Source organism: Leiobunum rupestre, chromosome 7, assembly GCF_980474605.1.
Source record: "Leiobunum rupestre chromosome 7, qqLeiRupe1.1.hap1, whole genome shotgun sequence".
In the NCBI taxonomy this organism is placed as follows: Eukaryota; Metazoa; Arthropoda; class Arachnida; order Opiliones; family Sclerosomatidae; genus Leiobunum; species Leiobunum rupestre.
The window spans coordinates 43529282-43653787 of record NC_143390.1 but is presented as its reverse complement, the minus strand read 5'-3'; the positions used below and the strand labels follow the sequence as shown (position 1 = coordinate 43653787).

Here is a 124506-nt window from a genome sequence, read left to right as displayed (position 1 = left end):
GCTTGGACCTTGGGGTGGCTTCGACGCGTGACCAACGCTGACCTATTGTCCTTCAACGACGTTTGTTTTCTCGAAAAACTTACCTTTACACCACATTTATTGTACGTGCTATTGCTAACTTCGCAAACGTGCTAGAAAATACGGTTACTAAAGTCCAAATCTGTAGCTTTCTCCGAATTAAATAATGAGAACATTTTCAAAGTTGATTGTTTTTTAACATCTCAGCAATGGTTAATCTAGGTTTATGGCCATTTGTATCATGAAATGTTGACGATTATGACAATTTTGTAGATAATTAATAGTTTAATATTGGTTACGATAAACTTTAAATAAGTAGAACTAAGTTAATTAACATTTCAAAAAGATTTTAGAATATTTGGAACATCCGTGAAACCTTTTTTAAAGCTTGGACAAATGATATTAAACAAGTTGGCAAGCTTGCCAAAATATACCTCTCCTCGGAAGAGTTTTTAATTTTCAGTGAAGCGTAACTGTATCCGTGGTTCTGCGGTAGAACGCTCACCTGTCGTTCAAGAGGGCTCGGGTCCGAATCCCGGCCGATTAAAAAATTATACTACGCCCAATGACAAAAAGAGGGCACTTTTGGAAAAACCTTTTCCCTGATTCTAAGAAACTGGGTACGCAGTGATTACCCTTTGCCCCGAAAATGCGAACGCGTTCGCAGGCCTGACAGACAGACCTACCCACAGACAGACAGACAGACAGACACGGTGGTTGTATAACCCCTCCTAGGGTACAAAGTCCCCTCGGAGAGGTAAAAATTCAGACTACGATTGGAAATAATAAAATTTGTAACAAACGCGACTTCTTCTAACTCCCCATTTGAAGGTTTTTGGCCCAGTACAAAGCGCCACCCAGCGACGAAAACGGGCAACGGTAGAACGAGGCCTCCCTAATCAGAAAAGGCCATCTCAAAATTGGAAAAAAATCTCCCTTATTTAGATGAGGGATGGCGGCTGACGTCATTTTCGCGCTGCGGGCGGCCGGCCCAGTCATTTTCCGCGTAAATCGTTCCCAAACCACAGACGGAAAATCCGTATGGACATGAAGTCACATGATACCGAGTATTCTCCCTGTTAACTGATTTTAAAGAGTCAGAATATTGAAAATGATTTGGGCAAAGTAGCACTAAATCTGATAATGATCCGTTATGTCATAAGTGTAGAATATTGTTACATAAGTGTGACACTTCCTATTCTTCACATGCAAAAGTTTTACTGAGAGCTATTCCCAAGACAGACTGCATTACGGGCTTCGTCGCGGTTTTGCGTCCGCTTGCTAACGCGTCACACGTAGCCTTCGACAGCACCTCGCTAGGGGGAGATTTTCTTCTTGTGGTGACGTCACTTCGTTACTAGCTCCAGTAAAATATTCCCCAAAGTGACAAACTTATGGAACAATATTATAGACTTTATAATAATAATAATAATAATAATCATAATCAGCTGGGCTAATACCCAAGGCACCACCTTAGGCCTAAGTCATCAAGCGACTTTTAAAGCCATTAATTCGGGTGGCCGGGTTACAATGCGTAGGAAGGTGGTGGCAAGCCCTTCATGCCACGCGAGCCAACAGCTCCCTACACTAACTATTACCTTTAACCTCAACAAGTTTTTATATATGCATCTAGGACGTAAAAATTAAACGTGTATGTGTTTTCAATGGGCGCGGTTTTCGCAGTACACACTAAGGGTGCGTCTAATTGTTTAGAATTCTAACTCTTGAGCTCGGAAATTTTTCATTCTGAGAAACTAGACACTTCTTCTGACCGCAAATAGAATCATTGGTTTTTGACCTTCTGAGCCAAATACTCAGAATAGTTTCAAGGTAACTTGCCGACAGAAATCAAAATGGCGGGGTGTAGTGCTGCTGATATTGATGTGATAATCTACGATTACGAAAAATATATATAAATTATATTTAACGTGAAAAACAGTGGGAATACGAAATAATGGTGAATGTTAAGTAATATTTCGTCATTATTGGTCATTGATTTGTAATGTCTAACTGTTATTTTAGTACCTACTCATTTAAAATTGTGCTCTAGAGCCAAGGCCTAACAGAAGCACGTGCTTTTTTGCTTTGATTTTTTTAATGTTGTAAGTCGGAACATTTTCCGCGGAAAATAAAATTTCGGAAAATGACTGAGGCTTTTTTTACGGAAAATTTTCCGTATTTTTCCGGGAAAAAATTTCATTCCATGATTAGTCTAATACAATCAATTTTATTACGTAATTAAAGTTGTATTTAGCTTTATTTCTATTGTTTGTAAATTTAAATGAAGTGGCATTATCGCCTAATTTTTGTTACGACGTATTTTATTGGGACTTTCCACTACTTAAACCTGTTTAAGTACTCTTTGACAAATCTCCGTACGATAAATTAACAAAATTAACTTATTATTATTTTATTGTTTGTATATTATCATTGTCTACGCCACTGCTTAAGCCTATTTATATAATCCTTGAAAAACTGGAAACTTTTTGTGTAGCATGTTAGAGCAAGAGAGCATTCAATTAACTAAGATGCTAAATGTCAGTCTGTAGCGCCATCTAGAAATTTGAATATTTCCCCAATTGATACGTTCAAAATTGCCAAAGTAATTTTTTTATTTTACATTTGTCGACTGAAATATTACAATAAGATAAAAAAATAATTTATAAATAATAAATACATATTTATTATACAGGGTGTTTTTTTTGTTCGAAAAAGGGATTATTTTCAAAAACTATGTATTCTAGAAAGTTGAAATTTTTGCTGTACATTATACGTGCCGGGGGACACGTTCTACCAAAATTGCATCTAAATCGAAAAATATTTTCACGTTTTTTGAAAATTTAAATTTTAACCGCTAGGTGCTATAAGAAAATTGTCAATGAGAAAATTGTAGAGCGTCACCGAAAACGTACAATTAGCGTTGGCGCGAAAAAATAGACATCTTTTTCACTGAAAAAATATGACTTGAAAAAGTGACAAGTTGGGCAAGCTAAAATAACTTTTTTTGAATTTCATTGGGAGAGTAGTGTAACTTTATGAAAGTCAGAATATTTTTCGATATAGATGCAATTTTGGTAGAGCGTGTCCCCCGGTACATATAATGTACAGTACAAATATCAACTTTCTAGATAACATAGTTTTTGAAAAAAAAAAAAACGTTTTCGAGCAGAAAAAAACACCCTGTATATTTATAATATATAAATATAATAGATTATGTAATGAAAATATTTTGATAGTTCCAAAGATAATATAGACCTCGTACCCTAGATTCAAATTCCTTGCCTCGAGGGTGGTCAATAGCGTTTACCCACTTCATGCCAAAGCTCCGAAATATTAAAGGGGAACGGCTAAGCTTTTTCAAATATGGCCTTATTTCCGTATCAAAAGATTAAGAAGACGTTCAATATAATAACACGTACCTTTTTTTGTCTTGAAAAAATAGCTTTTGGCCCAAAAAGTTGAAACGAAAAATAACGCCAGGTGTTTGGATTTGAATTTTCGCCGCCATCTTAGGGGCTGTCGCCAGCGCCCATAACCCCGTATGAGCGATTTGCGAACTATCCTGACTTTTAAAATCACGCAATTTAGGCTTAGGTCTCTTATAATTGGAACGCGCCGCGCGTGCAAAACATATTTTTTTTGCGTCTTCAGCAGCGCGCGCTTTTACGTTGTTTTTCTGTCTCACCGACTTCTCACCAGGTCTCGCGGCGGACGCGCACTTTTCGATTTCCCGAAATTTCTTTATATTATTAAAAGTTAACCACTCAATATTTTTTGATGCGGTTTTTGCCATAATTTTTAGTTTTTAATGGGCTATAGGGCTATCTAACTGGTTAAAGTTTGACCGTTCCCCTTTAAGCTCCTGTAGTTATCATGGTAACCAACTATAGATAGCCCTACAGCAATCGATGGAGGTCGAATTTTCGGATTCGAATCTAGGGTACGAAGTTCTTTATTATCTATGATAGTTCTTGATTAGAGAAAGCTAAGTACGAAAATTTTCCGCTTATTTAAACTGCGTACATCAAGTAAATTTATTATTTCATTGCTTAAATTTAGTCATGGTATAATCAGCTAGGCTAATACCCAAAGCACCACCTTAGGCCTAAGTCATCAAGCGACTTTTGAAGATTTTTAATTCTAATCTAAAAGTCGATGGTTAGGTTCAGGAGTTCTTAGAAGGAATAATTCAGTAATTATCGGGTTGTTTTTCTCTTCTAGGTCTGCATTTAGTCTAGACATCCCGTATCGAACTGGTGGAGTATGCCGATGATTATTCGTGTTGTAGCGAGCTAAAGATCCCAGTAATTATAGTCGCTTAGAAGTCAACATCTTAAATTAATCTTTGGCGGTAAAGTTTGTAAACCGAAATAATCTATGGAAACTCACTCCTTTAGAGCCGTGTTTGACAATATCGCTTGTAATATAGAATATTTTAAAGGCATTAGATATAAAATGATAAGTTAAGTTAGAAGAAACCACCTTTTCGGCTTTCCGTTGCTATATGCAACGCGTTTTGAAATTTTTAATGTTTAGGCTTAGTTTCTCCTTTAGATTTGACAGTCGCCAGCCAGATTTCCCGCACGGTACTGATGAGTTCCAAATAGAACGAAACCGGTCTACCGTTGGAATTTCTGGCTATTTTATTTAATTTTAATTTAGTTTATTACTCGAAGATCTATTTGATCCGAGTTTCGCGTTTTTTGCTCGAAGACCTATTGGGTACGAGTTAGTAGTAAGTTTTTAATTTCTTCAAATTTGTTTAGGATTTAGCTATATTATCCCTTTTAATTGTGGACTAATCTACTTTTTTCGCGTATTTTATCAGATATAAAATGATAATGTTAAAAGTAATTATTCTCCATACTGATAATGCTATTTTCTTGAAACATGTATCTTGGAAGTTCTCGCTGACTTGATTCCGAAAACAAATAGTATGGGGATAAATGCAATACATACCGACTTTGTCAAACTATTTGCAAAGGTAGATAATGGTTTAAAAAAAGTAAAGTTCCCGACGGAGTGTATTTTGTACATTTTTATGGAGGTAGAGTAACACATGTGGTAAATTTGAACCATAATACAATGCACCATAAGTATCATAATAAACATAAGTATGACACTTCCATTCACCCAATGCAATTTTTTTATGATAGTCTGCTTCGTCCGGAAAATCGCCGTCAGCTATTTCGACGGACCAGCTAAAGCTTATTGAAAAGTGAAATGCTTTCAAAAGTGTAAATAAGGATTACTTTTGGAGAAAAAAATTATGAATGAATAAATCGGAAGATATAAGTAACTATTATAAACACTGGCTCCATTTCGGAAGTTAGTTTTTTTCGAATTTAAAACCTAAACGCGTGTACGGTCGTATTTCTAGCCATCAAACTAACCAACTATTTTGCCAACGGAAAGAGTACTGTAGGCAGGATTGGCACGGTGGTAACCAGTCCGGTATTATCCACGTGGCTTAAACCTTATTATTCGACGTTAAAAAATCCTGGAAAAAATACGGACTTTTCAAAAATTCATTGTTTTAAAAAATCACTAAGAAACGTTTCTATACTATCCCAAATTTGCTGTAATTAAGTGTAATAACAGTAATTTACTGTTATTATAATTCATAAGCTAGGGGGTCACTGATCATAAGGACCATTTAAAAAAAAACTTTTTTCCAAGGCTGGTGTTGGATGCCAAAAGCGGGTGGGCATCATAGTGGAGGACGGATAATAACACGATTTTATTTAATAACAAGGCAAATGTATGATTATTGAAAAATCCGGATAAAACTCCGAAAATCCGGATTTAACTTGTAAAAAACCATACCAGTGGACTTTTCAAGAAAAAACCGGTTTTTGGCCAACCCTTACTGTAGGAAGGGACGAATTTCCTATTCGGAAACTCCCTATTTCGTAATCACTCCCCGACAGACTATCATTAACCGAATTCGTTCTGTGCCTTACTTATGTTTATTATGTTACTTATGAATGTACTCATTGTCAATTTGACGGTAAACACACTCCATTTGAAAAGTGTCTCAAAGCGAAGATACGCGTTTCATTTTAATGTCATACTTCTTCGTAAGTTATATCTTATAAACTTCTGGTTTATAAATCTTCTTATAGCCGCCCTTTTTGTGTCGAGATGAATACGTTTGGGATAGTGGCGTTCATCGGTTGTAAGAGGTGGCGGCGGGGGCGTGCTTCGAAATGGCCCTGTTATAAATAGAGGGCCTTTTTATCCTATTTCGTAAATATTTTCTACCATTCATCAAATATCCGGCGAAGCGAGAGAGACCGTGCTAAGAAACGTCTGGAACCCTCGCCTCAGTCTCGGAGCCACTATCTTCGCGCAGTGATCGATCCAGGAGAGATGCCCGTAGTGCAGTAGAACGGAAAACCTTTAACTCCGTATGAAAGGGCACATTTTTCGTGTTGTTGTTTACTCGTCTTATATAGCTTCTCCCAGAAAGAAATGTTTTTATTACCCTAGAAATAACGCTCTTTTTGGCCGCTTCCTTATGCTTGGTGACCGGAAGAGTCTGAGTGAAACGATTTTGAATACCGAGAGAGACTTATTTGCCATTAAAGTTAACTCGACGTCGACTGATTTGTTGCCAAATTAACTATGCACCGCCCTATTTGTGGTTGATACATTTTTCGGACCAGTTTTGAGTCGATAATCTACCGGTCGAGATGTTATGTCAAAAATTGATCCGACTCGAATTGCGGAACCAGGTCTCTCAAGATAAATATTAAGTCAAGAAATACACAAGTGCGTTTTGGTTAAAAATTAATTAACCAAAATTTTCGGTCGAGAATACCCCAAAGGTATTTTAAATTAAGAATATCTCCGTCAAGAGTTTCGGTGGAGAATACCCACAAATGTAATTTAAATTAAGAAGCTCTCCGTCACGAGTTTCAGTCGAGAATATCCCCACAAGTAATTTAAATTAAGAATATCTTCGTAGCAAGTTTCGGTTGAGAATACCCCCACAAGTAACATCAATTAAAAATCTCTTCGTTGCGAGTTTCGGTCGAGAATATCCCTAGGATAATTTTAAATTAAGACTCTCAGCGAATTTCAGAAGAAAATATCCCGACAAGTAATTTTAATTAAGCAACTTTTCGTTACGAGTTACCGCCGAGAATATCCTTACAATAAATATAAATTAAGAATCTCTTCGTCAAGAGATTCGGTCGAGAATACCCCCAGAAGTTTTTAAATAAAGAATATCTAAGCCACGCGTTTCGGTCGAGAATACCCCCACAAGTAATTTAAATTAAGAATCTCTTCATCGTGAGTGTCGGTCGAGAATACCCCCACCAATATTATAAATTAAGACTCTCTCCGTCACGAGATTCAGTCGATAATACCCCCTAAGTTATTTATATTAAGAATATATCCGCCACGAGTTTTGGTCGATGATACCACCACAAAATAATTTAAAATAAGAATATCTCCGTCTGGAGTTTCGGTAGAGAATACCCCACAAGTAATTTAAATTAAGAATCTCTTCGTCGCGAGTTAGCTCGAGAATACCCCACAAATAATTTAAATTAAGACTCTCTTCATCGCGAGTTTCAATCAAGAATACCCCCACAAGTTATTTAAATTAAGAATCTCTTCATCGTGAGTGTCGGTCGAGAATACCCCCACCGGTATTTTAAATTAAGACTCTCTCCGTCACGAGTTTCAGTCGATAATACCCCCTAAGTAATTTATATTAAGAATATATCCGCCACGAGTTTTGGTCGATGATACCACCACAAAATAATTTAAAATAAGAATATCTCCGTCGCGAGTCTAGCTCGGGAATACCCCCACAAACAATTTCAATTAAGAATATCTCCACCACGAGTTTCAGTTAAGAATACCCGACAAGAAATTTAAATTAAGAATCTCTTCGTCACGAGTTTCTGTCAAAAATACCACCAGAAATATTTGAAATTAAGAAACTCTTTGTCGCGAGAATACCCCCAGAAGTATTTTATATTATTAATCTCTTCGACGCGAATTTCGATCAAGAATACCCCTTCCGGTATTTTCAATAAAGAATATCTCCGCCATGAGTTTCTGTTGAGAATACCCATACAGGTATTTAATTTAAGAATCTCTCCGTCATGAGTTTCGGACGAGAATACCCGCAGACGTTTTTAAATTAAGAATATATCCGCCAGAAGTTTCGGTCGAGAATGCAACAGGCCCTTAAGGCTGGTTTACGCTAAGGCAAAACCGCCGTGACGGCGGGTGCTAACTTTTGAAATCCTCGTTAGGCCTAATAGAAATTTTTTGCGTTCACGCCCGCCGTCACGACGGTTTTGCGCTAGTGAAAACCAACCCTTAGGCCTAACACAATTTTTACGCGTAGAAGCTCTCCGTCGTGCCGTTTTGGTCCTAGTGAAAACCAGCCTAGTGAACGTCGACGCGAAAAATTCCCGTTAGGCCTAATGCTATATTTGGACGTTGACGCTCACCGCTGTGGCGTTTTTGCCCTAGTGAAAACCAGCCTTTAGACTCTCTCCGTCACGAGTTTCGGTCTAGAATATCTCCATCTTGAGTTCCGACGAAGTATCATTATTATTTCAGTATTTCTGTTAATTTCACCATAAATTTTTAATTTGATAAATTATATTAGTAGGCGTGCAGACAATTGGTTGATGCGACTATTTGCTAAGCGAATATTTTGTTTCTGGGCGGACGATTTTGGGGATGAACGCCAATACTGTTGCGGCGCTAGCAATAGGCAGGCCTAGGCTGCTGCCTACTTTAGTTATGAAGGGGCCTCCAAATTCTTAATTAAAGAACCATGTACAAACTAATCCACGAAAGCATTACATTTTGAACAATTTCTTTAGATTAAAGGATTATCTTTTAAATTATTTCCTGCTGTCTATTTTTAGCAGAGCTCTCGGCAGCATTTTAATTGAGTGAGGCAGAGTACACGACGACGCAATATCATGTTTGGACAAAAGAGAGACTAGACTCCGTCTTAGGCTTACCATTTTCTCTTTGTAATTCCAACGTTAATACTATAACACAGACTCGAGCTAAACCAGTTACAATGTGGTTTTATTAATTATAACAACTAATACATTTGGTTGAATTACTTTAATATTGTTTCATCTTTTAGTCAACTAAACAAGACGTGATAAAATAAACGCACAAATAACTAAAGAACAAAAAATTGTTGAATTAAATAAAGGATTATAAATTGCCTATTTTTGTTTTCATTAAATCATTCCATTGTCGATAAATTTCTTTTAATAAGAGCTCTTTTCACTCCAATAGACCCATGATGAAAGTTGGGGGGGCCGAAAATTAACATTTTTACCTGGCAACTCAGCATTTGGACGGAACATCCGTTTCCTTACTTCCGCCTGTATATTTCAATGGCGGTCACGTGGTTCAAAACGTCACAAACAGGATGTTCCGTCCATAGGTCTCACTTGAGTGGCCTCGTCTGCGGCCCCTATTTTGTTATGGGTCTATTCCAATTATTAGTTTCATTATTCTTCAAAATAGGTTGGTTGACTTTGGCCTGTGTATATGCTTGGATAGCTTAACTCTTTAATATAATCTGATTCAATGACATATTTAACTAACAAACCAACAATAGGCAAATTGAATATTTCAGGGTCAAAATATCCTTCACAAATAAATATGAACAACATCTGAGAAACCGAAATGAATTTTACATCCATTAGGAAGAATAAATTTATCCCTTTTTATGCCAGTCGTTGCGGTGAGTGTAGCTACTCGCTTCTTAGGCGCCACCGAGGTCTTTACCTCATTACCATGGTGCATTGCGAAGTAACGATTTTTTCATATTTTTTTGGGGCGCTTCTTAGTTTTGATTTTGTGTAAAATGATATATCGGTAATAAACGCTAATTAGAAGGCCTGAAAATGAAAGCGAGTCGATTTTACCAGCAAAATATTATCGCCAAACTTTATCGTTACAAATCATCATAAAGATTAAAGAATTTTTAAATTTACTAAATTTTTTCACAAACGCTTTCGCCATCTATCGTGGACTTAATATCAAAATAATTTTAAGTTAAACATTTATAGTTTAAAGGATTGAAAATTCGTAATATTACAATTTGTTTTAAGGGCACGTATATTAAATGTATTAATGTTACTAGTTATTTCCTCTAGGGTTTTTAAGTTGAGGTTTGGTTGCATAGATGGCGCATTGGTCGTTGTATTAGCGGATAGTTCAAAATACTAAAACGCCGTTATGTCGCTATCAGAGAGAAAATAAAATAAAAGTTGTATGGAGAACGCGTAAATTTTATTTTCGAAAATTATTAATTAGGCCATGATTGTTAAATAACGAAATATGATAAAAATTAAAATAGAATATTCTAACTATAGTTACTATGAAGAAAACTAAAATCACCACGAGGACAGGCAATAGTACTCTAACCTTGGACTAATTATTACAGGGACGTTCCAGTGCCACTGAATTTCCCTATCAGGCGTACAAAACGTTTTTTTTTGCCATCTCTCTACCGTTTAAAAATATGCATAACAGCTACTGCCCATGCATCGACAAATAACTACAGGACTGGCAATTCAAGCTTATAAAACTTCGCTTGCAAACGGTAGCGGCCAAAATTCGCGCGACGTGCAGCGCCACCCCGTGCAGTTCATTGTAGTTAAGAATCAGTACAAGATGGCAGCCTCTAAGAAGAGCGAGATTAGGCTTTTAAAAGGTAAATATTACATGAAATTTAACATATTAATTGGTAATTAATGATTAATGATTAATAAAGTAATATAATGATATTTGGTTTTGTAACAGATATTATTGAAAATATATAAATATAATATATAATTTGTCGATGGCCCATGTACGATGTGGTCCCATAGTGGCCATGTTTAGAAATGACGTAACCTACGCCACCTATGTTATACTTATAGCTGTGTATATTTAGTAGCGGTTTCTGACACCAGATGGGGTAGCTACTCCGTCAGCATCGCGTAGCATTTAGTTAATTAAGAATTAAATAAATATATATTCTCTAAATATCGTCTTTTTATAAATTCGTATTTTGGCCGCAAATTAAGCATATTAAAGAAATAAAGTATTGAATAATATTAAAATATTTTAATAAATATTAAAATACATATAAAAATAATAATTTATCCGACTACGCAAGTATCAAGAACGATAGCTAAAGTAAGACTTAAAACGCCTATTTTAAATAACTTTTATGAAAAAAGTCGCAAGACGACTTGGGCCTAACGTGGTGCCTTGATTATTAGCCTAGCTGATTATTATTATTATAATAATAATAATTAAGAGTCTAAATTGCAAATGCGTAGAACAGATTTTTAAGTGTTACCTATTAAACCAAATAAAGCGAAACCCAATCTTTTTACCTTATGCCATTATCATGGTTTGTCAAGTTTAAGATTGACTAAAAAAGTTATGAAGGGGTTAATCAAAAAAATCACCATGAAAAAAAAAACATTGTACCAAAACCAACACATCGGGAAAACTGATCCAAAAATGGCCAATAGGGTTACTATTTCGATTTCAAAATAAAAGATACAAAAAGTAGCCTGTTGCGTATTAATGCCAACAGGAGCCGCCACTGTAACAGTTTCGCTCCTTGTGATACCATTACACACGCTCAAAGTGAGTTACGCATTTTTTCTCCGATAGAGGGATGGGCCTGAGATTCGTAGGTCTTTTTGGAAGCCGTATTAATTAGATTAAAATATACCGGACCAATAATTTGCAAGACGACAGCAATGGGTATAAGCAGTTTTATTTACTACAAATCGATGACGTCAGATGAAAGCTGCCTATAATGGACTCGCTGAACTCCCACGTCACTCGCGGCAGATCAAGAGGAACACGCCTACTTTTTTGAAGTAAATTACGCCTACGACCGATTTGGTTCCTTTTCTTACGCATAATTGCGCGGTTCCTTTTTCATAATACGTACCTGGTCCAGCGTTTAGTCAGTCTTTCTGGCGCAAAAGTACCACTTACCAATTTCACGCTTTGTTTAAAGGGATCTCTCTCACCCGCTCCCTCCCAATACGGTGGCGCCGTCTTTTGAGCCAAAAGGTCATGACGTATATTTCCTGTCCTCTGTACATTCGCTCCTTGATTTTATTCGTTTATTTTACGTAAATTCTATAGCCTCTAGTTACATGGCAGAAGAAATTGGGGTGGGGGAAATCATTGCCTCCTCGTATTTAGACTCGAATAATAGTAGAACTATAATAGTAGCAGGGTTATTCAATATTAGGAGGTTAGATTACGGAAGCATTCGAGTGGCACCCAAATTCCCTCTCTTTTATTGGTATTGCACGGGGACGCCATCTATGTTAGCCATAATTTTAAATAATTACGTAAAATATTTATTTTTTTCTAAGATATAAAAATACGTATATTTTATTATATCAATTCCATAATTAATCAACCTCATTTTTTAAAATTTTTCATGAGCTTTTGCTTTTGGGTAATAGAGGGCACAGTGGACAAATCCACATTATTTGTTATTCTTAAAGAAATTGTTTCGTACTATTATTAATTGATCAATGTTAATTTCAATTAGAGTTAACGCGTAGATTACAAGTTTTGAAAATTCTTGATTAAATTTAAAAAATGCAACCTCCTGCTTAGCGGTGTTTAAATGTTATCGAAAATTAATGGTTCAGTCATATCTAAAGATATTTTTACCTCGTCGCTAATCCAACTTTATCCAAAACACATTGTTTTGGTATGGCGAGTCTAGGAGTGGTACCACTTTCCAAAGCCTGTAATCCTCTAAATAATATGCGCCAGCGCCCCGAGTGGTACAAAAATTAACAATGAATTCTTGAAGAACTGGGTGCAAAGTTTTTTTAAATCAAAAACCACCCCCCCTAATTTTTTTTTAAATATTTTAGTGAAATATTTAGATGCGTTTAAAATGATAATTTTCAACTAAAACAGATTAGCATTTAAAATGAGAATTTACACTAAAACAGGTAAGCGTTTAAAATGAGAATTTACACTAAAACAGATTACCATTTAAAATGATAATTTACACTAAAACAGATTGCCATTTAAATGATAATTTACACTAAAAGAGATCAGCGTTTAAAATGATAATTTACACTAAAACAGGTAAGCGTTTAAAATGAGAATTTACACTAAAACAGGTAAGCGTTTAAAATGATAATTTACACTAAAACAGTCAAGCGTTTAAAAAGATAATTTACACTAAAACAGATAAGCATTTAAAATGATAATTTACACTAAAACAGGTAAGCTTTTAAAATGATACTTGACACTAAAACAGATAAGCATTTAAAATGATAATTTACACTAAAACAGCTAAGCATTTAAAATGATAATTTACACTAAAACAGGTAAGCTTTTAAAATGATACTTGACACTAAAACAGATAAGCATTTAAAATGATAATTTACACTATTTGTGCTGTATAAGATGGCTTCTTTTCGCCTCTTCTCGGACTACAAGTGTACCCGTTTTACCCCAAAACGTTTTATTCGCCTGTTCCGGGGATGACAATTACTCCGCCCTATAAACTATTCGCTTGTATTCGGAGTATTAGGGCTACTCTTTTTACTCCTTCTGAAAAGGAGGTGTCAAGAGAGTAAATCGGATTTGGTCGTCTGCTAGCCAGAATTTATCCGCGGAAAAACGTTTTTACTCCGATTCGAGTTATTCGCCACCACAGAATCGGAGTAAAATGACGTTATAGCCTTACTCTTATTACCCTACTCCGAAATCCCGGAACAAGCGAAAAGAAACCACTTACGACGTTAGTATACAAATATATCAACAGATGGCACTACATTATCAATACTTTTAGACTAGATGAATATGGAATAGCAACTTCTGACTACGAGTTCGAGAGTTTGGAATCAATTTCGAAAGGTCAAATGCATTGCTTTTTGTTTAAATCACTACCATGGCGACACTGCTTTTCACTATTTAAAATTACGACAATTTTACAACATACACTTTTACCTTTTTTACCAGAAGTAAACGAGTCATTTTATTTCGGATAACATTGATTCATTTTCCTCCAGTTTTTACATAATCTAAACCTCCCTGATTTTCACATTCAAATAAATTCTGAGAAACGTATGTCTAGTCCCATTTTAGGAACATTTGCGAATCCAAACTGAAATTTAAAGCTATCTTGAGATATACCTACGCACGCTGAAGCTCTATAAGATAAATACTTAAACCTCTTACTATAATAAATCTAAACTTTTCGCTTATCTTATTGCAATTCGATACAATGTATTTCAAAGACGTTTGACACATCAGATTCGATACAGTTTAATCCGTTATTTGTCTCTTAAAATACGCTCAACTTTGACTTTAATTGTAGTATTAGCATATTCTACTATAGTAATGAAATACAGCGTTTAGAGACCGAAAAACGCTTGAAATTATAACAACTCCACCCGATCAAGTGCATAAAAAACACGTACTCATCTTAATTCGTCGTAACGAGGTTTAAATGTAAATAAGGATTAAAATGTGTGCCCACGCGCCAGCCCCTCTCCATCACTAATCTCATCCCACCTGCGCCTTCTTTAGTATAAGTTGAAAATTAAATTTCCCTCCTAAGAAACCTATACATCTTTCTAGGTAACAACTACGCTAGAGAGGCAGCGTTTTCTGTATACAAATATAATCAGAGTTGAATACTCAAATCGCCCTTCTATACAAAGTTGATTTATCTTTTAAAATATTTTTATGGCCCATCCTTAATGGCGGAATTATTTTTATGGTAACCATAGTTACAATACTTCACTCTCTTGGCCTTCTTTTTATTTATTATTTATTATAAATATTTAGCTATTTTTAATCTAGGAATGACGAACACACCGGTTCTTACAGCCAAGTTTCTTAAATCAATTTTATTTTAACGATGCATGCGTTTCTATTTTTAAAGTTAGTAATTATCTTAAAATATGGACTTTAAATTTATATATGCAAAACGTTCATCTTATAAGAGTTTTGAGAGTTTAGGCATCCCATTTATATCTAGGCTCCATCTAGGGCTGTAAGGCCTTGTTTCTAACGACACCTAGCGGTGAACGTTGAAAGTGTTATTATATTTGTATTTAACATCGCATTTATAAAATTTTATAGAAAAATTAACGTGTTAATTTACATTGAAAAATTATGATTTGGTATCATATTAATTTAGAGGTCGGTAACGGTTAATCATTATCTATGTTTAAATTGATTTTTTTCGGGAAAAAAATTTAACAAAGAAATTTACCGGTTAATATTTCGGAAAATGATTAAAAAACATGTATTATTCGTAAAACTTTAGCTTTTTATCGAAAAAACGTCGTTTTTCCGATTAATTTTACAAATTTATCAAAAAATTAATCGGATAATACAGAAATATAAATTAATTGATCAAAACGTTTTACGAATAATTTTGAGAGCTTTATCTATTGAAAAAAAGTTAACCATCCCCGACCTCTAATTGAAAATACAATCTCTGGCATGTTCGTTTCACGAAAATTTATAAATTTACCTTCAAAAATGCTCTGTAAAAGCCAATTTCAAATATTTACCAAAGACTTAAATTAGCATGTTCATTTTTTTTGGTGTCGCAAAATATTTTTCTGTATTTAGAATCTCCAATCTAAGAATTGTAGAAATTCCAGTTCAGAGAGCGACAGTTTTAGCAGTTATGAAAATTTTACGTGAGCGCCTGAAATTTGGGCCGCAATTTATATTGATATATATTTTTTATTGTAAAATGATCTACTGGATAATATTAAAATACGTGTCTAGGTTGAAATTACGGTTTGAAAATTCGGGGAATTATTGGGGAGGGGACAGTGGTATAAATTCTAATCCCGAATTCAAACTCAGCCAACTCTGCACTCTGGTATACTAGGCCTACTATGATCGGAGTTTTACCCTGAGTTTACGCAGTGAATAGTTTCTTGAACAAATCATCTTCCACCAGCAGCTAAGGGACACGCGTCTGAATTTTGAATAAAGCAGTAGGAATAGAGACTCCTACGTCGTTTTCCTCCGAGCTTACACATTGAGTAGTTTAGTAGAATCTCTTCGGAACGAATTATCTTCCACGACGCTAGAGCGAACGCCCGCGGCAAAGGCGCACGCGTCCGAATTTTGTATAAAGCAGTAGGAATAGAGGCTCCAATGGCATTTTCCTCCGAGCTTACACATTGAGTAGTTTAGTAGAATCTTCTTTGAACGATGCATCTTCAACTTAGCTAGAACAAACTAGGCTCGGAAATAAGGGTGGTCTAGAAGTGAAACACAACTTCATTTATTCGCGACCGAAAGGAGTCTACGTGGCGTAACGGTGCTAGCTTCTCCGAGGTAACGCCTATGATCTAGCGTCTGCTACAGACCAATTATAAAGATTTTTCTTAAACGAACTTATTAAAATATAAGCAAAGGAGGCAAAAAATATCAAATTTACGAATAATGACGAAAAACTAATAGCGTCTAAGTTTCAATGTAGAACCAAAGGGGGCTTAGCGATAGTTTTCGGTCGTGAATTGCTTGAACCACTTTATTCATTTAAAAATCTAGAATAAGTGGTCCCTGTGGTTACTTTATTAATTCTTAATTCTTCATAAAATTGGAAATGGGACTACTTTAAAAAATTTTGTTTATAGAACTCATTATCATGCAACTAAATTCGATGCTCACAATTTCCCAGAAAATATTATAAAATAATTGATTAATCTAGGCATAAAACCAGAAATAAACATCTAAGCATGGAACCACGAGAAACATAATAAGGTCATGGGTCAGTGGTCCCAATGACAATAAAGTCCGGGGGGGGGGCTCAAAAGATGGTAGTCACGTGCTTTTGTGGAGAACGGCTGCGCCATCTATTCAAAGAATTACGAACTATTATTAATTTTATTTTGCTAATGGCAGTTGAAATTTTGATCGATTCATCTAAATTATCAAATTATTATGATCTTGTTTATTATTATGATGAAAAGTGTAAGTTAATTAGCTGTCTGCAGTATCTGGAAGGAATATTTTTTCTTTACCATCCCACAGTCAACTATGGACACGAGTTACCGAATCGAAGTTGGCTGTGATATCGTAGTCACGTGATTTTGTTTTCCCATTTCAGCAAGTTGGTTAAGACCAAATTTACTTTATAGTTTCGCCTATTGTGCATAAAGCTGTATTAATAGAGGCTCCTAAAGGCTTTTCACACTAAAGTCAAATAACAGCGCTCCAGGCGGCAAAAAAGTTAAAATTGGTGGCTCTACCATCGACCTCCTACTCTATACTAACCTTTAAATAGGGTAAAGTGAACGCGTCGATATTCCGTTATGGGGCAACTTTCGTTTTAAATGTCCACCCCCATTTTAAAAGACAACCCGGTAAAGAGTTCCCACGTACCCGATTTCTGGTCACCCCCCCCCTTCCTCATAATTTAATGCGCGATGTTTAGGGTTTCGTGTACGTGTGGGGTGGACAGAAGGGGGGACGTAACGTTCGGACTCCCGAGCGAAAGTTGCTTCGGAGCCAAGTTTCGAAAACCGGCCTCCGTCGGAGTCCGTCCTAGAAAATATTAACATTCATATACCTCTTTAATATATTCCTATATTATGCTTTTGCTTACGTTTGTCTATTTTTAAATCGCCAATTCGGAGAATTTTATACCATACGCGTAAGAGGGAAAGTTAACGTGTTTTTTTTTGCGCGTTTCCTCCGACGGTGGCGCCATCGTTCGTGACTTAATGTTAAACGACAATTACCGTTATTACCCGATGCTCGCGCCAAAAAGAAATTGCCCGTTTGTGTACGGCCGACTATTTATTGGGAACAATTTTCTATGGGGTCTTATACGATTTTATTATCTGTCTGTCTTGTTTTTTAAAATATATTGTTAAATAAGATACTACAATTAATAAGCGTATAATTATTTTCCGCGTATTAAATTTTTTACTGAGAGCCAATTTGAAAATGACTGCTACACTTTTGGTGGATTTGAGATAATTTGTTTTAAATTGCATGTTTTTCTCGATAGAAACGCTTATCTTTTTGGATACGACTAACTGACGCACTTATGGAATTTATTTTCTTCGCCTTCAGTGCCCTATTCTGTAACTTTGACGAACGACTACGAGCCTCCTTTATATCCCGTCTGCAACCATGGTGAAGTAGCTCGTGCCAGCAGCGCGCGCGGGGGTATTAACATATGAAAATTTGTTTTTTGCGTCGTCCGTCAAGTGTCTCTGTGGGTAGGGTACTCATATTGAAAAAAATGGCGCTGATTTTATACAGCGATTCATATTGACGTCGAAAATGAGATAACTATTTTGGAAAATTTTCCTAATTATATTAATTAGGGTATTTTTAAATGCTTAAATGCTGGTAATCATATTAATTATTAAAATAAGCCAATAATAAACAACTTATAACTTTTATATAGCTCATAAGGTTAACTAAATGAATTAACTTTTCTGGGATTGCGGATGTCTTGTAAACAAACGGGACACCTTTATCTTTGCGCTTTTCAAATTATTTTTCACCTTTCGCGTTTATCGAAGGTTAATCCTAGTGCCACGTAACGTGGTTTTGCCACGTCGCATTCACTAATAACGCTCGCAGCTTACCTGGCATTTATGTCAATGCGAGAGGAGTTCCGTTCCCATTGTACTATCTTAACCAGGTGGATAGTTTTGGATGTTGCCAGTAGACATCCATAAATAAAGAAACCCCGTTGATTCGAGGTTGAAACTAGGCGCTGTCGTCTACGCCTACTTTTTGGCCACATTCATTTACACGTTTTTTAATATATTTCTTTTTAAAACAACTGACTCGTTTCCGCTTTAAAGCTGAGAGAGATTCTAAAATGAGATAAATATTAATTCGTTTACTCTTCTTTTTCAATTGGATACTCTTTTGAAGGACGGAATTCCTCGAGAATTCTAAACTTTTACATTCAGTCCTAGAAATATTTGAAACTCGAAATTGGTCGTAAACAGCTCGAGTGCAGGCCTAAAAGAATTCGGCTAATTTTTAATTAATTAATCGAGTAACTCAAGTGGCGAGAGACATTAAAATCTGAAATATTGTACTATCAAAACTGATATTCGAACTGAAGTTAAATCGAATTTGGTAAGAATCCAATAGAATCGATTGTTAAGAAAAATATTGCGAGACGAAGACCATCTCTAAGTAATTTTCTAATACTATTTCATCGGAATAATATGGTTTATCAATAGCTAAATATCCCCAATTTTACATTTAACTTTAAGCGAAATCGAGGGGCTAACCACTCTTAGAAAGTCTGTACACCGCATTACGCTAAGATTAGCACTGCCAAAGGCAGGGACTTCAAAGATGACGCGTTATCCCCTCGAGCGAAATAATTGACTCCGTAAATTTTGAGTGGGAAATTCGCGCCCAATGGAAACGCGTCGAACCTTTCGTGGAAGATGTGCCGTCTTAATGCATGGCCATTGGCCTAAGTGGATAAAACATCTTTCAGGCAATCGCCAAGAGCCAGGACCTGCAAGTAACTGTTTATAGTGCTTGTTGAAATAATGGAAACTTTTCACCCGTACGGTATGCAACAAATGTTTCCTTTTAACCAGGTATCTTTTTTTTGGCATATTAAGACTTAGCAAGAACACGACGTTCTGTGAAAAGTTTCTATTATTTCAACAAACATTATTTCATTAACAGTAACTTGTAGGTCCTGGCTCTCGGGAACTTGTCGATTTCCTTGAAGATGTTATATTTAAGCGCCTATTAATGAAGTAAGTCCCATATAAATAATAAAAAACCGAGGCTCTACAGTATTCAACATAACATGACGAGTAGTTTAGTGAACTTTTAAACGGAAAATATGGAACAAATTGATAAAGTAAGAGCTAACGGATCGAGTGTTTGGTCAACGCGGCTATAAAACTACTTAGGTAATTTAAAGTGACGTTTTCTGATTGGGTAAAGAATCAAGTATAAGTAAGCAGGACTTGCCACCACCCTCCTACGCATTGTAACCCGGACACTTGAATTAATGGCTTCTGTAACGAATTGTTGACTGCCTATGGTCAAGACCCTTTATTGCCACCAACTCTCTCAAACTCGTTGACAAAACAATTAAATCAATTATGAAAACTCTGGGAAACTTTTGGTAACAAAAGTAAATTAATATAAGTACCAAAATGTTGGTTACACTTCAAAAGTCACTTGATGACTTAGGCCTAAGGTGGTGCCTTGGGTATTAGCCTAGCTGATTACTATTATTATATTATTATTAATTTAAAAGCGAGGTTTGAAAAAGCATTTAGCTTAATTGCTTTAAAGTGAAAAACTTTAAAGACGTCTAAAAATTTCAAAACGAAAGTGTAACTTTTGCGTTGAAAGATTAATATTTTCACGTGATTTGTTTTCTCCAAACGTATATTTAGCGCGATATCGAAGCTGAGATTTTTAATAACGTTGTTATCGGGATTCGCGGGTACGAAAGGTGAAGGAAAAAGCTCGCAGATATTGGCTCACTTTCGTAACTAGTCTATACTTACAACTGATTAGAAAATGAAAGGCGCAGATATACGCATGCACTGTGTACTGAATGGAAGAAGAAATCGCTACTTATTGGGTCGTTGATGCGTAGACCCGCACTCGATCCAAATTGTCTTTCGCGCACCTGATTTGACGAAATGAACTTTTCGTGGTTTTAAGACGTCCTCGGTACCCATCCGTCTCTTATCTGCGGGCCAAAATAACTTCCTGATCTGTTGTTTTCACCTTCGCCATCGTCTCGCGTTTTTTTCTCTCGTAAACAGCGTCAATTTTATACCAACGCGAACTTTCCAATCGCGATTAGATACCGCCTGCAAAATCAGCGAAAAAATCGATTCAAATATCTACGGACTTGGATATTTATTGTTATCTAGAGATACTGCTTTGAACTAATTATGTAAAACAGATCGTTAATTTTGTTTTCATCGATTGGTTGATTTATGGAAACATCGGTAGACAACTGTGGTTAATTTAGACGCCAGAGACTTTCATTGGTTCATGTTGAAAGACTTTTGAATATTGAGAGTTAGCTTTTTCTCCTATATATTTTATTCGTATTTCAAGTATCTAGGAAACCCTGCTCAAAATTGTGAGCTGCTCTATAAGTTGTCTGCCGTAGAAACGTTCTACCATAGACTAAGAAAACATATCTTGTTCATACAGGATATAATCCCTTTATCTTCATGAATCTTTAAATTATAATTTAGAAAATTAATTTTCACGTTTATATTTCACTCTAGGGTTTAAATAGTTTATATAATTTTAAATTGAAGCTTTTCCCAGTGAGTGATGCTTTATCTCAATTCCTCCTCAACGGAAAAATACCAAAACTATTTCAAGTACTAGAAGAAAGTTTGACGTGTTGGTGAAAAAATTGTTTGGAACTACAAGACCCATTGAGCTTCAAAGCACTAGCCTGCTTATTATTCAAGACCTTTATAATGATTTCTCACCTTAGTAAAATGATTCTGATAACAGGAATAGAATACCACTTTTATAGCTTAATATAATTTGATATAAATCATAAAATGGCTTTTGAAATATGAAGTTCGCGAAAAATACAACACTCGCGTGTATCTTGTCTTTGAAATAAATTAAATTGATTAATACGGCGTACGCAATCACTTCTACCCGATGTGGAAGGTTTTTTATTGGTCTGACAACTAATAACAGCTTCTCTACATCCACTGTTAAAATTTCGACTAGGCGATACCCGTACTTCGCGCATTCCTCGAGCTTATCATTCGTGGAAGATCGTACGATTAGGTTCGTGGAATTGCAACGACCGGCTATCTAGTCACTTCTCGCAACTCGGTAAAAAAGTCAAGAATTTCTTAAACTTTATCTTCGTACAAATGCTCGAAGGCTTGTGTATGTATAACTTGTTGCTTTGTTCAAATAGGGCGCGTTGAATGGTGGCTCCTTTATGTAATAAGAAGCCATAGCTTCTCACGTCATTGTGCCAAAGGGACCACAATATCGAAGTACTCGAAACGCACATTGTAGCGGATAGCGATTGCGTCTCCCGAAACCACTCCAATCGTCTATCTCTGTTTCGACGATATCTGTCCACGGTCTATCTTGTCTCTATTAAGCTTTCTCAACAGGTTAAATACGCGTAGGCTAGAGATAATTTTGTTGAAATCCCATCAGTGATACAAGCACTCCAAGTACCTAGATTAATTTGCAATTACACCGATTTACAAATTTATGTAGAAAGATTAAATTGGCAAGCGTTTCTATTGCGCTTGCGTGTTTTGACCTGACGCTATTACTAACTCTACATTTCAACCAATAGGTGGAAAATTAGCAATATTCTGTATAGGTTTTTGGTGTAATTAACCTTTTCAGTTTACACAGAGCCACGTAGCGGCCAACGATGAAAGGTCAGAAAATATTGGATTTTTGTCTCCTGATTAGACTATTGGCTATTATAAAACACAAGCATCTGATTAGCAGACGAAAATCCCCATGCAGTTTCTGAGAATTTTGCGTTAGCGGCAACGTGGTTCTAAGATAAGTGAAAAGGCTAGTTCCGTAACATAACTTAAATTAAACATTTAAATGTAAATATTTTCTTTTGTTCGAATAGATGACTAAGATCAAAGTTTAGTATTTTTTAAATCAACTAAATAGATAACTGACTTCCTAAAAATACTTTTTTTAATTTAATAATAAGAATTTTCGTTGTACGTCTAAGATCGAAGTGTAGTACCTTTTAAAATCAACCAAATAGATAACTGGCTTCCTAAAAATATTTTTTAAATTTAATAATAAGCATTTTCGTTGTACGTCTAAGATCGAAGTGTAGTACCTTTTAAAATCAACCAAATAGATAACTGGCTTCCTAAAAATATTTTTTTTTAATTTAATAATAAGCATTTTCGTTGTACGTCTAAGATCGAAGTATAGTATCGTTTAAAATCAACCAAATAGATAACTGACTTCCTAAAAATATTTTTTGAAATTTAATAATAAGCATTTTCGTTGTACGTCTAAGATCGAAGTGTAGTATCTTTCGCATTACATCATTAAAACTGGCCAATCTATACTGTACGTACTAGCTCAGCCCACAAATCTTTGGCAGTCCCTCAGAAAATATCTATAGTTAATTTAATAATAAAATACTCTTTCCCAACTTGTTAAAATGTTGCTCTTACGTCACAAGACACAGCTTTATATTATATTCTTCACACGCTCGATTTGCACGCGCTCTAGAAAAACCTATATTCATAGAATTGTAAATGCATAAGAGACTGTGACGTAAGAGCAACATTGAAACAAGAAGGCCACGCTACTTTATCAAAATAATTATTTGGCTTGTTCTTCAAATCGAATAAGCCCATCCGATCGTGTCATGGCAGCCGAAAAGGTGGCGCCATCCGTAGATTAAAGGGAATATAACCTGCAAAGCCATCTTTATGGAAGACCCCTTCAATTTTCAAATGTCCCTGTACAGTGGCGCCAAACATTTTTAAAGCCAAAGGCAAGAGCGGCCAGAGCTGCAAACGTTGGTTATATTCCCTTTAATAGGCATTTCTATAAAATAACATTGGCCTTCTTGTTTAGATGTATCGGGCGCGTCACTCGTGACGTAGAAGTGACGTTTCATTGTGATAGCCATAAGAAAATTCTACGAGTCGCCCTTTTTATGAAGATCTAACCACAAAACTGAACTGAGCTCCTACGTATCTCGTGACGAAAGCGATACATTTAAACAAGTTCAGCAAGCGTAATGACTTTATAGAAAGGCCTATTGCTGAATCTCTCTGTAATTTAGAAACGGTCATCTGCTAAATAGTGACTCAGCAACAAATCTAAAAATGGTGGGCAGTTAAATTACAAGCGTTCCTCTGCTATAAGAGAAATTTACAATAGGTGGTTTTTTTCCGCTAGTCCGGAGACAAAAAGTGTAAACTTTTCACCCTAAGACGTTTTATTCGCCTGTTCTCGGGGACAGGGGCGTAGGAACGTTCTAGAAGTTGGAGGGGGCAAAGAGCAAAGAAAAGGGGCCTAAAGAATGGTTTTGAATTTTTAATGGAGTGTAGCTTCTCCGAGTGCATGTGTAATTTTTACTTATATGTGAATTGGTGGGAAAAGACTGAAAATTAAACACAGTTGTGGTTCTACAAGCTTTATACGCGTTTAAAATGAGCATTTGAGCCTTTTGAAGATTTCAACAGACCAAAAAGTTGGAGGGGGAAATAACATTAGTTGCCCCTCCAAGCAAAATTCTAGGGAGGGGCATTGCCCCCCCTGCCCCCCCTGGTTCTTACGCCCCTGCTCGGGGAAAGATTTAACCTGTCCCGAATTTTGTTCGCTAGTTCCAGAGCTCTAAGGTGTAATCTAGCTTTGTCGTCTGCTTAAATTTCGTTTCACGAAAACATGACGGGCAAGCTTTTTGTAAATAACCTTTAACCTTTAACTACTCCCTTCTTACTCGAACTCGTTTTTTTCGTCAAGACAGAATTGAAGTAAAAATGACGTCATATGGCTACACTTTTTAACCTGCTCAAAAAACCCAGAACACGTATTAGGTTGAATTTCTTGTGAATTTTGGCAACGTAGAATGTAAGTTATTATTAGTGGATTTATTTAAATTTGTATAATGGTTGACCTTCTTCTTAAATCGAGCAGAGACGCTACAACTCCGTGATCTACCTGAAATCTCACACGTTTCTTCATCAGTATGATTATTGAAAAACAAAAGGTAGTCATATCTCAATATCTCTATTTTATAATTTTGCAAATTCACTCATTTTATCTCTGAACTCTTTTCTGTATTATTTCGACGCCAATAGAGAATTATTTTTGTACTCCTTGGTAATAATTGGTTTGGTTGCATTGGCTCGACTATCGTTGCGCAATACGTTGCAGGTACTCCAAAAACTTAGGAATCGATAATGGAAGACGTCGTGATTTTTTTCTTTGTTACAACGCGTGCGATTTCTAGCACGGTACATCCCGTCATGTGCCAATAGAGACATGATAATGTTTATCGTTTATTAAAAATATCGGATAGTAAAACGCTTTGTTTCTAACCAATTCCGAGTTAGCAATTCCTGGAAATTTATTATCTAAAATAAAAATCCGTTCATTCATATTTTAAAACCTATCCAAAAAAAGGAGAGGTTGTTCAGATACGTTGACGGTATAGATTTCTTTGGAAAGTGTATTAAATTTCGCATTCTTGGTTAGAAGGAGGGTAAAACCGCTTATAATATCAAATTGGTTGGCGACGTTCAGACTGTGGATTTCCTTCTCGATTAAGAGCTCTTTAATTTATTTCTGTACTCGATATCGACAGGCCCTCGAGCGAAGCAATAAAATCACTTTTAGATTAAGACCCCGAGTAGCGGGTACAGTCTTTATAATAAAAAGGGGTGGGATCGTAAGCCCCACGCGTCGTTTTTGATTGACAGTTTATTTTGTAAGCGCAGACTGGGGATGTTATATTTTCGGTTACAATCTAATCAGGTGTTTCGTAACTCTCAGAAGATGGGCCCATTATTTCAATGATTTTCCATACTTCAAGGCTATTACTTCGATGTAATGATTTATTAATAACGTATTTTTTGTCGCTCGAAAAGGGGTTTGAAAACGTTAATTTCATTAGATTATAAGAATTAAAAGTGTTAATTAGACTTAATTCATTAATGGTATTTCAATTTGCTAAAAAGAGTAGAATGTCAAAGGGCTTACAAGTGTTAGACAAAGATAGACATGTTGACATTTATGAAAACTTTGCCAACTGCTTTTCGTATATATTCCTGTCGTCATTTGCTATTTAATTTAGTTAACTCGGGTTTAAAATCTTATTTGGTTATTTTAGAGCCCATATCGCTATTAATTTATATATTTTAAAGCATAAATTTAATTTTCGTACGTTTTGTCGCTTCGATAAGGTTACCAATAAAATGGCTATGGACCTAATGGTTTTCATTTCTGATCTCCCTCCCGGTGTCCATGGAGAACATATAGGCCCTTCCCTTAAGTGCAAAGCTATGTATTTCAATGAAAGATGTAACGACGATGGTTTCAATTCCTATGAATTATGTAACGACGATTGTTTCGATTCCTATGAAACATGTAACGACAATTGTTTCGATTCCTATGAACCATGCAACGACGTTCGTTTATTCCTATCAAATGTTTAACGACGTTCGTAACGGCAATTGTTTCGATTCCTATCAAATGTTTCACTACAATTGTTTCGATTCCCATGAAACATGTAACGACGTTGGTTTCGATTCCTATCAAATGTTTAACGGCAATTGTTTCGATCCCTATCAAATGTTTAACGGCAATTGTTTCGATTCCTATCTAATGTTTAACGGCAATTGTTTCGATTCCTATCTAATGTTTAACGGCAATTGTTTCGATCCCTATCAAATGTTTAACGGCAATTGTTTCGATTCCTATCTAATGTTTAACGGCAATGGTTTCGATTCCTATCAAATGTTTAACGGCAATTGTTTCGATCCCTATCAAATGTTTAACGGCAATTGTTTCGATTCCTATCTAATGTTTAACGGCAATGGTTTCGATTCCTATCAAATGTTTAACGGCAATTGTTTCGATTCCTATCAAATGTTTAACGACAATGGTTTCGATCCCTATCAAATGCTTAACGACAATTGTTTCGATTGCTATCAAATGTTTAACGACGTTGGTTTCGATTCCTATCAAATGTTTAACGGCAATTGTTTCGATCCCTATCAAATGTTTAACGGCAATTGTTTCGATTCCTATCTAATGTTTAACGGCAATGGTTTCGATTCCTATCAAATGTTTAACGGCAATTGTTTCGATTCCCATGAAACATGTAACGACGTTGGTTTCAATTCCTATCAAATGATTAACGGCAATTGTTTCGATTCCTATCAAATGTTTAACGGCAATGGTTTCGTTTCCTATCTAATGTTTAACGGCAATGGTTTCGATTCCTATCAAATGTTTAACGGCAATTGTTTCGATTCCTATCTAATGTTTAACGGCAATGGTTTCGATTCCTATCAAATGTTTAACGGCAATTGTTTCGATCCCTATCAAATGTTTAACGGCAATTGTTTCGATTCCTATCTAATGTTTAACGGCAATGGTTACGATTCCTATCAAATGTTTAACGGCAATTGTTTCGATTCCCATGAAACATGTAACGACGTTGGTTTCAATTCCTATCAAATGATTAACGGCAATTGTTTCGATTCCTATCAAATGTTTAACGGCAATGGTTTCGTTTCCTATCTAATGTTTAACGGCAATGGTTTCGATTCCTATCAAATGTTTAACGGCAATTGTTTCGATTCCTATCTAATGTTTAACGGCAATGGTTTCGATTCCTATCAAATGTTTAACGGCAATTGTTTCGATCCCTATCAAATGTTTAACGGCAATTGTTTCGATTCCTATCTAATGTTTAACGGTAATGGTTACGATTCCTATCAAATGTTTAACGGCAATTGTTTCGATTCCCATGAAACATGTAACGACGTTGGTTTCAATTCCTATCAAATGATTAACGGCAATTGTTTCGATTCCTATCAAATGTTTAACGACAATGGTTTCGATTCATATGAAACATGTAACGACGATGGTTTCGATTCATATGAAACATGTAACGACGATGGTTTCGATTCATATGAAACATGTAACGACGATGGTTTCGATTCATATGAAACATGTAACGACGATGGTTTCGATTAATATGAAACATGTAACGACGATGGTTTCGATTAATATGAAACATGTAACGACGATGGTTTCGATTCATATGAAACATGTAACGACGATGGTTTCGATTCATATGAAACATGTAACGACGTTGGTTTCAATTCCTATCAAATGATTAACGGCAATTGTTTCGATTCCTATCAAATGTTTAACGGCAATGGTTTCGTTTCCTATCTAATGTTTAACGGCAATGGTTTCGATTCCTATCAAATGTTTAACGGCAATTGTTTCGATTCCTATCTAATGTTTAACGGCAATGGTTTCGATTCCTATCAAATGTTTAACGGCAATTGTTTCGATCCCTATCAAATGTTTAACGGCAATTGTTTCGATTCCTATCTAATGTTTAACGGTAATGGTTACGATTCCTATCAAATGTTTAACGGCAATTGTTTCGATTCCCATGAAACATGTAACGACGTTGGTTTCAATTCCTATCAAATGATTAACGGCAATTGTTTCGATTCCTATCAAATGTTTAACGGCAATGGTTTCGTTTCCTATCTAATGTTTAACGGCAATGGTTTCGATTCCTATCAAATGTTTAACGGCAATTGTTTCGATTCCTATCTAATGTTTAACGGCAATGGTTTCGATTCCTATCAAATGTTTAACGGCAATTGTTTCGATCCCTATCAAATGTTTAACGGCAATTGTTTCGATTCCTATCTAATGTTTAACGGTAATGGTTACGATTCCTATCAAATGTTTAACGGCAATTGTTTCGATTCCCATGAAACATGTAACGACGTTGGTTTCAATTCCTATCAAATGATTAACGGCAATTGTTTCGATTCCTATCAAATGTTTAACGACAATGGTTTCGATTCATATGAAACATGTAACGACGATGGTTTCGATTCATATGAAACATGTAACGACGATGGTTTCGATTCATATGAAACATGTAACGACGATGGTTTCGATTCATATGAAACATGTAACGACGATGGTTTCGATTAATATGAAACATGTAACGACGATGGTTTCGATTAATATGAAACATGTAACGACGATGGTTTCGATTCATATGAAACATGTAACGACGATGGTTTCGATTCATATGAAACATGTAACGACGATGGTTTCGTTTCCTATCAAATGTTTAATGATAATTGTTTCGATTCCAAGGAAACATGTAACGACGATGGTTTCGATTCCAAGGAAACATGTAACGACGATGGTTTCGATTCATATGACACATGTAACGACGATGGTTTCGATTCATATGAAACATGTAACGACGATGGTTTCAATTCCTATGAATTATGTAACGACGATTGTTTCGATTCCTATGAAACATGTAACGACAATTGTTTCGATTCCTATGAACCATGCAACGACGTTCGTTTATTCCTATCAAATGTTTAACGACGTTCGTAACGGCAATTGTTTCGATTCCTATCAAATGTTTCACTACAATTGTTTCGATTCCCATGAAACATGTAACGACGTTGGTTTCGATTCCTATCAAATGTTTAACGGCAATTGTTTCGATCCCTATCAAATGTTTAACGGCAATGGTTTCGATTCCTATCTAATGTTTAACGGCAATGGTTTCGATTCCTATCAAATGTTTAACGGCAATTGTTTCGATCCCTATCAAATGTTTAACGGCAATTGTTTCGATCCCTATCAAATGTTTAACGGCAATTGTTTCGATTCCTATCTAATGTTTAACGGCAATGGTTTCGATTCCTATCAAATGTTTAACGGCAATTGTTTCGATTCCTATCAAATGTTTAACGACAATGGTTTCGATCCCTATCAAATGCTTAACGACAATTGTTTCGATTGCTATCAAATGTTTAACGGCAATGGTTTCGATTCCTATCAAATGTTTAACGACAATTGTTTCGATCCCTATCAAATGTTTAACGGCAATTGTTTCGATCCCTATCAAATGTTTAACGGCAATTGTTTCGATTCCTATCTAATGTTTAACGGCAATGGTTTCAATTCCTATCAAATGTTTAACGGCAATTGTTTCGATTTCCATGAAACATGTAACGACGTTGGTTTCAATTCCTATCAAATGATTAACGGCAATTGTTTCGATTCCTATCAAATGTTTAACGACAATGGTTTCGATCCCTATCAAATGCTTAACGACAATTGTTTCGATTGCTATCAAATGTTTAACGACAATTGTTTCGATTGCTATCAAATGTTTAACGACAATTGTGTCGATTCCTATCAATTGTTTAACGACGATGGTTTCGATTCATATGAAACATGTAACGACGATGGTTTCGTTTCCTATCAAATGTTTAATGATAATTGTTTCGATTCCAATGAAACATGTAACGATGATGGTTTCGATTCCAATGAAACATGTAACGACGATGGTTTCGATTCCAAGGAAACATGTAACGACGATGGTTTAGATTCATATGAAACATGTAACGACGATGGTTTCGATTCATATGAAACATGTAACGACGATGGTTTCGATTCATATGAAACCTGTAACGACGATGGTTTCGATTCATATGAAACATGAAACGACGATGGTTTCGATTCATATGAAACATGTAACGACGATGGTTTCGTTTCCTATCAAATGTTTAATGATAATTGTTTCGATTCCAAGGAAACATGTAACGATGATGGTTTCGATTCCAATGAAACATGTAACGATGATGGTTTCGATTCCAATGAAACATGTAACGACGATGGTTTCGATTCATATGAAACATGTAACGACGATGGTTTCGATTCATATGAAACATGTAACGACGATGGTTTCGATTCATATGAAACATGTAACGACGATGGTTTCGTTTCCTATCAAATGTTTAATGATAATTGTTTCGATTCCAATGAAACATGTAACGACGATGGTTTCGATTCCAAGGAAACATGTAACGACGATGGTTTCGATTCATATGAAACATGTAACGACGATGGTTTCGATTCCAAGGAAACATGTAACGACGATGGTTTCGATTCATATGAAACATGTAACGACGATGGTTTCGATTCATATGAAACATGTAACGACGATGGTTTCGATTCATATGAAACATGTAACGACGATGGTTTCGTTTCCTATCAAATGTTTAATGATAATTGTTTCGATTCCAATGAAACATGTAACGATGATGGTTTCGATTCCAATGAAACATGTAACGACGATGGTTTCGATTCCAAGGAAACATGTAACGACGATGGTTTCGATTCATATGAAACATGTAACGACGATGGTTTCGATTCATACGAAACATGTAACGACGATGGTTTCGATTCATATGAAACATGTAACGACGATGGTTTCGATTCATATGAAACATGTAACGACGATGGTTTCGATTCATATGAAACATGTAACGACGATGGTTTCGATTCATATGAAACATGTAACGACGATGGTTTCGATTCATATGAAACATGTAACGACGATGGTTTCGTTTCCTATCAAATGTTTAATGATAATTGTTTCGATTCCAAGGAAACATGTAACGACGATGGTTTCGATTCCAAGGAAACATGCAACGACGATGGTTTCGATTCATATGAAACATGTAACGACGATGGTTTCGATTCATATGAAACATGTAACGACGATGGTTTCGTTTCCTATCAAATGTTTAATGATAATTGTTTCGATTCCAATGAAACATGTAACGATGATGGTTTCGATTCCAATGAAACATGTAACGACGATGGTTTCGATTCCAAGGAAACATGTAACGACGATTGCTTAGAATCCTATGAAACTTCTTAACAACGACTGTTTCGATTTATTTCAAACCTTTTAATAACAGTTAATTTGATTCTTATTACCTTAAAGAAAATATTTCGATAATTAGCTGAGTAATTATGCTCTTTCTTCCCTCAGTTGGGGTTTGTAAGGTAATATCACCGCAAAATATCGAAATTGATTACAGCGGTTTTTTTTAAATCTAATTCCTCCTTGAACCTTTTTTTTGTTTTATCGTTATCAACTAAGTCAGAAATCGTAAATTAATATATCAGTAATCGCTCATTAGGAACCGATTACGCTTGTAGGTAATTGAAAGTCGCGTTAAACACAAGAACATAATTGGCAAGACATTGAGCGTTGTGTAAACATAATCTCGAGTCTCTCCGTTCGGATAAACGAAGAGATTTCCCTTATTATCTCCCGCATTATAGACTGCTCTCTCCTAATATTGACGAAATTAAGTGAGCTCTTATCTACACTAATTCGCGTGCAACGTTTTCCACTTATCTCCCCCAGCTCTCTTTAACTATATAATAGGTCACGGAAAGCGAGAGAAAACGTGGGCCAGGGCTCCAATGGACATCTTAACGAGCGTTCGAGACGTCTTTACCTTTTCTAAATGTGACACCACGGATTAGGCACTTGTCTCGTCTTTTTTAATTCCTCGCTTATCGGGATTTCTTGCCAAAGCTATACGTTTTAAATAAAGTACTTTTCACAAAATTTATTAACCCTCTTCTTTGGGAAATTTACTGGAAACCTAATCAGAAAAATACACATTCAAGGTTTATTTAATCTGTCACAGAATTCCCTTGCAAAGCATTTTATATACTCTTTCTATAAAATCTTATATTAATGTATATAGAAAGACTTCAGGTTTTCTATATTTTATAGAGTGCTCTATCAATATTTCGATAGAAAAATGTTCCAGGTTTTTTGCGATGCCCTATGAAAAATTAACCAAATTTCGATAGATTCTATAGAAATTTGAGTCATATTCTATAATGATTCGAATGCATTTCTAAATATATAGAAAGCTAAGGGTTGGTACGTACTATATAGTGCTCTATCAATATTTCTATAGAAAACACCTTGAAATGTTAAGGTTTTTTCTTGCTTATTAAAAATAATTCTATAGAAATTAAGATAATTTATCTATAGTACATCATACGCGTTTCTATTGATATTCTATAGAATATTTTTGTAAGTGTACATTTCTAATTTAATTTTTAGAAAAACTTACGAAAATAAAAACTTGTTCAAAATTAAAAATATCGATTACTTTTGATAAAATAATTATGGGGCATATATTGTAAATAGCGTATTAATTTTGAAATATAATAATTATCGGAATTTAACAACATTTTGCTTCCAATTGACCATCTTGAACCTCACCGTCCTGTGAAATTGGTCTATTATTTAAATTTTAAAGTTTTATTTAATTTAAAATACGATATGTATGACACTATTTTCAGAATGAAAAATCGGCCAAGTCGAAACCCACAAATATTTACCAATAAAATTATATACAATTTTTACACGTTTGTTTTACCGTATGAAAAGAGCACGTAAAACCAACATAATTACGCTCGCTAAAAGAATTCATTCTCGAGTTTAATGAATTATTTAAACCTTCGCAATTACCGGAGAGTTTATCGAAACGAAGCGGGTAATTCTTGATATATTTCAACGCTTAGCGCGTGCTGCCGTCGACATCCCGGAAAAAAAGTCGCCGTAGTCTCCTTCACCGGACGCGATGGGGTCACTCCGGGGTGCCCTTGAAGCCGCTTTCCCGCCTGTCCCAAAATTCGGGGACCAACGCCATAGGCCCAACCAGTTCTCCGCAACCCGGAGTTCAGCTGCCGTTGCTCGCAGCCTCTGCCTCTCCAAAGCGTGACTGGCTCCAATACACTCCGGGCTTCAATAAAATCTCTCTCAGGGTTCAAGAGGTCCTCCGGAAATCGTCATTAACCGTGGGGCGACGCTTTTAAAAATCCTTTCTATAAAAATCCATGTTCTCCGTTCCACCCCCCTCTCCCATTTTGTGCCCCCCCACCGGGAAGGGGGCATAATTGGTCCTTTGAAAGGCGTAATACGGGTATGTCGCTATTAAGCAGTTTTTCGGGGGAGACGCAGAAATGGGAAAAATCCTCAGCAGGGAGTCACCTGGGACAGTTGGGGAGTCCATTTATTTCGATTCTTGTTATATTCTTTTTCATTTGGCGTTTCCCTTCTAATAAAACAAACTCGGGGTGTTGCGAAAACGAGCGCCGCCGCCGGTAGCAATTTAGTTTAATTTAGCTGACCGGTTTATTGGTCTTAGCCAAGAATTACACGTCCCGTTCGCATTTACTCCTCTACTATTTGCCAAGCTTTCACCCTTTTATTTGGAGGGATGCCGTTTTGTCGTGCAGGGGCGTACGGAAGGGGAAATAATTATGGGAGGGGAGAGAGAGAGAGAAAGCGTGGCTTATGCGAAACTATATCATACTTTTTCAGAGTCACTTGGGAAAATATTTCGACGAATTATGTAAATGAAATTTAATTCTAAAAATGTCAATTTTTTTTATCTGGTCCTCATTTTGTCAATTGCACTTCATTTCGTCAGCATTTGTTCAACTGAACTTTTTTCACCAACTGGACCTTACATATTCTTAACTGAATCTCATTTCGTCCACTGTACCTTGAATTTTCTCAAGTGAACCTAGCATTTCGTCAACTGGACCTTGTATTTTCCCAACTGAAACTCGCATTTCGTCAATTGGACCTTGTATTTTTTCAAATGAACCTTATTTCGTCCACTGTACTTTGAATTTTCTCAACTGACCTTCGTTTCGTCAACGGGGCCTCATTTCGTCAACTAAACCTTGCATTTGTTCAACTGAACTTATTTTCACCAACAGAACCTTACATTTTCTTAACTGAATCTCATTTCGTCCACTGTACCTTGCATTTTCTCAACTAAACCTCGCATTTCGTCAATTGGACCTTGCATTTTCACAAATGAACCTCATTTCGTAAACCGAACCTTTCATTTGTTCAACTGAACATTTTCTTACCTGAATCTCATTTCGTCCTCTGTACCTTGCATTTTCTCAATCGAAACTAGCATTTCGTCCACTGCACGTTGAATTTTCACAACTGACCTTTATTTCGTCAACTTTATCTCATTTTGGCAACTGGATCCAATTTCGTCAACTGCATCTTATTTCGCCAACATTATTTTAACAAATAATCACAATCTATATTAAAATAAAGATTCCTCGCGATGGAAAATGGTGAATATTGGAATATACATTTTTAAATCTGTCCTGTATGCTGAACTATGTTAAGGGTACAGCTCACTTTTCTATAGCCAAATTTAATGAACTCAAAGGCAGGAAGAAAAAATAGTAATCAGCTTCAAGATCTCATGCTGAATATTCAACATTAGAAAGTCTAGCAGCATAATTCTCCCTGTCAACAATCATTGTCGAACCATACTGCAATAATGGAAATTATTGTACCAGCGTTGATTGACAGTGATGGGAAACATATTAGATAAATATTTGACAATTGTGTGTGGACTAACAAATTCTTATTTATATTTCAATATACCGTACGACATTATTTTACATTTTCGTTTTCAAACATGGTTCAATTACCGCTTGTGCAAAGTTAGTTGCACTCACGATGGGGAAGAGTATTGGTAAACCAATTTAAGTTTAGGTAATGACCAATATATTTGAAAGAAAAATAATTTTAATAATCAATGAATTCTTGTTTGTACTGTTATTATCCAAAAATGATTTCATTAATTATTATTGATTATTGTTCCAAACGCGATCGTGAGCTTATGTTCGAAATACGTCTAGAAATCGTCGAATAACAAGGTGGAATTTTTGACTCGGCGTTTTTTGTCAAATTAAAATTAAAAAAATAACATCCGGATGTGGAAACGTGGCCATGACGAGGGTCGATGATTACGATCCAAGGTTAAGACTTCCCTCCCCGCTCCTTAGTTTTTCCCAAACTCCATAAAAATTTTAATTCGCGATATTTTAGATTAAGTACAATTCGACCAATAAGAGTCTTTCGTGAGAGACCACGAAAGGGGAACGATCTGATTGGCGGTCCGCATTTCCGGTCGCGAGCGTGGCGTGAGGCTGCATTCGGACCGGGTAATTGGTCTTTTAATGGCGTGTCTGCCTAAGTCCTCGGCTTTATAATTAAGGGCACCTGTCGAAGCACGCGAACAACCAGCTAGAGGCTCTATATAATTCGGATATTTTCAACTCGTACCCCTTGATCTTTTCCACAAAGACAGCCATTGTCTCTCGATGCGCCCTGGGCCATTTTCGTATCGACGCTCTAAATAGGATAGTACTCTCTTACTTTGTGAATGAAACAGAAAAGTAATTGAGACCGCGCCTTCCGCTCGCTTTTACACGAGTTCGGATGCGAACGGGTCTCCGTAGAGACAGTTCCCGTTATGGATGGGAACCGAGTGAGGGGGGAGAAGGAATCACTCCCCTTCATCTGATTGGATTAAATTTTCGCTTAAACGTGAGGGTTTTGTGAATTGATAACTTGGAGAGTACTGAAATAATATTTGTTTTTACTTCAAAATTTAATTCGCTTTATTTAAATATTTGCAGTCAATAGAAACCAGTAAAGAAAAGTAACAATTTAATTTAGAATTTTGTTAATTTTTGTTGATATATTTCACAATCTATTTCTTTCAGAAGTCGTAGTTAGTAGATAAGGTTACTTGACTGTCTAAATCAATGTGTGGTTGAAGGGTTACTTAACTGTCTAAATCCATGTAATGTTTTTACTCCGATATTAGCAGGTTTGATATTTTAGTCCTAGCAAATAGCGCTATAATTATTTGCATATTGTATGTGTTACACCCCTTTTTACTGAAAAAACAACGAGTCAGTATTCAAATTTAGTTTTCTTAATACGGAAATTATCTTTATATTTTCTTTAATGATAGAGGCTTGGGGGTTTAAACATTTTTGTAACACCAGCATTCTTAACCTTTCGCAACAAATCCTTGACAAACGTCTTCGAGTAAAGTACGGGTAAAACTTAAAATAGTTAACGGTTATAAATTTCGCAATCCAACCCTCATATACATCCAGCACTCTAGTTCCCACAGAATACAGAATTGCGCCGTCAAATGTGGTACGCAATTTGATCTATTGGTTTCACGTTGTCTGCGGGAAAAAACAGTTGAAATTAGAAAAAGTGGCTCCCTGGGTATGGATAAATGCGAGGCGCGAATGAAATACGGTTCTAGGGTATGTCCTCATTGACAGACGATCCTCCCCTCGATGACACGAGCCGTTTTTGGAGCCGGTACATCGTCGATACGATCGAGTAGTTTTAGCCATCAAAGCTTCACCCGTTCCTGGACAACGCGTCCGTTTGAAACGTAAACCACCCAATCCGCCATCGCCAATCTTTATTAATGCCGCGAAAAACAAAAAGGTACTTTGCAAACAAAAAAAAAATGCTCGTTGTAATACGGCGAGAAATAGGGTGGGTGCGCCGCTTTGCAGTACCGCGTTGCCAACACGCATTCTTATTATTTTTTGTTTCGGCGTTATATCGTTTAAGCGAGTGTCCGTCAGAGCGTACTCCTTCAAAGATGATCTCCACCCAACATCGCGTAATCCGGCTTCGAGCTCGCTGCCAAATTGAGTCGTTGCCCGACTACTCCGACGAAGGGGGATTGGGGACTGGTTAAGAAGGCAGTGTCGACTAGAGCGTCGGCTGGCTTTGTTCCAGCGAGAAAAGGCATTCGGGACGGCGGGGGTAGTGAGAGTCTCTCTCCGTTTCTGGATCACGGCGAGGGAATCTCGAAGGCTTAGCCAGGCATGAATTTGAAATGAAAACGAGTTAACGCCCTCGCCCATTAGTCTCAGCCAGCTTCGTTCCGCGACTAACCTACAAGCATCTCTCTCTTTGGGATTGTTGCCTTTTAAACCTTTCAGGCCGTGGTACTCGTTGTTGGTCCATTCTATCCAACGCAACTTGACGTTTGAGACAACGCCACGGGGGACGGTGAAGTCGATTCTATTTCTGGCTATATACTCCTTTCCAATTAATATCGAAGAGAAGGTAGCGTTAAAAGCGAGGCGACTCGGTGGTCGGACACGTTTCTTAATAGCCATGGCCCAATACAGCACCGCTTCATACATCATTCGGATGGTTCTTCGTGTTTCGCCTTCTTAATTTTGATCTTTTAGGTCTACGGAGATATATAGATTTCTTAAAGCACCGCGTTGTTTTGTTACAAATGTGGGTTAGATTTGTTGTTTATATGTAAGCTCTTTTTTATTGTCGTTTCCGGTATGTTTACACGCTGGGACTTGGTAAATCGTTTTAGAGCTTAAAAAAACTAAATTTTAAAATTTGATTTTATTTTTGGTCGGGTAGGGCTCTCGGGTTAATAGCGGGTATTTGACCGATTCAATGGGAACATTAATTAATTAATTAATTAAACTTAATTTTAGATTTCTTCATGGCGTGTGTACCTGGGAATCTAGTTATTAGAATTGAAATAGCAGAGCAATTTGCCATGGTCATTTCACATTCCAACAGGTACTCTCAAAACTATTTTTGGAACCAAACGTTTAGAAAATTCCTGATGTTCTCGTTTGTAAATTTTTGTGCTACGATAAAAACTGTCTAATAAAATAAATTGTTGACTAACTGGCAATATTGTTTATAACTCCCGCATATTACAACCATTTAATTAAGTTTGACTCAAAAGTAGGGCAGATGCAAAATCGACTTTGAATGAAAAGTTAAAGGCAAAATGTCATATATTTGATCCAATTACGAAGAAATTCAGCTTTATTCCGATTTGAAACAAATGATTTGATTCAAACTGAAGGTGTCTTGATTTTAGTTGGATCGAAATTTGGACATTGAATCAAATGATTCGGGAGAGAGTACTAAATTGAGGTTAAAGTTGAAATTCTTGTTTCATTTTTGGCCACCGCATCCCCAAAACCATAAAATGAAATGAGCATTTAATGGAAGAGAGGGGGTGTTCCTTTTCCCAAAACAATACGAATTTTCTTCAAGAAAGTGTTGTTTTGGGAATCGCTTTTCGCCTATTACTTGATACGGAGTGTTGCGATTTGGCTACCTCCACTTCATCGTTGGAGATCTCGCTTCGAGTCGAAGCCAGGCGACCTAGATGCTCGAGCGAAACTATTCGATCCTAATCTGAGCCCGGAATTCTCACGCGCTGTTGCTTACGTAATAACTGAAGAAAGGAAGATATTCGTGCTAGGCCCACGTCAAACCACCTCAGCGCATTCAGATCGGTATCGAATATTCACGAATAAACACGATCGGAAGTCCTCAAACATTTTAACCCATTTCCAACCGTCCGTTCTTTCATGTATGAGCTTGATAACGAGTTATCTAAGGTTTAGCTTTCGCGTGACGTTATCATCTATGTTTTTTCAGTCATGCGACCACCATCTTGACCAAATTTTGCTTAAAACTTAACAACGTTCTTGGTTAAGAACATAGGGCGATAAAAAAAGGGCAGTGCAATAAAAATTGATCGAATAATATTTGAGTGCATAATCAAATATACATTAGGTGCATAGACGAAAAAACATTGGCGCATAGTTAAATAAAAATTTGACTCATATTTGAATAAAATTTTGACTCATATTTGAATAAAAGTTTGACTCATATTTGAATAAAAATTTGACTCATATTTGAATAAACATTTGACTCATATTTGAATAAAATTTTGACTCATATTTGAATAAAAATTTGACTCATATTTGAATAAAAATTTGACTCATATTTGAATAAAAACTTTACTCATATTTGAATAAACATTTTACTCATATTTGAATAAACATTGATGGAACAGTTCAAGAACATTATAGCGCATATAGACCAATAATAGTTAAACGCATAGTACAATCAAAATTGGGATCGCAGTTCAATGAAAATTGACAACGTAATTAAGAAATATTTTAGTCAAATATTTCTGAATTACGTTGACAACTTTCATTGAACTAAACTTTCAATTTTGATTGGACTATGCGTTTAACCGATTAATTTGACGCGTAGTTCAATAAAAATTGGGAGCGTAGTTGAATGAAAATTGGGAATGTAGTTCAATGAAAATTGGGAAGGTAATTAAATAAAAATTGAGAGCGTAGACCAATAAATATTGGTTGCGTATTAGACTGTAAATTGTACCTAGTTTCTGATTTTATTTTTAATGTTAAAAAGTTGTTTAAGCATTCCACAATATTTAATAATTCCGCGAAAAATTCTAGAAACCGCTATTTCAACCTGAAAATTTCGTTATCGGTAGTTTCATTAATTTAGGAAGACAAATTATCGTGTTTGATAGGTAAAACGTAATAAAGCGCTTTCCCTGGCATTTAAATGGCATTTAAACCAGTCCGCAATGCGGTTTCTCCATCTTTTTTTTTTACCTCAATCATTTAAAACGTAATCACTTTTTTTCTTTTTAAACCTGAAACTTAACGGAAACTGGAATTATTACGGAGGAAATTAAAATAATTTCGGGTTTCCTATATTAACTAAGACCCGGCTTGTCCTTCGCGTTATAACGATCTTTCTTTAATTGTCGCGAATTTTAACGAACTAGTTTGACACTAATTTTCTTACTTCGCCGTCCTCCGTTACTTTTCGTTCTTGAAAAACACACGCCAAAGAAATCGTTAGTTCCAAAATTATTTCAAAGATGGCGCGACGACCGACCAGAATCGTCATTGAATTTCAACGGAGGCTTTAAGAAAAATAATGGAATAAGAAAATATATTCGTGTTTTTTCTTAAAGAGGAAATGCCTGAAGCCCAATCTTTGACGATAAATCTTTTTAATGGCGGAGACCTGTCAACACGATCGGCCAAAGGAGCATTATAATTGTGCCTAATCGGAGAAGCTACCAATAAAGAAGGAAAGTGTCTTGGGAGAAGTGGGATGTATCTATAACTTCACTTCACTCTAGATAATAACGTTTATTAACTGTCTTGCAGATGTAACGTATTTCATAAACGGTTACGATTGTGTTTTATATCAAACATTTACGAATAGTATACCGATACCTATATGTTTCCACTTAAATTTCGATTCTACTGATATTGAACAAATACGGATATTTCAACTGAAATTTTGATTTTACTAATATCTCCACTTAAATCAAACCTTTACCGATATTAAACCTAGACCGATGTTGCAACTGAAATCTTGATTTTACTGATATTTCAACTTTAATTAAACCTTTACCGATAGTAAAACTAAACCGATGTTTCAACTGAAATTTTTATTTTAATGATAATACACAAATACCGATATTTTAACATAAATTAAGCATTTACTAACAGTATACCGAATACCGATACTGATATTTTAACTGAAATTTTTATTTTACTTATATTGCACAAATACCAATGTTTCAACTGAAATCACACCTTTACCGATGTTAAACCTAGACCAATGTTTCAACTAATACCTTGATTTTACTGTTATTACTAAAATACCGATAATGCAAATTAAATCAAAATTTCAACTAAAATCATGATTTTACCGTAATTTCAACTTAAATAAAATTTTGATATAACGACACCGATATTCTAATAAGTATCATGTTTTACCGATATTAAACTTTTAATGGTATTTTGACCTTTTTATTGATTTCAACCAATATCTATATTTCAACCGATAAATAAATGTAGATTTGGAAAATCGAAGTTCTAAAATTTATATATTAATTTATATTTTTTATTTCAATTATAATATTAAATGTAGACAAATTACTGATATTGGTTTGATTTTTATGCTAAACAAATTATGAACTGAAGATCCCATTTACAGCATTGGGTCAAACACAATTCGGTCCACTAATTGGTATTCTGTTAAACTCTCACGAACTGTGCCAACTAATTGTACCAACTCGTCCAACTTGAGTTGACTCAACTATATATATTTAAGCCATGGCCATCGGACTTAAAATGAATGATAGTGTAAAACGTGTGTGTCGTTGTAGCTATAAACTCGTTTGTGTATTTTCTCGTTATAAGCGCGCAGATTGCGACCCCTAGTGCCGGGGTGTTAGAATAAATAAATTTTTCCTTCAGCTGTTAACGAATATGTAGGAAGTGATTAAACAGCGCCACCCGCGGAGTGGCGGCGTGATTGACGTTACAAATATATACGTTCTACATGTTTTCAATAGTTCGTTCTCTCGTAGAACGAGTCTATTTCGAGTGACAATATTTGTCGCAACGTTTTAGTTTTCGTGATTTACCGCGAAAGTAGAATAAGGGGGAAGCAACTAGGATAGACACCTTTTGTAGTCGTGGTAAGTCTCACAGCCACAGTGCAATGCTGTGTAGAGCGCTGATATGAACACCAGATTCTGGGAGGAAACGAATTTTTAAAGTTGATTGTTAAAATTATTAATAAAATAATAAATAATAATAATCAGCGAGGCTAATACCCAAGGCACCACCTTAGGCCCAAGTCATCTAGTGACTTTAAACGGGTGGCCGGGTAACAATGCGTAGGACGGTGGTGGCAAACCCTTTCATGCCACGCGAGCCAACAGCTCCCTACACTAACTATTACCATTAACATCTACAGGCTTTTTAATCTCAATCAACACATTTTGTGCTAAAAGTTTATATATTTTTGTAATGATTACAAGAAATATTCAGAGTATGTTAGTTAAAGTGGGTAAACAAGAAAACCTTTCGGGTTTGAACTAAAATGCGTTGTTCTAAAATGTTGTCATTCGTTCAACCCACTTCCGCGAATTTTTTCAGATGGCTGACGAGAAAGAGGAACCTTGTAGAATTTTTATAAAAGTTATACTTTGTTTTTAGTTAGAATGAATTAAATCGAAACATCGCTGCTACCAAGTGTTTCGACTGGTTTGTAACGTAAGTAACGACAATAACCCCTAAATATTTGCTGAATCTGAAATTCGTTGAACATACTATCTTTAAATGACTGAATAACTTTCCCAATTTCCCAAGATAATATTTTCCGTCGCACGACGAACTTATTCTTTTGGTTATGTTGATTCCTTTAATTCGGGTAAATAATATTGTCTTATTTTCGTAATTTGCAAAAAGCTTTTTAATGTTATTTGTCAGTGGATTTTAATGATTTGGTCCATCTCTTTTAGTTATCGGCAATTTCGCGTTGGAAGCCAATAACGCGATTTTCATATTCGTGCAAACAGCGCTAAAAGTTTCGGAAACAGAAACGCAAATACGGGCCTTAATACCCAGATATTGCTTTATAAGTTTCATTACGACGATTTTAATAGCAGACGTGTAGAAACTGAGTGTTTTAGCTTTCTCGATAATCGTAATGCCTCGTCCATTAGAGCATTAGAGGGATTTAGGCGAGCGAAACGTTTATGTTGCCAAATTTATCGATATGTTTCAAATATCCTTATGGTAAGACAAGCAACTAAAAAACCGTATAATCAAATCATTCGTGCACTGAAATTACTCTGCTCTTAGAGCGTTATTGTTTGGGCTTACTAGAGATAAAGCGTCTTATACCAATTGAGCTACGAGTAAAAGCTCAAGGTTCTCGGACGAATTTAGCGTTAGTTTTCGCATTGAGAAAAGCCTATTGCTTAAAACCATGAATAGCTAGATATATTCATGTTAAAACCTATTAACCAAGTTGCACCCGTGTGAATGGAGAAAATATTTCAACGACGTATTGGCCACACGAACGTTGGTCAAGTTTTAAACGCACTCTCGCCAGCTGAATTTTCTCACATAGGTAGCTTTTAGTTCTTTTATTAAAAATAGATGGCGATGGAGTCTAACGAGACTCATGCTACGAGCTATTCCAATCTCACTTCAATCTTTATTGTGAAAGTCGAACCTTAGAGTAAAAGTATATGTGGGGAGGAATGAACTATATGCCCCAAAGAGTTAAAAATCAGTCACTCCAGGGGGCTGAAAATCCTCTCTCCGCAACCTTTGGCTGTACAGCGTAGTTAGAGAAACCTCCGCTACTCTCATTGCCGCTACTATCCAATGGAAAAAATTTAAAGAAAATAAGTAGTCCCGAACTCAACGCTAACACAAATTTTGAGCTTGCGAGAGTGCGTTTAAACCAGTTTTTTGCGACCTAGGCTTAACTCCAAACACTTATCAAATCTCAACATTTTCGTACACTTCATCGTGATTACACATATATAAATATTAATACTAATATTAAATACTTTTATTAATGTAAATCGACATATTTTTGTACTAGAAAAAAGATTTTTTTATCTTAGCAACTTTTGATGGAGCGTGTGAACGAAAATGCAACATGTTTTGCGAAATCGAGTCGTGAACTGTGTTCACCAACGTTTACCAAAAATTGAGACTCATCTGAACTGGCCTTTAAAAAAAATTACACTAACCCACATGAGCACAAAAATGAGTTCAAGGAATACACTTCCAGTTTTCCAAAGTAGTAAATTGTATGGTTAATAATGGTAAATAACCTTATGGTATAAAATTAAAAAATGGTAAATATGGTAGATCAAAGTAATTTTTTTAATTTTTTTTACAAAATTGTATTTAAATTTGTATTTATCAGATACACGAAATAGTTTTGTTAAAGGGAATATAACCTGCAAAGCAATCTTTACGGAAGACCCCTTCAATTTTTCAAATGTCCCTGTACAGTGGCGCCAAACATTTTTAAAGCCGAAGGCAAGAGCGGCCAGAGCTGCAAGCGTTGGTGTTCCACACCAAATACCTGAGGTTATATTCCCTTTAAGTAAATAATTTCAACTGTTTATGAAAGATTTGCTTGATTTAACAAGGTGTTATTCACTATTTACCAATATTTACTGTTATTTACCATAATTTACCATTATTTACTATTATTTACCAATATTTACTGTTGTTTTCCAATATTTGCTATTATTTTCCAATATTTACTATTATTTACCAATATTTACTGATATTTTCCAATATTTACTATTATTTACCAATATTTACTGATATTTTCCAATATTTACTATTACCAATATTTCCTTTTTTTTACCAATATTTACTGATATTTTCCAATATTTACTATTACCAATATTTACTGATGTTTTCTAATATTTACTATTAAAAATTTTTACTATTATTTACCAATATTTACTGGAATTTAGCAATATTATATGTTATTTAACAATATTTACTATTATTTACAAATATTTACTATTATTTTCAAATATTTACTATTCTTTACAAATATTTACTATTATTTACAAATATTTACAGTTATTTACAAATAGTTACTGTTATTTACCAATAATATTTATTGTAAATAAGTAATATTTACTGTTATTTATTGTAATTAAGTAATACTTACTTTTGATTATATTTATTTTAATTATGGTAATTAACTAATATTTATTGTAATTAACTAATATTTATTGTAATTAACTAATATTTATTGTAATTAACTAATATTTATTGTAATTAACTAATATTTATTGTAATTAACTAATATTTATTGTAATTAACTAATATTTATTGTAATTAACTAATATTTATTGTAATTAACTAATATTTATTGTAATTAACTAATATTTATTGTAATTAACTAATATTTATTTTAATTAACTAATATTTATTGTAATTAACTAATATTTATTTTAATTAACTAATATTTATTGTAATTAACTAATATTTATTGTAATTAACTAATATTTATTGTAATTAACTAATATTTATTGTAATTAACTAATATTTATTGTAATTAACTAATATTTATTGTAATTAACTAATATTTATTGTAATTAACGAATATTTACTGTTAATTACAAATATTTACTATTAATTACAAGTATTTACTGTTAATTACAAATATTTACTGTTCAATACAAATATTTACTGTTCATTACAAATATTTATAGTAACTAACTAATAATCTTGGTAAATATCTAATAATCTTAGTAATTAACTAATAATATTGGTAATTAACTAATAATCTTTGTAATTAACTAATAATATTGGTAGTTAACTATTAATCTTTGAAATTAACTAATAATATTGGTAGTTAACTAATAATCTTTGTAATTAACTAATAATCTTAGTAATTCACTAATAATATTGGTAATTAACTAATAATCTTTGTAATTAACTAATAATATTGGTAGTTAACTAATAATCTTTGAAATTAACTAATAATATTGGTAGTTAACTAATATCTTTGTAATTAACTAATAATCTTTGTAATTTACTAATAATCTTTGTAATTAACTAATAATCTTTGTAATTTACTAATAATCTTTGTAATTAACTAATAATCTTTGTAATTGATTAATATTTACCAAAATTTATTGTAATTAAGTTATATTTATTTTAATTAACTAATATTTATTGTAATTTACTAATTATTACTGTTACTTTCCAATATTTTTTGTCATTAACTAATTATTACTGGTATTTACCGTTATTTACCAGAGGTGTGCACAATATTGGAAAAAGGAGGGTTTTTTTGGAAAAATTTAGACTTCACCAATAAAATCATTCGGGGAAGTCAAAGTCTCTCCGTCCTCTCTACACGTTTTATTGCACGGCGTAATCTTTCTAGTTTTCATGATCGCTAGCTCTGCAAGAGCTTAATAACGTATTTCTCATTAAGCTAATTCCCAAGGAACCACACAGACCTAAGTCAGCTACTGACTTATGAAACCAATAACCGATAGCCGGGTTAAATTGCGTAGGATGGTGGTGACAGACCCTTCAAGCCACGCGAGCCAACAGCTGCCAACACTTACTATTACCGGAAACCGAAGAGCTCGGGGAAAACCATTCTAACCAGCAGGGAGCTAACTCATTGGTTCCACGATACGAACCACTAAGCAGCGCCAATAATGTCAAAAGCCAATGGATGGAGCGGCCATTATTAGAACAGGTTATATTCCCTTTAAGTTGATTTGTGAGTTGGCTTGGGAAAGTAAAGACACAGTGATGTTTAAGGCATTAAAGGTCGCTTGATGATTTCGGCCTAAGATGGTGCCTTGGGTAGTAAACTAGCTGATTATTATACCACCCCTTTCAACAATGTAGAATAATTTAAAAAAAATTTAGTTGAAACTATTCTAAAATTCTTAATATATCATATTCAAAAATATAGTTACTGTACGTTCTGGAGAAGTGTATGGGCACTAATGAGCGATAGTTAGTCTAAATATCAGTTAACCCATTTTTGTAGCTTCAATCTCCGCGAATATAGACCTAACATGTGTACAATTAACTTGAAAACTACGAGGTTTAGCGAATTAACCAAGTAAAATTTTTAACAGCTTTCACAGATCTGACAGCACAGCTTATATATAGAGAACTGCCAAAAACGTCGGGCACTAAACCTCTATATCACGTACGTACGCACGCTCGGAGTACGTATGCATGGAGCTCAGATGTTTGTTAATTTTAAAATTCTAATAATTTAAAGCCAATGCCATGATTTCGGATATAAAATGTTTGATTGATGCTGTATTATTTAAAAATATATATAAGCTCTGGAGATATGATTCAAATTTAATTTATTTATTCCGAACATGATAAAAATGCGTTAATGTTTATTTGTACAAATTGTGGAAATTTAAAAATCCTTAATTTATAATTGTCAGACCCACAATCAAATCAAATATAGAGAAAATCAAACATTAATTAATACAGTCATCGCAACAACCATTTAATTTATAGTCAAACTAACAATCATTTAATTTTTTGTCATAAACAACAATAATTTGATTTTTTGTCATAAACAACAATAATTTGATTTTTTGTCATAAACAACAATAATTTGATTTTTTGTCATAAACAACAATAATTTGATTTATAGTCAAACTAACAATCATTTGATTTTTTGTCATAAACAACAATAATTTGATTTTTTGTCATAAACAACAATAATTTGATTTTTTGTCATAAACAACAATAATTTGATATTTTGTCATAAACAACAATAATTTGATTTTTTGTCATAAACAACAATAATTTGATTTTTGTCATAAACAACAATAATTTGATTTTTTGTCATAAACAACAATAATTTGATTTTTTGTCATAAACAACAATAATTAAATTTTTTGTCTAAAACCACCATCAGTTGATTTTTTTAAATAAAAAGGTTATATGCATTGTAAAACCAACCTTCAGTTGATCTTTTTTAAATAAAAAGGTTATAGGCATTGTAAAACCAACCATCAGTTGATTTTTATTAAATAAAAAGGTTATATGCATTGTAAAACCAACCATCAGTTGATTTATTGTTAAACCAACCATCAGTTGATTTATTGTTAAACCAACCATCAGTTGATTTATTGTTAAACCAACAATCATAATATTTTTATGTAAACCAACGATCATTTGATTTTTATGTAAACCAACAATCATTTGATTTTTATGTAAACCAACAATCATTTGATTTTTATGAAAGCCAACAATCATTTGATTGTTATGTAAGCCAACAATCATTTAATTCTTATGTAAGCCAACAATCATTTGATTTTTGATTTTTACGTAAACCAACAATCATTTGATTTTTATGTAAACCAACAATCATTTGATTTTTATGTAAACCAACAATCATTTGATTTTTATGTAAACCAACAATCATTTGATTTTTATGTAAACCAACAATCATTTGATTTTTATGTAAACCAACAATCATTTGATTTTTATGTAAACCAACAATCATTTGATTTTTATGTAAACCAACAATCATTTGATTTTTACGTAAACCAACAATCATTTGATTTTTATGTAAACCAACAATCATTTGATTTTTATGTAAACCAACAATCATTTGATTTTTATGTAAACCAACAATCATTTGATTTTTATGAAAGCCAACAATCATTTGATTGTTATGTAAGCCAACAATCATTTAATTCTTATGTAAGCCAACAATCATTTGATTTTTGATTTTTACGTAAACCAACAATCATTTGATTTTTATGTAAACCAACAATCATTTGATTTTTATGAAAGCCAACAATCATTTGATTGTTATGTAAGCCAACAATCATTTAATTCTTATGTAAGCCAACAATCATTTGATTTTTGATTTTTACGTAAACCAACAATCATTTGATTTTTATGTAAACCAACAATCATTTGATTTTTATGTAAACCAACAATCATTTGATTTTTATGTAAACCAACAATCATTTGATTTTTATGTAAACCAACAATCATTTGATTTTTATGTAAACCAACAATCATTTGATTTTTATGTAAACCAACAATCATTTGATTTTTATGTAAACCAACAATCATTTGATTTTTACGTAAACCAACAATCATTTGATTTTTATGTAAACCAACAATCATTTGATTTTTATGTAAACCAACAATCATTTGATTTTTATGTAAACCAACAATCATTTGATTTTTATGAAAGCCAACAATCATTTGATTGTTATGTAAGCCAACAATCATTTAATTCTTATGTAAGCCAACAATCATTTGATTTTTGATTTTTACGTAAACCAACAATCATTTGATTTTTATGTAAACCAACAATCATTTGATTTTTATGTAAACCAACAATCATTTGATTTTTATGTAAACCAACAATCATTTGATTTTTATGAAAGCCAACAATCATTTGATTGTTATGTAAGCCAACAATCATTTAATTCTTATGTAAGCCAACAATCATTTGATTTTTGATTTTTATGTAAACCAACAATCATTTGATTTTTATGTAAACCAACAATCATTTGATTTTTATGTAAACCAACAATCATTTGATTTTTATGTAAACCAACAATCATTTGATTTTTATGTAAACCAACAATCATTTGATTCTTATGTAAACCAACAATCATTTGATTCTTATGTAAACCAACAATCATTTGATTTTTATGTAAGCCAACAATCACTTGATTTTTAATTTTTATGTAAACCAACAATCATTTGATTTTTATGTAAACCAACAATCATTTGATTTTTATGTAAACCAACAATCATTTGATTTTTATGTAAACCAACAATCATTTGATTTTTATGTAAACCAACAATCATTTGATTTTTATGAAAGCCAACAATCATTTGATTGTTATGTAAGCCAACAATCATTTAATTCTTATGTAAGCCAACAATCATTTGATTTTTGATTTTTATGTAAACCAACAATCATTTGATTTTTATGTAAACCAACAATCATTTGATTTTTATGTAAACCAACAATCATTTGATTTTTATGTAAACCAACAATCATTTGATTTTTATGTAAACCAACAATCATTTGATTCTTATGTAAACCAACAATCATTTGATTCTTATGTAAACCAACAATCATTTGATTTTTATGTAAGCCAACAATCACTTGATTTTTAATTTTTATGTAAACCAACAATCATTTGATTTTCAATTTTTATGTAAACCAACAATCATTTAATTTTTGATTTTTATGTAAACCTACAATTATTTGATTTTTAAGTTGAATAAAAAGTCGTCTGATGAAGATAGGCGCTGCCTGTACGTGAGCGAGATAATTCTAAAAGGGTTATCTGAGCTCTTTAAGCACATTTTCGAAACGAACAAAAAAAGGGAGAATGGAAAAACTGCTAAGCCTAAATCACGATTCATACTATTTAATAAATCGTATCACGTACTGACGTCCGAGACTGCCAAATTGAAAATTAGGTAATATCTGCGGCACGGATTACCGGTTTATACCTTATATGATTCGCGATTCGCTCCGAGTACCGCAGTTGGCAATTGCACAGACAGTCAAAAAAGCTGCATTTCGATCAAAACAACGTAAATCGCGGCGGGGAAATCATAGCAGTCGAATCGGTTTATAAGTTTCCGCGAGTTTAAACTTCACCACTTAAGCGTCTGTTTAAATAAGCCCGCTTATACGATCGAGCGCCGGAGAGATATTTTGTCAGTTGTCGGGTGACGCTCCGGTGTCGGCCTCAACCGCACGCGAACCAAATAACGCGTTCGTTTATTGGTAATAACCGCTGCACCCCAAAATCACCTGGCAGTTAAAATAAAACCTGGACGGAAGTGAAAACCGCATACGGTATGTCACCGTTGTCACGCCTTTAACTTCGACATTAGGCTAAGTTGTTCGCGCGCGTTCGACACCTCAGGGTTGGTCCTGATCGTGATTATTTTAAATACTTAGCTATACGCTCCGTTCTTTGAAATTCTTCTTGCGTTTTTGCTTCGCTCTCCGAAGGTGGGAAATAGTGAGAGAGAGAGAGAACCGGGGGGAATGAGCCAGATATAAAATGTCTCCCCTCCCGCGTGTATCCATCCCCAGTAAGTTGTAGTTGGAGCCAGCCAGCTTTATAGTGACGCGAGTCGTTCTACCTTAGCTGCGGCTCCCCTCTGTTCAAAAGTTTGAACGCAGCCGTAGCTAGTTTTCGCGCACTCTCCTCTCTCTACCTCTGCTCTCCTCCCTTCTCGTTCAGTTTTCCGTTCGTCCGGCAACCTGTTGAGTAGAACCGTTTCGGCGCTCCTCCGTTGCGCCTCAACCGCGCGTACTCGCGTACGTAATAGTCAAACATCGCGCCTCGTGTGTTATTTACCTTTTGCTTAAATCTGCCCGTACAAAAAGTTATTTTCGCCTACGTTGGTCTATCTCCGTCCGGGTTTTAGCCGTTGTTAACGGGGAAAAACAGTTCGTAGACGCCTTTCTATGGGAAATTGTGTTCGAAACTAAGGAATCGAAAAAGTTTGTCAGTCGTTTTTTACGCGTTTTGCCGCGGGTTCCATATGAGTTACGGACCGGGTTCGAACCCGGCGGGCGGAGGCGTCCAGCCTTCATCGTCTCTGGATTTACCCCAGATGAACTACGACCACGAAGACGACGGTGGCGCCTTGAGGGACTGCGCCGACGTCCACATGATGAACGCCGACGCTCACCAGGACCCGTACGCCGCCAATTCCGTCCACCGACTGATCGTCCATCCCAAGAACGAATCGGTCTACTACCCGGTGTCCGACTGGTCACCCGTGCCCTACCCCAACGTGGGTCAGTCGTCCGTCGAACCGTATTACGTGGCTTCGTCCGAACGGCGACCCGGAGGACCGACCCGTCCGACGGACGTGGCCAAAGGAGCCGACTCCAGCGGCGATTCCAGCTGTTTCTCGCCCGCCGACATCAACAGCGTGTCGCCGTACAACGACGAGATGCTGATGTCCGGCATGCCCGTTCCCCAGGGTCAAGCGTCCATCCATCGCTCCCCGCAGAGCGCGGCGCGAGGAGGCGCGTCGGGTTCCGGCGGAAGCGAGCTGCTGAGTCCCCCGGCCGCTCCGGTTTCGACGCGGGGAGGCAACAGGGCGACGCAGGAACAAAGAATCCGCCGACCCATGAACGCCTTCATGGTTTGGGCCAAAGTCGAGAGGAAACGACTGGCGGACGAGAATCCCGATTTGCATAACGCCGATCTCAGCAAAATGCTAGGTAGGAGCAAGCTCCCTTTTCACACTCACTCTCCTAACAACTCTACTCTCTCTCTCTCTCTCTGCCTTTTTTATTTTTAAGCGTATCTACCTATACCTCGTGAGCCGAGGAGTTCCGTTGTTTCGCTGTTTTATTTAGCCTTTTTGTCGCGACCTATTCCCTTGCCGGGTTTTTTTTGCCTCGGCTGCCAGCTGAGAGATGCCGACAACGCTACTCTTTATAAACCGCTTGTGGCGAGAACTCAACCTGATAGTAAACACTCAATTGCTTAACTAACGAGCTTTGAAAAGCCTATTCTTACTACTAAAATTTTTTAAATGGTGAAAATTGAGTCGTTTGGGGGGATACACGTAACTTAATCAAAACTACACCTGGCAAGCTCACCTGGCAAGCTTAAATATTCCATTTTCTATTATCAGTAAACTGAAATTTATAAGTATGTTAATGAAAATATCTATGTATAATTTATTTATCCAAAAAATGTTTTATTTTTAGAAAAAATTATAATTTTCAAAATTAAATAGTAAATACGTTAAGCGTTGATATTTGTATTTCTCTTATATTCAACGAGGTATCTTTGGGCTCTAAATTTTCACTGTTCGCTTTTATTGGGTTTAAAGTCCGGTGAAAGAATATTTGGAATTCGCGCTCCTCGAATTTCTTCGCAAGCCCGTGACAATTCATGAAATAGAACAGTATAGACGCCCGATTGAGTACCCATATTTTTATCCACTTTTTATAGTTAGGCTAACTAAAAAGCCGTCAGAGTAGTTACTATCAATTTTCGACACTTAAGTGTGCTTTAGAAAGCTGTAATATTTCCGGCGTTCCCTCTACCGCAAAAAAATTATTTTTTTTTAAATACGTGACCAGAAATACTGGTAGTGTCTTGGTGTTATACATTTTTAAATTCCCACAAAACTACCGAAACAAGTAAATTTACACGTATAAAATTTTCATTTTATTTCACAGTAGTATTTTCTAAATCATACGCCCTTGCTTTCGTCGAGGGGCTGATCACTCCGCGTAATCGGTGTACAGAGCCGTACCTTTGACTGTACTAATGGGATTACGCGTAATCTTTGAAGTCCCTGCCTTTGGCAATGCTAATCTAAGCGTAATCCGGTGTACACACTTTCTAAGAGTGGTTAGCCCCTCGGCTTTCGTAATTTTATATATTTTAAATTCACTGAAAACTACTAAAACAAGTAGAGATATTTAGATACTTTAAATTTTCATTTTGGTTAAAGTAGTACTTGCTAAATCATACGCCTTTGCTTTCGTAACTTTATACATTTTTAAATTCACTCGAAACTACTAAAACAAGTAGAGATATTTTGATACTTTAAATTTTCATTTTATTTTAGAGTAGTATTTGCGAAATCATACGCCCTTTATTTAATACATTTTTAAATTAACTCAGAACTACTAAAAAAAGTAGTGGTATTAAGGTACGTTAAATTTTCATTTTATTTCAGAGTAGTATTGGCTAAATCATACGCCCTTGCTTTCGTAATTTTATAAATTTTAAATTCACTCAAAACTACTAAAAAAAGTAGAGTTATTTAGATACGTAAAATCTTCATTTCATTTTAGAGTAATATTTGCCAAATTATACGTCTTTTCAATGCACAAAATTATTTTTACCATTGAAACATTTTCTTATACTGAAATTCCGTAACCTTACAAACCTACAAGTTAACCGTACACGTTTCCTAGGGGCTGCTTAACTCGATTAGTAGAGAAGTCGCGAAAAATACGCGTATCGTATCGCCCATCAATCTTTTCCCAAATCAAAATATCTTCCCCATCAATATCAAATTTGCACGAAATATTCAAGAATTTTTTCTTATCGGAATTTAATAATAATAAATAAAATCGTTGTAAACGATTGGGCTATATAATAATAATTTGAAACTTTATGAAAGATTAATGGTTTGAAAGCGATAACCCTCGACGCCGTGTATTTTCGCAACTGGCGTACTGGCGTTATGGTGCGTGCTATCTTCTCCGATTTGACCCGTTTTCCTCGGCTCTCGATTTAATACGACGCTGGTCCGTCCTTCAGCGAAGAATCTTTTTTGTTTTGAGCGGTACAAGTAGCCGTTCCGCGTGCCGGCCCGCAACCACGCCGCGTCGCGTCGAGCGAAGGGATATGTTTCCACGGTTTTAGTCTTTCAACCTATTATCTTTTGGTGAAAAAAAATCCCCCCATATAGGAAGCCGCGTTAGGTATAAAATTAAAAAGAAATTCGGCGTACTATCTCTTTTTTTCTCTCGGCTCTCGCCTCCGTCGAGATATTTCTTGGCCCGATCAAAGGCCGATTCTCCTCTTCGAGGTTTTTTTGATGGAACGCTCGCTTCATATTTGTTCCCAACCCTGTATTGGGTAGTATGCTCGATGCGTTTTTTCTTTCTCGGCCGAAGATGGAGGATCGGCAAGAAGGGGCTGATGGGAAGACACCGTGAGCGGTCTCCTTGAACTACTTCCTTGAACCAACTCCCCCTTCTTCTGGCGAACACCCCTCCGGCATTCAGCATCCCGAATTGATCACGGCTCCGTCGGTCGCTTTTACACTCAGCTGATTTTCGTTTGTTTCAACTTTACCAATTCGTACCTATACAGGGTGTTTCAAAAGGTTATTCCAAAATTTTAAGGAGCTGTAGTGGGTGAGTTGAGAAGTATGCCTGTTTTTTCCCATTCTCTTACGATGAATTAAAAGAGCGCCAGAGAACTTCAAAGTGTGGCCTACTAGCTCCTCGAAGTAGGCTGCAACAAGCGCAAAACTTTAAACACTGTTTAAGTTACCTTTTTACGCTGGTTACCTCGATTTGTTTACCTATCACACGAACCCAAACCTTAATGTTCGCGTTTCCCTGCTGCTTGGTTTTGCGCTTTTTGCAGCCTAATTTCAGAGGCTAGTAGGCTACACTTTGAAGCTGTCTGGCCCTCTTTTAACTCGTCGCAGGAAAATGGGGAAAAACAGGCATACTTCTCAACTCACCCCCTACAACTCCTTCAAATTGATGCATAACATTTTGAAACACCCTGTAAATTAACTAGCTGTTTTACAATTATATAAGGATTATCTTAATTATATCAGAAGTATATAATTATCTTGCGAGATAAGTATCTTGATAATGTCATTCGCTCGAAACATGTATCTACGTAGGCTGCTGAGGGGTTATCGAAAAACGTTTGGGAACAAAAAATAGAGCGTTGATTTTCTCATACTATTTTATCTATAAGATCTGGTTTATCAAAAGTTAAATATCCGTACGCAGTTTAATTTTTAACTTTTACATATTTAATCGAAATAATAGTAGTGCTCGGAATTGTTTATTCGTTATCCACAAATTTTTCGATTTATTTAAAACACGTTGGTAAAAAGAATATCATTTTAAATTATTTAATTATGTTTTTTTTTACGCAACCAAGCATTTATTTGAATAAAAGTGGTATTTATTTAAATAATTGTTTGTTTATTTAAATAATAGGCTTATTCACTTTTGATTATTTAAACATTTTACAATTTTTATTTTACTATTGGTTATTTAAATAAATATTATTTAAATATCGCCGAGCTTATTTTATTCATTGATAAAAATTAATCGAATGTCGAGCACTAAATAATAGGGTCGGTAAATTTGGAGCCTTGATTGGGTGTATTCATCCGCTGTTCAAATCAAATCAAAGTTTATTGGTAGCAACATGAATTAAATTACAAATTGTGGTTAGGCTAAGTTATCTTTGTGACTTGTGAGCCCGCTAATTATATTAAATATTTAATAACCATTTAACTATTTAAAAGAAAAAAAATACCAACAAAGGAAAAAACACTAACTTGATAATAATAGACAGGGTAAAGGTAAAATATTTAAGTTTAAAAAAGAGTTAAATAGTTTTGTTTAAAATTAAAGATTCAAGTTTTTGCTTAAAGGGGGGGGAATTAAGATTTTTTGGAGTATTTTACAAAAATAATTTCTTAAGAAAAACTTTTTCTAGCTAAATACGTCAGAGAGTGACTTTCTGAAACTCTTACAGAATATATTGTTTATAAATCGGTACATATTCGTACGTAGTTTAAATTCTACATTTTACGTCATTAAGCTAAATAATAAAATAATTAAAAAAATTGCCTTAAATCCTGTGAAGGTATACATTTTTCAATTTTTATGGTCAATATGGATACAAGTTTCTCTCGTAAGAGATATATAAAAACTTGTGATAAAGTTAACTGGGTATAATTGCAACATGTAATTTCGTACGCTATCACGCACTTCTCAATGTCCAAACCTTGAATGAATAGGTAATATTTATCGAGTAACGATGTAAAACCTTATCATTTAACCAAGAATGTATTTATTTATACTCAGGGAGAATGAATGTGTCGAGGTTATTTTTAGCGTTTCTTCAATTCCACCCGTTGGGGGCCCCGGTATGCTCCTCCGCTTTAATAAAATCAAATAATACTGCAATCTCATTGGTTCTTAAAAAATTACGTTTTTCGACGCGATTAACGCTGCTGCGAGGACGCAAAAAATAAGACCTCCTCCTTTTTTTCCTCCCCCCCCCTTAGCGTGAGGGGGTTAGGGCCTCAACGTGTCCGTCGATAGTCTCGACATATTCATTCTCCCTGAGTATAAATAAATACATTCTTGATTTAACTTTATAAGATAAATACTTAATATTTCAATAAGAACTATATTAGTTAGTAACAAAATCAGATACAGCAGGGCCGTCTTAAAGCATGGGCTAAGTGGTAGCCCAGGGCCCCCAGCCAGTTTTGGGGCCCCGGAAGGGCCATACAGCCTCTAGGGATACGGGTTTAGTTTGTAAAATATTATTTATGCTCATTTAATATTACGTATCTTTTAGTTACGTCTAAAGTAATTTGACTCATCGTCACATCGCGTATCATACGGTACCTACCATTTCTTATAAAACCTAACAGCGAGTCACTGTCAGTAAAAATCTTATTTTCAGTAGTATTATCTTATACTTTTGAAATTAGAAGTTTGGGTTTGATTATTGCGTAGTTGAATTTAGACAACGGACATACAAAGGCTGACCGTTGGGGATCGCAAAGGTCTTAAGAAATAATTTAGCCCAGGGCCCGAAAAGGTCTTAAGAGAACTATCATACGCTTCTGTTTAGTTCTAAGTTAAGAGACGTAACTTACTGGACCTGGTTAATTGGGGAACATTAAAAGTACGAGTTATCCGTAACGAACACTCGCTATCGAAAGGTTTCCCGTCATAGTTACCACTAATGAAACCACCGCACGTTGGCAATGTCCCAAATAAAGATCGTGATTTTTCTTTAAGAAATCGAAATTTTCTCGTTTCGGTGATTCTCTCCTGGCGAAGGCAATTTCCGAGAAAGTCTGTTTGGCCTCCCCCACTTTAAACACAGTCTCCTAATGGCTCTCCATTTTTGAAGAACACCTTTCCTTTGATATTTCTCATCGCCGCCCGCCGATGGAGAGTTGTCTCTTTTTTTATTATTAGCGAAAGCGCCGTACTGGTATTTAACATTTTTAAACGCAGGGTAAACACTCCTTCCAACACAAACAAAACGCTCTCGTGGTTTCGCTCTAAGCATCGGGACAATTTTCGCTCCTCACCGCCGGGTCCCACTTTTTATTCTTACACTGGCACGTTTTCATTCTTGGAAAAATTGAATGCAATGCTTTCTCTATATCACTGATATTAAGTATGCGGAAGTTCATTTATAACGGTTAGTTTAAAACGGGACAATTCAATTTATTACGTTCAATCAAGGCTTAATTTTGATATCAAAATTGTTATCCTTAATAGACCTTTCTATAAATTCCTAGCTAAACATGCCAATCATTTTCACAAAGACATAGCGCTACTTCAGTAGGACTTGCTAACTTATTTATAAAGTGGTTTTAAAATTTTTGCATACGCCCATTCATATTTGATTGGTATTATATGAAGCGTCACCCATAAAGAATGAAATACCAAAAAAGTAAACAAATTGTTAAATGCGAATTTTTTTTAAAATTCAATTAGATTTTGATATATATAAAAAAATCTATAATCTTGCAAAAAAATCAAATCATCATTAAGAATCTTAGAATCCCTTTTAATGATGTTCGATTCCTTAAATATTACATTTTTTTAAATAAATCTCCAAAAACGTAGATTAGAGATCGACTAAACGAAATTGAAAATCAATAAAGTACCAAAAAAAGTAGAAAAAATTGTGAATATTTTAAAAACTCAATTGGATATATATATTGAAGTATCTTGGCTTTTAAAATACTGTTGTTTTTATTTTGGATATATATATATATATATATATATATATATATATATATATATATATATATATATATATATATATATATATATACATATACATATATCGAAAAATCCTTCAATCCTGCAAAAAAAATTACGCATTTACAAATTTTCCATATTTTGTTTTTAATGTGTATTTTCCAATGAAAATACTTGGAACAAAATTCAGGTATAAATATTACGCCGCGGCGCTAGGATAATGGTATAACTCTTTCTAACCTATCACGTAACGTAATTATCCTCGCACGGGATTATAGACAACCGTGACTAGAGTCATTTTATTTATCACACTTTAAAACTTCCATTAAATTGCGTCTCGTTCGTGAAATTTCTCGTGAAAATATTTTGTTCACTTTTTTATAGCGTTGTGAAATACCAATATTTCACTCTTCATTCTATATCTACACTGGACTTATGAGTATTCAAACTAACAGGCTTTTAAAGGCTCACATTAGTTTCCGATATAATACAGCATGGTATTAATATTCGCGGCGAGTGCATTTTATAGCGTTGTGAAATACCAATATTTCACTCTTCATTCTATATCTACACTGGACTTATGAGTACTCAAACTAACAGACGTTTAAAGGCTCCCATTAGTTTCCAATATAATACAGCATGGTATTAATATTCGCGGCGAGTGCATTTTATAGCGTTGTGAAATACCAATATTTCACTCTTCATTCTATATCTACACTGGACTTATGAGTACTCAAACTAACAGACGTTTAAAGGCTCCCATTAGTTTCTAATATAATACAGCGTGGTATTAATATTCGCAGCGAGTGCATTTGGTTAAATTATCTCTGGTTTTATTTGTAGAATGGCGTTGTAGCTCTTCACCCCGTTCACGATTGAGAGCCAGAAAACAGCTCCGATTTTTCTTTTCCCTGGTATAGCGCCGTTTTTCGGGCAGGGCTACCGTAATCACAATAATTATTCCGGTATATGGCCGAGAAGAAGTACAACATCTAGGCCCATATACCGAAGTAGCGCACCGCATAAATTAGAGCCGGCGGCTAATTAACCGCGGATAGCGACTTATAAAGTTTTTAATCGAGGGGAGACGACCATAACGAGTAGGGGGAAAAAACCACCAGCGACTTACCATTATTAGCTAGGGTAGGAAAAAAATACTTTTCCCAAACTGGCTAACAAGCTCGCTTTTTCCACGTTTTATGGTACATTCCGTTGCTCACTTCGTCAGGAACGCTGTTAATACTAATATTAAGGGGCGCGGTTGCTCGCGCGTTTTTTGGCCAAGGTGAATTCTCATTCCGTTCCTCTAGTACCGCGCCAAACAGGAACTCGCTACCCCTTTCCAACCAATCGTTTTCCTTTGCGCCACTTCATTTAGCTTCCGTTTTTTGGTGTTATTGTATTGAGATTCACTTTCGATTTGATTTGTATATGGGAAGGGTAAAAAACAGTTTTCCTTGTTTACTATTTAGGTTTGTTATAGCTAAAAAATTTGTTCGCAGATCGTTTTGAGACAGATTCAAAGTAGTTTTTACTCTTGGCATTCCATTGCATTTTTTCTAGTGGCTTAGGCTTTTATTACGGCTGTGGGCGACCTCTTGTGTCTTTTTGGAGGTATGTGGCCACCCGATTGCGTTTTTTCTGAAGGGCTGAGTGTAAACACTAGGCACCACTTGACATATTAATTGAAAGACTGTGGACACTAAGCCCTCTTTGAACCTTTTCTGAACAGATATGGGCACCAACCCTTTTTTAGAGCTAAGGGTAGTCGGAATTGCAAAGTTTTTTTTCTAGAATTGTGGGCACTCGGCATCTGAAGCGTTTGTTTCTAGAACTGCAGGAACTTGGCACCTAAAACGTTTGTTTTTGGAGCCGTGGGTACTATACACCTAAAGCGACTTCTTCTGAAACTGCGGGAAATTGGAACCTGAAGCGTTTGTTTGTAGAATTGTGGGCACTAGACAACTGAAGCATTTTTCTATGAAGCGGTGGGCATTAGGCACCTCAACTGAAAATTTAGGCGTCCCTCTAACTTTAATAGAGCACTTGTGGGCACATTTATTCCAAATCTCGAATGATGGTTACAAAGAAAGCCAATAATAAGTGAAAATTTAGCTACAATGATATAACAATAGGTAAAACCAAAATTTAGAAGTGTCCCAAGAAAGCCAGGGGTATAAGGTTAGCTTGGATTAATTTTTAATACCAATTTAGGATCTATAGTTAAATTCAATGTTCATACTACCTAGTCTCCGGTCGCTTAACGAATTAGTAATTAAAGTAATAATCGACATTGAATTCTGAGAGAAGCAGTTTGTAACTGTTCGAATAATTATAAATTACAATGTTGAACCATTCATATACGTAAGTATTAGATCTGTACATGTTCCCCAAGGTGCGTTGTGCATTCAGCATTCCAAGTATAAGTGGTTAAATTCCAATTACACCGTATAAAAAAAACTATTCATAAGCTGTTGTTATGTTATATTTACACCTATACATGTAAACTATAACGCCCATATGAACACTATAGGTAGGCTTAATTTTCACGTAGTTTTAATTTATTATTATATTAATAATTTGTAATTGAAATACTCATAATAGTAATTATGGTAAAATAGCTCCCATTAAATATAGCAATTATACGACTTAATTAAAACCACTTCCTTAAATACATGTCTGCATTGGTTTGAATCAGGGAAAAATTAGTTAAACTTGGAATCAAAAGTTTAAGAAAATTTTATCACTACATTTAGCTTCCACGTATAAACAATTATTTATTACGTTATTACGTACAATATTTATGTTATTGAACTAAACTAAGAATTAAGCCTTGGCTATAATTACATTTAATTTTTTCGATATGGGTTACTTTTCTACTATACCAATAGTAAACTTACATTTAAACGCATTCTGAACATTCCGTAGCCAATAGATTCCATTAATTAAGTACAAGTACAGCTCTATATAGTATACGCATTTTAAATCGTGCACCACGTATCGATATTTTTTTCGGTGTCATTTTAATTATCGATAATTTAAGCACGATCTGTGTAATAATTTATCGGGTTTGAACCGAGAAACTGTATCCATTATTCGGGAATAGCTGGTCGACGTTCCCACCCTTCTGCTGGGCTGGAATTATTACGTAATGGGGTCGAAACACGCTCGTGACCTTTTAATGGTCTCTCGCCGCAGGGAGGGGCCTAATCGTGGCCCTCCGTTTGCCAGCGGGAACGGGCTCTTCCGTGCAAATTTAAATGGCGCTCGCTTTGGAATTTATAAAAAAAAATTAAAATTTTTCTTTTTAATGGCGCTTTCATTCGTTTTGAGGTTAAACGAAAGTGGATCGGTTTATTTCTCGTTGTTTTGAGATATCGGGTCGAATTTTTTCGGGGTTAAGATTATTTATCGGGGGTGGATTTGTAGGCTACACTTGACTCTTGAAAAAATATACTGTTCAATTTGATACGAATTTAAAATGTAAATCGTGGGAAAGATTTGACGGCGGTTTTTGAAATGAAGCGGGACCTACGTAACTTTTATTATTTTAATGGGCTAATTAATTTAGGATTTTTTTTCTTTCATTTCTATTTTTTAATGAAGTTACATGTATGTCACAAAGTTTTGTAGGTTATTTTTCAATTTGGGATGTAACTTTAGGTTAAGGGTCATTTGTAGTACAATTTATGATAGAACCTATCATAGCTGGAACATAGTACCATAGTGGACCGTAATTTAATATTTCTTTAAGAAATTAACGATAGTGAAAATATATGGAAAGTATATTATTATCTCTATTTTACTTGTCGGTCTTAATTGTTATTTATTATTACTAAAAGTAAATAGGTTGAGAAAGTCTTGGACGGACTGACCTCATATTCTAGATTCCACTGTGATTGAAATTTTATAAATGACCTCCAGAACTCGGTATTCAATATGGATTGAAATTCGCTGTAAAACAATTATGCTTTTCTAGAGGATTTTGGGTAAAATTTTAAGCCTATTTGAGAATGCAATTATTGTACTTTAATTAGTTATGATTAATATGTACATTTAGCAATATAAATAACCGCAAAATAAATTGTAGAATGTAATTGTTTCAGCATTTAGAAGTTTAGTTTTACCTCATTGAAGCCTCAAAAAGAAGGGAACTACTTTTTACCGCGGCGGAATACACGATAATGAAATCCATGTAAACAAGCATGTGGGATGGAAATGAAATCTGTAAAAAATAGTTTACCTTCTCAAATATCCAAAAACTTCAATTAACTTTTTATCCCATAATTTCCTATTTATTTACGTGTTTTGGAATGTGAACGTCAATGGAAACCAATATAGATGTTATCTGTCGAAAACATGTGATTTATTTTCAAATCAGTTTCTTATCAAGCACTAATACACTATAATATATTCCATAGATATGTAATTAATAGCGTCGTTAGAACATGGTTGACCGAGAGGGGGGTTAGAGAATAGGGTCTGTCAAAACCTCTCGATAAGCCTTGGATGCCCCCCCCCCCACTTAGTCTTCGTTATTCCGTAAAAAAATATCAGATGTATTTTTTAGCGAAGGGCAAAAGAAATATGCAAGGTTAGCGGAGATTGGGCTAAAGGGGGGAGGCTAAAAGAGGGGGGGGGGGTTAGGGCACACGCAGGCCATGCGCAAAGTACTTGTCGCGATTACTTGAAAAAAAATCTATTGTCTTTAAATAATTATCTTATCTGCTGCTATAATCCCATACGATTTTATTTAGGTCTTATTTTATTTTTCCTATGTAAATGTAGATCGAAGTTTTTCAGAAGTTAACGGAGGGGGAAGGGAATGGGGGATAAAGCCGGTCCACTTCAATTATCATTAAATTGTTTTTCTTTTTAAAAATTTAACGTTTAATAGGAGTTCTTAATGAAATTAATCGTTCCGGTATGATTTCCTAATCACCCCGCAATCAGATATCGAGCCCTGTTTAAATTGAAATATCGTTTATGATCCTCAAGCTGTAATTATTTAAATTAAGTGAAAAATTGCCCTAGGATATCACGGAAGGTTTTTTTAAATTTAACTGTGAAAATGATTTCTAGATTTGATTTCATAGAAAATGGTTTTAAAATTGACAGATTGGTGGGTTTTTTTGTGGTGTAACCAGGGGATGGTTTCCGTGTTCAACCCCCTTATTTGGGCATAGCTTTGACAGTACCCCTTTTGATACCTTCTGCAACTAAACATAGTCTCAGTGTCTATACCACTTAATTAGATTTGATTTGAATTTTCATTAATTAGATATTTAAATATTATTATTATTAAGGTTATACAATACAAATTATATAAAAACTTTATAAGTATTTAATTACACCAAACATAACCTAAATCAGTAAATGTTTAAATATATTTTAAACATATCTCTAATATTTAGTAATAGTTAAGAAATGGTTAATTTTCCATCTGCACAGCTATAAATTAAAAACTAGAAACTTCTGTTTAAATATTTGAGAATAATAACACATTAAACGAAAATTTACATTTTCAAAGTGATTTAAATGGTCAACTGTAATGACGAATGACAATATATACAGATTTATTCCCCGTCCCCAAAATAATAGTGGCGCATTTCCCTCATCTAAATTTCATTAACCATTTCATTCTATTTCGTTCATTTTAATTCTTGTTTTATCCGTTAATAGGGTTTAAATTTAGATATAGCCATTGTCTTCGTAGAATTATACGGCGGATTGTCACGGCATAAATTTGAACTGGAAAATCAGTACATGGGAAAACATGGCATTGAAATCACCTGTCACGGAGATTATTTGCATAGTTGCGAGGTCTATTTAACTTCGCTTTCTCAATTGACAATCGGGCTTATGGCATGGCTTTCGACTGTAAAACCATACTGGTTCTTAACTCTTTAATTATTACGTGACTTATTACTTGAAATTACGTGTTCTTTATTTGATATAGATCATTATTATACCCAACACATTATTAGAGTTTGTATCTGTGCAAGTTGTCATGTCAGTGAAAGGTTTGAGGTTGAATCGCCAGGTTGTTACGGGCCATTTTAGTAATTGAAGATAAAATACCACGATTTTTATTTTTCTAAATTGTTACTTTCTGTAGAAATTACTTTCGAAACCATTATGACTGTTAAATGTAACTTGGATATTAATTTTCGATTTTTTCGAAAAGAACTTCATCGAAAATTAGATTTTGCTACTTTTCAAATTATATATAATATCTATTTAAGGGAATTAAAAAAAAAAGATATAACATTTATATTTCTATATGGATTTTAATTATTTTTAATCTACATACGATCTATTTCAGAAAATTAAAGTAAGCATTAATATTTCTATTTCTATATGGATTTGATTTTTTAATTATATATGAAATCTATTGTAAACAATTTAGCAGAGAATTATAATGAAAACTGTGGAAGACCATTAAAGAAACACTACGCCAGCGTTTTTAATTTTACTATTTTTACCGCGTGAGCTCCGGAAACGAGGTAATCGATTCCAAATGTCGATAAGACCCTTTAAATGTTTATAATTAGATGGCAAAAGTCACCGAATATAATTGGACGTAACTGCTATCACGAGGTATGGAAGGGGCGGAGCCACTTGACTTTCACCCAGATATTTAAAAAGCCAGTGTGGTCCTTTAAATGTTTACAAATTGGTTTCGATTTTGTTTTTAAATCTAGAACAAAGCGCTACCAGACGATCATTTCTTCTCGATAATTCATTCGTTAATTAGAATAACTATTAACTAAACCAATTAATGAGGCTCATAACTATATCAAAGCAATTAAACTTGCGGGGGTCAAAGGGTCATAATCCTTTTAACTCATCCAACGCCTCTTTAAAACGAAACTGTTTACGGCAACCCATTTAAGCCATCTCGCGATGAAAAAGGGGATCGTCAGAATAAATCGTCAACATATTTATCGTCTCGCTCCTTCTGCTATTTTGACGCCGCGTATCGGAGAAGTTAAGAGAAAGAAAAACAAAGGATAATAATTTGGGTAATAATAATCCTCAACCGCGTCTTCGAAATGGGACGTCTCTCTTAATTAGCGCTAATCATTGCCTTCCCACCACGTACCTGTTAATTGCCCCCCTCCTTCGTAACAGGGGGGGTCGAGACCGAGAACAGTTTTGGCTCCCGGGGGCTACCAGCGGAGTGGTGGCGCGAATTCAGATCTTGTCATTAATATTCGCGCTCGACCCTAGCGGCAAACCGAAAGAACTTCGGAACTAGAGACGCGAAGACGCGCACCTCGGATTGTCCCCTCGCTCGGGGAATTCTCCGTTTTTAAGTAGCATTGGCGACTTTGGTTAAATATTTGGAAATGGTCGAGTGATTTTGAGAATCGTTTAATTACGTTTTCTTCCATGAATAATGCAATGATTCGCTCTTAGCCGGTCATTAAGGATGCGTTATTTCGAAAGCAGTCATTCGTGACCGACGAAGAATCAGTGTGGTAAAAGTATACGGATAAACTTGAGGTGCCCACCACCGCCACGACCTTTCGGGTCAAATTACCCTCCCCAAAAAAATAACGAATTTGCATTTCGCGTGCCTTGACTCTCCGAATACTCGGGCCCATTCCGATCCACTCGAGTCCCCTTTCATTTCAAGTTTTTTTTTTGTCTTTAATATAACATTAGCTTCGGGTTAATTTCTGTCCCTCTTAAATATGGATTTAAGTGGTTGTATATATTTAATATTAATTATAAAGGTGATTATGTTTCATTCATTTGTAATATAAAAAACTTACTACCGGAAGTTACTAATAGTTTTTCTGTATTCTACTTTACGTCGTATTTTAAATCGAAAATGTGAAAGAACACGTATATTTTACTTAAACTATTAATACCGTGTTAGGTTTTAAACTTTGCCCCGTCAAAACTAACCATTTGTACTTTTAAACGAGGGGTAAGACAGTCTCAGATAATCTGTACACCGAGTTCGTGCATTTAGCACTGTTAAAGGTACATATTTTCAAGAGTTCGCGAGTTTCATTTAGCACTGTCAAAGGTACGGCAGTGTACACCGAGTTCGCAGAGTGTCTTACCCCTCGCTCAGAGCCGTACCTAGTCCAAATGGCGCCCTGGGCCAAAAACCAAAATGGCGCCCCCAGAACCTTAAGTAGAAATTTTTAAATTTTCAATATCCAATTTAAATGAAAATCATCGATTTTGAGCCCCTAACATTTTGGCACCCTGGGCCCCTGCCCCACTCGCCCTACCCAAGGGACGGTTCTGCCCTCGCTTTTAAACTACAAAATTTTCTATTTACGTTTAATACGCCGTGAAAATTTTATAGCATTATATTTAAAATAACCCCAACTAATTTTTGATATTATCACATTCTGGGGTTTCTTCTGACATATTTATTGTAAATAAACCTATAATTTAATGCACTTTTTTAACCACTTTTATATTGGAAAGTCGTAAATTTTGATAAGTAACAACTATAATCGAAGTAATTTGCCCTCTCTCAAATTGCGTGGTTTGTCGGCCTCGAAAGAATCTTTTATTTCTAAGAAAGATTGAAGAAAGCAGTCTCCGCATCTCCCAACAACTCGCTCATTGCATCCTGGATTCTCTCGCTCATTGCATCCTGGCTCCCGGCCATAAGCCATTCCACGATGCACGTGTTTTTACCTAGTAAGCCGCGTAATGTTACGTTATCTGGCTCCATCGCGCGATGCCCTCCCTTCTTCTCTTGTTTATTTCGAGAAACGGCTCTTTATTTTGCCAGGAATGTCGCTTGCGCGCTCGCCAGACACCGACAGCTTTTAAACGTGTGAACGACGACGAATGCGCGTCAAACTGACGAAATCTTCTTCAATGCACAGCGCCATCTACCGCGGTAATATTTTCCCGCCATTAACTACGCGATTTAGAATTACCAGCGAATTTTTAGTCCTATTTATGAGGTGTTTCACCTTTTTGTCCATGAAGAATAGGAAATATCAAATATTTCACGAAGAATAGGAAATATCAAATATTTCACGGAGAATAGGAAATATCCGATATTCCACGAAGAATAGGAAATATCCGATATTCCACGAAGAATAGGAAATATCCGATATTCCACGAAGAATAGGAAATATCCGATATTCCACGAAGAATAGGAAATATCCGATATTCCATGACGATTAGGAAATATCAAATATTTCACGAAGAACAAGAAATATCCGATATTCCACAAAAAATATTAAATATCAAATATTTCATGAAAAATAAGAAACATCAAATATTTCATGAAAAAATAGGAAATATCAAATATTTCATGAAAAAATAGGAAATATCAAATATTTCATGAAAAATAGGAAATATAAAATATTCCATGGACAATAGTAAATATGAAATTTTCCATGAAAAATAAGAAACATCAAATATTTCATGAGAAATAGGAAATATCAAATATTTCATGAAAAATAGGAAATATAAAATATTCCATGGACAATAGTAAATATGAAATTTTCCATGAAGAATAAGAAATATAAAAAATTCAATGAAGAATAGGAAATATCGAATATTCCATGAAGAACAGCAAATTTCAAATATTAAATGAAGAACAGCAAATTTCAAATATTAAATGAAGAACAGCAAATTTCAAATATTCCATACGGTACAGAAAAATTCTAATATTCCATAAAGAAAAGAAAATATTAAATGTTCCATGAACAACCGCAAATATTAAATGTTCCATGAACAACCGCAAATATTAAATGTTCCATGAACAACCGCAAATATTAAATGTTCCACGAAGAATAGATAATATTAAATGTTCCACAAAGAACAGCAAATATCAAATATTCCCTATACTCCTTATTACGAAATATACTACCTAGTTTCTTCAAATTTTAGTCAGATCAAACTATAAAATTGAAATTACGAAAGCCAATTTCAGATAATTATTCATTTTACATATTTTCTATAAAAATATATAATATTAATATTAAATATTAAAGTTCCTAATACGTAGAAAACATTCGAAGATTTGGGGCTTTAGGATTCCAGGTAGCACACCGCATTGACTAATCGGAAGGTCCACTTGATAAATTTTTATTAATAGGATCACAACGCTCTTCATCCTCAGAGGCGGTTACCTAGTTTACCATTGTTATAAAAATATCCTTCCGGTAAGCGGAGGTCTTCATCCTTTCGGACGATGGCAAAACGTTTAATGAAGCATCGTGGCCCAGCGGCTCCATCTGCTTGTGTACCTCGGCTCCATTTCATATCGAATTATAATTGCGGGCCAGGCGAGGTCAACGTTTTTCGTAAGCAGATCTTAACTTAAACGCTGTCGACAACAACGTTTTGTCATTTGAAATCTTCCTTTTTTTCTTCCAATTTCGCGAAAACAGACTGAACAGACGTCCGCTTTCTCGTTAGTCGTCGAATGGGGCCTCAAAGGTAGTCACTCAGTTTTCCTCGAAGTCGCCGACAGTTTTGATATAAAAAGCGAGCCTGTTTGCGTTGTATCGGAAATTTGAACCTACTATACCCGACCGTTTTGTAGTCGTAGAACGACTATAGCTCCGCAAGCTGTTGTTATTCCCATATCATTAATTTCGATATATAAATCGAGAAAATGAATCCTTGGAGAACCGCGCGACTGTGTTCCCAGCTAGACAAACTCGGAAACTTTCAGCGCGGAGCAAATACGATTTAAAATCTTTCCGATCTATTTGCCTCTAATTGGATAGTTACATATCGCCTCGTGAGACTCGCAATGGGTTTTTATCAGATATGGGTCGTATCGTTAGGCGCGCCAAACCAATTTGGCCGCGTTGATCGCGCTCACATTTCGTGACTTCAGTTTAGGGTTCCCCGACTGAAATTTTTTCGTTATCGCCAAAAACGAAGGTTCGCTCGTTCATTAAGAATTTAAGTTATAGTGATTATTTAATCCGATTTCTTTCCCCATTCCTTACTAATATACCACTATCTCTCAGAGTGAAAACCAGTCCCCTAATTGATTCTTAAGTGACTACCCAAAATCGGCGTAGCATCGGAAAAACGCCTCATCCAGTATACGGTGTCCTTTGAATAACAAATCTCTTCTCTTATTTATATCCGAGAATGAGAAAATCGTGAACCGAAAGAAAAAATATATAACGAGGCGAAACGTATTAGGCAAATCAGAAGCTATATTTTAAATCCCAGATAACCTAATATTTCGTCGGAAGGCGCGGGCCACCTTTACTTTCCCTTCAAGCCGGTGCCCGTTGAAAGAGGGGTAAAAGAACAGCCTAAATTGCCTCGAGTAGTTTATCGAGTCCGTGGTTGCAAACACGTATCTCTGGTGCGGGAATTATATACCAATGGTGGTTATGACGCCCAACTTTAAAAATCTCCCTTGGCATTTTTTCCCCCAACTTCGTAAAGTCCTTCCTGACTGACCCCGCTCGATTTCTAAGCGTCGTGTCGGAGCCAACTGGTTCGGCAACTTCTGGTCTTGCATGTGGCGCAGTCGGAAATTGTGGGAGTCCTTCTAACGTACCGAATGACACAGAAATGAAAGAAGCTACCCCATTATCTTACGTCGTACGGGGAAACAATAAGGAGAAACTGAACTTTCTTTTATAATTTCGTTACCGTGGGATATTTTTCGTCTTTTTCAAGTTCTGGAAGACCCTTGCCTTTCTTATTAGTCTGTGTGGCTTGACAGTTCGCTAAAGAGTTGGAGGAACGGGTAGAGTTTATTCTATTCTATCCGAGCAATCGGGTATTTTGGGTGGTAATTTTATTAAAGCGTATACTAACTCGGTGTCATTAGCGTAAAGTTGCCCGGAGGTTATCAGTTAGTCGTTGTGACGAATATCCATAAAATCGTTGTACGAATTAAGAGAGTCTTTTAAACGTCGCTTCGGGCTCGATTTCTTTTCCCTCGTCTTCCCTTTCTTTGGGGGTGATTAAAGCTTAATATAGCCGCGACCATATGGCTTTCTGTTGTTGCCTCGTTCTCAGCCCGTCTTGGAAGAGAACTCGTGTCCTGGGGATATTTCCCACAACATATCCTCGATTGCCAAAGTCATCCTGTTTCCCTCCCTTTTCACGAAATTTTTCACGCGATGGGTTAAATTTACTTAGAATATAACTTAAAATAAATTGATTTGAAATAATTAAACGGATAATTCACGAAGAAACTGGGCGCTAGTGGCTTGACGGAGCTAAATGTACTTTAAGCAGACAGTGTTTGTTTATTCCATTTGTAGTTTTGAGAACAAGTATTTATTTTATTGGTTGTCCTGACGAAGCGTGTTTTTAAAACGAAAAACAGACGCTGTCTGCTTAGAGGACCAATAGTTCGGTCACGACACCACCGGAGAAAGTTTCTTATTAGATTGTCTAAGAAAATGCAAAAAAAGCAAGGGGCCATTGACGGTTTTAAATTTCATTTTGCGCTTGCAGATAACTTTACAAAACTATTGTAAAAAAAACCCAGATTCAAATTCGGTTTTGAGCTAAAGTAGAACTCACGACTATCCAAATATAATTGTAGATTATACTACATCAAATGACTATATATCATTACAAAAGGTCACCAAACCGTGGGCCATCCGTAAAACGAAGCGGACCCACAGAAATAAGGTGATGGTCCATTAGAAATGTTAAATTTCTTACACCAATCGGCCCCGTTTACGTCCTAGACAATTTTCAACATTTTGTTCTTAAATTTCTTTGAAACAAATTTACTGAAAAAAACTTAACGAAAAAAGTAATCATAGTGAAATCATTCCTGAGATGAAATCTACCTGCTTTTCGCGTTGCGGTGTTCCACCAGATAAAGCTGTTCAGGCCCGTAACTAACCACCAAAACTCGGGGGAGCTAAAAGTTTTTGGGGGGTGCCAATTAATTGATACTAAAAATCGCAATTTTTAACTCCCTCTCCTGAAATTAGTAAATATACCGAAATGAGCTTTATTTTGTGATTTTTTTAAATTGTGAATTTCAACTTCTTTGAAAACAGAACATTTAAAAATACAGGGAACCGATGTTATATGATGTAAGTTGTTAGTTGAGCAATCGATTTTTTTGGTCGGTCAGGTTGGGGATGCTCAAATATTCATTTCGGGGCACTGAGCCCATATACGGGCCGGGAGCTGTTACTTTACATAGATAATTGGAAATTTATCTAAAAAGAGGTATATTGAATATAAATATAAAAACTACTGGTTTTAAGTCCTTGACTCGCGGTAATTCTGGCACTCCCCCCAATTTGTTAAATGCTGGACTCATATTAAATGTGAGAAAATTCTAGAGTAAATGCTACATTTTGTCTCTTATGTAGAATGGACCATGCTGATTGAAAAACGATACTAATATTCCCACGTAAGTTAACTGAACTAGAGTTACTTCGGGTTCAACTTGGCATGATGCAACCTAACTACCATAAAATGTTAACGAATAAAGGTTGAAAACATTTATATTCATATTTTGCCTTTTTTAGAGATAATTTATATGAAATACAGAGATGCGAACCAAGTTGTCATCAACACTTATATTTCTGGATGAAATTTTGAAATACGCTCTTAGGGAAAAATGTGGTCAGGTATATTTCCTTTAACATAACAACGGTATAGTTGTAGAATAGTTTATTATTTTCTGGTTTTTGCAAACCCCATCTGGCACAACGCAGCGTGAGACCGTCAGATAGGGCGCCGCTACAGATGCAAACTCGACCTAATAAAATATCTCCAATGATTTTCGCCTCCCCCCGCGCTACTCGCCCTCCTTGAATATCCCGTCAGCATCCTTCGTCCACGCTGCCACCCCCACCTGGAGGCGATTGCGCACTTGTGTATAATATTATTTCTCTACCCAGGGCTACGTACTTGATAATGGTGGGCGGAATGGTCACGGATGACGTCACACGAATCGTTTTCCCCCTTCTTTCAACCCCCCCTCACCACCTCTCTTTTAACTTTTTTTTGGCAGCTTCCGAAATATTGTTGGGAAGATATTAAATGTCTGTTACGATCGAGTTAGTTGTCTGTCTGGTGATGTACTATTCCAGATTTATTAGAGAATGGACCCTCGAAAGATTGCCCAACCAGCACTATAGCCAATCTGTTCCGACACTGATTTGCGACGTCGTGATATGTTGTATAAGGTGCTCATTTACATTCAATATTATTGTACATTATTGTATTTTGAGCATTTCCTAGAATATATGATCATTCCTTACATTTTCCTTTAGCATGCTCCATTTTTTGGCTATATCAAAAGTCATAATGATCATTTACTTCTGGCTATTTTGTACCAAAGTGTGTCTATTTTTGGCTATTTTTACCAAAGTGTGCCTGTTGTTTGGCTAATAGTACTTTAGCGTGCCATTTATGGCTATATTATACCTTATCGTACTCTTTCTGGCTATGTTGCTGTACCTAAGCGTGCTTCTTTTTTTGGCTATATTGTACTTTAGCGTGCCATTTAGGGCTATATTGTACTTTTGCGTGCCATTTAGGGTTATATTGTACTTTTGGGTGCCATTTAGGGCTATATTGTACTTTTGCGTGCCATTTAGGGCTATATTGTACTTTTGCGTGCCATTTAGGGCTATATTGTACCTTTGCGTGCCATTTAGGGCTATATTGTACTTTTGCGTGCCATTTAGGGCTATATTGTACCTAACCGTGCTCTTTCAGGCTATATTGTACCTTATCGTATCATTTGGGGCTTTATCGTACCTTCGCGTATCATTTGGGGCTTTATCGTACCTTCGCGTATCATTTGGGGCTTTATCGTACCTTAGCGTATCATTTGGTACTCTATCGTACCTTAGGGTATCATTTGGGGCTTTATTGTACCATAGCATGAACCTTGTTTCGGCTATACCGTACCTTAGCATGTCATTTGGGTTTATTTTGTACCATTTGTGTGATTGTGATGCATTATAGGATGCGACTGCTTGTCTCGATGGTAAAAAACGGGCTGGAAAATTTTATTAATATTTTTAACTCGGGACGAACGCGAACCTGGCGATATTTGAAACGGGATAATTCCATAGTTTGAGAAAGTCGGGGAGGGAAGCTTTAGGGGGTAGAGAAAATGGGAAAAGGTGGGGTGGAAAGAGGCGATCCATGTCTAACCCCCCCCCATCTCTCTCTCTTCGGGCTAGCCACCCTCTACTTTAGCGCCCCCCCTCGGCGAAAGCAGGCACTTTTAGTTGCGTGATCGTGTAATGTCTTGGGTTACGCGTACGCAGTCAGTTAGTTTTGGTTACTGCAGGATGGCGGAAGAACTGGGAGCAACTGGCGCTGCGAGAGTGGAATCCAGAAATGTAAAACCCTCCTTGCCAGAAATCCTTGAAAAACTCGTAGAAATTTATAGGACACATCGGTTCGGCACAAGATTCTGGCTTCTTAAAAATGCAATCAAAAAATCTTCCAAAAGCGGTTTTGGACGAAGATTTTCGTAACACATTTCGTTCGCTTTATGAAATGAAACGACTTTCAGCTGTTTTGAAAGTAAAGAAAAATACCACGAAAGTTATGAAGTTAGATACGCGAAGAATATATTTACCCTTGAGTTAAGGGTCTCATTTGTATGTAGAATCTGGTCGAATGGATGGCGAACATACTAGAGAAATAAAAATTATAATCATAAGGAAGTTTTGCTAGGTTTCTCTTTGTATATCACCTTGTTTTTGAGTCTAATTTTACTGAAAGTTTGAATCTCCATTCTATGTATAGGTTTTGAATCAAGCGTTTTTGAAATAGTTATAATGAGATTAAGGGAATACTAATGTGAAATTTTCTGTATAAGTTAGTTCACATTATGTTGTTGTTTTGGTATTTTACTATCTTCTATTCAAATTTAAATAATATGAAAATTGTACGCATTGATTCAACACAAGGCCACACCTTTCAAGCAAGCCTTTTTTAGGTAGAATGAAATCGGGTTATTTGATGACGTTGAGTCGCTCTGGGATGTCGGATGGATAAAATCACCAATGCCAGGTTCCCTACACGTTTTGGTCCTTGCCGCTTAGGCTTACGAAATTGCGTCTATAAAGTGAAAGTCGAACCAAGTTGACTTGGTTTGAATTAAGAATGGAGTAAAGTTGACTTCCCTGGTAACCTTATATGATAAACCAACCGAAAATATTTCCTCTATGTATATTTTTAGATAGATTTTTAATACACATCCGTTTTGTTACGTTATTGCCTTAACATCTTGAATAATAGAAATTGCAGTTCGTGATAGGATTCCAGCTCAACTGACGAAAAGCAAATAAAAGTTAAATCCCCTTAAGTTAAAAATTAAAGCTTTTAAGAGTTCGGTGTTTATTCAAAAGTTTAAAAACCATTTTAGCAGTTTGCTACGTAGTATTGCAAAAATTAAGTTTTCTTAAACTATCACGTCATAAGATTTGGAAACTTCGTCACCAATCTGGTCTCTTAATTACGTCAGGGGTGTAGAAACGTTTCGAGATTTCATATTTTTTCATGTTTGAAATGTTTTAAATGCATACAGTTTGGTAAATTTCGAATATAATAAGATTCAAAAGCAATATTCATTTACAACTAAAGAAGTAACGTAGATTATCAAATTACTTTGTCGGGGGGAGGGCAATTACGCCCCTGTCCCCTTCGTTACTACACCCCTGTCTGACGTATATTCTGAGCGCGATACCAATCTTCATTCGCATTATTTTTCTCGGCCATTTCGTCTTAAACCACAGAGAAAATTGTCAAAATTTTCCCATATGCGAATTTGCGGGTCTAGCCGACTGTAAAATTACTGGCGTATACCTTTTTTCTAGCCTATTTCGCTGTGGAAAAAAAAGCGTAAATGGATTACTTAATATTCCTTAGACGTAAAAGTGAGGCGTGTAGGTAATACCTTAGCTTTCCCTCGCAATTTGTTAACGTAGGCGTCCAGCATAGAGGCTTAGTCAGTAAGAGCTCTCCACGGCTGCTCATTGACAAAACCTAGTAAGCGACATTTTTTTTTAAATTTGAATTTCGGTACCGATAAAAAGTATATCAGTTAAATAATTATAATAAGATTTGGGATTTAAATTAACTTTCTATAAGTCACATCGAAATATAAGCTATTTTACCACGGATGAATTAATTCATTTACAATAGTATAATCTATGCTTTTTCAGTGTAATATTTTTACTAAACAATCTTAATTCCCTTATAGCTGGTTTTACGATAAGGAATATTGAAAATTAGGTTATGGTAAAATCAAATAATTATCATTTTATTTAGTTTTACCATGATAATATTTTATTTAATTTGATATTTTTCATGACAAAAAACTTCTAAAGCACATAAATTAATTTTTTTAGGTATACAATTTTTAATAGTATAATTTGTGTCTTTTATGTATTATTACTTTACTCGCGTTATTGCAAGCAATAAAATCTCAATATAAAAATATTTTACTTCTGGCGTTTACGAGAGTTTGCCATGGAACACCGACTATATGTCGTCTGTACGTTGTGAAGTTGCAATAATCTCGCAACCACCGAACAGTACGTTTTTTTATTCGATGTGAAACTAACACTTGTTAGTGTACGTGTAGCCATCTGTATACGTGATTTCGAATTTCATTTTTTTAATATTTCGAAGTATATAGGGAAGCTAATTTGGATTTTATCAGTTTTAATATTTCGAAAGCGAATACGTGCCTCGATGCAGCTTATATTGACGTATCCATTTGTCACAATGATGCGATTATTAGTCTCTTTCATAAATGGATGCTTTTAAATATTTGTAGCGACATCTATCGGTTTTAAACAGCTTTTTTAGCCAAATAGCTTTGATATCAATTAAGAAATATCTTCACTTCGTTTTGTCAATCTGATTTTGCACCCGAAATTGCTTGAATTATTGTAATTTTTTAATAATCATAGGGTGTGTAAAGTTGACAGCAATTGCCTTCTAATTTTAAGAAAAAGTAATACAAGAAAACGTTGACAAATTGAAGAGTAATATACTCTGAATTTTAACTAAAAACGCTAAAAAAATATTTAAATCAACTTCGATAAACGAAAACTAATTTTAGTTAGACTATAAGTATTGTGTCAGTTTTATCCACAATATTTATCACCCTCAACTATTTTCACTTTTAAACGGTTATTTTCAATTTGAATGTTTTAAGGGAGCAGTCATCTTATTGTAAGTAATCCTAAATTTATTACGTAGTCAGTCGTTCTTATTTCCGGTTCGAAACTGTCAGATTAGCGAGGAATTCTCATCAACTTAATGTATACCCCTGGCTCTTTCGAAATAAAATGGCGACCATATCGAAATAAAAGTTGTTCCCCTTTCCAAATTTAAAAAAATATTACCTCATTAAATTTTGTTTTTATATTTTTATTTCAAAAACTGGCAAATGGAATAAAAAAGTAATCAGCTAGGCACCACCTTAGGCCTAAGTCATCTAGCGACTTTTAAAGCCATTAATTCAGGTGGCCGGGTTACAATGCGTAGGAGGGTGGTGGCAAGCAATTCAAGCCACGCGAGCCAACAGCTCCCTACACTAACTATTACCGATAACTTTGACAAGTTTTGTAATAGATCTTTTATACCTCAAACAGCAAAAACTTCTCCAACTACAGAATGGTTCAGCTAAGGTTAGACAGATGGCGTAGCGATATTTATGTGTGTCAATTAGTCGAAATAATATTTAATTATATATGTGAACGGACGTAGAAATGACGTCATAACCACTTATAAACCAATTATTACGCGTACCAGAATGTGCTCTAGAAATGGCTCTAAATATAAAACACACTTATATGTAAAATAATAATAATCTTAGGGTGATACCGGTTTAACTTATTTTTTAAAGCAGACCTCTAAATGCTTAACAAAAAATAAGTAAAAGGAATGGTTTAATAATAATAATCAGCACTACCTTGGGCCCAAATCCACTAGCAACTTTTAATGCTTCTATCAGTGCCATATTAACCCATGGTAGGGCTCGAAGGGATTCGAGCTTCTAAGGGCCCCTTAACCCCTGAACATCCCCCTCGCGATGCATGGGCCCCTGCTCTTGGTGGGCCTATGGATAATGTGACACTGCCTTTAATTCAAGTTGCCGAGTTAAACAGCGTCGGAGGGTGGTTTATTAGGCCATTCGTAATTCCATAAAAACCTTAATCGGTATCGTTTAGTTATAATTTGCGCGTTGAGAAGTTTGCTCCCAAATTATAAATCCCAATCAAGTTCCGAATGAAATCGGCCCAAGAGCAACTGGTTTTCGGCGGCGCGGGTCAAGAATTAAACGGAAAATTTGGCGTAACCTCCCCTCTCGTTTTGATTAATGTTTAATATGTTCCGACTTCTTAACGCGCTCCTCTTTCGGTCTCGTTCGCCGCTTGAGAAAAGTAAACAAACTGTTTAAATTTATTACCCCGCGGAGTCCCTTTTCAAACTCTTCATATTTTTATACCGTATCTTCGCTGCCTTACAGTTTAATCACGTGGAACTCTGCTAAAATCAAGTCGCGATGTTTCTTTCATGTTCGCCGACAAGCGTAACGTCTTACGGCATCGCGTCGATCAGACCAATAAGTCATCTTCATCCGGTCATAGGGAGATAGCTTTTGGGTGGATGGTGAAACAGTATCTTTGTCGAAATAAAATTATATTTCGAATTCCTTCAAAAGTTGCCGACTTTGATCCATCAACTTCTTAGATTCCTGGGCATTCTGGTAGTTTAAATTTTATCCAACGTACGCTATCCTCGCTTCGTACCTCGGACAAAGACATTGATATGTTAGTTAGAGTTGATATCTTGTGATAAAGACTCGTACTGAACTGTCCAATTTGATTATGAAGTTCGCCGAAATGTAAATGGCGTTTGGTTCCTTTCGCCATTTGGTATTTAGCGTACGCCCTGGTTGAAGTTGATATCTCGATGACCCTTTTAGATACACGGCGTCTTTTCTTTAACGGACTTCGTGCTTTATCCGGGAGATTGTCTATCATCGGTGTCTGCCCACCCTGCCTTAAACGCATCGCATCATCCAATCATTTCTTCCTGTTGTAACGAGCCTCGCTCGAGATTGCGAGGTGTTTTCCCCGTTTCAAAAAAATAACGCTTCTTGCTAAATGCCAAAATACTGGTACGATCTTCACGGAAGTGGGCATTTTTAATTCGTATTTCTTGTTGAAGTGAATGATCCATTATGCTTGCTTCGTTACCGTGGACTATTGTCAGAATATAATCTCTAGGAATCTGCTTGAAATTTAGTTTAAATTTTGTCTCTTGAATTCCTGTAGCTCCCAAAATGCATAAGTCACGTCGAATCTGCATTCTTGTAGCTCCCAAAATGCATAAGTCACGTCGAATCTGCATTCTTATAGCTCCCAAAATGCATAAGTCACGTCGAATCTACATTCTTGTAGCTCCCAAAATGCATAAGTCACGTCGAATCTGCATTCTTGTAGCTCCCAAAATGCATAAGTCACGTCGAATCTGCATTCTTGTAGCTCCCAAAATGCATAAGTCACGTCGGACCTGCATTCTTGTAACTCCCAAAATGCATAAGTCACGTCGAATCTGCATTCTTTTAGCTCCCAAAATGCATAAGTCACGTCGAATCTGCATTCTTGTAGCTCCCAAAATGCTTTAGGCAGGTCGGATCTAAATTTCTGTAGCTTCCAATATGCATAAGTCACGTCGGATCTGAATTTCTGTAACTCGCTAAATGCATAAGTCACGTCGAATCTGAACAATAAAATTGCAACATTTCTCCAGTTGTAAGGGTAGACGCGTGCGTAGTATACAACGCTGCGCAATTGGTGGAAACAGTGACTAAAGTTCCAATGCTGATAATACCCTTTAAGAATGTTAAATTTAATAGACCATTCTGTAAAATACTACTTTTGTCGTTATTTACTTTTGTGCATAGAGAGAGTGAAGGTTTGGTTTGTTTTTTACAGGGTGGCTCATTATTATCTTTTATCTGGCAGACGTGCAACACTGGTTGGCTGGTCGATATAAAATATAACTAAATAAATGTAATATATGTCTAGCCCAAATAAGGATGGAACATAAGCCAAATTCTTAAAATTAAAGAATAATGAAGGTTACCAGTCCTACAGCAATAGCTTTAAAGGGTTTGGCCGGTTCAGCTCGGATTTTATATTATTGATTTATTAGTTGGGTACAAAGGTGGAACCATAAAGAGGTTCTCAACGCCATTCTGAGCACTCTATTGCAGACACATTAAAAGCCTTTCCCCCCTCGTTTCGGCACCAAGTTGTTCTTTGTGAAGAGACACAGTAGGTAGTTCAATATAATGGTCAATAAAGTAATCAAGCAACGACCATTTACGGTGTAGAAAAATAAAACTGCTTGGCAAACCATTTTTGTTCTAACAGAAAGATGTAGCAGTGTTGCTAGATTCAGATTGCTGTTTGTGAGAACATCTTTTTGCGAGCTTTGCAAATATTTTGATCCGTTGTACCGGCTTAGACTCTGGAAAGAATATTCCTGCAACATGTTGTACACTACTTTTTATTAGATAACTTAGGAAGAGTCACCTATGATAATAGCAGTCGAAATTGTTAGTATGGGTATTTTTGTAAGATTTACAAGTGCATGTTTTCTTGTGTGAAATCTTCAAAACTTTGTTAGCTCACGAACTCTGGGTCAAAAACTGGATTGACCAACGCATGTCACGGTAACACTATTTCTTGAAACCAGCTTTTCCGTAAACTTCATTGGTCAAAATCCCCAACCAATCCGATGTCAAACAAATTATTAAGGTTTAATTGGTATGGTCAAAGTTTAAAAAATACCATCAATTCAGTTCCGTAATGAATACCCTCACGTCGTCAGTGAAATACGATATTCGAGATCTAAACAGCACTGCACAAAACCAAATGTAGGTTGAAATGGCTGGAAAACGTTAACAGTTACCAACCCCTTTTTAAAAATAAGAAAAAGGGAAATTTAAGATTTTGAAAGTTGAACCTCGTGATAGGCAGTGGGCACTATATATTTTATAATCCCGAGCGAGCCTTACGGTGTTCCGATAGCCCCTTAGCGCCCCGTACGGCGTATTGCGTAAAGATTAAGTAACGATAGACCCACTACGGAGAGATACGTCGCTAACGGATGACGGTTGTGCAGAAAGGCGGTCGATGAAGTACAGTCTGCATTCATTAGCTTAATAGAATCGCGGCTAAGCGATAACTCGATCCCCCATCGAGAGCGCACTTTTTTCCCGTTTCTTATAATATCAGAGCGAGTGATCTAAACGAATTTTATACCATTAGAGGGAACGCGGGGGGCAGGAAAGGGGGCCTCTTTTTTGATCCCTAACACACGAAAAAAGGGCCCGAACGCGCTGTTTAACCCGCCAATTTAATCTGGCTCTCGCGAGTTTGAGGTTTGTTGAAAACAAGAGCGCGTCAAGTCTTCGTGACTATGGCCTGAAATGATGCGAGAGGTCACCCACCGCCTCTCGCTCCCCTTCCTCTCCGAAAGCGGCTCCCCCCACCCAGGAAGCATTCTTCTACCATTCTATAGGTGTAGCTTTCACCTGACGTCATCATCTATGCAGTGTAGTTTGATTCCCACCTTCCTCCCTCCTACATCACGCCTTGCCTTTGGCTTAGGGCCTCCATTTTGACCACATTTCGCGTCAAGCTAAAATGTGTTTAATAGCTTTTGTGATCAAATTTGAAATTTCGTCTATAGTGGAAGACACACGATAGTGAAAAATTAAACAAGCTACCCAATTATCCCCTTTTACAAACGAAAATTCCATTACCGGGGTTGCCACGGTACCTGGAATTCCTGGAAAAGTCAGGGAATTTGAATATGGGGATTATGGGTCTAAAAATCAGGGAAATGTCAGGGAATTTTAAAAATTAGTCTAAAATCAGGGAAATGTCAGAAAATTTAAAAACATTGTCTGAAAATAAGGGATTTGTCAGGGAATTTAATTTCGGTTGCAAATGGGAAATCTTTACTAAAACATAGGTTAAAAATTAGGGTATTGTGGCACAAAATAAGTGAGGGAAAATCTTCGGAGATGGTCAGGGAAAACCTGGAAAGTCATGGAATTTAAATCTGTAAAAACTGTGGCAACCCTGATTACGAAATAGATGAAATAATGAAAATTTATGGCTTGGCAATAAATCAAAATAGATTGCAAGTAAGAACATTTCGAAAATAATCAGAATTTGTAGAAATATTAAACAGGTTAACTTCACGCTGGAAAACGCATAGGGAAACCTGTAGAGTAAACAGTCTGTACACAATAAAGCTACGTCTAGATTCTTACACGTTTTCTCGCGCGTACTTAACCTGTCTGTTAAATGTTCTAACTTATGCTGAAAACGGAATTATTTTTTTAACGTATTTTTAATGTTCTTACTTTTTTACTGATATACTGCATGGGAAATTTAATTTACAAGTTAGTCTCAGTGAATTTCTGTAGTTCATCTCACTATGAAAAGAAATAATGACGGTCCAAGTTATGGAAAACCTCATTGGCTAACAGTTAGTACCACCCTTCATAACTAGGTGGCGCTTTACAAGATTTTAAATTTCGTAGTACAATTTTTTTGGGACAGCAATTTGCAGGGTGACCAGATTTCCTATATTTCCTATATTTTCCTACATTTTTAATGCCTTCCTATAAATTCCTTTATTTTAACATATTTTCCTATAAATTCACGGTCTTTTGAAAATGAAATAACTTTTTTGTACATAGAACATCTAGTTCTAACACTGCCTCTTTCGAACAAAATCTTGAAATGTATCCAATAATGCAAGAAAGCAGTGTAGAAAAAATTATCAATATTCTATAGGTGATTCGAGTCAAAGTATACCGATATGCAATAATTACCGTATTATTTTTCCTATATTTTCTTATTTAGTGTCATATTGTTTTTCTACTTAGTGTCCTATATTTTACTACTTAGTGTCCTATATTTCCAATTTAGTGTCCTATATTTTCCTATAATTCGCCTCTAAAATTTTCAAAGCCTTTCCGTGGTCACCCTGAATTTGCTAAGATATCCACGGTTTCCAAAACGATAAATAACGGTGAAAGAGAAAGTGTATCTATCGCGACTGCCAAAATTCCAGCCTAAAGCCATAATGTAAATATTATTCATAAAATAAACCTGATTACAGTGTTATTTTTGCAAAAGTACGAATTAGCATATAATAGCGGCGCTGAGAGTATACGCGAGATGAAAGTAATTAGACGCGTGTATCAACCGGGCAACTTCTCTAATAATCGTCCTACTTCTTTAAATCGAATAAGATTCGGTCCTGCCCCGCAAAGCCCCTGTAATTACTATACTTTCGGGCCGCCGCCAATCATTCTCCGCATGCGCCACCGGAAATGGTCTTTTCATCTGTATTTTTCCATTTTGGAAAAAGACGGCCTATAATTATCAGCCTATTTGAACAGTAAGCGGAAAAGTGACTCGAAACCGTCGACAAAGGCTCTGTCGCCTCGAAATAACGCCGTAACACGTACGTCATCTTAGCCTTCGTACGTACTGTCGACTGGACCGGGACCACGACGTATACGGACGGGTCTTGGCCGTATCCCAAGAGTCGATTTGAATTTGTAGCCGCGATGACGCGTTTTCGATACGAGTCTGCGTAAACAATCCGTAGAATTTCCATTCTCGGGTACTTCGTTAATGGATGGTCATTCGGAGATCTTTAGGCAAGAGGAAAAATTTGTCCGGACCCCTCTGTCATTACAGGCTTGAATGCCGCTAAAGGGGTGGTCATCTTGATTATTTTACAGAGCTGGTACACGCAAATATGCTGGGACGAAAATACGAGCCTGCGTGCCTATATATATTTTGAGTCAGTCTTAACAAAAACGCTAGCACTGTACGCGAATTTAAAAGTTCTACAATTAATGGAGATGGATTTAGATTTGAAAGCTTAGGGGGAAGGCATTCCGTTGGTACGCGTTGCGACAGAAGCTGTATTTTTAAGGTTTTGAATTTGATTTTAAATTTCGAAATTATAAGTTATGTGAAGTAATTGTTAGCGACATTCGGTTTCAGGTCTTTTTTTTTGACAGATACTTATTAAAGTTGTTAGCAAGACGGTTAAGTTATTTTTCTACCATCAAATGTAATGGCGAGCGATTAAGCCTATCAACAGAAAATGTGTTAATAGGCTACCTCAAAGTTAGTTTGTTTGTTTTAAAAATACTAGCTTTATTTAGCAAATAAGTACAAAAAGATTCATGAGATAATTAGACAAAAATAAGAGGTGAAGTAAAATAATAAAGATACACTACTTAAAAACACTAAATACCATAAAAACAGAAATAACACAGGGTGAACCAATTTGGTTCTGCATTATGGAGGAGATCATACTCATATACGGTTAACGGTTATAGTTAGTGTAGGGAGCTGTTGTCTCACGTGGCATGAAGGGCTTGCCACCACCGTCCTACGCATTGTAACCCGGCAACCTTAATTAATGGCTTTAAAAGTCGCTTGTTGACTTAGGCCTAAGGTGGTGCCATGGGTGATTAGCCTAGCCTAGCCTAGCCTAGTCTAGACGGGTAGCTTAATTACCACAGACTACACTTAGTAATCTTTTCCCTTTCACATTGTGTGTACAGACAAAATATCTTCATTGAATTCTTGTTTTCTTGCATATTGAATTGTCAAACTTTCATTATGTTTTTACCGCAAAAATCTCGTTTCTAATTCTAATGACACGAGCAATTTTGACTACAATTTCACTAGACATTTCGTCAACATGGCTGCCATGGATCAAAGCGGAGCTGTTTGGGGGTAACGGGGGCTGACACTAGCCTTCCATTATAGATTTGATGACGTTACGCGAAAGTTCCTTTACATAATTAAGATATTGGTGTAGTCCGTCGAAGGACGTCGTTCCCCCCGCATGGCACCCCCATAGCACCCCCATGGCGCCCCCCTGACAAGCAGTCGCCGTGTAATTGGTCGAACAATCCGAGATTCTGGGACAATTTGGAAAGCAGAGTATTGCTTAAGATCTCGACAATTGCCTATAATTTTGATTCCGTCGCTTTTTCTGGCGGTAAACAACGACTAGAAGCAGGAAGGGGCTGACTAGAAGAATGCTTTTTTTTTGCAGTCGCGACCCTGTCCACGGCGCACGCAATTACGACGTGTTTTCGTATAGCCTTTCATTCCCCAATCGCCGAGTTAGCCCATATTTTTAGGGTTACCCAAGAAAGGGGTGATGTCTTGGCCCGCGCGTCAACGTTAATAAGTATTCCGAGAGGGCGGACGCTGTCCCAAATCGTCAAGGGTGCGTAACGGGTCCAAAGAACTTTAGCCCAGCTACGCTGACACTTCGCTCGAGAATAGGGGTACCTCAACGCGCCTTCAGTCGCGGTATCAGCTAACTACCGCCTAATGCTCGATAATCTTTTAAAATAAGTTTGTATATTTGTCGTTCGTATATCGCCTCTAGCGCGGTCCTACTTCGATTTCAAATCGTTAACCGAATTAACCAATGGGAATTCGGCTAGCGTAATTTGTCCAAACGCGTCGACCAATGACTGATGTTGGTTCGAGTATAATTTCGATGATACTTATCAGTTTACTAGTTTCGCCGATAGAAGGGGCTGTTCCGGGTTCAAGCGTCCAGGAAATGATTGTTGTCTAAATTATTGGGGACAACCTCGATGGGGACGGATTCGAGAAGTAATTAGGTCTAATCTCCTTTTAAAAATAAAACCTTTTAACGGCTCTTGATGTATTTTTAAAAATTTTGCTCGAAATTTCCTTCCAACATAACATATCGTGTGCATTTGTTTTAATCGCTATTTAACTTAATTAACATTTACCGTTTCCTTTGATTAAATGCGCAATAAACCTCGTTGATACCTTAAAAATAATCGTACTGATTTTGAAGTTCACATAGACGCCGAGAGCGAACTTAGCTATGGCGAGTGCCAGTTCATTTTTGCTTGAGACCAAGGCCTATTGAAAATTAAAACGCTTTCATCTTGAAATTTACGCATGCTTCGGCAAAATAATGACAAATTATTGAACGTAAAATTGACTATTATAAACACTCGCTTCATTTCTGAAGGTAATTACTTTGAAATTTGAAACCAAAATCGCGTTTTCACTAGTAGTCTTTCTGCCAAACCAAGAGAAATAAACTACTTACTTGTCCTTGGTAGCTGAAGTATATACAATTTCGGCTATGAGCTTTTGTACTGGATCAAAATGTCGGCAGGCGTTTTAATTTAAAGAATTAAAATTATACTAATTAAACTCTTTGTTGTACAATGATTGACAAGCTATAAACTAATTGTTTAGCAGATGCAATTTGGTTACTAACAATCGACACCTTCAGCATGCAATATAAAATACAAAATGTAGGTTGCAAAAAGACTGTTACTCTCAAAATGTACAAAACAATTTCGTGAAATAATAAATTAAAAAAAGGTTTGTAAATAAAATAAATTTAAAAAACAGAAATTTTTTCGAAAAACATTTATATTACGATAGTACTCCAGCTAAAACCTAAAACGAAAACGTTTGTCACCACAAAAATTTTGAATTTTTTCTAAACTTTGGAAGTGAGAAAATTTATCATAATTTACAATAGTTAAATAATAGTATAGTCAGAACGGAATTATTTTCGCCGAATATGACAAATAATTTAATTTCCAAAAATTGTGATTTGTTTACGAAAATTGGGAAATTATATATCCATGCACAAAAAATTCAAATTTTTAAGTTTGATAAAATACGCGAAAAAGTAGAATAGTCCATAATTCAAAGGGGATAATATAGCTAAACCCTAAACAAATTTTAGTTTTAGTTTTAGATTTTAAGTTTAACCACTCAAATCTTAAATTTATTATAGGAAAAATAGGATTATATTTCTAAAAATATAGGACGTTATAGGTCTATTTTTCAAAATTATTGGATTTGATAGGACTATTTTTCAAAATTATAGGATTTTATTATTATTATTATTATCAATTTATTGATGACAATTTTGTTACAACATTTTGTTATATTTGGTAACGCATCACCCCATTACCACATGAGCATCACCCCATTACCACATGAGCATATCGCTCGTGTGTGGCTGGGCTTACAAACTTTAATTATTTCGAAAAATTTAGGTTATTAATTTCATATATATATATATACATACATAGTAGTTCGAAATAACACAAAATTAGACTTCGTAATTGACTATTTAAGGACTATTTTTCAAAATTATAGGCTTTTATAGGACTATATATGCTATTTCATTTACTAACCCAAATCATTTTAAAACAAAATCTATATTTAGTAAAATAAATCTTTTGTTTTTCACTCAAAAAATAGAAACCATTTAACCATATTATCACAAAAATAAACTAGTAGCTAACTAAATAAAAAATAAAAAAGTATAGACCAGAATGACTTTGTAAAAGAATTTATCCTATGGCTAAATCTAGCAATTTAACTGACGTCGTGAGCGGCGGGATTTGAAATGGATAAAAGATAAAAATTATAGGACTTTTGGGGATTTTGCTAAAATAATAGTCTTAGTCGATAGCTACGCCGCAAAATTTTCGTTTTGAAAAAGGAAACAATTGAGAGAGTTGGCCGTTTTTGGTCTATCGAGATCTGGCAGCCTTGCCTGTATCTCCATACCGAAAATGGCCGACGATTACGCCGCCGAAAATATTTTACTAAACTGATCGGCGGCGTTTTTGACCGTTATTTTGAATTATCGACTAAGACTATATAGGATGTTATAGGAAATTTTTTAAAATTTAGGATTTTATAGGAATTATAGGACCTTTGGGAGCCCTGGATAAATGTCTCGCTCATTCAAATTATGACACCCTGTAGATTTATTTCGATTCATATTTGCTCAATGCGTTCACCTAAATTGTCGGTTCAAAGGCGCGCACCTGCCACTTTTCACGTGTACGATTCGTCGCTTTTAACTTATATAACGATTCCTGATCCGAGCTTTAAAAAGTACGGCACCCAAGTACGGTTTAGTTCGTTGACTCTGACGCGGCGATTCTAGTTAAGCGCGGCGGCGGACTCCGTAATGTTCTTAGAAGCGATTAATTCGCCATCACTCTCCGTATTGACAGGGAGGCGAGAATCTCTACCCTCTAGATCTACCCTCTATGCCTACACTCTACGCTAATTAAGGCGCTAAGTCACGAAGTTGGCTAGCGTTAACTCCGAGGAGGGCGCGTAAGGAAATACCTTTTCGGTCCCAAACAATCCAAATACATCGTCTGGTTGGCCAAAAAGTAGTCGAGGTTTTCGAACCCCTCGGTTACCAACGGCTCGGCGAGTTGGCGTAAAATAGACGCGATTCTGGGTAATCTGGCTAATCCGTATCATTTACGCTATTTTGTATGTATACCAGACTGTCTATCAAATTTCCTACGCGCTGCGCGTTTCTTGATGAGTCACGGACGTTAGGTTCGATCGCCGACCGAGAAACTGTTTTAATTGGCAGTCTAGCTTTTGTTTTTGTTCCAACGAAACTTGTCAGGTCCGTCCGATAGTGATTCATTGCGTTTTAAGTTTTGACATTTCTTCGGAATAACCGCTTTCTAACAGGGCGTTTTTATTTATAAACTTACTCGTGTTTTTATGATTCTCTTCCTGTTACTGTAATTGATTGTTTTGTCCGTGAATCAATTTAAGCCTTTTCAGCTGAATTAATCTCAGAATTCAGACATAATTCTATAGACTAGTTGGATATTCATTAACGGGTGGAGTGTCAGTTGCTCGAATTTCAAACGTCCGTATGGTGTTGCGAATGTACGAATTGCATCTGTTACAATTTAAAACATATTCACTTCGAAGGACCTATATTTTTGCGAGGGGTCGGCCATTATTTTGTACAGGATTTCGGGATTTCGTAGAGATTTTGGCGATTTTATCAATACCTTTTGAAGTGATTTTGGGATTTCAATGTTAATTTACCATAGAGAGAGTTAAAAGATTTTGTGATTTTAGACAAAGTGTACGGGATTTTGGTAAATGTCCGACCCCTCGTATTTTTATGAATTGGTAATGTAATTTGTTACGATTAACTTTAAGTAAGGATAGTGATGTATAGTTTAGAATAAGCACTTGACCAAAAATGAATTAGGTTAGATTTTAAGTTTTACTTTGCAATAACATTTCGAAACATTAAAGTTTCAAACAACATGGTATTTGAACATCTAATAATTATAATCAGCTAGATTAATACACAAGGCACCACCTTAACTAATACACAAGGCACCACCTTGGGGCCCAAGTCATCAGAAACACCAAATTACAAACATCTACTTCACAATTCGCGACCGAAACGAATCTAGGTGGCGTAACGGCGTTAGCTTCTCCGAGGTAGCGCCTATGATCAAGCGTCTGCTACATACAAAGACATAAGGACGTAGTTTCTTAAATAAACTTATCAAAATATAAGCAAACGGTGTAAAAATTATATTAAAATGCAAGTATCATTATTTGTAAAGTCTAATTTACGAAAAACGATGGGGAATAACTAATAGCGTCTGCTTTAGCCGCTACCTATCTAGGTTTCAATGGCGAACCAAAGGGGGCGTAGGGATAGGTTTTGGTCGCGAATACGCTTAATGAAAATTCGAACATCTACTTCACAACCAATAATTGAAATTCAAACATCTACTTCACAACAGATAATTGAAATTCCAACAATAATGTCAAATCTTCAAAACAAGCATATACAACTGCGCGTTGCGTACTTAGAAGCTCAAAACACCAGTCGTGCAATGTCAAACATATGGATCAAATGTTAACACCATTCTCTAAATCCTCTTTTCAGTTCGCAAACAAAAGAACATCGTGTTAAACATTGTGGCGTATAAGGCCTAAGTGTATTGAACCCTCATAAACCCAACCGCAACCGGTAGCCTACCTGCTCGCAATATTAATCACCGTATTTTGATGACCCAATTACGGCGAATGCGAAGATCCCGGCAGTGGTAATGTTGTAGAAAGGAATCGTCGCCATTAATTAAAACTGGTTGGGTGTGGAGATTCATTATTTGGCCATCATCCTTGTCCTCGGCGCCATCACTCGATCCACTTAGATAAAGGAGGCGACCAAGCGTTGTCGTCGATCGGCCGACGTTCGTACGAACCAAGAAACTCTTTGTACTCGCGAATAGCGATCGAACGCGCTTAAAATCGCGAGGAATTTACCCCTCCTTCGGCTTCGTGCTCTACTGCCGAGCCACGTCGTTAGCGGCTATAGATTCGCGCGTGGTTTCGTTGGCACGCTCCGGGACACGCGCCACGGAGATACGTCTCGCTAATAGTTTCTCGTCATTGTTTTGACAATTTGTTGGAAGGAGGAGCCGCCCGGGAAACGGCTGGTTGGGACCCGGCCATGCACAAAGGCACCAATTGATCCTATCAAAGAGCTATACATTCGCCGGAGCGCTCTACCGGCAAACGACGACACTCTTTTTATCTCGAATATCAACGATAACCGCGTTAATTTCTTCATTCGGGACATTTTTACAAATCCCTATAACTAGTTTACGCCTAGAAGTCCAAAAACTAAAACGGTATAATTCAAATAAATATTTCAAATGAACAAACAGTTATGAAACTATAATTTCTTCTCTAGTAACGATTACAATAGTTCTTTTTATAAAATAACCTTGGCCATCTTGTTGAAATGTTGCCTCCCCGCTTCACCTGTGGATCCGTTTTCTCTCCCACTAAAGAGCTTATGAACTCATTCTTAGGTATTGGCTGAACTATTCCAGGGCAACATTTCAACAAGTTGGGCAAGCGTAAAGACATTTTATAAAATCAACTATTTTTCATGATGAGATTTTTACTTTGTAAATATAGTGTGATTATAATGAGAAACAGATCTTTCTATTTGGATGTGGTATAGTTACAAATTTCAAATAAAATCGAAGCTCACGTGAAAATAGAGTTTCAGCGAACCCATTTCTAGAAGTTTACGCGAACGTCTGCAACGTTCAGGAGATTTGTAGAAGTTCGCGTCAACGCCTATGGGTTTACTGAAACTCTCTATTAATCCGAAACCAGTAAAAAAATTCAGTTGCGCGAACACTTGATCACTTTCTTGATTATTGAGACATTCTCGAATGGTTTAATCGTGATTAAATTGACATTACAATTAAATTAATAACCTTATTTATCGTCGATTGTAAACGATTCAATTTAAGAATTTAAAATCCCTTAAAATCGCGTACAGTTTACAGAAAAATATTTTAGAAATATCAGAATGTGTTTGAAAATTAATTCTGAAATCTCAAAAATCATCATATGCCACCAGGAATCGGGGCACAAATCATACAGTTCAAAATCTCAAATATTGAATAATTTTTCTGAAATATTAGAGCCTCTTCTCTATACTAAAATGTTTCTTAATTGTCTTATAACGTTACTCTAATGTATTATAATTAATTGTGTGAAATATATTATTCAAAAAATTCTCATATTTATTGTCTTTAAAACTAAATTGATCCCTAAAGCATTTAACTTAATTCGAGACATACATGTTCCTGATTGCTAAATAACACTAGTCTTCTAAGAATTAATCTTATTACTCTGGTTTGGGGAAAGTTGAATTGCTAAAAGAAACATTAAAAATGAAATGAAAAAGAACCTAGCAGTATAGGCCATGCAGGTATGGCGGCATATCCTTCAAAGTAGTACGGCAAGCCCGTTTCCTTTTCCAATCAAAATACCATAAATAAAAGTAAACATACACGCTAACTGCGGACCCACCCCGTCCTGGAAATGCCCCCCTTCCAAACCGCGGGAACAAAAATTAATAATTTCCTTTTTCTTCGAAAACGATTTTTGAATTTTAATTTTCAACCGAATTCCTTAATTGAAATTCAACTTGAAACGAACCCGCTATATAAAGAAACGCGCACATCTTAAGCAATTTAGGAATAGCCTATACTATCTCGAGTACCTGTGGTGGAACTATCATTTAACTCCGTACTCGCGTAAAGCTAATTTCAGCTCTAGGGTGAATATAGAGATTGAAAAAAAAAAACGCACATCCTTTTTATTACGTTATATTATCTATGATTTTCTAACCGTTCACTTTTAGGCGCTATCGCGATAGATTTATATAAAAAAACCGTCGATGTTTTAATCATTAATGAGTGTACGGGAGGGGTTTGAGTGCCTTTAATTTCCGGTTTGGCATCCGATGATCGGTGGGCAGCGCCGTAATCGCCTTTCAAAATCGTCTGGGAGACCGGATGTGGATCGCCTCGGGGCCCGACTTCTTAAGAACCCAAGAGCGCTCGCGGGAGCTCAGTCACCAATGCCTTCGCTCGAAGCAGCGAGAAATGAATAACAGACCGAGAGAGATAACCGCTGTTCGCTCCGGGGCGACATTTGATAAATACTGAGCTTTTTCATTCATTTAGCGGGATATCTCGCTTCATTCATGCTTTTCCAGATACGGCTCCTTTCGCGCCTAATTTCCACGAAAAACCTGTTGTTTTGTTTATATACGATCTTAATGAGAGCCCGCTCTTTTACCTGTTAGCCACCCCCTCCCTCCCTAACCGCCACTCCGTCGCGTTTGTGTCACATTGCGACGGCGATTATGTCAATCATGGACGGGGAAATAGTCGAAGGGACTGGCTACTTTCTTCTGGATAAATGATGTTTTCAGTTGGAGATGCTCCTTCATTTTAGATAATAGTTTCATGTTTTCGACTGTGTTCAGCCACAGCGTAGTAGGAATTTCAGGCCTGATACTGAGTCACTTTTCTTACTTAAAATAACTCTTTTTTTTTAAATCTGTCATTATAAGTCGCTTGATGACTTGGGCCTAAGGTGGTGCCTTGGGTATTAGCCTAGCTGATGAAGATTTGGGTACATTTGTTCGAATTTCATTCGTCCGAACGGTGGTACAAATGTCCGAATGATCATTTGTCCGAATGCCGGAAAACAGGATCGTATGTCCGAAAACGTATTTCATTTGCCCGAAAAATGTATCACAACTTTTGTTGGTGATTTATTCGTTCAATTTATGTTAACTTTACTGGCGAATTTCATTTGTTCGAATAATCGTTTGTCCGTTTTTTCGAACATTAGGAATTGGTTGTTTTTTTTTAAATATTGTTAATATAAGAAAATAGTAACATTAACGTGAACCTAACCTAACCTAACCTAAAATATCCACAACATTCAACGCAATTCCCACTTACTATATCAGCCAAAGGAAAAATGGACATAATAGGATAAAATGATTAGACATTATAATGCTTATATCCGGACCAAAAAAAAACAGCAATAAGAAATACTAATTTAGCGACAGAAAGTGATGCTACCGATTCGGACGAATGAAAGAAATAAGTTCTCCAATTCGAACAATTGAAACATTTGTTATTTCGGCGGTTCGGACGAATGAAATTCGAACATTTGTTCCACCGTTCGGACGATTGAAATTCGAACAAATGTACCTACCCCCTGATGAAACGTCACTTTTCCCAAAATTAATTACTATTTATCACATTTTTCGAATTTTTAGATTTCCTTAGCATTGAACCCTTTTTGGACAAATAATAAAACATAATCAAACTCCGTTCGCTTTTAATTTTATTAATTAGCAAATTAGCGGTTGAAAAAAGCTATTAGTGATAAAACCTTTGTAGAAGTGGAATTATTCCAAGTGATATAAATTCCTATGGTTATATAGTTACTATTTTGGTTGTGTAACTAGTAAAAAACGCAATAAAACAGTATTTGTTTTACCATTTTTGGTAGATTTTCAGTTACTTTTCGGTCACTTTTTTAAAATGTTTCGTCACTAAACTCACTAAATTCTATACTGTGTAAGTGAGTATCAGGCCTGTAATTTCTTCTAGCGTCTGATGCTGTTTAAATCTTAAATTAACCGTGTCGAAGAAACGGGTGTTGCTACAATTTATTTGGATCTTGATTTATTCAACTCAATTTAACGAGATATTTTATTGACGCAATCAAAGCTTGCTATTTACTTGTAGGTTTTTCTAACAGGCTACAGCGGTGGCGATTGGAAAACATTTCTGTGGGGGCACGGGTGTAGGGAGCTGTTGGCTCGCGTGGCATGAAGGGCTTGGCACCACCCTCCTACGCATTGTAACCCGGCCACCTGCTTAAAAATCGCTAGATGACTTGGGCTGATTTATTGTTTTATCCAAAAATTCATATACTTCAAACTTAAAGGCCGACTACATAATTATTCGGTTTATTCTGTCTTTCACTGGAAGCTGGCTCGCTGCAAGACACATGTGCTATGCAAGCAACCAGCTACCAGTGAAAGACAGAGTAAGCAAGAAAATGTACAGCTCTAAATTTGTATTACTTTATTTTTTTTATAAAAGTGTTCTTTCTGATATCTCATCCGTCAATGAATACATTGATAATAAAAGTTAAGTCAATATCTTTAGAAAAATATCTGCGTACATGGCTAGATAATTAAGCCCTTCTTGGCCACATACTTTACGAAGGTATTTTAGTTAAAATAGGGTTCACGACGCGGTGATTTTCTGTTGGGACGAATCTATCGAAATCAATTTTACGGTTATATCATCTTCATTCTACTCGCATCTCCAATCTCAAAATAACTTCTGTTAAAAGACTGAATTCGGACACAAATAAATACCGTGGGATTATAAATGTTTCGCTGATTGCTATTTTTTCTCAATTTCATTTCTGTGGGGGCTCTGCCCTCGTTTGTTTTCCCTGTGGGGGCTCGAGCCCCGGAGCCCCCACGGGATCGCCGTCACATTCAATTTGGAGAAATGAGTTCACCTATAGTCTAAGTGTGTGAATTCGTCTTTAAATTCTTAGCCATGTCGATTGTGAACACGGCCCCATTTTAATGATATAGATTAGGGTTTTATCGTCCAAATCCTGTTTGTAGGTTCGAACCAGACCCTCGGTGGGGACACACTACAAACCGGGGAAAAGTTGACAGTCATCACGGCCAAAAAACCGCGTTAATTCGCGTCGGCACGCGAGTTTACACCCGAGGGATCCGTCGTGGTTTTGCTTGTTCCGTTTTACACATCACCCTTTGATGTTTTAGTCCAAACCCTCTCTCATTCGCGCCTCGTACGTCGCGAAACTTCGATAGACAATTATGAAAATCATTTTCCGTTCCGTTCCCCTCTGGATGGGAAATTGCGTCGAACGCGACCTTGAGAGCATCCTTCGTGGACCCCATCCTTATCTCCCTGTCTCTCTGGTTCCAACGTAATACCATCTAGTTTCCACCTCTTTTGCGCACGAAACGTTCGACTCTATTCACAAAGTGAAAAAAAGAAATGTCTAATTTTTGTCTCGTTTTTTTTATTCCCGTCATTAACATCCGTTAGAAAGACCGGATCATGGATGCAGTCCTCCAAAAAACCTGGTCCGTTAGAAACGCTCATTTATGCTTTTCTTTTATTTTGGACGCTAAAGTGGGAAAGACTCTTAACCGTTAAAACGGGATTTAATCAAATGAACTTTGGTTTTTAATTAAATTTGATAAATATTTTTTTAACTGATTTGTGATTTGATTTATCATTTATTTTTTACACTTTCATTTATTCTTCTCAATGAAATTGATAGATATCATGAATCAAAAGTTTATTTAAGAGACATTTTGCTGTTAATAATTCGGATTTTTATTGAATTGATTTTATTGATTTTTTAAGGTTGTGATGCCGGTTTTTCTTGTTAATTTGATAAATAATTTAACTGCAACAATAACTTAAACTATAGTTTAAAATTAATCTTTATTAAATTGGATTATTAATTAATACTGAAATTTCATTTAATTTTCTCTGAATTGAAATTTCTAAAGAACCTACTTTCGTACTTTTTAATAAATACAAAGTTTGCGAGCTTCTCAAATGATTAATTAATAATGTACATTTTTAGTAGAGCCACTGGCCATAATTTACGCCACAGAAAATAGAGAGAAGGAAAAGTCGTGTTTTTAATGCGTTAGGTTTATCGTATTCGCTTCCGGTAATCCGATTTAAATTTTAGTAATCTAAAATTCTCAACCAGCCTTAAATAATGTTTTCTATGACTGCAAATCTGTAATTTGATGCGATATTCGCTAGGAAATTATAGTAAATACCTTGATATAAAATGCGGTAAAATGTAGAGGTATTTGGTAACGGGAAAAATATATAAGTATTACTTTTTTCAATTTTATACCGTGGCTTTTTGAGTTACTGGGCCACCTGAATTTCATTGCGTAATTTCATGATAAGCCTACTTTTTTTTAATGTATCCCACATTTATTTCCGCCCTCCCCCGTTCTCATAAATTATTATGGAAAGTGAAATTATTTCCGATATGATTGTTTCTTTATTTCGGTTAATAATGCGCTTCTAATTATTATATTATTATTATTACTTTTTTTTGTATTCGGAAGGAGAGTCAATTGCGAAATGTTTGCCCCATTCTAAAAGAAAATAATATAATTTAAAATTTTATTACAATAATTTCAAAGTTTGAATCGACTTACTGTATAATAATTGGTTTACGGTACTCTACTGGTATATTTTTTTTGGTAGTTGATTATTTGAATTGCCATTACTACGGTTTGTGTTATAAATGTAGTATGACTTCAATGAAATCAACATTCCAATCCTTTTCACTCTCTAACAGCATAAGCTTCAATAAATGCCGCTCTCTTTTCCTTTCCTCCCCTACGCGCATGCGCGAGTCACTGAATAAAATAGTCACGTGTTTATGTTAGTTTTATTCGTAAGGCTAAAGTTGAAAGCGCGCGTGCATTTTCTTCCCTCAGGAGGCGCGAGCGAAATTGAACGAGCCTTTCTATGTTGAAATATTAAGCAGCTCTCGCTTTAAAATATCACGCTTTAAGCTAGGTGCCACAAAAACAGCACCCCACGCAAGGAGAACGCAAGCCGTCAAAAGTCGTGCATTTTCTTGTGTACATTTCTCATTGGTTAGACGCTTTAGCGCCTTCTGCAGTCGGAAGGGAAAAATTCGGAAATTGTCTTCCACCTTTCCGTAAAACGTTCAGCGAAAAGGCTAGTCCAATGAAAGTTGTACACAACACTGCGTTAGCGTGTTTAAAGGCTAGCTGCGTTCCTCTTGTGTTTGTTGCTCCTAGCTTTAAGTATATCCTGGCTCTCTGTATTACTACTTCTAGGCAAATCGCTGAACAGGTTTTATTTAAGCGTCTATTGAAATAAAAATTATGGAAAATTTATTCGTTTTAATAAGAATTTAAACGTGACATTTGTAAGCTAATAAAATTCCCAGCGTGTAAATTCCGCATTTTTTTGTGCTAGTTTTTAAGTCGATAACCGTTAGAACGGCAAAAGGTGTTTGTCTTTATTGTTTAATTTAAGATCATTTTTAATCCACGCTTAGTTTCTTTAACGCCAATCCCGGTTTCTGTTTATTCCGATAATTCCGTGCATGTTCAGAACGTGAAACTGTTTTCCTTTCTAAATGTGCGTTTTTCTCCTCACATTCGCTAAGATATACACTGTTTACATTATTGATATTTCCCCGACTGTCAAACACGGCGCTCCAAAATATCCGAGCATAAATTTCCCCCTTTTACCAAGTATTTTTTCTTCAGTTTCCGCGAAATCACAAAACGCCCATCTCGTATCGAAATAAGGTTGCGTGTTGTTCGCGGGTAGTAGGCAAAAAATAAACATTGCTTTCGTAGCTTAAAATGGTATGTTTGAACTAAAACGTAAATTTATTTTTATCCTAACCGCCAAATAGCCCAAAAAAAATCAGGCAATTATTATTGATATCATCGCGTCGCGCGAAAAATGGGGATATTTTTATGAGTTTTTCTTTGAGTCCTTGGCCCGTATATACATTATACGTATTAAACTCTTTTCTTTAACTTCCAACATTTCGCTTTTCCATCCTTGAGACTTTGAAAGCGCCAAAAATCATTTTTCCTTGTATTTTACCTTGCACCTTAAAATTACCCTGTATTAACTTTGAGATATTGCGTATGTTGTAGCCGCCGTTTTTCCTGTATCTCTTTTCGTGGTTACGCGCCGTATGTGAAGGTTTTTTTAAATACGGCTTGTTTTTCGCCACAAATGATTAAATTTAATTTAAGCCCGATCTGTAGCTTTAAATCCCAAAATTAAAAATTGCAACAAAAGGTTGTTGTTAACAGGCCAGTGCTTTCCAGTAAAGCACCCGTGTATTGTAAGTTTGGAAGAACGAGCGAGTGTGTCGTTTGTGTTACGGGATAGTTCCTCTATGGTTACGGGGAAACACAGGTGGTTTAAAAGGGCAAGGCAGTACCCTATGGCCGCCATTTTGTACAGTGTTACTCTCTATGGTAAAAATATTGGATGACATAGTGTCAGGTTACACTGTAATTACTCTAACTCTATACGATAAACTTAAGTAAAAACTACACAACCTTATACTCTTCTTAAAGATGATGGTATACTAAGAATTCTGAGATTTATTGGCCATCAGTTGCTCTATAGTAGAATCCTTACCATTGTCTTGGAAAGTAGTCAAATTTAAGTGATAGTTGTACTGTAAAGATAAGTTACCAAATAATTATGCCCTTTCCATTGACGTCAGAGACCTCTTTGCGCAAAAATTGTTGGCTCTTCTTCCTGATACGCTTTTTTCCGCAGGTGAAAACCTGACTGGAAAATGGTTCTGTTGTCAATTGAAAGCGTGTATTAAATTTATACGCGCTTAACTATTATCGCTTCGACCTCGTGAAATCTTACATTAGATAGTCCGTTGGAAAATGTTCAATATAGGAACTTAAGCATCTTGTTTAAAGTACTTTATAAAACATTTAATAAAGAAAATTTCGCGGTTGTATATGAAATTTTTAGTTTTAGAATAATTCGTTTTTATCTTCTTCCCTCCTGCTAAAATTCGAAGGCAACTCTTTTGCGGGGCTGGCTGGGCCGCCTACGCCGAGGTGGCGCATGCAGGGCCTTGTTGGCCCGTTGTAGAGGCGGAAGATTTTCGGCGTTTCGTTAAGAGAGGTGACGCCCCGCCGCGGAAAACTAAACTTTCTTAGGTTGGACCTTTCGTCCCGAGTCCATCACTCCAAAAATCTTTGGGGGCATCTGATTAACATGCTGGTCCTTGCCGCGATGGATTCGGCTCATCAAGCAACTCGAAGAAGCGGGCAACCTCTCTCTTTCTCGGTTGCGACATGGTTGGGAGTGGTGCCAAAATGTTCGGGTTATTTATGGTTGCAAAGGGTGGCCCCTAAATACCGGTCACTCTTAAGTCTTAACTAATGTATCATAACATATACGTTGTAACTTAACGGCGCATGGGACCGTTGACTTTGAACCGAGCTTACTGCAGAATCACTTTCGATTTGAATAGTGTCGAAATCGTTCTGTTGATGGTTCGTGGCACGATATTTATTCTCGGGCGCTGTAGCGTTTGCATCTTTCATCGATTATTGGATCGCCGTGTATTTTTGACGACTGCTTAACTTCGAAATTCGAAGTGTCAACATGGTTTTGTTTTTACGAGTTTCGGGGGAGTAATGCGTTAATAACGTTTCGGCAAAAATATTACGAAGATGACGGCCATCGTTCGAAGGAAGGGCGTGATTGGGATATTATAGAAATGAACACGTTACTTGGAAGCTACCCGAATTCACTTTGTTTGCTTTAGCAAACGGGGAATATTATCATTCGGTATTTTAACTTTATATGTCACCTTTCGTATACACGCGCTACTGAGATTTAAAAATAATTTACCAGTATACGTGTAATGTTGCTATAAATGTAGTGGTGAAGCGATTTAGTTAACTTTGACGTGACGTCATCATATGGCGAAATTATAAAACCGTAATTAATGGATGACCAAAATTAATAAGTTTTCGAAATTAAAAATCAACCGAAATTTAAAAAAAAATATTTTAAAAATATAATATTACCAATATTAAACAAAAAAGGTCTACGGAAAATTGTAGTTAAACAGGGTTCGTACAGAACCTGGATATCCTGAAAAACCTGGATAAATTAAGGATCTGTAAAATGGAGGGAAAATGTCAGGGATTTAAATAATTTCGTAGAAAGTCAGGGATAAATCAGGGATTTTAATTAGTCAACCAAACCACACATTAACAAAGAATTTTTGACCTAAAATAATAAAAAAATGTCCAAAAATATAACCAAAAAGGTCAGAAATATTGGCCAAAATTGGTCAGAAATATTGGCCAAAATTGGACAGGGATAACCTGGAAAAGTCAGGGATTTTAGATCAGAAATTTTCGTTCGAACCCAGTTAAAACACTGGCCAATACTAGAGTGAAATTTAAATCAAAATTCTTGCCAAAATACAAAATGAGGTAGTTAATTTATTCCGTTTTATTGGCCTTTTAATATTTGAAATTTCATTTCAATTTTCTTTTGTTGCGAAGGCGAGTTTGTTCTCCTCATCACTTAATGTGGCTCTTAATAAGCGAGAAATATCTGGGTTAGGTTGGTCGGGGGTCAAATATCCACTATATACACCCACCAAATTCGTCCCCTCTGGGGGAATTTTAAACCCCTACATTTTCTTAAAGCTATATAAATCGAACTATAAATTAGTTTTTTTCTGGGACTTTCAAAAAAAGGGTGTAGACTCGCTACGTGGTTAATTAACGGTAAAAATATAACCCCTTTTAAGCTCCCATATAGCTATTTACGTTGATCAATTTCACTTATTACTAAACCATTTTTTAATTTAAGAATCTAAGACTGACGTTATCGTGAATATAAAAAAGTTATATTAATTGGGTGAAATTGGGGTGTACTTTCATTATTATAAAAAATCTTTTGTGCCCCGTAAAAAGGAATGATTTTACCCCAATCTTCCACGTTCGATATTTAAAAGTTGGGCTGTAATGAAATTCAGTCGCCTGATTTGAAATGGAAGTATATCGAGATTGAAATCTATAATGGCGAATAATATGAGAAGTTGGGATATCCTTGAACCGCATTTTATTTTCTTATTACCACTGGAATGTATCCGAGTGCCGCGATATAGCGAAAACTTATTTATTTTGGAGATCAATTATTGTTGTAGAAAGTGCAATATGGGACACGAGGTTGGCCTCGGCTGTCTGTTTCGATTCCGAAGGGCTCGTTCTGGGTGGGGCTCTTCCCTAAAAACGAACGCCACCAAGGATTGCCAATCGTTTCCTGGCAGGTCGATGGATTGGACGCTGGCCCGAGGGACATCCGTTGTCGTGGTTTGCCAATTGCAGAGGTTGAGCGCCTTCTCTTTAAACGTATTCTGACGTTCATATTAAACTTTACTCTTAAAGGAGAACTGTCACCACCCTAAAATTGGTTAAAAACCATTTAAATGGATAGAGGACGTCCGAAAATGGTTATACAAAAAAATTCATGTTAATATTGCCAGTAATTGATTTATTATAAGCAACCAAATTTCGTGTTTTATCCCCCCCCCCCCCCCGACTTGAAAATTTCAAAATCGCTTGGTTGCAGCGCCATCTCGTGAACGAAATATTGTTTTCCCGGTTTTATCGTTTTTCGGTCGGAACTGTCGTCCGCTACGACATTCTCCTTGGCTTTTTAACCTAGTTATATTGGTATATTGTAGTTAATCGTGTTTTTAATACGCCTTACACGCCACCCTTTCTCAAATTTTTGCCACTTTATTCTTTTGGCGCTGCACGTAGGTTCAACCGCGATTTCTGAATTTTTTTAAGCCATTTGCTGTAGGTTGCGGAAAAAGTTGCGTTACTTTTTAAATACTTTTCCAATAACTATAAAATTTCAGGGACATAATTATTAATATATTTTCTACCTTTCTGTAAAAAAAACCTCGTAATTGGTTTTGGTGACAGTTCTCCTTTAACCTATTTAATAATTACATTTCACATAAGTTTCAATGTTAATATTTTACTGAGATCCAGATTGGGAATGACCACATATTTTTAGTGGATTTCAGACCGTGATTAAGCGTAGTACTTTTTTCTGTCGAGTCATCATCGTGAGCTCGTGCCAGAACCCGTGTATTTTTCTATCTAGAGGCACCGTATTATGGTGTATAACGTTAAAACTAACTGACACCCTGTCGGTCAGGATTGTTGATATTTTTGATTTTTTTAAAAAATCTAAAAAATCGATTTAATTTATTTAAGTCGGATTTTTATTTATTTAAGTCGGATTTTTATTGATTTAACTGATTTTTTATTTATTGATTTAACTGATTTTTTATTAATTTATACATCTCAATGAAATTGATAGATATCACGAAACAAAAATATATTTAAAAGACATTCTGCTGTTAATAAATCGGATTTTTATAAAAATTTTAAGATTTATGCCTGTTTTTATTGACAAATTGAGTAATAATTTAATTGCAGTGATAACGTTAACTGTAGTTTAAATTAGTCTGTATTAAATTGAATTGTTAATTAATAATAAAATTTAATTGCATTTTCTCTGAATTGAAATTTCTAAAGAACCTACTTTCGTACATTTTCATAAATACATTTATGTATAATACGTGACTTAAATATATATTTTTTAAATTACTTTATTTAAATCGCGATTTAAATCACTGATTTAAATCAAATTGATTTAAATCAGACAACCCTACTGTCGGGTAGCTATATACTTTTGGTAAAAGTGTCTACGGGAAGTTTGACCGCGGCCGCATTTTCGCTATTTTTCTGGTTCGTTTTTCTTTCGTCTTTTATTTTGTAATTTTAGAAATCTACAGGATCTCGATTGATTTCTAGCATACAAGCGTATAGAGAATTATAATTGAAATATATTTTCCATTACTTAGATAACCTAAAATACTACGATTTATTTTCCGATAAAAATGTTGATATAAATCCAAAATCTGTCCCGTTTAAACAATTAAGATATGATTAAGTATAACCGAAAGAAAATTGAAGAAAACAATCCGACGCGTTGACAAGCCACTTTTAAGTAAATAATAATAATATAAATATTCTTGTCTGTTGGTGTAGAATGTTGAAATTTAATAGATTACGACTGCTGGAACGCGTGTATATATGTATTTTTTCCAGTCCATAATTTTTCTGTGGCGTTTTTAAAGAAGTTCCAAGATTATCCGCTGGCATATTTTCCCGTCTCTGTCCACCGGGGTACTATCGTAGATCGCGATTTTAGAGTCCCAAGCGTACTTCGTCTGTGGGCCTTACAAAAACGGCCCATCCAGTCTGACAAGATCGACTTAAGATCCTCCCCTAATCTCGGTCCCATCTCGGTCCGCAAGTACGATCATGGGGACAGTAGGTATACGGGGCTCTTTGGTAAACATGAAACATGATCTACGGGGATTGCCATTCCAATGTCGCGACAGATAATCTCCAAGATGACGATGTTTGTTAGGCTTCGTTCGGAAATCTTCCCATGATCGGATGTGTTTTTCAAAGACACCAAATTCTCAGTGTAAAGCTAAGATTCTCAATATTGTTATTTATGATTGCGTCTTATTTATGCGCGGACTTACATTGACTTAAAAATTTAATCCCAACGTACTTACGTAATGTTATTAATAATGAAAGTAAACTACGTCTTTTAAGTGTTGACTTCAACGGAGGAACATTATATGGTACTACCGTATCATTTAAATGTCATCTGTACAGTTTGTTAAGCCTGGCTTAGCCGCAATTCCCAAACGGGACACCCGTATTAAAAATGTTGCCTTACAATTTTAGTTTTCATTTTAAAATGTTTAAATACACGTTTTCAATTGCCATCAGGACCATCTCTTAAACGAAATTTAAGTAATTTAAAAATCAACATTAAATGATCGTCCAATTATTGGCAAGAGATGACTCTTACGTAAATTGCAGACGGTATACGGTGATATATTTTGAATTTCTGAAATTTTACTAGTTCATAATTCTACGCGAATTTCGTCAAAAAATTATATTTAATTTTACGTAAGAATATCAATTTGGTCCGAGTGCGTGTCACTTCGTTGCGCGGAATTTGGTAACAGAGAAATTTCCCTAGTTCCCTCGGTAAGTCAATCCAGTTCCAACGCGGTAATAACTATTATTTCCACCATTTTATTTTCCGAGATATTTTCTCAGCAATCTTTTAGCGGCGTAACCCTTTGCCGAAATCTTAAGTTTAAATTACCCTCGACAAAAAAGTGGAACACTTCAATCTTCATTCGTCAAATCGCGAACCAAGGCTTAAGTCGTTAAGGTAAACCAGAGTAGGCAGGGTGAGTGATTTTTAGCGCTACAAAAACAGGCGCGTCCCCTGCAAGTTTTGTCTTCACTTTCACTTCTTTTGTTTTTCTTCGGACCGGAAAGAAAATTCTCTTCATTTTTTTATGATTATCTCGGAGCTAATTTAGAGCATTACGCTTGTTCGCGCGCTGGTCCTTCTCTGCCGACCTCATAAGATCGGACGAGGTTCGGGCTCTTTTGTACCTTACGCCTCAAAGATTACGGAGCCAGCTAGCTTCAGAAACAGCCCTTTTTTCTTACGACGAAAATATTTTAACGGTTTAAACCTCGCTTCTTTTATTACACTCTCTCTACAAGCTCACTTGACCGCATTTTCTACCAGAAAATCCCGACATTCTTTTTTTGTTTCCATTTTTCAAAACCTTTTTTTTTTAAAGTTTAAAATCCTGAAAATCACGGTTTTCGCTTGCCCTTTCTCTACGGATACTGTTAAGAAAAAAAACCCGCTTCCTGGTTTATAGTTCTCGGACCGGCCGCTAGTCGTCACGACCCAGGGCGTGGCTTTTCTTCCCGCGTTTTTTAGGGCTTTTTCGCCTTTAAATATAGTATATAACACTTTCTTAAGCCTTGGTTCGTTTAATGCTATTTTATTTTTTATTTTTATTTTGTTTTTTATTTTATTTTTTTACGTTAGAGTAGTTTTCCCGCTTTTTCTTCGCGAAGTCCTTCAGTGAAAACACCCCCACCCAATCTTGGAAAACCCTCTGTACCATCAAGCATTTTTTTTTATATACTCCCTCGCGGTACTCTGGGCATATGTTGGTGGTATTATTCTATTCCACCTTTCGAAGAGGGTTTTAATATAGTGAAAAGAACGTTCCTGCGGCGTTTGAGGTTGTTGTACGGTGGTTTTATTTATATATGTTTTTTTTTATATTTTGGACCTTTTTTTGGTTGTTTTCATTTCAACCTTATTACTTTTATCATTTTTTTAACCGTTATTTACTTCGTAACCAACTAACTTCCGGTTTAGTTTTGAAATTTTTATACTTTTTATTTTTACATTTTATTTTTTTTTGAAAAGAAGGGCGCCATTTGAGTAAATAAAAGTCGACGAAGTAGCCGTACCTAAAATGTATCTCGTTTTTAGAAGGTTTAAATATAGCTCCCGATTTTAATATTTAGAGCTATTAATACTCTTAAACGCGTAGAATTTCTTTTCGGGGTAGTTTTAGGTTTTGTAAATTGTATCCGTATTTTGGAGTTGAATTGAGTAACAACCCATAATTGTTATGGGAATGCAACTGTTAAATTTATATTAAAAGTACGTTTAGTTTTTATTAGCACCGTTAAAACATAACAAAACATTATTGGAACAATAACAATCAGCTAGATATTTTACCCTGACCCCTTATACTCGCCACGAGGCGCTGAAACACATACATTCGGAAATTATGTAAACTCGAAAGAGCGCAAGATGAATCAAATCGTGGAAATACTGATATTCCAATTTTTAAAGTACTTTTTCTTATTTTCTTGAAAGTCGAACCCTGTAACTTCGCAGGCTACTGCCCACTTATCGATAAAATAGTGTGGTATGAAATAAAAATAATTATTAAAATTAAAATTATTCTAAATCTAAAAACTACAAAAATATGGTTAATAAGTAAATAATAATCAATCATAATAATTAGCTAGGCTAATAGCCAAGGCACCACCTTAGGCCCAAGTCATCTAGCGACTTTTAATTCCTTTAAACAAGTGGCCGGGTTACAATGCCTTTCATGCCACGCGAGCCAACAGCTCCCTAAAACTAACTATTACCGTTAACCTCAACCAGTTTTTATGGAAGGGGAAACCGAAGATCTCGGGGAAAACCGCTTTAACCAGTGGGAAGAGAACTTGCAAACATAACACAAAAAGAGTAGTTCTGAGTTTTTACCTAGTGCCGCAACCTGGGATCGAACCCAGCTCCCCTTGCTGCGAGGCGAAAGCGCTAAAAACAAATTATTTTACGGGCGTTTATCTACAAATAAAATTTTGATTTACGTTTTTATTTTACGTTATACCAAATCCGGTACTTCAAAAAAAGATATATCAATTGATGTATTGACAAAATCTCAACCTTTTTGAAAAAAAAACCTAGCGTTAGTTATTAAATCTGTACAATTAGTAGTATTTTTCTGGGAAACAACAGTGATACACACAGGGTTGGCACTTTTTTGATTTTTTTTAACAAAAATACATCAATCAATTTTTTAGATTCTATAGATTTTAATGATTTTTTCTTTTTCTGTATGATTAACGGATATTTTACTTTTATTAGTTAGTTTATCTTGAATTAAATGAACTCTTAATTAAATTTAACTACTTTTTAATATTTTAGTTTATTCATATTTTATATATATTTTAATTTTTTAAGAACCTATTTTTTGCCATTTTTTATTCCGCCATTTAAATACATTGTGTGATTTAATTCAATGTTTTTTTAACCCTGGATACACATTCTCAATATCAAACGTGTAACTAATTACAAATTTTCCCAGGATGTTTTATTCCCGGGTTAAATCTCCCCTAGCTAAGCTATAAAGAACAGTTAACCGCTAAATGTTCGCGTAATCACGTTAGTTTCGCATTTTTAACGAAATTCATGACAGGGATGAAGTATTTTGGTAAATCACCCGCTCAAGTTGGCTGCCATGTCAAATTCGTGAAGTCAGGAAAAACGATATGGGAAGTATTTAGTGAGGCATTCGCGCATGCTTAAGTATTTCTTTTTCCTCGTCTTGATAACTTCATCGGCACTTTCGCGGTGTAATTTTGTTCATTACGCTTCCATTTGATGGCGCGGGGAAGGTTGGAACAGCGTGGTTCCTCGGGCGCCGTGAAAGGGTCAATCGGAGGGGCTCACGTCTGATCCAAAACATTCGGTAATGTTCTACGTGTTGTTCCTCGAATATAATCAAAAACCATGAAAACCACCAGAGTGCCTCGAACAGAGTCGTGTCTGATGACGCCTTCCCGGATTTCCTCTATCCTTTTTCGCTCGTAATGGCGCACCAGCGGCCGAAGCCGAAAGTTAGCTACTGGCCACTTCAACAAAAACGCCCTTGTATCGGCCAAGTACTGTTTAGAGTTGTCGAGGTTTTTAATTCCATCAAATCCTTGACCCTAATTCCCGCAGACGATGGGTGCGCGCGTTTTTTAAACATTTAAGATATATCGTACCTACGTGAAACCTTAGTAAATGTTACTTTACTATGTTGTTCACATTTTTGCTCTTAAAACGTTTTAAACAAAGTAGCTAGAATGTTTCAAATAGCGAGGGCTGGTCCTAATTTGCAAGCCACAAATAAATTTAGTGCCTTCCAAAAACACTGACTAATCATTTCCAGGGTACATATTTGTGTATGGACAATTTGCTCTAACAGTTACATTTTTTCTACCATTAAATGAAACTGTTGGTGGCTAATAATATAGACTATTTTTAAATGGACGAATATGATAACTCCAGTGAGAGAATTTTTGTTTTAGATTCATACCGTTATCAAATAAGCTTAATTAAGGAAAATGGTTTAGAAAATTGGCGAATTTACTAAACTTGTATTAGGTGATTTTTCCATTAAAGCCACACGCGTTTTTATGACACTTAGATTAAAAATACGGGTTCCGTTGCTGGAAAAGGATCACTTTAACCACCAAAGTGTGGTTCACATTGGCAGGAATTTCGAGTGCGTGTTTTCTAGTTTTTCAAATCCTGCAAAACCGCCAAATACGAAAACAAAATTACCAGTATGAACATGACTTTTTTGGGCGAGATCTTTTATCCCGTCCGCTAGGGGGCTGGTGAGAGTGAATGTTGCCTGACCAGCGCAACCTATTATCAAAAAGGATGGGTGGGTGAGGGGGAGGTTGCCAGTCACCCTTTCTATTAAAAATTCGGCCGTATTATCAAAATCTAGGCCATAAAAATACTTTCCATCAAAACACCCTCACCCTCCCACGACTTTAAAAAAAGGTTTTTAAGAGCCAGTTTTTCTTAAGCCTCGGCGGTTAATGCATAAATTAATGCGACTACAACACGGTCTTTTCGACTGGGTTTTTTAATCCCCAAACCTGTTAAATTTGTCGTCTAAAGAATATTCTCCAATCTACGCCCGGGCGTTGAAATTGAATCTTTTGCATCGCGAGTTAAGCTTCTTGTATATCCACTTATAAAAAGAAAATTATTTAACGGTATTAAACTCGGGTTCGTGTTTTAATTCTTCATTTTTTCCAGGAATTCTTTATCGGATTATGAATTTAAAATAAAATTTTATTAGTCGCCAACAATAAAATGTGACGATTTTGACGCCGTTTGACATTTGAGAAATTGTACACCCTACTTTTATTGCTTTTTTTTAATACTGTGTACGCGGTAATTCCGGTTATTAGTTAGTTCAGCAAAATCAAACTCTATAGAATAAATTGAAGCCTTAAACGACACCAGAAGTATATAATACGAGATATGTAAACACAGATATAGTTTTAGAAAGTCAGTACAATTTTTTGGCACTATTTCTTTTTCCAAAAAGTATTTCGAAAACTTAGTGGGAGCGTGAGAAGTAACATGTTTTAAACGTTTAACATTAGCCGTATAGGGGAAATGAATACTACTCAGTAATATCATAAGGTCCCCATAAGCAAAGGTCTAGACCGAATTTTTGACGATCACATACCCGTTATTAAGAGGTAGGTATTGAAAATCCGCACCTCCTAGTGGCTACGTCCTCAACTATGCATTTCTGAATTAAATTTCGTGAAATGCATTATGAATGCGCGCAAGCCATGCGCTAACGTTTTTAAACTAAATTTCCGTCGCGAGCCCTTAGCACTGTAGCCAAGGCTTATTCGCAATTTTATCGCTTTGAAACTTATAATTAACACTTATTTTTAATAAGAACCTAAAACTGGCTATTAGAAATAAGATTTGTTTTTCTGAAGGTATTTATTTTTAAAATTTGAGATTTAGACGCGTGTGGCACTTATCAGCCCGAGCGTGGCTGCTCTACCAAGTAAGAGAATATTTTAGATGTTGAAATTTTAAAAAAGAAGATGTCGTACGTTAATTTTCTTATCGCATGGACAATGACGTAAACATGGGGCTCTTTACTTTTGGGGACCTCATGATAGGCTTATGGTAATATATATTTCATAATACTACGTTTGATTATAAATGGATTAATCAAATTATGTTCAACAGAGACAGACATTTTAAAAAGGAAAAATGTATAATACATTTATTTTATATTTGCCTTTGGATAATTTATCTTTTGAATTTTATTTGTTTTGCTCATTTATAATTATCAAGAAAACACATAAACATAAAGCTAAATATGACAGATTCATTAAAATCATTGTTTAAAATGTAGAAACAAAATGGTTTTAATGAGGATGAATTTATTCGAACTAGATGGCGCTACACAACACTGGCGTGCTTTCGCAATTCTGTTTAGTTCTCGGTGTTAATAGAAACGGGCCTCGGGCGTGCGTCGCGCGCCGTTATTCAAATGAAGCTTGAATGTTCCTTAATGTTGCATAGCGCCATCTTCAGCGTGTTTGGAGTAAAAATTTTCAAATTATTTATTAGGAAATCCAACCATTAAATCCAACTCCAGTATATTTATAAATATGTCCCTTATAAAAAGTCTTTTGATTTTCTAACGTTATAAATATTGAACTATATTTGAGGAACCTTTACGGATTAAAAGATTTTTACGATTAGCCGTTCGTATACGTAAATAAAAGGTGAATAAATATTAACCTTTTTGACATTTGACCGTGTGTGGCTCGTAAAAGAAATGACGTACGACTTCCACCTCAGGAACGCTGTTAGATGCTAGGACGAGATAGAAATGACTTCAGAGGGATACTCGCGTCGTATTGTATCATAGGTAAATCTCTGCATTAAAAAAAAATCTTCGAAGGGAAGACCTTTCGAAGGAAACTACCACTATTTAATACCCTTATCGGCCATTTCCTAAAGGTTCTGCTGGAATTGACAGGTCTCAGAACCCAGAAGATCTTTTTGCAAATCGAAGCGTGCTCAGTTCGTCCTTCTCGTGATCCTCGCTTACTTTTGAAGCGAGATAACATCGAAGTTGGCGCTCTACGGGTCAACGCGCCCCCCTTCCATTCTCTTCCACCTCCCCCGTTATTAAACCCGAACCACACGTGACCCGACCCTATCACCTACCTTCCGCGGGGAATCGTACCTCCGCGCAAACTGTACCATTCCCACCGCCTTTGATTCGAGTATTACTTGAGGTTGCGGCGAGGTTTAACACCCGTAACCCGTCCTATTACCATCACTGGTAAGCGAGAAAACCTCCGACGTATTTAAAAATCGTGAAAACAAAAAAAATCGGTATTAGGTTATCTGTAACTCGTTTTCATACCGCCTTGCTTGGGTGCCACCATTGCGTAGCTTGGGCTCTTTGGCGGGGACAAGATGGCGGCTTCCACGATACGTGCGATTTGGAATATCGCTCTAAATTGCTCGGGTCAGACGAGTTCTGGAAGCCGCCTTTTTGACCTCTCGCGCCATTTTGTTGGCGGTTCCGCTTAACGGCGATACTTCATCGGTGGCGTTAATAATCTGGGCGGCTCTCCCTCACGACTATTTATACCCAATTGCTAATGTTTACTAACACACCGTTTCGAAATGTAATTGAGATTTATTTCCCAATTTTACAACCAAGTATAAGAAAAAATCCCACGTTTTCATTGGCCTTCTTTTTAATAGGCGCAGAGAGTGTATGAGAGATAAATCTTTAAACTGTATGTATTTATATACCGCATTCTTTATACGGCCGCTTCCTGGATTGGTCTCCTTTTTTTTTCTCCATGATAACCACGGATCACTTGTATAATTATACACTTACCATGATCTAATATTTGAGTTAAGAGTGGACCGGGGTATTTTTAGAAATTTATAACTCTTTATTACAACGAGTCTGAACCACTTCTAACGCGAAGCTCACCTTACCAACTAGCCCTACTAATTAAAATTATCCATAAAATTATCCTTTTTTTAATTGAGGCAAAACAACTTCATTAATTAATAATGAGTATGAAGGGAGCGAAGGCTTGGCCACATTTTAAATTTAATTTATATTTTTAAAACAATCTTGTGTAATATTAATTTACGATATCATCAATGTAGTGTTAATATCTAATTTATAATATTGCTAATATATATTTTGGAAATAAAATACTCTATACACGTAGATCACCTTAGCTATATACAAAAAATATCGACCTACTGACAGGCCATTTATAAAATACCAAATTATATTATATTTTTCTTGATGTAACTAACAAGGAGAGTACCCGAGGTGTTTATGGCCGATTTTGTTCAAAGTCGGCCGTAATGTAGAACTATATGAGATATGAAATTTCAAAAAAAGGAGACGTTGTACTACCCATTCGATTTGCCATGGCAACCGAAAAGGTTTTGACCAATTAAAACAAAAATAAGAATTTTTCCTTATTTTACCCAAAACGTGTTACAATTTTAACCCATAAATGTTCCAATTTACCCAAACTTGATTAAATTTACCTAAATGTGGTACAAATGACACATTTCGTGATTTTAAAATTTTTTAACTGAGAAAATCCCATGCTTTTTAAATGTGTTTTTTTTTGTTTTAAGTGGTCAAAAACATTTTCGGTTGTCATGGCAAATCGAATGAGTGGTGCAACGTCTCCTTTTGGAAAATTTCATATCTCATATAGGTCTATATCACGCTCGAATTTGAACAAAATCGGCAATAAACACATCGGGTACTCTCCTTGTTAGTGCAAAATAGAAGTCCACATTTTCGGCGAGCAAAAATATGGTCGAGATATTACCACATGCCATATACTACTAAGATTTTAATAATAATAATAATTGTGTTAGTAGAAACAATTTTAAAAAAATTTAATTTAAAAACCAAGCCACAAAAACTTTAGGAATTGAAATTTTAAATATTTTGTGCTAATATCAAGTGTCATTTTGTTTTTTTTATCTTAGTCTATTTTCGTCCAACCCATGAGAAATTTAGAATACGCGTAACGCACGCGGCTCCGTGTCAAGTACTTCAGGAGTTTCGTAATATTTCCAAGTCAGAAAACATTATTATTCTCTCACGACAACGCGGGTCCAAACGCGCCTTTTTTCGCCTTAAAAATACACACATGTACTCCATTTTTTTTGGCTCCTTTTGTAAATGTAAGGTGTCAAGTAAACACGACCGTTCACGACTTTCACACCGCGAGTAAGGCCCAGTTTCTCGAGAAAATTAACCAGCGGACATTTTTACCCTGACCCCTTATACTCGCCACGAGGTGCTGAAACACATACATTCGGAAATTATGTAAACTTGAAAAAGCGCAAGATGGATCAAATCGTGGAAATACTGATATTCCAATTTTTATAGTTCTTATTCTTATTTTCTTGAAAGTCGAAGTCTGTACTTTCGCGGGCTACTGCCCATTTATCGATAAAATAGTGTGGGGTGAAAAAAATTATGAATAAAATTAAAATTATTCTAAATATAAAAACTACAAAAATATGGTTTGTTAATAATAATAATATGAATCAAAATAATCAGATAGGCTAATACCCAAGACACCACCTTAGGAACAAGTCATCTAGCGACTTTTAATGCCTTTAAACAGGTGACCGGGTTACAATGGGTAGGAGGGTGGTGGCAAGGCCTTCATGCCACGCTAGCTAACTATTACTGTTAACCTCAATTAATTACATTTTACATCGTTGAAAAGTAGTGTCAGCCACGGGGTAGGTTACGCATGCTATATCCTACTTTCGTTTTACTTGAGTACCCCCAAAAACAGCCTCAAATTCATATTTAGGACCTTAAGCAAGATCATATACTTTCGGTATAATTTGTAAAAATCTAAAAGAGGACCCACTTTTGATAAAAATATTAGCCTATCAGCTTGAAACTCTGGAGTTCACGTTCAATTTTTGCGTACTACGGACACTTATCTTTAACGGATATATCATACACTTCTGGTTAAAAAATAACGATGTTGACATTAAAAATAAGTAAAAATACGAATGCAAGGGTGGTAGCAGCGCGTGGTTTTGGTCGACGATAGTTCAGTTTCTAGCAACGTTGACCTAGCTTCGAGAAACGTGCTACACGATGCGAACCAATATCGCTCGGTCATCCAAGGCCTAGTTTTGTAATTCCTTCCAAGTTTCTCGGATTATGCGCTACTTTCTATTCTCTCTCTTTCTCTAATAATAATGAGTCTCAACATCGTTACGTTTCCTGGCGCAATTTTTTCGTGTAAGTCGGTGTAAGTTACGCAACGATATTTACGCGAAATGGCGTACAACGTCTGAAATATTTTTTCGCTGCTCCTTCGCTTTGGAAGAAACAGTACTGTCCCGTAATCATCTACTCGTACCTTGATATTCGTTTTCTCATTTTTAACAGTTTTGTTTACGTTACATAATGACTGGAAGGAAGAATGAGCTTTATGGTCTTCAAACAAAGGGTTGACGTCATACGTGGCAGGATGTTTTTCGCGTCAGATGGGGATTCCCCGCGATGCTGCGCAGTCCATCCACTCCTTATTACACTAACAACTGCCTTACAGGCATTTAAGCTTAAATTGGACCATAACGTGTAATCAACCTACGATTTAAAATTAAATACTTATTTTTTCTAACCTTTTCTAATCGCCATACTAAATGCGCGTTTTGTATGTACTAATGACTAATGAAAATGATCTCGGCATTAAGATGTTATTTCGTGACGTTATAAAACATCATTGGTAAACACCCAATAAATATTTTTTTAAATAATTAAAATAAAACTTTGTATCAGCAATATCACGGCTCATTGCAACATAGTTCGTTTAAAAGGCGAGAGATGGCGTTCATTTCGTTATTTTGTCTCACTATCAAGATTTGCAATGTTCGAATTCTAATTTGAATAAGTTGATCTCAATATTTAGAAATCACAAGTAACCTAAATATTAACCATTACTATATATCACATTCCGAATTATTTATCTGCACGGATGTTACATACTCGAGTCTAACATATATTTATTAAAAAATTAACAATAACTGTTTTGAAGTATTTCAATTTTTTCTATGATATAGAATTTAAATCATAAGTTATTAAAAAATAATTGTTTTGATAATTCCATTTGATATAATTACCGCACTTTGATTAATTTAATTAAAAACAAATATCTTATCAATATAAAGAATTAATTGCGTGTCTATTAAAGCCAAAAAAGCGAACTATTTTTTACCGCGGCAGAGTACACTTTCAAATAGAACCCCCGTAAATAGGAATGAAGGGGATGGAAAATAAATCTCACTAGATCTCCCTTATTTACTTTTGATAGTATTGACTTTAAGGAGGTGTAACTGCCACGTGTTGATTAGGCGTTGAAAGCTTTAACCGTGGGGCATAAATGTCGATAATTATCCAGAAAAAGTCGCTGATGGAAGCGATCCGCGCAAAGTCGTCGCCTTTGGAGCGTGATGCGGCGCGTTTTTGGCCAGGGAGTGATGACAACAACGCGTAAAGTTCGCGTTGCAGCCGTGGCTCAGCTATTTCGCGTCTTGGAGTAGAAAATCGAATCAACGAAGCATTCTTACTCGATTACCAGTGTTAACGGTATTCCCCGTTACGACGACCGTCCGTACTTAAGGATCACTTTTAGAAATCTAAATAGGAGGGAGAGATGCCCGTGGAGGACACGGTTGGCCTTCCAGCCGCGTCCGACGGGCTCTCCCCCGTTTCATTTCGCTTTTATACAAAACGATATTTTTCTCCAAATTTCCTTCGCTTGTTTTCAACGCATGGTTGTTTCCCAGACAAAACAAACCGTGGACAACTTTTATCCATACATCCGTATAACTAGTGGAACCACCTTTTTTGGTTGCTGGTCCGTATATTCACGCTGCTGAAAATTTACGCGAATGGATGTAGGTTAAAACCCCTGTGCCGTTTGCCTTGTTATTTTCCCATCTAAGGGAGTCTCTAAATATAGCACTAATTACACTGTTGGATAGTAATTTCTACAGTGGTCTTATTTTAATTAAAGTTATAATTTCGTTCGCCACCATAATAAATTAATATTAAATAACTAACAATAATAAATTAATATTAAGTAACTAACCATAATAAATTAATATCAAATAACTAACAATAATAAATTAATATTAAGTAACTAACCATAATAAATTAATATTAAATAACTAACCATAATAAATTAATATTAAATAACTAACCATAATAAATTACTATTAAATAACTAACCAAAATAAATTACTATTAAATAACTAACCATAATAAATTAATATTAAATAACTAACCATAATAAATTAATATTAAATAAATAACAATAATACATTAATATTATTAACTAATATTAATTAATTAATATTAACTAACATAAGTAAATCAATATTATTAACTAACATAAGTAAATCAATATTATTAACTAACATTAATAAATTAATATTATTACCTAACATTAATAAATTAATATTATGAACTAACATTAATTAAATTAATATTATGAACTAACATTAATTAAATTAATATTATGAACTAACATTAATTAAATTAATATTATGAACTAACATTAATTAAATTAATATTATGAACTAACATTAATTAAATTAATATTATGAACTAACATTAATTAAATTAATATTATGAACTATCATTAATTAAATTAATATTATGAACTATCATTAATTAAATTAATATTATGAACTATCATTAATTAAATTAATATTAATATTTCATTAATTTTATTAACTTAATTTATTAATATTAATTAAATGTCCAAAAACTACACTGAATAGATATATTTATTAATTTACGATGCATTTAAAAGGTTTAAAGTTCGGTCCTAAACTATAGAAAAGATCTTGAAAAACAATAAGCGCTCAAGAAGATTGATATTTTAAATAAATAAAAACGGAAATAAATCTTCTATACTTCCGGTTAACGATTCGCGGCAACATTGTGTCAGTATCATAAAATGACAAAACCTAGTGAGTGCTAACCGGTAAATGTCCGATTTTTCCAAAAAGTTAATTTTAATTTAAGCATTAGGCATTGTGAAATATGTAATTTAATTTACGACGACCTGTACCTAGTGATGTTAATTTACCGGTAAAAATAAAAATGGTAAATGTACCGGAAAATTACTGGTAAAATTACCGGTAAATTTACCATTAACTTTTTTATTTAATCAAAATTATGGTTTGATGTCACAATAATTATTAAAATAATATTTTAATTTTACCATATTCTTAGGTTACGTTAAACTTAGAGAAACCTGCTAGATAACCCCTTCGAAATACATTTAAATGTATGGAACGTAAAATCACAGTGCCGGGAATTCGGAGTCTTTAACAGGAAAATGATTTGGTTTTCTGGTCCAATGTAAAATGTAATTGTTTCTTCTTTTATTTGAAGTTAAACAAAATATTTTTGGGTGTTTTTCGCTTTATGAATTAATTGGTAATTTTACCGCAATTTTACCATTACCGGTAAATTTACCGAGGTAAATTTAACAGCTCACATCTCTACCTGTACCTGTACTAACCATTTTTAAAATGTCGATTTAACGTTCGTATTCGTGTTGACGAGATTTTATACCCATACTCTGCTAATTTATTCGCCGCTGTCTGCGATAGCGGCCAATATTTCTGGCGCAAAATGTACAATTGGAATCGTTAATTCCGCGCCCGTCTGTTTCGCTCGGATAAAATTCGACTTTTAACGTGGTTTTTTTGCGCAGATTTATTCGCGTATTTCTCGACATTTTAAATCCTCTATATCCCCCATTATATAGGCAGACGGCGACGTAAAATCCGCGACTAAAATTCGAATCACGATCGTTTTCACAGCCTATTGAACTAGGGAGTTTAACTATTTCGAGTGTACCTTATTACCGTATAAATCTGAATAAAGACTAACGCGTAACTGTCCGAAGTGCGCTTTGCCAGTTCACGCTCGCAAACATCTTCTATGTGGGCTTTCCTTTTTCTATTAGACGTATAGGATGGTGTTGAAGGAAGGTCAAATCTTTTCACTCCGTAGAGGTGACCTTCTGGAATGGTTCGAGCTGGCTTCCTTATATACGGCTCTTTCTGAGGCTCAAGATTTATGACTGTTTAGTCGAGACTCGAGAGAAAGAGAGATGCTTGTAATTTTATCCCGTTGTTTGAATACGTCCTTCATCCGAGGCTGTCTTCAAAAGATTCCCCCCAAAGTTATTTTCTTTATAAAGGCGTTCTCTTTTGTCGCTTATTTTTATCCGGGGGTATTCAATTTGTTTAGCGCGGACGCGTTTTTGAAGGTCACCGGTGAAAGCGGAACTCTTCGGCTCATTATTTTCCAAAATACGGACAATCTTAACTAATGATTGGTTAATTTTTCTCATTAGGAAAGAAATGGAGAGGTCTCAGTCCTCAGGATCGGCGTCCCTTCGTGGAGGAAGCGGAAAGACTCCGCGTCCAGCACATGCACGACTATCCCAATTATAAATACCGTCCTCGTCGGCGGAAGCATGCCAAGAGGGGTTCCAGGAAAGGGGGCGCCGTGTCCACGCCTCCGCCCTCCGTCTCGCTTCACGCCCCGCAATCTTTCACCCATCCGTCCAGAATGATGGCTGCCGGGTACCATTCCGGGGTGCCGTCGTCGCCGTCCATGGCCTACGGGTACGAAGGGTCTCCCGGAGAAGGGTACGGAGGCAACCACGCGGTCAACTGCAGTCCCGGCTCCAACAGCGAATATTGCGGAGGCTTGAACACCCCCGACTCCTCGCCCCGAGGCAGCCCTTGTTCCGAGTCCCGGTATGGTCAAGAGAGGAACCACGGTCAACTGGGAGCCGGCGACCATCGACTAATACCCAACGGGGACCCGACTCGCTCTTTGCCCACGCCGGAAATGTCGCCCATCGAACCGGAACAAGATTCTTTGTTCTCCAAAGAGGCTGGCAGGCTGCAGGCGGATCATTCGAGAGAAAGAGGTCAGGGAGGCCCCGAAAACCCCGTCCATCAACTCATGTCGCGGTTCAGCGAAGGTTCTACGTTCCTGAAGAACGTCCGTCCACCCTTCAGAGCCCGAATGAGTCTGTCGTCGTATTCCGGGAACCCTTACCAAAGCGCCGCCCAACAGTCCTATTCGGCTTACCAGCACGCCCAAGCTCACTTCTTCACCGGTTCTTCGGGCAACGTGCCTCGGTTTGGCAACCCGTCCGCGTACGGTTACCATCCGTCTTCGGAGAACCCCTTCGGCTACGGTGACGTCCCTGGCAAGGAGGAGCTCCGATCGTCGTGCGCCTCGCAACAAATGTCTTCCAAACTCTTCGGCGTCGATATGATGGGCGACATGTCCTCCTGCAATTCGATGCACATGTTGCCTCCCGCGTACGGAGCCCATCACGCCGAGGCCATGCAAGGCCATAATCAGCCCACCCAAGTTAGTTTCGGGAATTCCGTCGACCTGTCCGTACCCGAAGTGGTGGACAGTAACGAGTTGGACATGTACTTGCATCCGGTGAATCACAACCAAAACGCCACCCTCTTCGAGGGGAACTGTTCCGCGGATGTGTACGAGCAATACGAGTCGCATCAACATCATCAGCAGCACCCGCAAGACCATCGTCACCAGCAAGACACCTCGGCCAACTACCCCAACTTCACCTTTTCCTACGCCGCCACCGCCGCGAATAGCCAGCAAACGTTTCCATCCAGCGCCTCGCAAAACTACTCCGGCGTCACCGTCAAACAAGAACCGGGTGATTCTAGCATCGAAAATTCGTCCGGCCTCCGGGAAGCCCTTACCGCCAGCATGCAAGTCATGTAACACCAATTGCCGCGTCTAAATCGGAGCCCTCGAAACCCCGAAAAACAGGGTAACCATTATCCAGCCGCCCCGTTACGACAGATCGCGACTTTTTCACACCCTTCGTAACAACGACAGACAATTAACGGTGGTTTACTCGTTCAAAATAATATATTATACGTTAAATATAGTTTAAATACGTTATACATTCCCGGTGTCGATTATATATTCTTTTAAATATCGCGAAATAATTGTTAGAGAATAAACGATTTTTCACGAATATCCCCAATTTTCACGCTGTATCGAGTGCCTATAAAACAAAATTAATACGCCATATCAAATGACGTAATAACTACAATAACAAAAATGCCAAAATAAGAGCTCAAACGAGGCGTCCATTTTACGGAACTCTCCCTGTTCTCATAAGCGTAGATGATGACGTTGGCATTTCAAAGTGGTTAACTGTCCCAGCAACGTATGACACAATGCCAAAGTTCACATTCACTTCAAACCATTTTTTCTCAACATTCCCACGTAACGGTTCCGTCCATTTAAAAATCAGCCTTTAATAATATCTTACTGTTAAACGGCGAAGGCACCATTCAACCCACCGACGGGCTGCAGCCTTGATATTTCATCCTCAAGAGAACAGTCTGATTATCTTCCCCCCAAATGAATGAAAACATGGCATTCATTTCCGCTATTTTAAAAATATTTTTTTTTAACAACTCGCGGAGTTAGTTCGAATTTCCGCCACTATCGCCTTTGGGCGCCGCGATCAAATGTGAAGAAAACGCGTACGAAACAATATTGAAATATAGACGATTCGCTAGTCATTCGTTAAAAGTTATAAAATTTTCACCACTAGAAAGACTGAAAAATCTTTAATCTTATATCATGTATAATCTTTTTTTCTCTTTAGTTGACTTAATTATATTTCCTACAGCCGTATTTAAAATTGATTGGTGTTCGATCAATACAAAATATTTTTGCCAAAGCCACGACAATTAATATTCGTAGAACAATGACCGCCGTTTTCTTTACAAATGACGAAAATAAATTTTTAAATTGAAAATAATTATAGCCGTTTAACGAAATGGTGTTTTTGTATGAAATGTATAAAGATATTAAAAATATGACAGATTATTGTATATCGTTTTTGCACATTATTTTAAGCGTAATTTAAGAAGAAAAGAAAGATTAAGTTGGTAGAGTTAATATAATTATAATAATAAAAATAATAATAAGAAAATAAATGGTTAAAGTTAAACAAATTAAAGGAATTTGCTTGTATTAACGACGAATAAGAGAGATGTGTTTATTTTCAATACAGAGATTTCATACTTGTTATTGCGATAAATAAAAATGTTTTATTTACAAAAAAAAAACTTCTGTTGGTGTATCTTTAATCGACATAATGTTAAAAGACGCCATGTGGAACAAGCCATAGTTAGCCAGTATATTTTATTTGCGACTAGTACCGTTTAAATTGGTATTTTATCAAAAAACAGTAGCCAGTAATAAGGTAGATTTTTTATACATAGGTAAGGTGATCTAACATTGGAGGAATTTTCCTAAATCCTCACCTACAATCACTGCTAGCTGAGCGGTAATATCGACTCCCATATTTTGGCAAGAAACAAATACGTTTGAAGAGAGCCACAATTTCAGGTTTGTCAGAAATAATCAAATTATTGTTCAGATATATTTTACCAGTCAGTAATAGAGAAGTTCATTTCTTCACATATGAAAAGGTGGGGTGGCAGAGTGGTTAGCATTTTCACCTCGCAGCGAAAGGATTCCAGCTAATGGTACTGGTGAAAATTCGGAACAACTCTTTTCACGTTCAGTTTGAAAGTATGTTTTATCCCCGAGTTCTTCGGTTTCCCCTTCCATAAAAACTTGTAGAGGTTAACGGTAATAGTAAGTGTAGGGAGCCGTTGGCTCGCGTGGCATGAAGGGCTTGCCACCACCCTCCTACGCATTGTAACCCGACCACCTGTTTAAAGGCATTAAAAGTCGCTTGATGCCTTGGGTGGCTAGCCGATTATTATTAAATAAAATAATACACGTAATTTCTGTCATTTTGCAGTTATCGAAAAAAAAATATTTTGAGAAGTCGAAATCTAACCAAAATATTTTGAGAAGACGATATCTAACCTAAATAGTTTGAGAAGACGAAATCTAACCAAAATGTTTTGAGAAGACGAAATCTATCGAAAATATTTTGGCCATAATATATCAGACGATGGTTTAGAGATCTTTATAAATTGATATCAAAATGAATCAGTTAATATAAAAGCAGCTATGGCATAGAATTTGGTCTTCGTTTCTTCGTTTCACGAAAGAAATAATTATTCACGATCCGCGGCATATCAAAAGTAGAATTTGTCAGCTAAAATTTTAAAAACTCCAGCAGACGAATCAGTCGATTTCTTCCGTTCAAATTTACAAGGACGTTTACGAAATTTTATTAAAAACAACCCTAAGCTTCTTAAGTATTCCGGTTAACATAGCTATTTCAATCTTTATAAGAATTTCGCGTTAATTCACCTTGGAATTAAATAAATTATAGTTATAATCATAAACGTTATATTTATATTTTAGAGTTCGCGTAGACCTTCAAGCTATACGTACAAATATCATAAAATTTCCTCTCTGGTTTTTTTGTTTCGCAGCGGCGATAGCGAGCCTATTTTATTTTTATGTAGGTCATCGCGTTATTGTTTAGCACCGAAAAAGCGCGAACAAAAATAATGAAATTTCCGCGAAACTTTCTATTATTTTACTCGGCGAAAAGTGGCCGAAAAAATGAAAGATTATTCCGAAAAGATAACATTCGCGTTTTCTCGGCATTTTAGGGAAAAACGCAACTCGTTCGCCTTTTTATTTTTGGGAGGTGCTGGAGTGTGTTTACGGGAGAGGTCAGCCCGCGATGTCTCCCGCTGTTTGGGACCCCCACTTCAGCATCGGCGGCCATTGTCCAGGGAAAATAACAGGGCCAATTTACTCCGAGATTATTTCGTGTGGGTTGCGAGAAGAGAACTCATTGTCTCACTTCTGTTTCTAAATAATCTTCGCCGTATTTAAATTAATTTAAACCTCTCTTAATCAATAACGCGCTTGAGGTTGCGGTGACTCGCATTTTCGACAGACTAAAAGCCGGCAATAACATCAAACGTTTCTCGAGAATTTGCCACCAGACGAAAAAATTTCAATATTTTCATACGCAGTTGCGCAGTGTTGCCACATGATCTTTTTTTAATTCAATGAAAGTGCGTGTAATGACGTGAAATAAGGTGTTTCAGTTTAAGGGTAATTTCGCATTTTAACATTCTTTCACGTCATTGCATAAACGCTTTTTGCAATAGACATCGAGAAGCTGATCACTTACAGTTTCCCTGTACACAGATTACGTGGAGTACGCGTATTATGTTAATATTACATACTCTTTACGGACAACCGATTGCGCAGACTACCGATTAGGTAGACCCAGCGTATATCCGGCAATTTTTACAAACGCGAATTTTAAGGATTTGAACTTTAAGATTCCAGAATAATAATAATAATAATCAGCTAGACTAATAGTCTTAGTCGATAATTCAAAATAACGGTCAAAAACGCCGCCGATCAGTTTAGTAAAATATTTTCGGCGGCGTAATCCTCGGCCATTTTCGGTATGGAGATAGAGGCCGGAAGGCAGGCAAAGCTGCCAGATTTCGATAGACCGAAAATGGCCAACTCTCTCAAATGTTTTCGTTTTCAAAACGAAAATTTTATGGCGTAGCTATCGACTAAGGCTGCGTTCAACAACTATCAACGGAGAAAAACCGTTGAGTTGTCGTTGAGTTCTTTTAATCAACGCTACGTCACAAAAATTTAAAAGTTGATGTACGATTTATAGTTCGCTGACTTAACGAACAAAATATCGTCTGCTACCCCTCCTTTAACTTTGTCGAATGACGTCACGACACCGATGAGCAACTCAAAAACCATCTCGATCAGCCGATGTTTCCGCTGTGTCTCCGATGATCAACGTGACGTCAAAACCGGAAGTCAAAAAACCCGTTCAGCAAAAAACCACTGACCGTTGAGCTCAGCGCTGAGCTTTTTTAGAGTTGTTGAAGGCAGCCAATGACTATTAGTTATACCCGGGTTACAATGCGTAGGTGGATGGTGACAAGCCCTGCATGCCACGCGAGCCAACAGCTCCCTACACTCACAATTACCTAGACGTTAGATGGTCTATTTTTGAACTGGTAATCGCTTACTAGTATTTAGAATGAAGATGGTTTATATTCATATTATAGTCGTATTGATGGTTCATTTGTCCATCGAAAAATCATTCACGAGAGATGGATGCACTTCTCATAAGCTATTTGAAACAAAAGCCAGGAATCAACAGGACTTCTAATAAACGATACTATACTTGAGATGACTGAAATCTAACTAATTACTGTGTTTGTAATGAATTCTTAAAATTTGGCTCGCTTCAAATCTGAGCGACAGCAGCGCGAGCTTTTGTAACTTTGACGACCAACTACAAGCTTCCTTCGAATCCCTTCTGTAACTAAGGCGACTCGAACACCGCGTTAAGCAGCTAGTGCTAGCAGCGCGTGCTTTAGTATTAAACTGTCTAATTTGGTTTTTCCGTCTTCCGCTGAGTGGCTCTGTGGGTAGGGTACTTGTATTCAAATAAAATTGATGATTTTATAGCGATTCAGATTGACGTCGAAACGGAAATGACTATTTTGTAGCATTAAAACGTATTAGAATAAGTATATAATACTGTTCCATAAGTGTGAAACTTCCTATTCTTCACAAGCAAAGGTTTTACTGAGAAAGACAGCATTACGGGCTTTGTCGCCGTTTTGCGTCAGCTTGCGAACGTGCCTTTGACAGCGCCTCACTAGGGGGAGACAAACTTATGGAAAAATATTATAATCAATTATTATAATTAATATAAAAAATACACGTTGAACTACCTAATACCATAAGCCTATCATAAGGTGCCCATAAGTAAAGGTCTACCATAGGGGCCCGTGGTAACGGCGTTATCCTGGAGAGAAGAAAATTAAGATACGACGATAGGGCAGTATAAATTTCCACATCTACAATAAATACCTCCAGAAACACAACTGTTATTTCTATTAGCCAGTTTTAGGTTGTGATGAATCATTTGGCAAAGATAAGTGTTCATTTTAAGTTTTAAAGCGATAAAATTGTAAATAAGCCTTGGCTACGGTGCTAAGGGCTCGCGGCAGATTTTCCCCCCGAGTGTTGGTTCTAAGTTTAAAAACTTTCGCGCACGACTTGTGCGCATTCATAATGCCTTTCGCGGAATTTATTTCAGAAATGCATAGTTGAGGACGTAGCCACTAGGAGGTGCAGATTTTGAATACCTACCTCTTAATAACGGGTATATGATCGTCAAAATTTTGGCTTAAACCTTTGCTTATGGGGACCTTATGATAGGCTTTTGTTAGTTAAACCATAAGCCTATCAACCCTAAGTTTGAATCGAAAGGCAGTGTTGGTTCAAGCTAACGACTGTCGAAAGTACAGCGCTAAATCCACCCGGTGGCGGAAAAGTGAAACGTAACGCGTCCCGCAATGCATGATGCCAGCTGCTTTAGTAAGAGAGAGGTACGTAGAGAGAGAAAGGGGGAAGGAAGAAGCTTCAATTTATCTCTACCAGGTGCCGATACTATCGCCTGATTTCTTCTTTTTCGCCCGTCCAGTGGTGGTACAAAGGGCGCTATGCGCGTTTCAAACTTAGGGTTGATAGGCTTATGGTTAAACGTGTGTTTTTTCATATTAATTATCCATTTAAATCTTTAAATATCTTTCAAAGTTGAACGAGATGTTCAACTTTGAAAGATATTTTAATGATTTAAGCGGATTATCAAATGGTGGTAGCTGTGGGTAGCAATTTCGTCCATTGAAGTGATCCGTAGCGCCAAAGATTAATCTATCGAGATTCTAGGAAAGAAAATTTCCGTGGCCGTCGTCGGGTATAATTAGCAATATTTCCGAACTCAATTGTCCTGTTGGGAAAGCAATGCGTGTCCCAACCCCCCGCCTCTTTTTAGCATTTAATGGCTGGTCTCTGGCTGTAGTATTTTCACCCCGGCTTCTTCCGCCGGCTACAGATAAG

At 36.0% G+C, this 124506-nt stretch overlaps 1 protein-coding gene across 1 annotated transcript; it reads left to right on the top strand.

Annotated features, from left to right (window-relative positions):
* The first annotated feature begins 50892 nt into the window (after positions 1 to 50892).
* On the top strand, positions 50893 to 119601 carry LOC149936393 (uncharacterized). Its single transcript, XM_090154638.1, has 2 exons — positions 50893 to 51964; positions 116948 to 119601. The coding sequence occupies exons 1-2, from the start codon at positions 51274 to 51276 to the stop codon at positions 118369 to 118371; spliced, it is 2115 nt and encodes a 704-aa protein (XP_090010764.1). The 5' UTR covers positions 50893 to 51273; the 3' UTR covers positions 118372 to 119601.
* Positions 119602 to 124506: the final 4905 nt, after the last annotated feature.

What these genes read in the sequence shown, in the direction of transcription:
- LOC149936393 (XM_090154638.1), top strand. Translation starts at nt 51,274, where the DNA reads ATGAGTTACGGACCGGGTTCGAACCCGGCGGGCGGAGGCGTCCAGCCT. An exon ending in CGATCTCAGCAAAATGCTAG is followed by an intron (nt 51,965 to 116,947) that starts GTAGGAGCAAGC and finishes TTTTCTCATTAG; the next exon opens with GAAAGAAATGGAGAGGTCTC.